Source organism: Scomber japonicus, chromosome 16 (genome assembly GCF_027409825.1).
Source record: "Scomber japonicus isolate fScoJap1 chromosome 16, fScoJap1.pri, whole genome shotgun sequence".
Classification (NCBI taxonomy): domain Eukaryota; kingdom Metazoa; phylum Chordata; class Actinopteri; order Scombriformes; family Scombridae; genus Scomber; species Scomber japonicus.
The window spans coordinates 19,073,177-19,195,140 of record NC_070593.1 but is presented as its reverse complement, the minus strand read 5'-3'; the positions used below and the strand labels follow the sequence as shown (position 1 = coordinate 19,195,140).

At 40.3% G+C, this 121,964-nt stretch overlaps 9 protein-coding genes and 1 long non-coding RNA gene across 11 annotated transcripts; 2 read left to right on the top strand and 8 right to left on the bottom strand.

Moving 5' to 3' along the window:
• Positions 1-6,749: 6,749 nt before the first annotated feature.
• siva1 (SIVA1, apoptosis-inducing factor) lies at positions 6,750-10,980 on the bottom strand. The gene is made up of 4 exons (XM_053335771.1): positions 10,400-10,980; positions 9,917-10,081; positions 7,906-8,059; positions 6,750-7,148 (listed from the first exon to the last, which is right to left on the bottom strand). The coding sequence occupies exons 1-4, from the start codon at positions 10,518-10,520 to the stop codon at positions 7,100-7,102; spliced, it is 489 nt and encodes a 162-aa protein (XP_053191746.1). The 5' UTR covers positions 10,521-10,980; the 3' UTR covers positions 6,750-7,099.
• Positions 10,981-11,080: 100 nt separating this feature from the next.
• Positions 11,081-17,118, bottom strand: adss1 (adenylosuccinate synthase 1). The gene is made up of 13 exons (XM_053335767.1): positions 16,818-17,118; positions 15,774-15,876; positions 15,626-15,688; positions 15,483-15,533; positions 15,291-15,357; positions 15,065-15,172; positions 14,905-14,986; positions 14,692-14,818; positions 14,439-14,593; positions 12,006-12,130; positions 11,746-11,843; positions 11,466-11,615; positions 11,081-11,237 (listed from the first exon to the last, which is right to left on the bottom strand). Exons 1-13 carry the CDS (start codon positions 17,004-17,006, stop codon positions 11,185-11,187), a joined length of 1,371 nt encoding a protein of 456 aa, XP_053191742.1. The 5' UTR covers positions 17,007-17,118; the 3' UTR covers positions 11,081-11,184.
• Positions 17,119-18,157: 1,039 nt separating this feature from the next.
• On the bottom strand, positions 18,158-21,690 carry LOC128375241 (inverted formin-2-like). The gene is made up of 9 exons (XM_053335536.1): positions 21,576-21,690; positions 21,382-21,489; positions 21,219-21,289; positions 20,990-21,110; positions 20,713-20,877; positions 20,341-20,443; positions 20,076-20,228; positions 18,982-19,845; positions 18,158-18,702 (listed from the first exon to the last, which is right to left on the bottom strand). The coding sequence occupies exons 1-9, from the start codon at positions 21,636-21,638 to the stop codon at positions 18,650-18,652; spliced, it is 1,701 nt and encodes a 566-aa protein (XP_053191511.1). The 5' UTR covers positions 21,639-21,690; the 3' UTR covers positions 18,158-18,649.
• A 3,101-nt stretch (positions 21,691-24,791) lies between these two features.
• On the bottom strand, positions 24,792-27,154 carry inf2 (inverted formin 2). The gene is made up of 4 exons (XM_053335537.1): positions 26,758-27,154; positions 25,997-26,112; positions 25,646-25,805; positions 24,792-24,829 (listed from the first exon to the last, which is right to left on the bottom strand). Exons 1-4 carry the CDS (start codon positions 27,152-27,154, stop codon positions 24,792-24,794), a joined length of 711 nt encoding a protein of 236 aa, XP_053191512.1.
• A 7,605-nt stretch (positions 27,155-34,759) lies between these two features.
• Positions 34,760-68,556, top strand: dnajc17 (DnaJ (Hsp40) homolog, subfamily C, member 17). 2 transcript variants are annotated; one of them, XM_053335603.1, is made up of 11 exons: positions 34,760-34,943; positions 41,829-41,898; positions 43,457-43,515; positions 43,610-43,697; positions 43,983-44,059; positions 44,761-44,881; positions 45,727-45,776; positions 47,873-47,950; positions 49,858-49,938; positions 51,486-51,605; positions 68,289-68,555. In XM_053335603.1, exons 1-11 carry the CDS (start codon positions 34,863-34,865, stop codon positions 68,403-68,405), a joined length of 942 nt encoding a protein of 313 aa, XP_053191578.1. In that variant the 5' UTR covers positions 34,760-34,862; the 3' UTR covers positions 68,406-68,555. The 2 variants fall into 2 exon arrangements, with proteins under 2 accessions (XP_053191578.1, XP_053191579.1); XM_053335604.1 differs by lacking the exon at positions 34,760-34,943 and adding an exon at positions 40,888-40,980 and having other exon boundaries at positions 68,289-68,556.
• Positions 57,415-59,586, bottom strand: LOC128375134 (cdc42 effector protein 3). The gene is made up of 2 exons (XM_053335407.1): positions 59,506-59,586; positions 57,415-58,116 (listed from the first exon to the last, which is right to left on the bottom strand). The coding sequence occupies exon 2, from the start codon at positions 57,997-57,999 to the stop codon at positions 57,415-57,417; it is 585 nt and encodes a 194-aa protein (XP_053191382.1). The 5' UTR covers positions 58,000-58,116; positions 59,506-59,586.
• A 3,328-nt stretch (positions 68,557-71,884) lies between the features above and the next one.
• On the bottom strand, positions 71,885-73,969 carry gchfr (GTP cyclohydrolase I feedback regulator). Its single transcript, XM_053336175.1, has 3 exons — positions 73,811-73,969; positions 73,186-73,280; positions 71,885-72,509 (listed from the first exon to the last, which is right to left on the bottom strand). Exons 1-3 carry the CDS (start codon positions 73,844-73,846, stop codon positions 72,380-72,382), a joined length of 261 nt encoding a protein of 86 aa, XP_053192150.1. The 5' UTR covers positions 73,847-73,969; the 3' UTR covers positions 71,885-72,379.
• A 26,380-nt stretch (positions 73,970-100,349) lies between these two features.
• LOC128375495 (cytochrome P450 1B1-like) lies at positions 100,350-103,107 on the bottom strand. The gene has a single exon (XM_053335858.1). The coding sequence runs from the start codon at positions 102,851-102,853 to the stop codon at positions 101,261-101,263; it is 1,593 nt and encodes a 530-aa protein (XP_053191833.1). The 5' UTR covers positions 102,854-103,107; the 3' UTR covers positions 100,350-101,260.
• A 1,103-nt stretch (positions 103,108-104,210) lies between these two features.
• LOC128375557 (cytochrome P450 1B1-like) lies at positions 104,211-106,832 on the bottom strand. The gene has a single exon (XM_053335936.1). The coding sequence runs from the start codon at positions 106,830-106,832 to the stop codon at positions 105,255-105,257; it is 1,578 nt and encodes a 525-aa protein (XP_053191911.1). The 3' UTR covers positions 104,211-105,254.
• A 2,944-nt stretch (positions 106,833-109,776) lies between these two features.
• Positions 109,777-114,579, top strand: LOC128375556 (uncharacterized). The gene is made up of 3 exons (XR_008323086.1): positions 109,777-110,335; positions 114,105-114,382; positions 114,442-114,579. It is a non-coding gene; the product is annotated as an uncharacterized LOC128375556 (long non-coding RNA).
• The last annotated feature ends 7,385 nt before the right edge of the window (positions 114,580-121,964 follow it).

The following is a 121,964-nucleotide window of genomic DNA, read 5'->3' as shown; positions in this document are numbered from 1 at the left end:
AGTGTCTTTTTGGCAGGAGGAGCGTCGAAGAGCTCAGCCTGTTCAATGAGTTGCTTTAACGGGGACGTAGCACTAAAAGTTCATGATATTTGTCTAATCTGTCCTGAGAAGACTTGATCAGAATTTATTTATTAGTTTGACTTGGTTCAGGGTTTACTTTTAGGTGTAGTTCTTGTTTCTATAAGCTTGAAAGATGTTGCGTCTTGCCTAGCGATCTTGGTACTCATTAACTGGTATTTGGGGCTGTTTGTTCATTTTTCTCTGTGCAAATCAAGTTACTGTAATTGTATGTAGAAATCTCCACGGAGCATTCAAGATTTGTCACATGGAACATAGAGAAGCACTTGTTTTTAGCATGCATATAGTTTCAACACTATTGTCTAGGCTGCTATTTCTTACTACTTGTATATTTAATGTAAATATATATTCTATTTATCAAACTGTTTTTGTTTTTCCGTGTTACAACACACGTAAGGTCGAAGAGAGTCAGGTGTCTTATTAAGGCTGTGGTCCTCCTTTTTTTTTTTTAAAGTGTCACGTCTTCCCCAGAGAGTTTTGGTTCCTTTTTTTTTTTTTTTTTTTCCATATCCAAGACTTGATTGAATTCTGCTTCACTACAAATCAGACTGCTGTTCTGCAACAGGAAACAGTTGTTCACAAGCATAGCCACTCTGATACGGCGTAGGCTACCTATAGAAATGAGACAATATATGCATTGTCCCTCACTCCATCCCCTCCCACCCCCAAGTCCCAGGTAGCTCTCAAGGGGTCATTGTGTATCTCTCTCCTAGCTGTGGGGAGAAGACGCAGCGCAAGTCTCTCTTTGCACTTTTTTTCTGTATTGAATGGAGCTGTTGGAATGTGAGAAATGTATTTAGCAAAGGGAGACCAAGGAGACTGTAAACAGGTGTATTGTTTGGAGGCATCAAAGAACAGCCCCTCCCCTCTATCCCAGCATGCAGTAGATAAACACCTCATTGTTCTTCTACATGGAGGAGATACCACGGTGATTTGATTGCACATCTATCACGAGAATATCAGAATTATCACAGTATTGTTTTTTCCAAGTGCGAGACTTAGACAAGTAATGTTCATGTATCTGACAATTGTGATGTTATTAACAGCAGAAGTCAGATATACAGTAGGTGTTGATCTGTACATTTCAGCATAGACACCTTTTTAATGTGTTTTAGGTTTTTTGGTTTTTTTTTTTTTCATCACCAAGACTTCTTTCAGGTGGTAGCTGTGGTTTGTCAGCATTATTAATGGAGGAGCCCCAAGTCAAGATATCATTCTATTCTCTAACCTGCCGTCAGAAGCGGGGCTTGAATGAACAAGGCTTGCGTGTAATTTCTACAAGAAATGTGATGCGGTTCCCTGTTTACTTGCACAAACACTCCGGTTGCAAAAAGCATAACCGTTTTTTAGTTTTAATCACTTTGGTTAGCCGATAAAACAACTGATATGTTTCAGATACGTAGTCATTGTGTAGTGTTGATACTGTATATTTCAATCAGAACATGCAGGAATGTAGTTTTTGTCACAATTTCATTTAATTTAAAGGAACATTTCTAATGTGGCGCAAGTTACATTGCTTGATTCGCTAATGTACATGTGTACAAAGGTAGAAAAACTAACAATATGTAAAGAATTTTGTTTTCTTTTTATTGTTTCAAGTCTTTATTTATACCTCCAGGATGATCACCAAATGTGCCTTGTAGACACACTAATAGGTGTTGCATCTGGAGAAGCCCTTTTTCTATATTGTACATTCTGCCCTCCACTGCGGTGGTTAAGTTCACATCACAGCGACAGTGGCCCACTGATACAGAATAATTCACAACTGTTGTTCCTGGTTTTTTTTTTTCTTTTTTTTTTTTAAAGTCCTATCAAAATGTTAAATCAGACAAACTAAAAGATGGAAGTCCATTTCTTTTTGCTGCTTTGCGGGAGATTACATTGAGATTTAGAGATTTATTTGACCTTTTTTTTTTGTGAATAAATCAGTTTTGTTAAATGTTAAACTAAAGACAAGCATTTTTCTGTTTTGGTTGGTATTAGCCAATGCAATTGGGAACTAACAGTCTGTTCCTTTAGTTAATGTCACTGTTGAATGTGAAACACTGAGATCTTGATTGTTGACTTTTATGGAAACAGCGCTACTCTTGATTGAGGGCTATGTTTGCCTAACTCATGCTGTATGATCTTTAAGTCTAAAAAATGACTTTATACTGATACTGGAATTGTGTCCTCTGCAGGTTACAACTGTGAAATTGTGTATAATCATGAGAAATATTTATTATTGCATTTTGCTTCTTGTGCAACATTTGACTGTCTCCGTTTTAATTTGGTTAAAAAAACAAAACTTCTAAATGTCAAACGAAAATCTTTTTAATAGAATTTGTAGAAGTGCCATTAGAATTTAATATAATTTTTTAATAAGAAAGGTATATTTTATAGTAATCGATTGCTTCAGTGTTAGTGGTGTAGAGATTAGTGGACAATCTTTATGCAGAATTGACATTGCTTAGATATTGAGGCAATTTACTTTGATCTATAACTGTATGTGCATTTCATTTGTTTGCGCTTTGGAGTGTGCTTGTGTGTGTGTGCTGTGGAAATGTGACAATCTTGATTTAGGTCTTTATTAAGATTATGCATAGAATTAAATGGAACAACTTTCATTCTTTGTGTGGATTTCATTCATTTCTGTCACACTTGATTTCACACTTTAGCGCTTTATATTTTGTCACACCGTTATCAATATCAAGACCAAAAGAAAAAGAAAAAAAAAGAACCCTGATTAGACCCACAAGATGAGTTTTTAATTTAATTTAAGTAGACACTGATACACTAACAACCTAAGAATATTACAGAAGGGCCCTAGTCTGAGACACAGCAGCAACAATCAGCCAGGCAGTGTGTGTGTGTGTGTGTGTGTGGGCAGCACTGCAATGTGTACAGAGACAACAGAATGTGATAATACTGCTGGTCTTACAGGCCCTATCCCCCTGAAACCATAAACTGTGCTCAAGGACGCAGTGATTTCAAGATGGGCCCCCATTGTTCCAGATCTGTTGCCAATACTATGCAAAGGAGATAAACCTCGGATAACAAAGCAAGTTGACTCTAACATGTAATTATTACTTAAACTCAGCTTGATTGTATCTGCTACAACAAACTAAATTGCACATACATCTATTTAGAAGTAAACAAATAGTAAATGTGTGTGTCTAATTGAGGTGCTCCATTCCAATTCCCTGGACATTTTCAATGGCGAGAACTTTTAATTATTTCCCCGCTGCACCATGAAAGAAATCCAGCTGCTCTGCTACGTGATCCCAATGGGGATGGACTCGGGTTCCCACCACCCTCCCCCCAATCCCAGTGCACCCACTCTGGGAACGCCATATAGACAAGGGCCGCATCTAACTGCCCCTGCCCCCATCTATCCTACCTCCACCCCCACGGCCCCCAAAACCACGGCCTCATCCCACCACTCTATTGTGTGCGTGGGTAGTAGCTCAGCCAGGCTATTGTCTGGCCCAGCTCCCCAGCACGTACTTTATGCACAAACAGACGACACAGCGGCGCTAGCCAGGCAGCTCCGACATAAAGAAAACAATGTCCTCCCAAGATCATTCATAAACACCCTGAACAGCCCCAGCCAGCTCACAGTAAATAAGGGCCCTCTGCAATGCTGCGGCCGCCTCACACTGTAAACATCCACAGCAGCAGGCCTCCGAGCGCTCACTGGCACCAACATCTCACATCTGCCTAATGGGATCCAGGGCTTGGGCTGCCTGGTGTGTGCATTTCTTATGGACCAAAACCTTCACATGGAAAGTAGGGGCCATGTGATAGGGCTTAGCTGCAGGGTGACGAGCTGGGATATGTGCAGTGTAACTCGATGGTGTAATAAAACATTCCTCTCCGAGGCTCAAAGCCGGGCTCATTTGGCTGCAAGCGGGTTTTGTGTGTGTGTGTGTGTGTGTGTGTGTTTGTGTGTGTGTGTTTAGAGGTACTTGAGAGAAGTTGAGAGGAAAGTTGTAAGTGTCCACCACCTCAACAAGGCCAGCGGTGGGAGCCCTTGACCTCTGAAGGGACGGACTGCCAGAGACAGCTGGTGTGGCCTGTGTTTATTTATTTATTTCTTAACAAAAGACAGGTGGTCACACTTGAAAAGGGCACACAAACACAGACACAGACACACATGCGCTTGTGTACAGACAATACACGCACACACACACACAAACACACACACACACATGCTCGGGTAGTTTTCTTTTTCTCTCTCTCTCCATATTAACGCACATGCATATGGTTATCATCCACTTAATTTTTGAGGAGCCATTCTTTTGACTTTCAGAAAATCCAGATCACATTGCTCCCAAGAATAAAGAATATTCATTGGAATTCTAAATGATATAATAGTCTGATGTAAAGAAATAAATAAATGAATAAATCTCAGAAATCAGCCGTTATTGCTACAATCCAACCACTATTTCCATTTTTAAACACAATCTACAACTTAAGTCTGCTTTCCTATCAAGTGCTGGAAGTGCATAAATACATATCAACTAGTGCTCTCACACTGGGTTTGCCTTTTTAGGAGTGGCTCGCCCTGACAGTGCCAAGACAGTGTGTCCTTGGTCCACTGTACAGCTGTCACTTACTCACACTCGTTGACGCATATTTATAGCAGCAGCATCACTGGGCTTGACGCTCGCCACACTCAGACCACAGCTGGTCCCCAAAAGAATGGGTGAAAGACAAAGCCACGTGCTCCCCCTGGCCGACTGCAGTTGGTCCTATCTGGAGCGCTGTGGGTGATTATGTGGCCCCTTCTCCGCCGTGCATGCACCAGGGAGAAGATGAGGACCATTCTTGGGGAGGGGGGGTGAGAGCAGACTCCCCCCTTTGGGTGGCACAGATGGGGATGTGCTGAAAACCTTGACAGCTGCACTCTCCTGTTTTGAAGGTACATAAACCCACATCACATCATCGTCATTTAACAGACAGCAGAGCATCAGTATCCAGCCGCCCTTCTAATAAATCTACAATGAATATAGTAAATATTTTAGATGGCAGACAGACATGTCATGCTTAATTCCTCTGAACTGGATTTGCTCATAACTTCGCAGGTTTATGGGAAGCAAAGGCAGTGGGAATGTCTACGACCAATACTTCCTGATGTGATTATCAAGGCAGTGACTGAGATTACAAGAAAGAATGATCAAAGTGAATGAAAAGTGGATGAAGAGGGTATGACTCATGAGATGCTGGCCTTATCGGATTCTCTTTTCTCCACTCATACGCACTGAAATCCTGATGTTATGATGATCACAGGAAATAGAGTGAAACAACTGGATAGAGGAGTTACTTTATGTTTATAACTGAAACATGGCTCCAGATATTTGTTCATAATTCCTCACAATGTTTCTCAGTTTATTATGACAAACTCCTCAAGAGCTTACTTATTTAAGAGCTCTTGTATCATGGATTGAATCAGAGAGCCAGGTAAAAACGGGATGGGTCATGAGTTAGCTTTGTTGGAGATTTTTTTGTATTTACATATTTTAATGAGAAAAAACAGGCCAGGAAAATAAAGACAATTTTGTTAATTGACTTCCTGTTTGAATCTTTTCATTTATGTACATTTAGGGAACATTTTAGGAAGATCTAGTTCTAATAACTCATCAGAGCTGCAACAGGATAATTGTCATTATTATTTCATCTGTAGATTATCTTTACAATTATTTGATTAATTGAGACATCTCCAACTGGCCACAAAGATAGTTCATTCATAATACGTACACTTGAGAAGCAGGATATAACCAACATTCACTGTTTTTCCTTGATAAATAATCAATTATCAAAATTCTCTGCTATTTTTGTTGATTGAGTAATCATTTTGACCCCACAACCACACAATATGCCAACTATTAATGGGCACAAACCACACTTGATCCACCTGATTTAGTTATGGACATAGATTGCATTGTGTGAAATAAACATGTCATATGAAGAGTTAACGTCTTTCTTAAATGTGTACATGTCCACCTCAAAGTTCCTTAAAGCCTTATCAAGAAATGTGCAGACAACTTGACGCCTGGCTTGCCAGCAGCTGCCTGCTCACTCAGCCAGAAATCAAGCGGTGCCCTCGGACACCAACTGCAGAGCTCCCCAAAGACCGGAGCCACAACTGGCCCGCTGAGCAGGGGATGTGACTCAACAGCTCACAGGCACATTTGCAATAAGCTCCAGGAAGTGCACTCATCCAAGCTAATATCTATAACACCATGTCATGTGATTGATTTCTATAAAGCAGCGGTGAGGACTTCTGCCACCAAGAACAATTACTCACAGTGTACAATATCTGACCCTGAAAACCAGTCATCATCAGTGATGAGCCAGAGCCAAGAGAAAGTGATGACTACACCTCAAGGTCATGTACAGCAGGGATAATTGTAGCCAAACTGTCTGCTATGAAGGTCTGGATTTGTATAACCTCTGGGTCTTCTTGTTTTAATAAATAATTTTGATAGCAGATTCTCAAGGTCAGACCAGACAGGGTGGATTGGAATTTCATTATCATCACTAAGCAAAGACAAAACTATCATACTTCAGCTAAAAAAAAAAAGTTAAATGTGCTATTTTAGCATAGTGAGATAAATGTGTTCTTCCACTGAGAAAAGGAGGGTTTATCTGAAATACAGCCCACTGTGAAACGCATCTTCCAACCAAGTCCTTGAAGTGTGCTGCCATCTGCTGATCTATGCATCGTACAACACATGGAGACAGTCAGGTTACCTTTTAGCTAACTGGCAGACATTTGTTCAGTCAGTTTTCATTGCTCCTCTAACCAAAAAGACATGTTACCAGATAACATCATACAAAAAAGTGTTCAAGTTTATTTCAGTTAATGTTGGAATTAATTACATATACATACACACAAACAAAAACCCATTTGGATCCCATTAAAAAAGAAAAGACAAAAGAAAAACAGGTATAAAACGCAGTCTTTGTAATATCTCATGTGAGGCAATTATATAATGTTCAGAGGGTAAACTTCTGATCCCTCCCTTCGACGTTCTCTTTACGTCGAACAACTGCAGCATAGTACTTCATCGTATTGTCCACTGTAACTGTGGAAGAGAGAGAGAGAGAAAGAGTTAAAAAAAACTCTGCTACACAAATGCAAGATTTGTATTAATTGTTGACAATTTCAACCCTCTATGAAGCATATTTTGATGCTCATTTCCTCCTCCAACATACAGTGTGTTTGCTAAAAGTGACTGTTGTGCTGAGATCCAAACTCCTTTGTTACGATACTCAAAAAATCTTTGTTTTGAGCATCAAATACTCACCCCCTGCTGGCTTGTGTGTAGTTTGTTTCTGTTCATACTCAAAACATGAATAAGCAGCTATATTTCTTCCTGCACCCACCTTTAGAAAGGCTAAAGGAAATCTAAAAAGGACTTTTTTTGGTCCAGTGACACTGATGTACACAACTCTACAGTACTGCAGTTCAGAGTGTCTCTATGGTACACTCCACACAAGCACAAGAGGAGTGTCTTTTACAAGACAGATGACCCCCCTCCTCTCCCACCTCACATAAAAACATCTTTAATGCTAAAGAAAGTGATTTTCCAACTGACACCTAATTAACCTCAGCATGCACAGTGACATTTGAAGCTTGGAATACTGGGAAGGGGCAGGAAAACCCCACTGTTGCTGATTCCAGCTTTAATTTGAGACCAATACCTGCCTGTCTGGCTGTCTAGCTCACAGGAATATACATTTTAATTAGTAAACACAAATACTGGTGCAGAGGAGGTGAAGCTTTGATGACATGCCTCTTTAAAGACCTTGGGGTAAAAAAGCTGAAAGGGAATAACCTACTCTATAATGGTGCAGACAGAGCAGCAGAGGCCGGAGCAGCTGGAGCACTGTTGGGTGCAGGAGGAACAGGCTAGACGGTCACACTGGGAGCATGGTGTCCTGGACCCAAGGCTCTTCTGACACACGCAGCAGCCTGTAGGAGCCGTTGGTGCACCTAGAAATAAAGCACACGCCCATAGGGCACACTGGATGAGCATTGTTAGAAGAACTTTAATTAAAAAGTAAACAAACTGTGCATCTAAATCTGTTACAATGCTGACATCTGCTGGTGAAAGGCATGAACTGAGCTAACCAAGTGACCTCTTGTATTTTTGTTGTAGTCAGTAGCGGTCTTTCTATTCACATGATTGATGCTTAGTCTCTATTTCTAGGCTGAATAACTCAGTTAAAAAAAAAACCCTGTCCTATTTCACAGGCTCCTCAGTTTGTGGATGGGAACTGATCCTTTTGTGCAGTTTTGGAAGACACAAACCATAATAGCCCTCAACACACAATAATCTACTGTGTTTTAAAATATCCTTGGCAACTTGTACTCTGGATAATGTGACCACTTCATATTTATCATGCTTATGATTTTAGGTCAGGGGTGTCAAACTCAATTTCAAACTCACATTAGCATTATGTTTACCCTCAAAGGCCTGTTGTAAATCTATGTCTATATAAATATATCTATTTGTCATATGACACACTTGCCATTGCAGTCGATTATTATTGGTTTTAGTAATAGCTTAATGATGAATAACTAGCTCTGTGAGCAGAATTCCAGGAAAAAACAATGGCAAGCTAACATTCAAGTGTACCACTAATATCAAGTTTATTTTCATAAATGAAATATACTGCCAAGTAATAGTCAAAATAACAATAGATAGCTTTGTTCAAACAAGCATGCTTGGTGTCATAGTGGTGTTTGCATTCCCACTCTTCATTATGACCACTATATGATTACAGTTTAAGCACAATGGTCTCATTTCATTCAGGCAAAATCTCAGTCCAGTGTTTATCACTGTCAACCCCTTTTTTTGTATCAGCTATTTTGAACAAGACAGGTGATGGGGACAACAAAATCCAAAGACTTCCTCCTCCGATGCAAAACTGCATTTAAAAGTTCATTGGATGATAATTTGAAAAATTAGTCAAATCAAGTGAATATCTTTGGGGTCTCTTTCAATTACCATCTTTCTACTGCGGCTGAACAGAAACACACTGTCCGCTGAGAAAAATATTTTTGTACTGTAGAAAATATCCACTTTACTTGATTTTTTTTCCAGAGGACCAAAGCATCCTTATCTTTAGATGAACTTTTAAATACATTTTGTCAAAAACATTTTTTCTTTTATACAGTCTATGACTTTATCCCCTTATCACTAAGAGGCCAAATGATGAGGAAAACCTCTCTGTTCATACAGACACCTGACTGTTGTTTTAATACAGACTTCAAACATTGTAAACCTATCCTTTAACAATACTCATAAAAAAAGCCCCTGCCAGATGTAAATAAAGTAAGCCAGGCAGAAGCTCCACTGCTTGTCTTTGTTGGCAGCCTGGATGTGTCGTTAATGACAGAGCACACTAGATAAATGGAAGTTTTTGTCAAAGCCAGACATCTGTTCCACCTTCTCAGATGTGAAGCTCATATGTTTTTCCAAGTTAATTAACTATTTTAACATTTAGTCACACAAAACCAGAAAATTGAAGAGGTTTATGGCATTTACCATTACACTCCTTAACATAGCATCGGCTAACTTATAAGTTTGAGAAATTAATCAGCAAATGTATCGATAATGAAAGTTAGTTGCAGTCCTATATAAGTGTTTTGTTTGAATCAGTAGATGTCACTGTTGTCCCCTATTTATGTCTTTTATTTATAGGCACTCCTGTTGATGTTTTTAGGATCACAGATTACTGTCGGGCCGGTCATCGACTGGGGACATGTTCCAGGTGTTCCTTGGATTTCACCCAATATGTTTTTTGGGGGTTTAGAATTCAACTTCAACCTTGGGAGGTGGCTCACCTTGTGCTCTGGTTGATTTGGTCAGCCTTCCATCATGTCCAATAAGTGTCTGTCCTCTCAGCAGTGTCTGGCTGCTCGCAGGTGTCTCAACGCGCTTCTCCTCTCCACTCCATATTGTGCCCACCACTGCCTTGGCACCGTTGAACAGCAGGTTCTTAGTCTTCTCTATGATGAGAGTTAAGCCAGTGAACATTAAATGCAGTATCCACCAACGAGTCGTAATGACAAGAGTGACTACTTAGCTCAACTATCGCGTTACTTATCGTTGTTTTGTTAGTCCAAACGACCAAACTACAGATATGACATGGACTGTACACAGCTGATTGTTTTGTGAACATTAAAAAACGTCTATAAAGTAACAAACGTGAGTATTTTACAGACGTTTAAAGACATTTGTTTGCATCGAAACATTGAAGCTCAATACGTACGTGCAGATGACGCTAACACTGCAACACGGCGACATATCCGCTAGCATGCACTTACCGTAGATTTCTTGCTTATATTTGTGCCCAAATACACTGGAGTGATTCAACTCTTGCTGCCCCACATGTACTTTGTATTGTGAAGAGAAGGTTTCCGCAAAAGGACAAGCTCGTTTTGGCATTTTTGGCTTTGAAAAAGTCCGAAGTGCTCCTGCTGCGCGCTCCCTCCGTGGCCGTACACTTGTTTGTTGCGGGAAAAATGCAAGGGTGGATTCATGGAGCCAATCACAGGAAACCTTTATTGTCACGTGAAAGCTCAGAGCCAATCCGACAGCTGTTTTACAAGGTACGTCATTTTTGGTTCTATAACATCGCCCACATTATGCTACTTTCACGGGCTGTCACAAATATTGGAATTTACCGCTTTGAAACATTACAATAGCTGTAGACTCTAGGCTGGATATTTATCTTGAATAAATTATCTATTCACTTCAATACAGTCAAGTGTTGCTCCACAAATTTAAAAAAATAGATGATCTATGGAGTGATAGCCATACATTTATTAACTTTTATTTGTAAACATTTGTGCTGGATTAATTAACAGATTTACATCTTAAAATCAAACCAAATTATTACAATGGAGAGAGAGAGAGAGAGAGAGAGAGAGAGAGAGAGAGAGAGAGAGAGAGAGAGAGAGAGAGAGAGAGAGAGAGACAAAATCTTAGCCACCACTGCTAAAAGGTTTCACAGATGTACTGTTTATTAACTGATGAGATGATCATTTTAGGTGATGCGAATATGCCACATTATCTGTGCTTCCATCAATGGGGAGGTAAACCTTTCCCTCTAGAACATCTGGATCATGCACTCTCTGGACTTTCCAACGCCGACCCACTTGACTAAAAAGAGAAAAAACATTAGAAAAGTTTTAAAATGTTACCATTAATCCACTGTAAAAGTCATAACAACCATCCTGATATTCTGAGAAAGGAAACAGTACCATCTAAAGGAAATGCTCATTCTAGTTGGGGAATTGCTGACAATTGTTTTCTCCATTCTTGCAAATATAAATGTGTGTGTTGCGCAAGATGAATATGTACATGTTTGTTGTATTGTGTCAAACCTACTGGGAACTCCAATGTGGTTCTCAATGAAGCGGATGTAGTTTTGTGCCTTGGCTGGGAGATCATTCCACTTCCTGGCTGCAGATGTGTCTGTCTTCCAACCGGGGAAGGTCTCATACTCAACCTCCACTTTCTGCAAAACGTCCATGTTGGCTATGATTAAAAGAAAATAATTATTAATTCAATACTGGGTCTTGAATGTCTTCCCTACATACATCTATCTTATCAGTGATCCAACAAAGCAGATGGGCTTGTGACATGTATTTTACACGTTGCTAGTTACCTGGGAAATGGGGAATTCTTTTTCCATTGAGTTTGTAGGCGACTCCAACTTTGATTTCATCCAACACATCCAGAATGTCAAGTTTTGTCAAAGCAATGCTGTGGGAAAGGTAACATGTTATAGGAGAACTGCTTTACATGTGCTGATTATCATTCTCATCATGTGGTTTACTCTATGAGAGAAAAGTACTTCAATATTCAAACATATTAACCACAAAACACCTGTTGATTACATTTGGTTTAACTGCTTTAGCCACTCACGCAGTGAAGCCATTAATCATGTGAGCGTATCTGACGATAACAAGATCCAACCAGCCACAACGCCGCTTCCTTCCTGTGGTTACACCCACTTCGTGACCCCTCGTCTGCAACAGCTCGCCAACTGCCTATAGACAACAGGAAAACAAAGCATACCTGTTACCTTGGTGCTAAAGGATTCAAATTATATTAGACATTCATTGTTGGGACGTCATCTTCAATAGTGTTTATTAACAGGTAGGTATGTGCAGTTATTTCCATCACTGCAGTAACAGCCACTCATTTATCATTACTGAGCAAGTGTTAGCATGTGGCTGGCAGACTTTATGCTATTATCTTTGATTTCAACTGAACATATTTACACTGCCAATATAAACTCAAGCCACAGAAAGACACGTTATACAATTATTCTATAAGATGTTAAGATGTTTCTTAACAAACATGTGCATGGATGGTTTATGAGTGTCAAACTATTTACAATATACAGATGCATTTTCTCTCTCATCCACTTTCCACTGCCATCTATGGTGCCATCCAAACGTTCAGCCATTTGCTTGGTAGGCATTTTGGAAGGTTGAATAGCAAGAGGAATGGAAAAGGCGACAGATAGTGTTGAGGTTATGGAGAGCCGAGAAAGAGAGGAGAGGAGAGCCAAATGTCTGCCATCACATCCCTTGCACCTAGTCTTCAGTCTGCACTGCACAGCTTGTTGAGATATTATCGGCACGTTCTGTTACTCTTAACCCAGTCGCTCCACTGCTCATTGGTAAACTCAGTGAAATTAGTAAATTATTAGGCACTGATGGATGGGGAATCTGAGATAGCACGGCCGCATAGAGGACTGTGGTTAGCCTAGCGGACGTTGAGTCCTTCTGTTTCTCCCTCTTCATCTCAGTCTTCTCTTTACTCTCTCTCTTGTAACCATACTTTTAAATCTTCAGCTTTCAGTCCAACCAGTCAGCGATGTCTCGCAGAGTAGGGACACAGACTCAGAGAGGGTACAAGTACTCTGAGGGTGGATCTTTAAAAAGCAGCTCTATCGTGGCTATAGATGTTAGGTGTCTCCATTAGGTCTGCAACATGCCTTTACACCAGCTGGTGACGTCTGCAATGAGAAGTTCTTCAAATTTGAAGTGGTCTACCAGGATCTGGTATTTAAACCTCTCTGTGGCATCCCAAGGGAGAAGGTTCTCTGGGGAGGTCTTTAGTCCTGCAAACTCACACGGGTCCCTACTACTGAAGACTGAGATGGTGGATTGAGGGAGTCAAAGTCATCAAGAGAGGTAGGTAGGTGTGTGGTTGTTTCCAACACTGCAATAACAGCCACTGATTTACCATTACTATAGAAAGTGTTAGCATGTGGCTAGCAGACTTTATGCTAATATCTTTGACCTCAATTGAACGTATTTACACTGCCAATATAAACTCATGGCACAAAAAGATACATTACACAATCCGTCTTTAATGCGTCTGAACGCAATAGCAACTATTTATAATTTATCCAGATGCCTTTTCTCTCATCCATGCACTGACTAAATAAACATAATGGCCGGCACATTTCTGCTCTGTAGCACTTTGAGATTGATGAAATGTAAAGTGCAATACAAATAAAATATATTATTATTATTATTGTTATCATTATTATTATTTGCAAGTGTTTGCAGGCAAACAGATAACAAGGGCACTCACTGGCTGATCCCTATATATAATGTTATAACAATAACAATATATCCTACTACCAAATTGAGTGACACTACTATAATACATAAATGAACAAGTCCTTCATCACAATAAAACAATTCTATAAAAACTTAAACTTCTTTATCTTTGCACTAAATGTTACCTGATTTATATTGTTTGATGTACTGTTGTTATATGTGCCTTGTAAGGTGTCCTTGAGTGCTTTAAAAGGCGCCTTTTAAATAAAATTCATTATTATTATTATTATTATTATTATTATTATATAAAATATGCTACCAGTACATTATTTATATACTTTTTAGAGTACAATAAAGTGTTACAGGGGCAGGGGGACAAAGTTTTAATATCTTGACTTATATTCCTACAGCCAGTTCTCGTGACAAGTAACATGATGCTGGCTCACACAGTAAATATATCCTGAACTCAGACTCTGGCCCTAAATTTATCCCTGTACACGTGACCAGCATAAGAGGTAAAGAGTGTTTGAGCCCATCTCTCACAAAATTTGACAGCTGCACTCACTCACTAAACGCCCCCACCCCTCCCCTCCCCCTGCCAGCTCTGCTGCCTGTGTGTTAGCCACATGACCAGAAACAAAATATACACGCCAAGCTCAGTACTAGGGTATTACATAACATGTCATGTGTTTCTTCTTCATACAATAAGACACGGCAGGCAAGGAAGACACATTTAGCTTACACGTCCCCAACAATCTCAGTGATATTAAAATCTTACATTAAGTTGTTCTGTTGGGAAGGCTCCAATTCCAACCCTGGTGGTGTAGGCCTTTGCTACACCAAACACATCACCAATATTCAGTGGAGGGATACCAAGACCAGTGCATGCCCCTCCCACGGTGCAGTTTGATGATGTCACAAAAGGATATGTACCTAAAGAGAAGAATTGTTAAAATAGCTCGGACTACATAACAAATTCAAGTATCACCTATACATTTTGAAATAATGCAGCTCATCGCTGACAGTCCTACCAAAGTCAATGTCGAGGAGAGCAGCATTGGCCCCTTCAACCAGAATTTTCTTTGGGGATCCATGAAGAGCTTCATACATGTAATAGACTCCATCTCTAACCATTGGCCGCAATCTCTCAGCATATTCCTGCACATAACAGGGAAACAGAAATATGTTTTCCTGCTGGGAGCAGTGACAATTGATCATCAACAGTCTGTTTTATCAGTGTCTACCTTGAGTTTTTTCAGTTGGTCCTCAACGTCAACTGTCAAGGCTGGATACATGGATTGATACTGGTGGACAAGGTTCTTGAATCTGAAAGGATCCAAGAGGAAAACATATGAAACACATCAGCCGGTTGGGGCAAAAATAGTCAAGAGATTATATCCCTACTTGGTAGAGAAGTCCTTAAAGTCACCAAGGAGGTCACAAACACGTAGGCCAGTGCGAGATGCTTTGCTGGAGTATGCGGGTCCAATGCCTTTCTTGGTTGTTCCAATGCTGTCGTATTAAAACAAATGATTTGAAGAAGACAGATTTGGAGTTATAGATTTGTATTAATTGTAAGAAAAAAATTCTGGTCTGAACCTTCTGTCCTAATCTCCAACCCTATACTTACTTCTTTCCCTCTTGTGCCTGTCTTTCAGTTTCCTGCAAGCCATCAACAACCTGGTGGAAGTCAAACACTGTGGAGAGACAAGAACAAAACATAACCTTCAAAGACTCTTAAAAAATATGATTTATGCATGTTTTCCATATTTTAATGAAGTAATGAACCACTATGAATAATTAGCTAACCAACTGTACATACCAATGTGAGCTCTGTCAGAGACAATTAGCCTCTTCTCCCAACCTTTCAGCCCTTTCCAAAGAAAGCAAACAGCATTTATGAGTTTAAACCAATATTTTACACCAATACAACATGTATTTAAATGTATTTTTAACTCAAAATACCTTTCTTGTCATTTTTATCACCCTCCTCAAACAAGCCAGGTAAATGTATGACCACACCGTTACCTACAAGAGAGGAAAGATGAGCTATTAGTAAGACTCTACGGTAGACTCGTATGCTTTAATATCAAGGACGCTTCTCCATTTTTACCAATTAGTGATATGCTTTTGGTGTTGATGATTCCACTGGGGAGAAGGTGGAAGTCGTACTCCTTGCCCTCTACTACCACTGTGTGTCCTGCATTGTTTCCCCCCTGTAAATCAAAGTTTAAATGCTCAATATTAATGACAATCAAAAGCAGTATGACATAAACACCCACAGGAGATAGCACCAACAGGAGCTGAAGCCACATGCCACAGCTACGCATGTCCGCTCTTTATTTTCGTGAGGTGATAAGCCACCCTCTTCCCAATTCACAGAGCTTTTCCATCTATTTTAACAGTCTTGGCTGGTGCTGGTGGATCTTCCAGTCTGTCCCCCCTGGCTAAGACCTGGCCTTCTCACATATCCAGTCACCCTGAGAATGTGACCTCTCTGTAGCCCAGTGGGTGGGGCTCTCAAGCCTCCAGAACACAGGGTGCTAGTCCTGTCAGGGGAGAAAGTACAACACAGCAACTGTTGGCAGGTTTCACCGTGCCGGAGTGACGAGAGTGTTATATATCTTATGTAGCCCAAATGACAGCATCTGATCTGTCTGGAACTGTTTTTATTATGAATTCAATGCAACTCAGAGTCATGCTTTTCATCTATAATCTGTTTGATTAGTTCAATAAACCGGATATTTACACCTGATAATAAAAGTGGGTACAAGAATCAAGAGATAAATCAGGCTTATAAATTGCACTTGCTCAAGCTAAAACAGACGGGCATTCTAGGTATGCAAAATGTTTTGGGGCTGAATGAACACAGTCTCCATTTTACATAATTTAAATTCTTTAGTACACCCTCACAAAACGACAACAGATACACAGCATGGGTTCTTATAATAGTCAAAAAAGTTAGATAATAAATGTGATATGCTGTTCAGTATTCCCCAAATCATAGAGGTAAAAAGTGTCTGCACCTGTTGCCGTCGGTAAATGCGGATTCCGTTTTTTGGCATTATGCATCAGAAAAAGGAATACAGCAATAACACACACACAATAAGCACACGCTCGTGAATGATTTTCTAAAATCACGAATCCAAACGTTTACCTGACATCTGCACACAACATCAGCTTCAGTCGCCAACAAATCGACCACTTTTCCTTTGCCCTCATCGCCCCATTGCGCACCGAGGACCACCGTGGCTTTGTTCCCCACGTCGTTGCGCGATCGCTTCAGTCCCGTCGCGGCGGGCTGATTCGTGTTTTTGAGGTCTTTTGCCGACCAGGTGACCGACATGTTGGTGGTGGCTTTAGGCTGTCCGTCTCAAGAAGACTAAACCCTCTCCAAGAGTGGCATTGCCATATCTGTAACCCCATAGCTCATGATGTCAGAGCCAGACGCACAGTGCGTAGCAGTGTTCAGCCTAGCTATCTCCCAGGCTGATAAAGCACTGACACACAATGATCAAAGTACAACAGACATAGGGGTGCATCATATAAATCGATTCCCCGATCAAAATCCTGATATGTCATATTGGGCTTTTCGATCTGATTATTTGTCTCATTACTGCCATCCATCTGCGCGAAGAGGTACAAATCAAACACTTCATGTGTAAATTTACTTTTATTAAAATATATTTAACATTAAAAGATACAATCCAGTATACACTCATTATATGTCTTGTTAAACATCATTTGAACAATACATAAAGAAATTATGACGTACGATCCAAGCAGTTTTCTTTTGATAAGTGAAATTAAAGTATATTTTTTTGCCAACACTGCATCTCTTTTCTATAGGTGCTGCAAGATAAATATAGCAAAACAGATTCACTGCATATTACAACAATTATACAAAAGGCCCATTCAACTTTTTTTTTTGAAGAGTTTGGAATCAAAACCACTCATAGGCCGTTACACAAACTACAATTCATTTACATAAAGTGACATGTTTACATCCATGCTGTGAGGATCCCATCCAGCCTTAGATGTGTTTACTCTTTTTGGTTTAGATTAACAAATCATTGCAAAGGGAATCATTCTGCATCTTCCTGAAGGAATCAATGTTCATGTGGTCTCACAAAATACAATATACTTCCAGTTCTTCCAGTTCAGATCTCCTGTGAAATTAACATTTTCTTTTTCTTCTTGATTTCCTTTTTCTGGAGTCACCTAGGAAAACAAAGATTAAAATGAATAAACAGAATCAAATATATTTAAATGAAATATTTTAATACCTTATATATAGTAATTATATCTACAGTAGCATTTAAAAAAAGGGCTCTAAGGCACTTGGTAGAATAATTTACTCACATACTTGTTAAGCACTGAGATTGTTTTGGCTTTCAAACAGGGTTACATCTGCTTTATGTTTTCTTAGTAGTGAAACATTAATGGATTTACGTCATTTACAGTATCTTTCATCCAAGTCTGATTAACCAAGCACAGTTTACAGGAAGCACACAAGACTTTTAAAATTCTTTTAAAAAACAAACAAACAAAAAAAACAGCCCCAGTTGCAGATTTGGGGAATGGACAAGAAAATATGGAAAGAGAGACACAAAAGTGACAGCTTTCATGAAATAACTCAGTCCACGATGATGTCACGATGGCTTCACATACTGCAGGGCTGCTTAAGATCAGTGTAGCGTTAGTTTTCTTAAAGATCGATTAAATTAGGGCGAATTAATTGTTTAATAGACATTAGAATCATCCCAAGACAAATATGCACCGCATCAAATGTTAAGGTTTTAGCCACCATTGATTTGGAAAATTGTTAGACATAGGGCATGTTAAAAGCTGGACAACACAGACAAATGAAACCCAGATTCCAGTTAGACCAACAAATGAAAAGTTATTTGGAACAAAGCTTTGATGGTGATTGAGTTCAGTATGATGACACTCCTGCTTACAGTTTGCCATCCCATTGATTGACCTACCTCACTGCAACACACAGCCTTTTTTATGTTTAGTGTGTCCTTTTCCACTGTTACCTTGTGTTTTAGAGAGTCAGAACGGAAAACAGAGCATTCAAATAAACCGGATTGATTTCAGTCCATTCAACATTAAAATCTGCACACTGCATCCATACTCTTTAATAAAAATGCATGGTGTCATGCAAAATACTCATGAACATAAGCTAAAATAACCCATACATGAAATATAAAATGTAACATTCAATAAAAACAAAATAAATAAGGATTTCCCTTTAAGACACGTCAAGTGACTAGCATTCCAAACATGATCTTTATTTAAGTTAATAGATTGATTACCTTGGTTACTCTTCCTTTTGTTTCGTTTAAAGAGGCTCTGCTGTTTCTTTGGTTCGGGCTTAAGGGATGGAGGCTCTGCCTCAGAGACTGATGGCTGATCATGTGACTCCAGTCCATCTGGGACGTCAAATGCCTGGATTTCCTCACTGAGTGTTTTCTTATTGCTTTTAGGGTCAGAATGTTTGCAACTCACAACCTCATCTTCGTCAGCCGTTCTTGGACTAATGCATTCTTTCACATCTAGACCAACAGTGTCTTTTGAATGGCTTATTTTATTAGTAGTTTCAACTTTCCCACCTCCCATTATATTGCTTTTACTACTCTCTGTAACATTAATGTCTATATCAGGAGCAGGGCTTTCTGTGAGCTGAACTCTTACATTAATGTCCACTGGCTCCTCAGGAATCAACTTCTCAGGTACTAGGCTGGAAGTGCCATCCAACACAGCCTCTAGTAGGTCAGAATCTGTGAGGGAGGATGGGCTGAGGACGCTGGTCTCAGTTGAATCTACTGAAAAGCCATTTGTGGGGAGACATGGTTGATGTTCTCCTTCCGCCTGAGGGTTAGGTTGCATCATATCTGGGGATGATGCAGGGTTCTTCGGCTGTTTCTCCTCCTGCAGTGATGCAGGTCTTTCCAGGAGTGGCAGTGTCGTTGTGGCTGGTTCTCCTGGGGCTGCATTTGGAGGCGTTTGGGGTCCGTCTTGCACCACTGTCTGAGGTGTTGACAGAGTTTCTTCTGGTGGACTGATGAGGCCGTTCACCTTGCCTGTGCTGGGCTGGTGACCCTCTGTCTGAGATTTGGTGGGAGCGGAAATGGTGGCTGCTTCTACGGCATCTTCGCCTACAGGCTTGACACTTGATCCTGAGGGACAGATGTAGGTAGTATCAGTTAATTCAAATTTCTTTGAAATGGAGTGATATTTCTGAGTCAGCAAAGATGCATGTAAACAAACACTAATGTAGCTTAGCAAGACGGGAGTGGTGAGCAAACACAAAGCGCCTAAAGAAAGCAGCAAAGCTGTGGCTCGTAGTGAAATGGCTTAGGAATGGAGCTAGGAACTGCGGATGGAGGCCACAGTCTCTTGTCCTTACCAGGTGGGCAGGTATCCCTATGCATTTCACCTGAAGGGAGACTTTCCAAATCGCACCTGGGCCTGGTCTTTCTTAGGCTGAAACCTTTTCTGATATCTGCCAGGAGGTGGTCGATGATGCAGCCTTCGCTCTGTGGCACAAAGCCTTTCTTGACTGGAAATAGAAGGGTAAAAAGGACAGCTGACAACACAGTCCATCCAATAAAGTCACATCATGGTTTGGGATTTCTAGCACAGTCAAAGAAGGGGGTGCCATCACAACTCACTTATTTTTCCATTCTCTCCCTTCTGTCTCTTGGACTCTTCCTCTGCCAGCTGCTTCTTTCTCTTCTCAGCCTTGGCTGCCTGCTCTTTTCTGGTTTTATTTTCCTGTTATTGTGAAAAAAAAAGCGTCACTCACTGCCAAGCACAAAATGTACATAGCAATTTGTCTTAGTATCATTTGGGCAGAGACATCTTAACATCTTTCCAGTTGATGCATGCACACACATTCTAACAGCACAGCAGATTAAAGAACTACACAACATAAACCTGTAGGGTATAAAAAGCTAGAATCAGTCAGATATAAGTGATGAATAGCAGATGATTATAGGGATGATCATACATTGACTATAAATCAACTAAGTATCCTTTCTGACCTTTATTGCCTTGATAAAAAGTCCTCGGAAAGTCCTGATGGTTCCGAAGAGTTCCTCAAGCGAAAGCTTATTAGCATCTTCACATAAGTAGACTGCCAGTTCACTCCTCTTCTTGTCAATGTCAGCGAACCTTTCAGTCAAAGCTCGACATGCTTCCAGATTTTCCTGCAGCACAGAAATGCAATTTGTGGGATGGATCCAGCATCTACTGTATGACAGTTTTCAGTCATCCATTTTTTTTTATAAATTGGAGGCAAAATAGAGATTATAACCTTACCTCAAGCACTTTTTCATATTGCTCCTTCACCTCCTCCACAGAGTTGGAGACTTTCTTGGCTGTCTCATTCAGCCGTTTTAGTAAGGCATTGGCTTCTGACTGAACAGAGTCCAGACTCACTCTGAGGACAAAGCAGAAAACCTTTATGTGCATGTTAAAAATCCATTGAGAATTAAATTTAAAAAAAAGGAAAGACATGAGCAAGTGTAGACATGAAAAGTTGCTGTACCCTGCTGCTTTTTCACAGATCTCGATATCATCTGGCAGTGCCAACAGATCCGGGTGGTTCGCCTCTGCTTCCTTTGCAAAACAAGCCACACAGTAGGTAATTAAAAAGGTTCATGACTGAGGGGGAGAAGTTATCACGGTTATGAGCCAGCCAGTCTGTGTACCTCCAGGATGTGATGAAGCAGTGTAATGCGGCTCTTGTTGGCCTTGGTTTCTGTAAGCTTGAGCAGAGAGCTGATTTTGAACCCCTCTGCGTTCCCAGTGTGACTTCCCTGGAAGTAGACCGATGATTAAAAATGCAGGCTTTCTGTAAATGTCAGCTTAAGTGAAATATAAATGAGACGGTGGAAGTTCTTACATAGTTGAGAAAATTTCCCACATCAAGGATGAGCCTGCAGAAACTGGGCATGAGTGTGCTCATCCTGAGAGCTGGGAAAATTGTAACAGCTTGTTAACTTTATTGTAAACTGCTTGAGCTTGAGTTGGACATGTTGAAGAGGAGGACAGCAGGGACGATCAGAACAATCTGTCAATTCATAAAAGCAAAGCTGAAGGTATAAGGTATACTTACACTGGCAGGCCTCCTCCACCAGTTCGACTCTAGGTTTGAGCATATCCAACACTGATGCTGTCTCCTCACACAACAACATGCAATCAATCCTTAACTGATAACTGAAAACAAACAAGAAATCAGAGTCAATCAGGATTTAAGTATTGTGATATACATTAAACATAAATTGAAGTGAAAATGTTAAGCATTCAGTATGTACATAATTCATAATTAAACCAGAATTCCAGAAGAAAGTTACCATGGCACAGTGAGAAGAGAGGTATAGAAGCGGTCGACGTTTGCCAATTTCTCTTTTTCTCCTTGGAATGACTTCAAATTTTCAATCTAAATGAAGACAACACTATGACTCAGACATGCAATGTCATTTTTAAAAACGGCAGACAAGTGTGAATAAACCTCTACAGAAAAGGATGCAGGAGTGTTCATAGCACAAACCTCATGCTTCTCTGGTAGGAGCTTTAGAAGCTGTTTTAGCACCTCTACATCAAACTTAGTTCGATCTCCATTCTGAATCATGGCTACAAAATCCTCATTTTTGCTGGAAAGAGAAAATAAAAATGATAAAGCTGGAAAACAGGCCAAAATATATCTAAGAAAACGTCTAAACAATGTGCACTCTTACCATTTGAACTGCTTTAGAAATATGTTCAAATTCAAGTTTTTCTTTGGATCAATGAATGTAATCTACAGAGCGAAAAGACAATGATTAGGAGCCATATTGATAATTCAGTTTTGATGAATCAGGTGGGTTTGTTTTCAGTGCTACAGCTCTGAGGAGCTGCGTCGAGTGTTGACCAAGCACACCTCTTTAGGCTCCTTCTTGACAGGAGCAGCTGCCCCCTTGTCTTTGTGCTCAGTCACTGGGAGACAGAACAGCTGCTCGATACTGCTGTAGTCCGGCTCGCGAGTAGAAGGCTCTTTCTGAACCGAAGCCCACATGGAGTGACCATCTGTGTGTGGATGGAGAGAGAGTAACCTGTCATGAGCTCATGTGGCTCCATTTTGCATCATCAAAACCCTGACTGAAAATCACATCAAAGAGATGTTTTTTCCTCTGTGAATTTGGGGGAATTCCATATTGGTTAATACCCAATTTTGGATTAAAGTTCAGTTTCATTTTCAACTCGAGTTATCTTCATGTTAACTTTCCATCCATATCAGACATTTTCTACTCAGGTTCCTTATGTCAATGTGTTAATTTCCCCAAGTTATCTCCTATTTAAAATCATACAAAATGGCCCGGGGGGTTAAGGGGTTAAGGGGTTAATACAGACAGAGGCAAAACTTTCTAAAAAACTTTTAAGTCTTAGCATAGATCAAAGATGGCTTTGACACTGTTAAATTCAGTCAAGGATTGCTGCATTCACAGAATAAATGACAAATTGGTACTGAAATAATTGGAAACCTCAGAAGAAAGGTTTCCCCACTCACCAGTAACAGTACGGAGTTTCTGCCAGTTGAGCTTTTTCATTCTCAAAGTGGGGCATCGGTTTGCCTTGATAGGTGCACTGCACCCCAGGGTGTGGCTGCTCTGAGCCACTATCATGCCAGCGGGAGGAGGTGGGGGAGGTGGCATGCCAGGTAAGGGAGGTGGTGGTGGTGGTCCGCCTCCCATCCCTGGTAGGGGTGGCGGGGGAGGCATACCTGGACCACAGGGCAGTGGTGGTGGCGGAGGTGGCATTCCAGGCAAGGGAGGAGGTGGAGGAGGTGGAGGTGGTCCACCAAATCCTCCAGGTAGTGGTGGAGGAGGAGGTGGAGGAGGTGGGCAGTGGTTAGCACCTTGGAGTAGGGGCCCAGTCATACTTGGGGGTAGAGGAGGAGGAGGAGGTGGAGGTGGAGGTGGAGGAGAGGCACAAAGTGGTATCTGAGAGGACATTGTGCTTTTGATTGGCTTCTCTATGTCCTGATGATCCAGATCAGTCTGCACAGCCTTGTCCACTCTGACCCGCAGCCCGTCCACTTCATGATGACCTTTGCAGCTCTTGCCTTTAGAGAACATCAGACGCTGCATGATCTTCTCACAGGACTCCATCTGAGCTGGAGCACAAATCCAAGCAGAGAGACACCGACAAACCCTATTTGAATTTACTTTCACTTAAACGAAAGCTTTCATCCATTCTGTCACTAGCTATCCACAGAAAACCCTATTTCTACACCATGATTTGTTTTACTGGATAATTACTCCCCTTCACACATTAATCACTGAGGAGGCCATTTGGCTCAGAGTGTTGAACCTAAGTGAATACATTATTGCAGTGCTGACTCACAGTCCTGGGCCAACAGTATTGCTCTGTTAGTGATGGCCTCCAGAGCCAGCCAGATATCGGAGCGGCCTGGCCCCAGAACCAACAATGTCTGCAGGATGGACAGCAGCTGGAGAGAGGCCGGAGAGCTGCTCACCTGCACACACATGCATATGCACACATTAAGAAGGCACGCCATGTTTACACACTTAAGAATGATAGTAATGTGTGCTAGCACAATGAAAAGTCAATGCACAAAGCTTTATTAAACCAGAAAGATAATGAGGGATATTTAGTTTTTTATTGTGCACAATTGCAACTAAATTTTCATTCAGTCAGTCTCCAGCTTACTGGACCATCCTAGTTCTGAAAGCCAGTCAAACAGTCAGCTCTCACCTTGTTGAAGAGTGTAGTGAAGACCTCCAAGTGATTACTCATATCAATGCCCCCATACACTCTCAGCAGCTCCTCCTCATCTTCAGTCATTGCTTCTTCAAAAGCTTCACATTGAATAATCAAGTCTTCATCTTCCTGCTCCCTGCACACCACACACACATACAGATCAGTGAGCAGCAGCACTTCTCTTCACATTTAATGCTATTTTAATTACATCTGCTTTATTGAAGACCTTTGTGCATTTTCCCCCCATTAATGGACACAAATGGCATGAAGTCTTCTCCTTAAAGCTTAATTTTAGTTGCAATGATTGTCATCTATTGTATAAAATCTGCTTCAGAAATATGAATAATGGAAGGAAGGCTCACCTTAATTTTGGCAGAATATCAAGTAACTGAAGCCCTGCAAGACAACAACAAAAAAACAACCGTGGGTACCACAACACTTAATTATAAGTTTGTAAGAAAGTACATCATAAAAGGGGCCACTTATGTCATCACAGTGGTAAATGTTAGTTAGTTCGGGAATTGGCAGGAAGTCACAGGTGAGCAATCACAAAAGAGGAGTGGCTAATCAAAATACTGATTGGTTGAAGGTGGTTGTAGCATTTTAATGAATCTAGGGGGGGTTTTATATAGTCGCAACTATTTGTAAAACAATTTCAACAGCCTTTCTATGGATTTGAACACAAAAAAGTATTGTATTCAAATCTGTGTTGCTATTTTCTCTTTCGCTTATATACGCAACAGGTCCAAACTAATTTCCTGCAGTACATTCTGGCTCACTACCCTTATGAAGTCTTATCTACAATGGAAGATGCCTCTGTGGATGAAGCGTGAGTTTCAGCCAGTTGGCCCACTTTGTCTTAACCATATCATCAAAATTTTATAAGGTCAATGCGATTTAATCAGTGTAGTGATGACATTTTCCTGAACCATAAAATGTGATAGTCAAATGCATTACTTATGATGCAAAATACATGAATACACAATGTTTCATACACTTGGTTTGCTTCGTTCTCCGATGTCAAAATGAGGCCAATTCACCTATTTTTGGAAAGACCCAGTGACAGACATATTTGTTATACAACTCCACTGGTGGCTTGTTCTCCCTATTGTATTCACTTTCAGCACAGGAAACACTGCATAGCTAACAGATTACCACAGAGTGACCGTCCTCTTGATTAATTGTTGGATAGCAGCTGAACTGAGAACCTACCGATAAACTCCTTTCTCATCTTATCTCTCTGCCTGAGGTCATCTGTCCCGAAAATGAGGGCATTGATGACACTGAGGAGGGTGACCATGTAAGGGACGTTGTCTGTGGCCTGCATCTCGTTCATGATCACACTGAAGCGATACTGCTGTGTCTTCACACCCTGAAGGAGATATCAAAGTCATATCAAGTAATTAACACAGTTACCATTGAGGAAGACTGTAACTCTGTAATGCTTGTGCACCCAACTCCCCACTAGAGGGCATTGTTAAGGGCTTTATTAAGGCTGATGTAGGATCCTATGAGGCAAATCCCACAGCAATTTAACTTTCCAAAAAATAGACTTCTACTTGCCTTGTAGTGGTCCAGGGCATCCAGAGCCAGATGATGCCCATCTGAAGAAAACATGCTGAGGGCTGCAAGTAGCTCAAACACCTGCTTCTTCACCATGGTGTTGGAAGTGTCCAAGGCTGTGGAGCATCATGTTCACACACATCAATACAGGTAAAGCGTTCATATTTACAAATTATGTCTCTGACAGGAAGCTTTTCTATCTGCTTTTAGATAACTTTTCTAACTTTTCTTTCGTGTCTAGACCCAAGCAGGATGCTTTGTTTCGCTGCCTTCCAGGACAACTTGAACTTTGCCCTCCAAAGATGTGGCTTATATGTGCTATAGATAAAGATGTTTGTGTGTTTGAAATCCAATATTTACTACACAGTATGACACTATGCTGGTATGGTTGTCCTAAAGAAACCCCCAATGATTCATCTCTGTATGATATGCTGAGCACATAGATGGAAATTTCAGCATAGAGAAGTGAGTCATGGACAACGATCAAATCATGTGAATTATGACTGATACATTACAAATGTCACGTAATATGTAAGGGTTAGGGTTATGCCTTTCTTTTAAATATGATTTAACTGTCTTATAGTGCATAACTATAATGCAGTTATATTCATTACTGCTAAAATAAGTATAAAATAAATACTACATCTGAGCCACTCTTTTCATGTGTAAATCTGAGACATAATTAGACAAACACTGTATAGAGAAGGTAGTGGATGACAATGTTTTTACAAAATGAAAAGCCTGATGCTTGTATAGTCAACCTTGGGAGAGCTTCCGAATGTATCCCTCATTGTCTATAATGAAGTGGATCCCTGCTGAGGAGTTCATGACTGCTCGGACGCAGCTGACACAGGTGAGCTGCAGAAGGGCATCAGCAATGCGTGAGCACCCTCGCCCCGAGAGCCGGTCCAAGGCCTCCAGGAGGAGATCCAGCCCACTCAGCTCCAGGAACTGGACCATCCATGTCTGGTCACTGCCCTCCAGGCGACGCTTCAGCCCAGAATAGTTAACCACAGTGGGAACCTGCAGCAGTCTGATGCACAGCTCTGGATCAGCACTCTCCAAGTTGGCCTCCTGCTGTGTATCAGAGTCTTGCGAGGAGCCCAGGCGACCCCGAACTGCCGCCCACTTCTTTTTCCCATCTGACTTCCCTGACATATTTGCTGGTAGGACTGTGGAGGAGAACAGGAACAAGTGTTTACAGTTGTATTAGTGTGGGCACAAGAAAAGAGACATTTTTAGCAGCTATTTTTCAGGACAGAATTCAGCTTGCATTCCAAAACTGCACTCCCAATGCCTCACCCTTTCGATTTCCTGTGCTTAAGTGTCTCTTTGCATACAAAATTCTGTTTTTAACTTTCGCTAGAATTGCCTTTCGGGCTGCAGATGGTGTCTGGTTTGCACAGATATCCAATAGTTACATCCACTACACTGTACAAAGTCATCATTGCTATCCAGAGCAGAGGAAGCAGGCCAAAACAAGGCCTTATCAGAAAGGAAAAGTGAATAGGAAACGATAGCTCTGCACTTTGTGGATGAGTAAAAGATATGTCAGCAGTACAGTCATCACGAGCCCTGCCAAACATTCCAACTTAATCCTGTATGAAAGAGAAGAAAGTCACTGTCAGCTCATCAAAACGCCACAAAGGTTCCAGGCCGTCTGGACAGTGCATATAGTAATTTATGATATGAATAAATGCATCTCTAGAGCTCATCTGGGATTCTACCATTGAAAACATGCATATTAGCAAGGAACACTTGCTACACTACTACAAAGAAACTACTGTGAAGGCAGAACACTTTAAAAACATATACAAATATATTCAACACTGACATGAATGCACATGTTGATTCTACAAGTAACCTTTTCAACTCTAAACACAGTACAGTCCCTTCTTTTGCCAACCTGGCTCCCCACCCCTGAAACTTCTAAGACATCCATCACTAGTATAAACAAGTTCCCACATGCTAATAAAATCAACAACATGAGGTTTCAGCCCAAAAAAGGGAAAAAATCTAAAAATACTTTCTCTGTATTGCATTTTGTGATTAGGTGGCCAAGCATGAATGGACAAGTGTTTTAGTCCTTCGGTCTCCTGTTGTTTTGTCTTACTTGGCAAGGATAAGATTTACAGAAGAGGCATTGAGTGATGAGCATGAACAACACAATGCTTTGCAGAAAGATCACTCTGGGAGCATTGGCAAGCCTAGTAGGAATGATATCTTCTGCATTTCCCCTATCTTGATATAGACAATGTAAGACCCTCCTCAAGAATCTTGCTCTTTCACACTGCTTCTTTTTAAAGTTGTGTGTATGTTTAGAGATTAAACCAAACACCACTAGGAGCCGTTTGCAAATGGCTCCTGCTGGTGTTGACTTGTTAAAAATCTGACAAACTGGATTTCTAATCCCCATGCAGAGTCAAGGTAAACTGATGTTTTTTTTCTGATATATTCGGGTGAGGCATTTGTCAGCTCTAACTGCAGCATTAGCTCTGCTGCCAGTGTGAGAGTGTTACCGTGGCAGCAAGCAGACAGACAATGGGGTTTTACAATAGGCCTTCTCAATACTCTTCAATAGAGCTGTGTTCATTAGCCATGAAATGGGTGGAATGCTCCCATCCCCATTTAGGCAAATAAGATCAAGCCAGACACCCATTTTGGCACTTTCTGACTCACATTTACACATTGTACTCTCATGTTCAGTGTGAGGAGGGAACAAATGTTGCAAGTTTATACTTGTAATCTGGAAAATTTTTACAGTCACAGAGAACTTGTGAAGCTAAAACAGTTCACAGAAATGCACTGAGAGTTTTGTTTGATTCATTCTATTTAGAGCAATACTTCAAAGAAGATAGTGTGCATGATCAGGAACTTTCCAGGAGGAAGGAAAGAACTTTCTGTGGACAGGAAACTTGGTTCAAGAAAAATATGTGGGTGTGACAACTCCCGTTCCTCTTTCGTAATTTCAGTTTCATTCCAAAGAGTGTTGATCTGGAATAAAGGGATATTCCATTTATGACCAAACTGCTGTTTGTGCATCTCAAGCAAAAGTCAAAGGTTAAGACAACATTTGCATATTTTTCTGCACACTGGTATATAAGCAACTTACATTTTTTCCAACCTTGTCTGCCAGAGCTCCCACATGTACTGCTAATAGCAGCCTGATTCACTGCACACAGGACATGCCTACTCATCTGTCCTCTGGTTCAGTCGCCCACACAGCAGCCCACTGCTACTGTACAGCATCGACACTTCTGAATATGCAGAGACATTTCCACCAATTTCCTTCCTCTGAGACATATGGAAAGCTTGTGCAGGAGAATAATGCTCCCATAATCATAACTGAGTAATTGACTAATTAGATTTAGTGACTATGAATTCAATCTCATGGACCATTTAAACATGTTTCAAATCATTTTGTATTTCTTCCACTGAAATGCCAGATTACCATGGAGATATAGGATGATACTAACTGTGAAAGTGGATTGAACCTTTTGACCACTGACATAATTGTCTTGATACACATTAAACATAAATTAACACATGGATCGTGTAGTGTAGAGCTTGAATATAGATTATTAAAAAGAAAATATAGGTTTTATCAAAACCTTACAATTTTGTACAGTATTCCAAAAACTGGTAGCTACTTAACTGACATCCTAACCTCCCGTTCTCTGCTATTTAAGGGAGTGACCGACATGCCTGCAATGTCCACACAACCACATTTTGGAGAGGCAATGTCCTGTAGTTTCCTGAAGTAATTAAAGTTCCAGGACTATTTTGGGGATTTCTACATCATTATTGCAGCATTGTCAGATTGATTCAAGATTTGCACATTGAAAACAAACAGGAGTGACAAGCCATTTGGTCAAAATGCAGCCTTTATGTAAAGCTTAATTAAAGAGGAATGTGGCAACACTTTTTTTTCATTACAGGCTTCTCTCCTTCAGTCTGCCCAAGGCAACGTTTTGAGGGAACAGCAGATTACCACCTCCAGGAGGCATCGACAAGATTAACACCAGAATCCGGTTGCCACTTTCACAATCTGCATTATCACAATAACTGAAAAGGATCTGAAATTGCGACATTAATAGTACAACACCGTTACTTTAAACTGCGATTTCTTTTCCCAGATACAAGGGGACATAACGGGACTCGTCTCCTTTACTGAGTCTTAATTGTAGACACCAGAAAAACATAATGACAACGCTGATCACTGTCGCTGTTACACATCTGTCACATCTTAATGCACTGTTGCGCCGTTACAGATCATATACAGGCTTAGTGTTATTGATGCCATACCTGGATTTATTCCATATAAATTCACTTGGAGAGTCGCGTCCTCTTGCGTGTTTCAGATGGGAGAGCGCTCAGCAGACACCCAGGCGACCTTTTTTTTCTCTCAAAACAGATGGAAACATGGACCCCTGGGAAAAAAAAGAAAATCGGCGCTATGTGGCAGGTCAAATACTGTATGGTATGCGCATGGTACCGCTTTCAAATCGCTACGGCCCCTGAGCTTTCACTCTCACTAGTGAAACACTGGCAGTGTGAAGCCAGCAGCAACATTGAGCTGAAGTATCTGGTCACAACTTTCACAATAATAAAACTCAGGTTGGCGCAAAAATGTCGCACGAACACAAGTTATATCTTTGGCCTACATGAAAGTTACCGATTGTAGAAATTATTTTAAGTCCCAAGTCAGTTCTGCTAGATGCCACAAATGTTTTCACACCTAGATCGGTTTATTTTTCATACGCGCTCAAAGAGGTTTCTAGGTTTATCGTTTTATTTTGAAGGCACAATCGCCCAATTTCCTGTTTTGATGTGACTGTCGTTGTCTGACTTGCAGCTGGTTGTGATGCTGAATGCAGCCAGTGGTTGGGCCCTCCTCCCACACTCCCCATCCCCTCAGCTGGACATGACCTCAGGCAGGCAGTCACTGCTGAAGGAAAATTAACTAGATTCCTTTCATCAATTCACGACTCTTAACCAGTCACAGTTTCAGTATATAGTCCTATACTCTTGATTTAATGTGGCTTATATAGCTATAGCTGAAGTCCTAATGCCTATATACCTTAAATGTGTGTCTGACTGTCCTGCAGAGGTCTGTGGGGCACTGTAAAATGCTCCAACATTTTTCATCATGGATTCATGTTATCTTTTTTTATCTCAGAGGTAGCACTGGTCTACGTCATTCCTCCCATATCTAGTCAATTTAAATTGGTCATTTGAATCAGATGAGATTACAATCCAGCATCCAGAAATAACCTGGAGGCACATAGATGTAATCTTTCCCTAACCCTAACCCTTTACATTGCTTCAGGGATAATGAATTTATCATCGTCCACAAAGCACACTCGACACATTACATTCTTGATAAAAGGACATGGATAAAGGACCATAAGACAACTTGTAGTCTGTACCAACAGAGCATAAATACACTTCAGTCATTTTTTAATGATCCTGGATTTAAGATGCAAAATGTCTCTTAATGAATAAAATATTCTAGTAACTAAAAACACCAAAGGAATACTGTTCCTAAGTTCATGGAATTCATAACTGTCTGAGGTGTGCTTGCATTTTTTCTTAAGGTCAGCGAAGACAAAGAAGTTAGGGTGAGGCAACAGTCAATGTGTGATTATTGGGACTTTTAATTATGTAACTTTATTTAGCTTCTCTTCACTGTTCACTGTTTGGGATATGGATAGTTCTGCAAAATACACATTTTCAAAACACTTTTTCATTTCATCATGGTCATAAGTGACCATGGCTTTTGTTTGGATCTTGACTGGATTTTGTTGACAAACTGTAGTACTGTGTATCATTCCCCCTGTGACTTGGGGCTATTTAGCTTGTCTCAGAGAAAGGTAGTTATTCAGGAATTGTATTGTGCTGCCTTAGGTCCCCTGAGCCAAAGTGTTATCATCATAAAATGTGTTTAAAATAGAAGCAAATGGGGCTGCTATAAGAGGGATCACTGAGAAATCAACAGCATGCACTCAAGTTACACCAGAGTGTATTTCAGGACAATTACACTTCTGCCTGTTGTAGTGAAAACAATGGCTAGGCTACCTGAGTCTGCTTTGTTTAAGCAGAGCATCAAAAGATATTGAGCAAATATTATCAAGTTATAATGAATAGGCTACACCATAACCCTCTAGTTGAGCTAGTTGAACAGGATCATGGAGCCAAGCTTACAGTGCTTCAAAGTCAATGTCTTTGTCTCATCACCATTCATGCATCTATACAAACAAGTAATGATTTTAGGCTAACCAAACCAAACTAACAACTTAAAAGTAAGAGGAGAATGGAAAATGGAGAATGGAAGCTAAATGTACTCTTAGGTGTAAACTAAGGTATCTGGTAACAGATCCCAAACCTTCAAAAGCTACAAAATCTTTCACCTATGGTAAACAATGAGGGTGTGTCTTGTGTCAGTGACTGTGGGATTTTCCATATACTGTATGTCCTGCAAGTTAGTGACATGATGGGCCGAGCATCCTCTCTGCGACAGTAACACAACCAGGCAGTATGAACATTCATCCTAAAGTGTAAGACTGATCATAATAATTCAGTTTGCAAATAACAAATAACATCTACAGTAGCTGTTTTATAACCTTTAGTTAACTTTCCCCCCCCTTTATCCAAAGTTTTTTGGAACCTTGGATTAAAACTACCCCCCTTCCAAATAGCAGAAAATGAATACATAAGTAAAGGACAAAAAAATAAAATAATAAATAAGGAGGGAAGGAATTTGAATTTGAATGAAGGCTATGGGGTAAAGAAACAGAAGACTGAAGTGTTGTTCAACATGTTCCAGGACTGGAAGCCAAATGCAATCAGATTTAGTAACTCGTCCTTGGAGATGATACATTATCTTTTCTAACCTCATGAAATACAATGTATCTTGAATCCAGCAATAGTGAGAAGGGGGATCAGAACTCTTCTAATGAAACAATATCAGACATATCGTAATAAAGGTCTGGAAAACAATAAGATCTCATTTGGGTCTGGGTAGACCTGTTGCCTCAGGGAGAAACCCAGAGAGAGCAGTTTGTGACTGATGATTTGTGGATGAAGAATCTGGTTTTGTAAGCTGATTGTAGCTTACTCATCAAGTAATTTGAAAACACACTTCTAATATGAAAGGGTGGGACCAGAACATAAAGGTCAACTGGGCTCTTATGGCATCAGCTACATGAATAGTCACTGATTTAAGTTAAAAAGTTGAACTGACTGATACACTGGTAGGTTGATATTATATCCAGTGCAACGTGCACTATTTTCCATTTAATCAACAATGTCTGGCATAGAGCGAAGAGTGTGAAAAATTGTGCTCCCACTAAAATAAGAAAAATCCCTGGCCAGGTATTTTTCAAGTTTGTATGGAGTACCATATCATAAGAAGCAGATGGATGTAACATTTATGTGTGTGAGTAGATAGTGCCTTACGGTTGAGCTAAAATCAAGAATCTGGTTGATGAAGGAGATCTTTCAGCACATGTTAGGACATGTTCCTGATTCTGCAGCTCCAAATGCCTACATGAAATGTTGCAACTATATTAACTACTAACTATACTATCATCTTGGTTAAAAAGATGGGTATATATAGCCTATCTTTTTTTTGCAATTTCATTACCTTATTAAATAAAAATGACTGCTAGACAAATCATACAAATTTTGTCCCAAGGGCCCCTATGTGAGTCAAGCTGATGCTATGATTTTATACAGGATAACTGAATGAAGAAACAGCTAGTCTGATCTTTTGTCACTGTTGTATAGAGATAACAATATTTCTTTTTCATAAATATTGCTACAACTAGCCTCATGTAGTCTAAGTGGAGGCTCTGCATTTCCACTTGACATTTAACCGTTGGCACAGGGTGTCAGCAAGTTTAACAAAGTAAAACTGACATCTTGCAGGCTACACCATTATCCAAATGTAAACACAGGTGGAGCCCTGCTGCTCAACATGAAAACACAACATGTACACTGTTATATTTCCTGTAGAGCTGGAATGATACACTGGTAAGCTGATATAGGCTTATCACAGATATATTAGTATGTTTTATATAGGCTATTTGTAAACATATATACCATATGTTTACAAATAGCCTATATAAAATATAAATGCAGCATACCACTGAAAATGTGCATGAGGCAATTTAAAAACTCGTTGCTATTACATAATATGCCCAGCAGAGAGCACTATGGACTGATCAACAATTAGATATAGGCTGAGTACATTACAGCTGGGCAGATATGTATATATAAAATATGCTGCCACAGACAAAGTTATGGCACAGCTCTTTAATATGCAGATTTAAGTGGATTTTATTCTAACAAGTAGCCTACGTTTTCTTATGGGTATGTTTTGATATGGGAAAAAAAAATATATTATTACTTTCACTTATCATTATCTTCATAAATCAATTAGGGTTAGGGTTAGGGTTTGGTAGGGCTTAGTCTGATAGTTTGAAAAGTTTAGTGACATGATAAAATAAGCTTGTTTTTGAAAATTGCATTAGTTTGAGACACACACAAAATGCATTTTTATTCCATCTATAATCTGTTTAACCACGAATCTCAAAGTTTAAGATTTAAAATTCCTACATTTAGATGCAAATACTCAAGTACAGTAAAGATCAAAAGCTATCTGAGACTCTCTCTGTACGGCATCCCAGAACAAGCAGCACCACAAAAACTACATTTCCCAGGTTGCACTGCTCATCCGAAGTGAAAGGTCGAAGGGTAGACGTCAAACCCATGCTGCTGCTAACAACAACAAACTCGTTGGATCGTTTTGTATTTGTTGAATTGTTAATTTCGTGTTAGTCATTAGCTCGTCTCGTAGGTAGAGATGTCCGGAAAGGCAAAGGATATCCTACAGCTGGACTTGTATGGTTTGCTCGGTATTGAGAGCACTGCCACAACGAAAGAGGTGTGTATGTTATATGCTAGCTGTGAAGCTAGGTAGTCATAAACCGTCCACTGCAACTTGTAGTAACAACTCTTCATGGTCGCTGATGTTTTAATGAAAGGTTAAATTTCAGAAGCAATTGTGTTTGAACAGGGAGTGACTGTAAGCGTTTAAAAGGGACGTTTTTGTAAACCAGGAGGCTAACATTAAGCAGGAGGGTAGCTCCATGCTATCCTCCTGCTGTGTGTGTGTGTATGTGTATGTATGTATGTATGTATGTGTGTGTGTGTGTGTGTGTGTGTGTGTGTGTGTGTGTGTGTGTATGTATATAAGTTAACGTTGCTTTTTCGGTTCAGAGCAACATAAGCCACGTGAGGAAAAAGGTTTGAGGACCAGTGGCGCCTAAGCAAAACACAGACAACCCGGCTATTAGCTATATCACAGAGCTGTGATACACCGAAAAGGACACTAGGTGGCGACGTGACATCAGCTCAGTCTCTAGTATAATCATTTGTTCTTCAAGTGTGCATTTGAACTAGAGGTACCTGTACATTTCATACTGTATGGATGTTATAGGAACATAGGGTTTGTCACTCAACACTCATCACTCATTAACCTTAATGAGAGAGTATGTCCAAACTTTTTCATTCGTATTATAGATATGTCTGATGATGCCTTGAAAGTAATGTTAAGGCAAAAAATGATAAAATAATACTGTAGACAGTCTATTTACAAAAGGTTGTATTTCTTTGCTCACCTCTGCCTATTGCAGACATCCCCCAAATGTCTTTATTAACCAAGTGTTGTCAAGCGTACAAAGACTGTGCCTTGCTGTTTGGCCCCACAAGTGCAACATAGAAGAATACAAATATAATTGATAGTAGTAATCTAAACAAATTAGTACTAAAATTAAATAAACAATAAGACATTTTAAATCTATGCACATACTAGAATAATCATAGTTTAAAATTGAGATAAAAAACACAAGATTATATTTTGACTGAAAAGGAAAATAAACTGAGCTGCAGTCCAATAAATTGTGACAGAAAAATAAGAATAAATAACACTTTGTGGTTGTGTGGATTCTGAATTTTCTCTGGGAAGTTTCCTCCATTCTCCTCTCCATCTCATTTCCCAGCCCAGAGTGGTTCACCATGATATCCTGAATCGAGCATTTCCCCCACGACCACCTCTTCTCACAGTTTCTGGCATCTAAAATCCGCAGGCCAGAAGGGAAATTAAAATTGCTGCCAAAATGAGGGAAGAAGTTAATTTCTTAATTGGATTTCAAAGTCCTGTCTTCTCTGGAGGATTATGCTGCAGGAAGTTAGTGGTTGTGGCTTGTGTGGAAATGAGTCCAAGTGCAGAAGGTTGGTTCGGTGAGGTCTGTTGATGGCCGAGAGAGATAGCAAGGGTTTGTGTGTGTATTGCGTTGAGCCCCAGAGGGCTCGAAAATCAATCAAGTGTGTGAAGACAGTTGTCAGCAGATCGGCTACTTATCCCAGTTGTTTGGCCCACTGTTCTACCACCACTATCAAGCATGTTGTTTATCACAGAGAAGGGACGAGGCTCATCCCAAAGCCTGTTTATGTGGGTTTTGCCACAGCTTGTAAAACAATGACTTGACGTAAGGCATCTGCATTCTGCATCTCCTCCTGGTTCTATTTAGCATCTCTTTCTATTATCACTGTTGTTGACTGTATCGTGAGCATGGCTGGCTGATAAATGCCGGAGAAGCTGGTATGTCAGAGCCTATGATTTAATGACTATGGGTGACTGGGGTTTGATTTATCCTTGTACTGCTAAGGGAGGCTGTTGCTGAAGGCTAACCGCCCATTTAAAGAGTTGTGCTCATGAATAGCTGCAGGGCTTAGGTAATAATTGCCTGAGTGTTTTACCTACCACAGATTACATGGTGAAACAATGTCAACAGCTAAGACCACACAAAATGTTGTGTTTATTCACCTTTTTTAGATAGGATTGTGCCTGATCTGTTGCAGTTAATGCACCAGCTACATGCCTGGATTATATAAAACAGGTGACTTATTACACTGTTATAGCACAATGACAAGTTACTTCTTTGCTTTTTTGGTTAGGGCACTTAGATTGCAGAGTTACTCTGTGCTGTGCTGACTGGCTGTAATTCTTTCTTCACGTGTAATGAGAATATTTTCCTGATGTTAAAACGTAAGGGCTCATGGGCGCATGTAAAAGCATCAAATTTATGTTTAATACAACGATCTGTGTTTCACAGTTCAGAGAAAACCCCCTCTGCACACTGAAGAACTTCATCGCTGATGTGATCTGGGGTCAATAGATGTTTCTGGTCTGTCAACACCAGACACCCTCGTCTTGCTGATTTATGTTCAGTGCAGTGATCTGCCTGCCACTGATATGAATTACACCAGACACCAAACCTCTTCCCATGTCATGTAAGAATAATCATGTTTGATAAATGTGTGCGGTCACCACATAATAACACAATCTAGGCCTAATTAAAAGGTAACATAGTGTCATTATTGAAATACATTTCTCAGACATAGAGGAAATTTGGACAGGTTCGCAAGCCATGTGGAAAGTTGAACACAGAGTAGCAGCAACAATGTTTCATTGAGTCACTAGAACAATATTTTCCTTGTTTTCCTCTCTTTTTCTGTTGTCATGTCCTCTTTGCCCCTGTCCTTGCTCTTCTCTTTTCCTCTCCCTGGTGTGCTGTTAATATTTCCCCCCAGCTGATAATGTCCCATAAATGGCAGAGCATTGTAATTAAGGAGGATGGGCCCATGGCAGATCAGGCAGCTAATCAGCCACACAGGCTATGGGCCCTACTGGGGCAGTGCTGCGGCTACACCAGACCAGTTTGTCAACTATAATTGGCACCAAAGACTGGTGTAATGAGGACAAGATGTGGGCATGCAGTTAAGACTGAAGCAGGCAGGGATCAGGGCGTCACAGAGAGTCTGTTTTTCGCCAGGCACTAACTGTTATGCTACTGTTGGACTGCTGCTGCAAGATTGGAGGCTTTTCTTGATTTCTTGGTTCCTCCTTCAGCAAATGAAAGCGTGGGAAAAAGCTGAGATTTCCACCGTTAACTCTCTGTCGCATATGAGGCAAGGAAAGAGTATGACAATCATTCAAATTGCAAGAGATGGAGAATTAAACCCTAACAGTTCTGGTCATCTGAAAGCACACAAACAGTTGGTTTTAGCCAAGGAGTTTGTATGGTTTTCTCTTCACTTGGTTTTACTAGTAATTGATTCAAGACCCAATCCAATAAGGTCATGATGAACCTTACCAAGATAATTGCTCTTGTAATTGACTGGATTACTGTGTCCTCCAGGAAGATGTCACTCGATCTGAGAGCTCTAATACAAATGTGCTAACTTCAAAAGTTGGCCTGCTTTGACTACGAATTTGTAGGACCACAGGGTTTCAGTGTCTTCTAGCATCTATTAAGGCTTGCGTGTTACAGCACTGATGGGGGTAATTGTATATTAATTTAACAAAATAGCACTGGAGGCTCAGAAGAGACATGCATGGTTAAGGATTTAGTGAAAGGACTACAAAGAAAGAGAAAGGAGGGTGAGATAAAGAGAAAAGCATGAGGGAAAATGAGGTAGGATAATGAACTGAAAATGCAGACAAGCATGTGTGTTAACTGGATCTTTAAACTGAAGCCAGTGAGACAAATATGATGATGTGCAACATGGCTGCTCTCCACCAGAGCAGCATCAATGATGACAGCTTGGACTTGTCAAACAGCTCAGCTGGCCAGACTTTAGTCCTGACAATGTCAAACATCTGTTATTTTTACAGCAGATGTGGAGACATGTTTATCTTGTCAGCTGGCTGCAGGTGATGAAGAACATGATAAGTAGAGTGAGTGTGATTTGAGGACAGAGGATGAGTTCTTAAACGACCATGTTAGTGGTCTTCCAGGTTTTAGCCCAGTTTCTGTAAATCATGTGCACTTCATGTCACATCACAGTTAGATAGATCACTCTTTTTGTTTAGTTTTTTTTACTTGAGGCATTCGTAGATTTTCAATGGTTTTGTACAGCATGGATATCTGTTACTACACGTTTTAAAGTATTGTGTGTTGCAGTACAGTGAACAGCATACATTTTTTTCAAAATTAAAGGGTAGGTGCACAATCTTTCCAGTCTGTCAAAAAGCAACATTCAAGTGCCCAAATCATATGCCTGTCATTTATTGTTTGAAAATTAGACGTGTTTGAATGTGGAGTGAAAAGTTCATATTTGAGGTGCAATGACCTGTTTTAAATGTAGGCAGCAGTCTCTTCAAGCGCATCAAACCATTTGAAGTAGTTTTCCTTATGATCCAACAGAGGGCGCTCTAAAACTTCACTATTAGCTTGACCTGTTGCATGCCCTACTGACCTATCAGTAAAACTAAGATAATTTTATGTAGTGTTGTTTTGTTAAAATGGAGGACAACAGCAAGTGGACTGTCACAACACCAAAACATCTGAGAGGGTGCCTGTAGGAGTATTTTACAGACGTGCATTTGACTGCATATTACTCAGCACACTCAGCCTGGCGTGGCTGGGGATGCGGATGCATATTTGAATTAATTCAAATGAATATGGGACTGTCAAGTTACTTCGAAATGTATTCATAAGTGACAGGCCTACAAAATGAACATTGCAACAGGTTTTTCATGCTGTAGTCATCCCTCCTGTTCATACTTACCATTAGAAGATCCCTTCAAATGTGCCTACAAAGTAAGAGACTGGGGACAAAATCTACAGTCCTTGTTTTGAGCAAAAATAATGACAAAGTTTATTTGAAGATAATATGAGGCCTCAGCTACATGAGTTAGTCAAATAAAGTGGCTCCCTTCTAAAGTCTTTAATTAAAAATGACCCTCTTTTATGTCTCAACAGACAGTGTTTTCCTGAGGGTTAGGGGGGAAATCCATTAATAAAAAAACTAAAACTATATAACATGCTTTGGAAATGGTTAACAAAAAGATTAAGGAATACAAAATTTGTGGTCAAATAAGTGAAACTCACAAAAGCACCCCATCGTCCTTTAAAAAACAAAACAAAATGTCTGTTTGAGGCACTGATTGCATTGTTCAAGTCTGGAAACTCTCAAACTGTTATCGCTGCCTGTTAGTCAGTGGTTCCCATAATGCTTCTCTGCTTCACCTTGATCTCATTGTGGAATGACACTGTTATTTTTATATCTGTATTTGGATGAAAGATAATACAATTTGAACTTGAATATGAGTTTTTTATTTCCCTTTTTTTGTCCCATATTCAAAATCTTTGAAGAGCATTGGAGAAAGCTATAATAGGGAGCACTGAGAAAAGAAAAGGGAGAAACAGACAGAGGGAGGCTAAAAAGGGGAAGTAGGCTTAGTCCAACAGTAAGCATATGTGTTTGGCGCCAGTCCACAGCCCTGCGTGTCAGTCTCGATCTGTAGGACGGCTCTGTGTGCCAAGCAGCAAGACTAAATAGCCCTTAATGATGTCTAGTCTCTCAGAGCCCTCTCAGCGAACCAAGATCTCATTTAATATTGGAAGTATAAAGAAAAAAAATCGGATTGTAACCAAGAGATGGAAGAAAGGACTTGTGACATTTAGAAGTTGTCTGAGTCATGGTCATCTCTAGAGGTTTTATTGGAGGCTTGTAACCCTTTTGTATAATCATGCACATTTTGCTTTTGACAGTGGGCATCCAGCCTAATGTGTCTAAGTTGACTGTCATGGAGACTGATTGGAGTTGCTGTTAAAAAGGCTTGGACACTGATGGATTACACCATTCTGCTCAGTTCCCTCACAGTTGGGTTTTGCCCCCCACCCACTCCAGTAAAGTCAGCTCTGTATGCTTTGGCATGTGTTCTGGAGATACAATTGTGCAAAACAACACACAGGGAAACAGTGCGTACACCAGAGGACAAGGCGTCCAACGCAAACGTTTCCCAGGCAGGAAAAAGAGGAGCTCCCAATTTCTGTAGCTCGCAGCATACTGGCAGGAGATTGATTAGCGCTACAGGGAAGGCGAGTGAAAACATGGCATGCCTGATTAAGGCTGGTGAGAAAGTGTTTGTCTGTGAGTGTGTGTGTGTGTAGGTTGTGTGCAGAACGCTTCGGGATTTTCGCTCTACAGCTCCCTCTGGTCTCAACGGAAAGTTGCTTGCTTCCCTTCTCTCTCCAGAGGAGCAGAGATCTAATGAAAACCACCTTGTCATTAACTGGTCCCTAGAAGGACCAATGAACGGTTAACATTCCACGCAGTGACCCAGAGTTAAAAAAATCAGCTGTAACTAAAACCTTATATGACATTACAATGCTCCAAAGTATTGTTTAGTTTTTCCAGTTTGGTTGTCTGCCCCCCCCCCCTCCCCCCACCACCCCCAAAGTCTTGGCTACCAGCCTAAGATATTAATGGTGGTCTTCTCAGATTTATTAGAGACAATGGCACACTGTTTGTTGTGTTATTGTAACATTGTTTTCTAGGTTTGAATGAAGATGGACTAATACTAGGCTCCCACTCAAGATAGATTTATCTTGCAACCTGGCAAAAGGCCTTGAAATAGTTTGTAATTCTTGTACGGGTGATACAGGTGGTTAGGTTCCATTAACGACATGTCAAAAGGACACAAAGCAGAGGATCACTTCAGGTGTTGATATGATCCAAACAACACAGTCCCTGGTTTTTATTAAAATGCACACCTAATTTCACCCCTCCCCTTTTTTGTTCATACTTTGGCTTTCTCTGCCAAGGACGACAGGATGCAGATAATTGGTAATTGGTAGAGTAAGAATTTAACTTTCACAAGGCTGAAATTTGTGGGTGATTTATTCTTTTTGTGTCTGAATCAGCATGTTCCACTCTACTGTACATATTTTGATATGTTGGTCTCTTTTTCTTCCAGATCAAGAAAGCTTATCGACAGAAAGCATTGACATGCCATCCGGACAAGAACCCAGACAACCCAAAAGCAGGTGAGTGAACAAATGAGAGCGCTGTCAGTTACCCAATGGAACTGCAGTGTGATGAAATTTTATTATTTTTTTTTTTTTTTAATTCAATTTCTGTATTGTTTTCTGAAAAATGAGGGTAAATCTGACCAAACGGCCATCAAACTCCAGCAAGTACTTTTTTACTGTAGCGCTCTCAGCAAGTTAAATGCCAGACAGTCAAGCCACATCACTTTGCAGGAAGTCTAACCAGCGCCTGTCTTTCCCACCCCGGCTTTCTAGCCCGACAGAACCAGTCACACACCAGCATCACCACCATTGCTTCCACACTCCAATCCTCCTTGGCTTTCTGAGTCCTTCCGCAGGCTTCGCCAACCAGCATGTCTACAATTAGACCGGGAAATCTCAATGTAGCTTTTTGTCGGGAGGGGAAAAAAGGCACCTTGGACAAAAGGCTGGTCATGAAGCATGTTTTCAAGTGAGGTTTATGTGGTTTCTGGTTGGTTCAGACAATTCCTGATTATGTCAGGAAAAAAAAAAACTTGGGAAATTGGTGGGGTTGGGGGGGTTTGAGAGGGATAATACAAAAGCAGGGGGTCGGTTTCCCAGAAATGGAAAAGAAGTGGTTTGGAGGGCCTCAACACTTAAACTGCACATGGACAGATTTGGTCTCTATCGCACGAGAGCGGAGCAAGTCTTGGGACTTGCAGCCCCTCAGGGGGAGGTTGTATGCATGTAATAGGTGAGATGGGGGTCACAATTCTTCACTGAGGATACCGCCCACTATCCCTTTTTTTCCCCTCAGCCCACCATGTTGTGACACTCTTAGCTGCCTAGTGGGCATGGCAGGTCTCCCCCCAGTTGGATTTCATTCCAGCCCATTATATGTGTGGAGGTAACCTGACCACCTCTGCTGGCAGCATCATCTCCAGAGCCTCCTGTTAGTGTGCACTGCCAGTCCCCACAGGGAGTAACAGTATCAGCCCGTCAGGCCTCCCATAAGTGAATGATTAAGCCTGGCTAGTATAGTGCAGTAGTGTGGTGGTTGTATGATTGGGAGTGGGATTGTGGTCTCCCTGTGTACTTTTGTGTGTGTGTTAGATGACAACTGGGGAGGCTGAGTCTTGCGTGGTAGTGGTGATTGCGGCAGTGGCCCCTCGAGGTGCTCTAATGGAAGATAGATGGGGAGGCCAAGGGTTTGTGTGGGAATGCAGGGCTGAGTCACTAGAGGAAACAGGTTTCATGAGGCTTACGGCACCTTTTAAAACCTATAATGTCTCTTTTTTTAATCAACTCAGTGTCACAGTGTCAGTTTGAAGATGTCATGCTGAGTGCATAATGCCTCTTTTGGCATAAAACCCCTGTAGATGTCATGTTCTCCCTAACTTTACATCAACATGAACTTCTCCTCCATTTCTCATGTAAAAGAATTAAAATCCACAGATTTAACAATGCAACTATTTGTGAATTGTTAACTTTTTTGATTGCTGCTATAGCAAGTGTTCTTTATCTTAAATCGTGTGCACTTTTGTGTGTTATCAGTTCGGTGTCTTATCACTTTTCTCGTCTCACTTTGTTCTAGCTGAGCTCTTCCACCAGTTGTCCCAGGCTCTAGAGGTGCTCACTGATGCTGCTGCCAAGGTAAGGCCACTCATGCTTACAAACCTGTTACAAAGATACTGATACACAATCGCACTGAAACATAATTAATCCTGGTGTCCAATGCTGTTCTCAGGCTGCCTATGACAAGATTTGTGCTGCCAAGAAACAAGCAGAAGAAAGAAACAGGAAACTAGATGACAAGAGGAAGAAAATTAAACTAGGTGATTTCCTTTCACATTCCAATGCATCTCAAGGCTGTTTGTTTACTCATTTTAGTATAACTGATTGGTGTATTCACATTATGAACGGTTATATTATATTTAATAGGGTTAGTTGTGAAACATAATCCAGAGTTAACACAATACTAACAAATACTAACACTCTTCTCTCTTTTCTCACCTCTCTCTCTCATTTTGTGTGTGTGTGTGTGTGTGTGTGTGTGTGTGTCTGTGTGTGTGTCTGTGTGTGTGTCTGTGTGTGTCTGTATGTGTGCGTTATTATGCCAGATTTGGAATCCAGAGAGCGTCAAGCAGAAACCCAGAATCAAGATGAGGTGCAAATCACTAGAACACTTGAAGAAGAGGTAAGAATTTATAAAAAGACATATGAGAGATGATACTGCACCATGCACTGTCCTAGAGAAGATGTAAAAAGCTGAAGATAAAATGTCACTATACTGTAGGCCTTAGGCAAGCACTGAGAACAAGGTGTTCCAGTGCATCCAGGAAACTGAAACACACCCAGGTGCTTTTATTCTGCTTTTCATCAAATGCAGCCTTCTGATTGAGTTGAAATCTTCTAAAGACTTGGGTCAGGAACAAAGGCACTATCTGAGAGAGGCTTTTTTCACTGCCATATCATAATGATCAGTAAAACCATTAGATGATATTGCATGACTTGATGCACTTTGTTCAGGAAGCCAATGATAAATAAAAATGGTGTACATGCTTCCAAGATGAGTCACGGCATGTGCTAAGTGTGCTTAACGCATGTAAATACTTAGGTGACCATATGTCTTTGGGAGGAGGAGGTAACCAGTAGGTGGCACTGTTCTTATTTCACTCTTATCTCAAGGTGTTATTGCCTTCAATGATAAAATGAGGTGGACTGCACACTCCCCTGGAAACACAGACCAGCAGATAAACTATTTTAGAATGGGAGAGCAATAAAAGTGTTCAAACAATTCTAAATGAAAAGTCAAGTTGCATACTCTGCCGTCACTCAAAACTTGAATGTATATCTATTAATGCACATTATTATGTTGTTTGTGTGTGTTTTGGCCAGATTGCTCGTTTGAGAGAGGAGGGATCCAGGCAGCTTGAGGAGGAACAGAGGCTCGTCAGAGAGCAGATCCAGAGAGAGAGAGAAGCACAGCAGCAGCAAACAGGAGACTTCACTCAGAGAAGTACTTACATTTCCAAGATTGAACCTAGTCTAGTATAGTCTAGTCTGTGTCACTCCTGGTTAAACAGAGCAGTCGAGCGCAGTCCAGTCCTGCTTACCCTGGATAAGTCAACTTTGATCCAGTGAAGTCTTTTTATGATCCAGAAAGTTGAGTGAACCGCCATCATCAGACTGTCATTCCAACCACAGCAGTCACCACGCAGCCTGTGGTTCACCAAATATTATTCACATAAAACAACAATATTTTAATATATATTTGAATTTATTTGAACTTTAAAACACTTTGAAGAAGGCTATTTTAGTTTCTTGGCAGCAGGACAACTTGGCAGATTAACATAGAAATGCCAAGCATCCTGCACACACAAAGCTCAAACATCAAACTTTTAACCTCTTGGTAATATTTTTGCATTAATGCCTCTGTGTCTCCATGCTGGAGACATGAGGAAATTAAGAGTCTAGTAAACCAATTCTATGGATGTGTGGGTATTTTAGGAAAGTACTGAGTCTTGGCCCTAGAATAAACCTCTTTTTGTGGCTCAACAATTACAATTACTCATGCATGGTCAGCACATCTTTTGAGTCTCTTCCATTTGCACGCAGTCAGACCTCCCCAGCCCTCCCCTGGATCATCACTCTGTCTGTTCCATCTCGGGGGGCACTCAATGGATCGTAAGATTGTAGCAAGAGCCATACATTTAACTTGTGACAGGCAATTTTCAATAGCTGACAGCTGCACGAGACCCTTAACTCCTATCTTGAGTCCCATATATCTTCCTTCAACAAAACAATTGTTTCTTTGTCTTCTCACTTCACTGTCTCATCTCTCTCTTCCTCATATTTTCTCAGACTCAGGAGTGGAGAGGTGTTCCAAGAGCAACGTGACCCCAAAACTGAAGGCAAGTCTTTTGACTGTGAGGTTTTAGTCAGATGACGAGACTGGAAAGAGGGGTCAGGATGAGGGATATAATTCTTGGAGAATATTGCAAGAACATGTAAAAGGTATACTCAGGAGGAACTGCTCCAAGTGAGTGAAAGTACTTGCAGAACCTCCTCAGGGATTTTGATGGAACCTTAGACATTTGTAATTCATTATTTAAAGACCACATACGCTGTCTCACTGCTGCACGTACAGGCTGTTCTAACGCCTATCCTTGCAGAGTTGGCCCGTTGTCGTCAGGAGACCTGTAACTATGCCAAGAGAGGGCTTATTATATTTCCTCCTGGAAACGGCCGAGCCTGTGCATATTAACGGACACTGGGGATGTTAGCTAATGTGTTTAGACATCAAATCTGGTTTTAAAATTTGATAGCCATCCAGTGCAGCAGTATATTCCCTGACGTTTGTGTGTTCAGTTAGAAAAACAAACAGCAGCCATAAGACTGATAGCATCACAGGTCACGTTCATGGACATGGGAACATAACAGCAGAGATGTGTCTTAGTGGCTGCTGAATACGGCTCATGGTTTTAAAAATACATCAAATTAATTACATTTCAGATTATTGATAACAATCAACAACAAATTTAATTTTAATTAGGCACAAATATAGAAGTGTTTTTTTTTCATTGGTTTTCCTCATTGGTTAGAAGTCATAATATACCTTTAACTTGGTTTCAATAATTCAGAGCTAAACCAGATTTTTTAATTTAGACAAAATATTTGGGAAGGTTACATAAGTGACCCTTGTTGGATCAAGGAATAGTATAATTTGAAGTCAAACATGGACCTCATTTTACCTTTGACCACTCTTTAAAGTCTCATTGTCAGTATTTATTCCTTTGATGTGTCATATTGTGTATTTTAATGTGCACAAGGTACGTGAATATTAATTGCAGACAGAGACAGTATGGGTTGGGGTCACTAATATGTATCCTATCTGTATATTCATATTTAATAAGGAGCAAGAGAACACAGTAGTGTGTCAGTGATGTTGGCTAAAACCGTAGACATCAACATCTTGCAAATACCTTACCATCTTATTAGAAGATTAATGGATAAGAAGGTTATCAGTGGTTAGAGGGGACAGATCTTGGATGGAGAATGTACATTTTTACTGTAACTGTTGGTAAAATAGCTTATGTAGACATTCCCAGAAATCTTCTGTTTCTCTTCTGTCGGTGAGCAGAATGCTGGAGCTAAATCAACACTTAGTGCTTGCCAATTATAATACTATTTTAAGCAGTTACTGTGATATTGGCTAGACACTGCTATGCTCTGTAAATGGATATGAAGTTGCACAATATCTCATTTTAGAAGTACGGGAACTCACATCAGTGTTTAGTGACAGGACTCCAAGCAAATAAAAAAAATAAAATCATAAATTGCCTTGTTACCTTTGTTGAATGTGCTCCTATGCAGAAAATAGTTACACGGTAATCACATAATCACACGTAATCACATGAATAGCATTTACACAATACAATATGGCAAGTATCAAGACTGAAGTGAAGACACAGAAATATTGTTACACAAGCAAATACGGTAACCACTGTTCAAATAAAAACTCAACACACCAGAGGGGGGCCACCTCTCTTTTGGCCCTCAACAGAGCACCTTGGGCATTGACCTGCTTTGGATTACTTAGTCATTATGCTATTTCTTTGCCTTAATCCTGAGAAACAAGGGTTAGGGTTAGTTCAGCAGGTGTGTCACTGTGTATTCTCTGGCACAGGGACCCAAGTGTTAAAATTTCACCCTCTCTAGCTGTCCTGCACCCTTGGTTTGAATGGAAATTGACTGCAGGTCTCACAAGGGATGCCAGGGTGGTGTTCCAAGAGCTCAACAATATCTTTCTCCCTGTAACTGTAACCAGTCTTTCCTGGTGGTAATAGTAAACTGTGTGTTATCAGAGCCAAGCCTGCCTGGCATGCTTTGCCTTCTCGTCATAGCTGACTTTAATCAATTGTGCAATACTGATTAGATCATGCACCTCTTTCTTTCGTCAGTGCTTCTGACTGATCAAACTATCTTCTCTGTTTTCTTTCTATTTCAGTTGAAGTGGAAGTGTAAAAAAGATGACAACACGAATGGAGGCTACAGTCAAGACACTCTTTTCAGACTTCTACAAAAGGTAGATTTCAAGGGTTACTTATGATTCATACAACACACCTGTTCACGTTAGGGCAAAGTTACAGCAAGGTACAATCCAGGGTTGTGCAATATAATAATATACAGTATATATGGTAAGATGTTTTTTCGCTACCAAAGTAGTCATGGCTTTAATATCTCTGCATGCAGGAGGAGGCAATGTTGTAAATTATTGAGCAGGACTGCATTATAGTAACTAAAGTTACATAATTTTTCATCAATGAAGTGAAGTCACGTCATTATTTAATTCACTGCTTTAACCAAAACCCACATTCCCATCTGGTGATTTTATTAATAAATAGATTCTGAATTGATAATCCTCAAAATTAGTTGATATCTTGTTGTTAATATCACACATATTTTTATCCTGTCCCTAAGCAGATCGCCAAACCTGCCTGCAGAGTCCAGCCGTATTTGAGGTCTGCATGACATCAGCGCTGTAGATCGTTTTATTCTTCCCCTTAAACAAGGCCCATTAAGTTTTGTTGCAGTGAAAGTGCTGAAGGCAATGTTGTAGTGCCCTTTTAAAGCCATGCACGCCATTGTTTGTGCCCCTCTTACCAGGTGATTAAGCAGTACCAAGGGAGGCATTAGGAAATGTGCTCTTCTCATGCAACCATGTACCACCTTATGCTGTGATCTGTCATGAGGGCTTTTGGTGGGGCATGAGTTGGCCTGAAATGAGGATAGGGCAAGTGTCAATGACGTCAAGCCGCCCGGAAAAAGGCGTTTGAATTTCTCCTCCGCACGCCACGCACTCAATCAATATGATCCCAGGCAGGAGGGCTGTGTTGGAGTCAAGACTGGAAAAAAAAAAACTGTTGTTGCTTTTAAATTCTTTAGCAAAGGGAATGAATTTGAGGAAAATATTTTGGTTGACATGGCAAGCTCTAATGAGTGACAGTTAATGGTTTGGGCACGTAGAAATAGCCACCGCTGTGTGGGAAAGAAAGTATGGTATGTGTATACTTGTACTTGCGTACGTGTGCAGACTTGTGTATTTTGGCTGATTAAAGTAATACATCTTCGTTTAAGGGGGGAAAGACATGTTAAGATATTTATATTTTTTGAAACACAGGCCTTTTGAGAGTCTCCTTTGTCACTGTTGGCTTGCTCCAGACTGTCCTCAGTCAGCATTAGCATTCCTGGACTTTCCCGTTCCCAGAAAGATAGATTTTCACAGAATGAGATTCGCAAAGGTCACGGTCTTCCTCCTCTTTGCTCCCAAGCCTCTGCTTTTGGCTGGAAGAGGGTATTGACAGGGGGCCTCGGTTACAGGTGATACAAACTCTGAATAACTAATAAAATACCCTTTGCTCTGCTAATGACTGCATTCAGTAGAGATCTCAGTTCCCTGCTCAGACCTGCTTTTAGCCTGCCTTCTCCTCTTTCCATCTCTGTCAGAGGTCAGGGAATGGCTGAGATGCTCTTTCCCCTGCTGTCCTTTTGGCCAACCTTTCCTTCTTGTTCTTAGTTTCTGTGGCAGGGAGCTGGATGAGAGATACATCTAGTTTCAGCCTTCATGCTGTAACATTGTCTCTGCACTCCTTGTGCTGTATTGCCCTTTTCCTCTTTTAAGATGTCATAGAGGGTCTCACTTATATACATGATGTGACTTGAATGTTCTTTGCAGTATACTGGCTCTGTCCCAAACATATGAAACTGATCATTAGAGATTAAGTTTAATAACCAAACACATATTGAGTCCTAACTTTTATTCCAGAAGTCTGTTACAATCACCAGTGTTTTGAATTTTTGTGTCTGCATGTGCTTTGTGTTTTCATGGTTATGGGTTGTGCTGTGAAAGGAAATACTAATTTGAATGTTTTGCATCTCTCCTCTTCCTCCATTTGACTTTTGTTTTTTTTTTCTCCCATGTCTTACCTCTAGTACGGGGATGTTTTGAATGTGATTGTGTCGGCCAAGAAGAAAGGAAGTGCTGTGGTTGAATTTTCAAGTGTGAGAGCAGCTGTAAGTACCTATCTCTTCCACACTCAGTGCTCTTATTTCATTTGTTCAATAATGAGAATCTTCAGAGCAGATTTTTGCATAGAACCACATTTCTTTGCCACTCATTCGCCTCTAAGTCCCATGTCACCTGCTGAGTTTGATTATTGCTAAAAATGGCACCTGCCATAGACTTCCCAGCCCCAGGGCTGTCTAGGTTACCTAAACTGAAGATTTAGTTATCCTGCACAGTCCAGATCTCTGGGCTGATGGGAACCAGCAGACGGAAAGATTTGAGCCTCCTCATTGTTCCACACTGTCTGGATCCTCAGGCCCTCTGTTGTGATGGTGTACTTTGTTGTTGTGGTTTCCTCACCACGGCGTGTGGTTTTCCTCTAAAGAACAAGTCTGCCAGTCTGCTGGGATCTGGGCATAGGTTCTGTGGTCTCTGCCTGCCCATCTCCAGGTCCCTGCCAGTTACAATCCACCTTTGTCCTTGTCTACATGTGTTTTTCATATATATGTATATTATTCAAACTGTCCCTGCACAAACAACCAGGTGAGAGATGATACAACACATCTTTTATATACAATGTATGTAAAATCATAATCATAATCACCATCCAGACTCTCAGTAAACACACACAGTGACTCTGAAACACATTTTTAAATTGTTTTAATTTATATATTTGTGCAATATATACTAGTGCAATATTTGAATATTGAATTTAAATAATATTAGAATCTTGCACTCACAGCACTTCATCTTTTTTTAATTACCTGTCTTGTCTTTATTTTACCTGCCTTGTAGGGATGGGCGATTATGGCAAAAATCTAAATCACGATTAATTGAACTTTTAACTTGGATTACGATTAATGAACGATTATCTCCACCCTTCATGAACAATTATGTATTTTCACAGTTTCTTTAGTTTAGTATTTTACACTGCTGCCCTCACACATGAGTATCTTTAGGGAGTGAAAATAATGATGTTTTAAGGTGTGACTTAAAAGCTGTGGTTAATATCTAGTTGATTTGATTAGAACTACAGTATGTAAAGATCATGGTTTGGGTTAAAATGATCACTGGAGACAAGTTTTCAAATTCCTTAAAGATATGCAACCTTTGCTGTCATGGCAACAGTGAACACCACGATTAAATGACATGAGCAAGATTAAGTCGATTAGAGTTTCTAAATGTCGGTTTCGATTCCTTGCCCAGCCCTACTGCCTCGTTTTGTTTTATGATGAGTTGTATTGTGTGTGATGCTGAAGGTATGTAGTAGTATATATGTATGTCTTTATGCATGCAGTAGTATGTCAAAATACCACACTGATGGTCAATAGCAATTTCATTGTATTTTGAGTACAGTGACAATAAAGGCATCTCACTTACTCTCACTTACTCTCTTTATATAGCAAGCTTTATCAAGAAAAGATCTTGTTATACATTATGTTTGTGGACATAACCATTCTCTCTTGAAGTGTATTATACCTATTGTCCAAAAAAAAAGAAAAACAAAAGCATCTTTATCATCAGGTGATCCACTTATATTATTTCATGTCTTTAGGAGCTGGCAGTTAAGAATGAAAGTGGCCTGAGTGACAACCCATTGAAGATTTCGTGGCTTGAAGGACAACCAGAGGTTATTGCTCCAGCATCACAGCCTGGCCAGTTCACATCTACACAGGTACCGATATAACCTGAAAATGCATTGTTGGAATTCCCTCCGTCTCTCATAAAACACATCAGCCCTATGTTACAAAATCTTCCCATGTACGCTGCTTCCAACATAAATACTATTTCCTAAACACTGTCCCACAAAGAAAGGTATGTAAACCTCCAGAGGTTTTATTTTCATATCAGTGGTGCAAATATTGCACCAGTGCTTGCACTCCTCCTTTTTGGCCTAGAACAATGTGTTTGGTTAAATGGGCCTCAGTTTATTTTCTTTGGAGTGGCGAGGTGCTGGCCCGGCACTGGCCCAAAGCCCCCAGTCGGCTGCTCATTAGCGGGCCTGACTTGGAAGACCCCAGGAATGCTGTGTTTCACATAGCAACCTGGAGAAGCAGTGTGCTATAATGGAGGCCTGGCACGTGAGACTGACTAAATACCAGCACTCGTGCCAAGTGAGTCTGTGTCCCCATAGGCCCTGTTAAGGACACTAAATGTTTTGTGTCGGATTTTCTTTTCTTTCTGATTATTTACATTTTAATATTTGTAGATATTTTTTTACAGAGAGTGTAAATGTGTAGGATTCATTTTCTTGAGGCCAAAAGTTTCCTACACAAAACTAGATTGCTTTATTGTGGAAAAACTATCTTTCTTACCTCTGATGGTAATGTGTTGCGTCTTGTGATTTGGAAAACACAGTAGTCTGTATTGTAATCTTTTTAAATGTATTTTGCAAGGCAAATATTTTGTCTCTTGCAGCCAGCATACATACAGACACCAGAGGCACAGTAACTCCTTTTCTGTCCAAGGATAATGTCATTTTGGCTTTATCCACTAAGAATATACAGTTTTTCTTCCTTGTTATTGGATTAGTATGAAATAGTATTTCTTTTTTTTTTTTGCAATGTCGATTTTACTACTCTGATGTTGTGATCTGTACCTGTATGAAATTGCAGATCAAAAGACGCTCTCCCTTGTCTTATTTGTGTCTCCAGAGCTGCCACTGAACAGGGTTTCACCCATCAACCAGTATAGTTTCTGAGACCTCCCTGTCAGGGCTGTGTGACTCAGCCTGCATACTGGTTGTTGTTATTATGTGTTTTCCTTTCAGATATCCAAAGCTGATTGCTTCATATTTTCTTTGCCCTGCACCCCAAGAATGAAAACATTACTATGGCAGGGTAATTTTCAAATTGGTCTTCAGTAAGAATACTTCTCTCAGAACAGAAACCATGGTATAGTGGGTGAACCGGTGTAGATGGTAATGTTAATCCACATCTGGCCTGGGGTCAGTGAACATGGGGGGTATTTGAGAAAGAGAGATAATAAAGAGGTAATAAGAAGCCAGAGCCTTGGAGGTCCTTCCTTGGATTCTATCTGAAATCGAAAAATCAGATCACTCTCCTGTCATCTACCCCTCCATCACGCCTCCTAACCCAGCCAGCTGCAGTCACATAGGAGGAACTTGGGTGAGAACTTGCTTCTTTAACCTCATCAATCCAAACACAGTGCTCAGACAGTCAGGGTCACAAGGGAGCCCAGAGACACATACATATGACTTCAGCCTCAGCTTCAGTTCCCACTCTGTGGGGCTTAATAAATGACTCTCCCAGCTCCTACACAAAGACACTTAGGAGTTATTGTTATGAGTAAGTTATTGTTTTGCTTAAAAGAAAGCAGATATGACATGATTTATAATGACCAACTGCAGTCACCCAGTTTTTCTCACCATGGATATTAAAAATTTCAAAATATCGAAAGGCCACATTTTCCACACTGTGTGCTCCAGACTATGCTCTTTAGTCAGAACTGTCTTTTAGGATAAGATTTAGAATCATCTCTGTACCTTGTTTTGTCTTTTCATCTTGACATAATAAATTGTCAGAATGAGAGATTGGGAAATGGGTAGGCTTGTTAGATAAGTGTTTAAGTTCTTAAGTGCAATAATTTGTTTTAGCATTTTAGTGTACACAGATGCAAATCTCAGGGAATCCTGAATGAGTCATGTTGCCTGAATGAGCCTGAAGTCAAATAATAAACAGTTGTTTTATATCAATTGTGGCCTGAGTGGTAACACAGACCATGCAGTTTTCAGACACTGTACATACACAGTACATGCTGTGGTTTTCTGAAAGCTGTAAATAGTTGTTGCATCAAAATATGATTTAGTATGTGTGACCAACTTTATGGATTCCACAGAGTATGACTAATAATTAATTTCTCACCTCCCAGACTGTAGCGGATATGGAATCACTATCTAAACATCTGCTTTGTCACTGCCAGACGTAATGTTTTCGTTTCAGGAGATGTGATGCCATCATTAATCACTATGAATCTTGATTTACGGTTTATTGTGTAGTTTAGCATGCCATATTATTTAAAGTGAATCTATCATAAAGGTTTTAAATTTGAGCTCTCTATGCCTGCTTCTTCCATCTAGAGCCGGAGAGCCGCTGCAGGGTTGTCACGACACAAACCAGATGCAGCAGATCAGCTATTCTAGGATTGTTTTTCCAGCCCGCCAGTTTGCAAGTGCTTGAAAAGAGCACTCTCCCCTAAAATAGTCCCAGAGTCTGGAAGAGATGCCCTGGATGTGGCCATGTTGGCATATTCAACCCTAGTCTGACCTCTTTCTGAATGGAGATAATGCACATCTAGGAAGTAGGCCAGCATGTTGTATTATCCAAAGGGAGTGTATTATGTTATTATTGGTTTGTACCTGATGCTACTTTTGTGTTTCAAGTTAACATAGAGTAGAGAGAGATAGGCAATGAAAAGGTTGGAGTTGTTGGGATAAATTGTGTATATCAAGGAACAAAAGCAGAGACGTCACAGTTCATAGAAAAGATACACTGGTTTAGGAAAGTTTATAGAGTATAAAGATGTGTTTGCATTTTCTCATTAGACACGGATTGTATTGCTTGGTGTGATTATGGTGTGGTCAGAATTTCAAAATTATTGTGTTACACCCAAGTACACCCACTTCATCATCCATATCATGAGAAGGGAGACCTGTTGTGTATTGGCTTGGCAATAACAATCCTATAGCATGATACAGACAGAATAAACAATATCAGTTTCACAAAATCCCCTTTTGTGTGAGAATCCATGTGAAACCATGCTGCATATTTCAGTAGCATCAGGTTGTTCTTAGAGACGCGATTACAGTCGGAGGATTCGCCAAAACAATATTTTTAGTTTTTTAGTTAGTGCCTGACAAAATAAATAAATCATAAGCTACACTTTAGTGAGATGACAGGGTTTCTTGCTATTCTGTATGACAGCAAGTTTAGATTTTTAGAAGAAGAGAAGTGGTACCAGATGTGATTGGGATACTTCACAGCTCGGCCAGTTTGTGCAGTGCAGACAAGATAATTTGTCTTCAATTACAGGCCCTTTCTTCCTACATCAGTCATGTGGCTCAACACTTGTTGAGTTCAAGTTTATGTGATTCTTCACATTAAGGGCAATGTAGTCATAGTGGCCAAGGACTTGTGTGACTGCAGGAAGAAACATTCAGTCTGTGAATGCTCATTATTGAAGGTTATAATGAATGAGTATAATATGTGTTTTCACAAAATTGGTGTGTGATCTTCTTTATCAAATCAAGTTAAAGTACAAGAAACACCAAGATTTGGTATTTATTGTGGTATGTGTGTGGTATTTGTTTTTTTTAAATTCTGTTTTTAATTGGTTAAAGTGGTCTAACCTCATGTTCTTTCTCAATAATTTGTTTGCACAGTGTCTGTCTGGCATTACACAATGCTTCCTTCTCTTGTGAACAAATAAGACTTTGTTCATTAACGAAGGGAAACGCTGCCCAGTGTAAAGTCTGTATTACTTAAAGGCTCTCTCTCTCCCGCTTATCATAAAAAAGTAGACTCTATAGATAAGACTGTCAAATTTCTGGTGCACCCTCACCCTATTTATTCATTTAATGTCACCTGTTTGTGACATAGGTGTGCCTCAGGGAAGTGCATACCTAACAAACCCAGCAGTTGCTTCAAAGTCTACTTTACTGTAATACAATATTTGCGGTTCTACACAAAACCCTGCTTGGCATGCCTGTCTAATTTAGGCTTGTGTGTCTCTCCACCTTGAAATAATATTGTGCTGCTTGTTGTGTTGGATAGTCCAAGGCTATAATTTATTTAGAAACTCTTAGGTATAAGTGACACACAAGGCCTATTGCCTCCACAGTGGCTTCTGACAGTTAAAATGCCAAATAAATTTCAGTCCTTCAGGGTGTGTAAACAATCTTGTGAACTCTCTAAAATGTTGACATGAGCGGTATTCACATAACCATCAATCTTGGAATTTTAAAGATATTTTTCTTTACTTTCCCAAAATACAAAACAATACAATACAGTACAATTTTCAATGCAAATCTTGTTTTCACAATTTGTTATTGTCATGAAATATACAAGAAACAGGGGCAATGATCCAGCTTAAAATAAGACATACCAGAACAGATATACAGTGTAGATGTACCCACAGACATGGCTGTTTCTGTTTGGACATGCATAGAATTTCTAAATCTATTGCTAGAAGCGGGACACTTGTGGTTCCTGTATTTTGTAGCATGACCCTTGGGGCACTTAGGAATTTGACTGGTTCTGTGTTTGCCCCACAGCCTTTCCTGGCAACCCCCTACTAAGACACAGACTGAAGCTCTGTCTTAACTTTCTTCTCTCTCCTCAGACCTGAGGAAAATAGACCTGGACTGTCAGAAGTACTATGCACAAACCTTAGTTTAACCACTTAAATGTGCATACTTGTGTTTCTCTTCACTTGTGGGCAAAGTGTATGTTAGATGCAAGCATGTATTTTTCATGTGTCGGGGATCTATTTGATCAGAAGGTAGTGTTTAAAGCCTCATCAGGACTTTTCCTGCAGTAATAGATGTCTCTGGTCCTCTTCCCTCGACACCCCCTGCATATGTGGAAGTATCATGTTACCCTTTACCACTTTCCCTCTCGTGCGTCGCTCACCAGAGTATTGGACTCTGATTTGCAGCTAAGAAAACAGCTTGCTCTGGCTTTTCTTTTTTTCCTTCTGAGGTCTTGGACCTGTGGCCTGGCTTGGTCTGCAGCCCAACCTGCCACCATTGGCTGCCTTTTATTGGAAGCAGAGCTAAGTGTTTGTTTTCACTGCATTGTTGGGAATGAGAGATGGGGGGTACCTTGGTCTACCTTTGAGTTGGGCCTCTGGGATGCGTGCGGAGGAAAAATTGCCCTTTGCACACAATAGATTGGCAAGCACGCCAAGAGCCAAGACATCACAGCTCGAGGACCTTGGATTCCAGCCGCAGCTTTCCTTTTCTTAAACACAACACTCTTAAGTCTTAACAGCCGTCTTCAGTGCTGTGCTGTGTGGTTTGGGGGATTACAATAGCAAAGGAAGAAAGTAAAATAAGGTGAAAATGTCCAGCTTGAAGTTTGACATCAGACAGAGTTCAGTTATAAGCGTAATCATTGTGTCTGTATCTTCAAGGGGTGAATCTATGGACAATAATAACTTTGCTTGCTGTTCATCTTAGAATCTTCAATGGTATCTGATTTTAAAAGTTTTTTTACTGAAATGCTCAAGAAAGATAACATTTTTCATCCTGTATCTCAGTCTTTTCAGTGTAGTCTCTCCATAAGTCACTCATAACTGCTTGGTACCCAGGGATCATATGGACAGATATCTCCAGATACATTTGGACAATGACTCTGTAGGATACTGGTTTGTCCATGAAATCAGAAGTGTGTCCCCAAGAAGGTTTGGAGTTAGATATTTTCTCTATATTCCAATCTCTTAGTAAAGCCCAGTAACTATAATATTTATTGTTTGTCCATCACCTGGAGAACATCATCCAGGATTGAAGGACCCAGGTCAAGGCTAAAGGAAAAGCCACTGTCCTCCTCCCTTTGCTGTCCAGCAGGTTTGTCAGTGGAGTCTCCATCCCTGTCTGAACTCAGGCTGCCCCGTCCAAAGCTGTGTGTCTGATTCCCTCTTTGGTACCCATCCTCCTTTTCCATATCTCTGACGTCATCGAGCAGTGGCATAGAACTGCATTTCTTCCTCTTCTGTGGGGCATTGTGCTGATGGCCCACTGACCAGTCAGGACTCTCTGAACCATCTGCCTCATCCAAATTCAGACGAGGGGGTTTGGGTGGAGGAGTGCAGGCCAGAAAGAGGTTCTGCTCACTCTGGGAGCTTTGTAGAAGCAGATTGTGGCCCATCTTTAGGAAGGACAGGTCTCCAAAGCTGTCTGTATGAGCATTGTTTCCAATATGTGAGATGTGTCGGAAGTCAGCCAGTGGTAGACTGATCATATTGACAGACAGCACCTCTCTGCGTTTTGAGTTTCTGCTGGACCAACGAGCAGAGGATGGTTTTCTGTACAAGGATGTTCGAAGTGGCATCTTGGCAGATCTTTTTAATGTAGGCTTAAATGTTCTTTTTGTATTATCCTTTGTATTTCCTCCTTTGTTTGACTATAAATCCTTAGGAAGTGGTCAATATTAAAAACATAATGCCATCTGCAACAAAAGAAAAGAAAAAAGAGACAATTTAACAAATGTACATCTAATACCAAATTTCCTTTGGAAATTTTTTTTTAGTAACACAACACTTTTTGATTAATCAATTTTTGATGGCTACAGTTTCTCTCTTATCTTGCTAGAATATAGAGCAAGTCTGTGCTTGGACTTGTCATGTAATTAAACGCCAGATGTAAGTATTGGACTGATTCTGAATTGGATTGGACAGGACTGTAGAGATTGCACCTGCTCCATTTGATTTTGGTTTAATGAAATTCAGTACTATTTGGCAGCAGAAGGATGTTCCAACAATGCTTTGAAGCTTTCATCTCTAAATATTTACTTTTCAAATCCCAGTTTTTTTCCAATAAATGCAGGTGTGGTCTGCTCTGTATCCTCTAAAGGAAGTCTATTAGCCTAGTTAAGTCTTCCAGTAAACAATGCAAAAAATATGCAGATACCACAGTGCCATTTGTTAGTCTGTATATGTGTAAATAACATCTCTTCACATTTTGTTTAGATAAAATGTGAGTTTGTAGAACAGTTTCTGTCAGAAATGATGTTAATAACTTGACTTTGGAGCACATGTTAATGATATTCATAGAAGTACAAATAGTTGAGATGCAATCTGTTTATTTTATTGTGTGGATTATGTAATGACTCTGGATGTGAAGATTTATAAAATGAAAGATTTTTCTTCCATATGTAACATTTAAAAAATAAGCTATCCATTTTCTAAAATAGTATGTCGATGTTATATTATTTTAAAAAATCACTTCTACCAACAAAACTTAAAAAGAAACCTCTAACACTTGTCAGAGTTTGTTTAAAAAAAACCCAACAACCCTTTTTGCATTCCGTGACCTATAATCATTTTATTGAGTAAGTCAGTTCATCAACGTTGGCATGCCAATTAGATAATCTGTTCAGTGTCTGTGATTTTACAGTCTCCCAAACAGCTTTGCCCATATTAGATCTGTGTTCGTGACTTGAAACACTCACTCTGTAAATTTGTAAACCACTACAGCAAACAGGTTTTGTTGGCCTGTAAAGGTTTTATCGGCACTTTAGTAGCAGCGGGAGATTGGAGAGCGTGGACACAACAGCATTCCTTTCCAAACATGTCAGTTTGGCCAAGGAGGAGTCATAGGATTTCAGCCATGAGTATCAAGTACAGGAAACACTCCATTGCCAAGTAAAAATTAAAGAAACCCATTAAAACAGATTGGCCAAAAACATTTCAACATTATCCTTCTAAATGCTGCCACAAATGATCAATCTGTTAAATGAAAAGACTAAGCTAGGTATAAAAGTCATTGATCTGAATTTTCTTGAAGTTTCCTATCTTGTAGTATAATTAACACTAGAATAGATAAAGATTGTTCTTACCTGTCTTCCTGAGAAAATACTGGATATTTGAATCCCACACTTGCACACACGTCTCTGTCAGGAAAGTAGGTTGCGTCTCATACCTGCACCACCCTCACATGCCCTTCCTTGACATGATGGGACTTGTTTAACGGTAACAGAATACCTTGTTGTACAGCCTTGAGACAGAAACAGAGTGAGTTCATATAGTCTTTTCTTCAGTGACAAAACCAAATCAACTAATCTACCAAATTGACGTATTAAAGATACAACATCCTAACTGTAAAAGAGATAGTCTTACCTTTGTCACTGCTGCCTAGGTGATTGTTCTCAGTCCTTGGACATTTGATCCTTACGTTGCTGATCCTTCCCAGTGTATACTCCCATTTGCACTGCAGAACACTCCAGGTATATTGTTGTTGAAAGTCTTCTTTGCCCAAGAGATAAGGCTGGTGAGGTCAGAGTACAAGAGCGTCAAGACATCCAGGTGGAAGCTTTCTTTTTTTTTTTTTTCCTAAGGCTTGGCGTAGTTTATATTTGCACTCACTCCACTTTAAAATGGTTGCCAGCCATCAGATGATATCATCCTGATTGTGATGTAAACTGGCCTTTTAGTTGTAAGTGTTAAAGTAAATCTTGCTGGATGTAGGGGGAATGATGAGGGAGGTTGTGTTTGAATAGGTTAGTGAGTGTACAACAGGTTGTGTTTGTGTCTGAAAGTGTGTGGTTTCATCATGTGTGTGCTTATGTAAAAAAAAGGAAGTCATAGTCAGTGAACAAACAGGGTCAGCTAACCAGAGGTGTGGGTTAACTGATCTCTAATCTCCATGTCATTGTCCCTCTGCTCTGCTGATTTCCTGATTTCCTGCCTGCTGTTAGCTTGTCTAAAGCCCCCAGGTCCAGCCCACTCTACAGACCCTTCTGCCTGACTGGAGGCTTACAGCTTCTCTATATAATCAAAACACACATCGCACACAGACATGTATGTACAGGCACTCCGGGGTTGCACAAGGGAGATAAATTGTTGCATTTCTAATTCTCATGCCTCCAGCATGTTGTCTTTGCCTTTGGAATGTTATAGCAATACAGAGCTAGAAATTGTATCAGAGCAGCAACTTTTTTCTTCTGTATGGAATTAGTCTTTGTTAAAAAATAATGGGATAAAAATAGATGTATGTGTTTTCACATGCAGTAATTGCTACTTGTGATCACACCTTTTCTGATGTCCTTTGGTTTGCAAAGATCTTTTTTGCAATTCAACTATTTAATCTTCAACATGTGTCTCTGTGTCACACAGAGAGTGAATTAAAATCACCAATGCACTCTCTGCTTTCATATTACAGCCAAGTCTTTTGTTCCATCAAAAAGGAGGACATGGCTCTGGATCCTTTTGTCTCAATGCTTTCCTCTTGTTTGTTAAACTTAAACAAGCAGAGTGTTAAGGAAATGGACAAATGGTATCTTTCACTACTCATCCATTCCTTTCAAATTGATCCAATAAGCAATAGGCGTGCCTCCTGATCCTCTCTTGTTCTCCAGCTCTGCACTCCAAGGCCAGAACAGTCTGAAAGACCAGACACAATTACTCACGCAAATTAAATTATCATAACATTTACTCAAGACTGAAACAGAACATTTTTGAACATCTCTCTTCTGAGAACCCCCTTCCTTCTTCCACCTTCAACCACAAAACTGCTTTCATGCTAGAAGACAATCAGGGTGTTATCTACGGTATGTGGGAATGACCTCACAAGACCTGCTGTCCGACCAAGGTTGGGTTTTGCTAGTTGTGTTGTCATGCTATGTAGCCCCTGGGCTGATGCGTTTAGCCATAGCTGAATTTCTGTATAAGCCTCTTCTCTAAGGCCTGACCATAGTGGGCAGTGTGGTTGATGCAGCTATGCTGGGCCTGAAATCTGGGATGCTGCGTGTTTTTGTTGTTGGAGGATAAAAGTGTTTCCAGATATTGCTTTGACTGGCGCTAGAAGCCCAAACTGAGGCTTTGGTGGATATTCTTCTAGCCCTTTGTTGTGTGTTCTCCAGCTTCCGCTGTATCTAGGCCCTAAAACAGACAGAATTTAGGCAAGATTTACAGCAAGCACTTTCATATGAAAAGCATTGTTCGATGATAACAAACATATGACATACTGTACATTGATAAAATTCGGCCTGTGGTATGTCCATGAATTACTCAGTGTACAATAAGCCTGATACTAGACACACAAATTACTTTGATGTGGTAGAGTAGTGGACTCTCTCATTTCCGTATCAATCTCTAAAACAGTTCTGTTTTCTAGTAGCCACTCTTTGTAATTTCCTTTCATCAGTTTTGTCAAGAATGATCCTAGTGTGCATTTGTCAGCATCCTGACCCTTGCCACCACTGTTTGTCTCCAAATGATGACTCAATGATGATGTTTTTTATTGACAAAGCTCCAACAGAAACCTGATGGTCTCGGTCTGGCTGCTAAGAGGAAGTGCAGACACTCATTTGCATGACTGCCACATGACAGGGAGATCTGACACCACTCAAAGTCCAGGTGTTACATTACTTACATTCAGGCTTTTCAACACATGACGAATCTCAACAGTAGCCTCTAATCAACTCAGTAAGGTCAGGTGAGGCACACAGTAAGAAGATGAATAGGCCAGATAATGAGAGAAACAACAGATCTTTCAGATGAGGTAATGTATATTGATGCCAAGTACTATAACAATATGAAACAGCTGAATGATAAATTAAAACAGAACATCTGAGAATGTGTCATACTCTCAGATATACTGTTTATTATGAGTTTTTAGAGCCATTCTGGTAAACTAAATATGTACAATGGAGCTGCAGCTTCTTGGGGTTGAGTCAGGTGCTTCACATATGCTTTGTGTGGTTTCCTTTCTTGTATAGGTAACTGCCCAATAAAGGTCATAATAGGTTAACAATAAGATAAATAAGGTAAAAATCACTCACCACAAAATAGTAATGTAATGGTAATGCTGCAGATGATCAGCAACACCCCCAACGGGGTAAACTACTAATTTTAGTTGTGTGTGTGTAATGGAAAAACAGTCACTGTGTGCTAACTGAGTTGTGGCTTGGTGTGACTACCTCCAAAACAATGGAAAAATGCCGTAATGCACACTTGCACCGTGTGAGGAGCAAATGACCATATTAGGAAATACGTCACAAGCTGACATCAGCTTGGGCTGAAAGTTGTTTTTTTTTTAAAAACAAAACGTTGGAATATGAGCTTTAAGAGCAGTCTGAAGCTGGGGCCTTTTGCTTACAGGGATAACTTCTGCATACATTTTCCGCATTATTTGACACTTTAGCGATGTTCATTATAAACATCAAACTTTGTAAATTATATATATGACTGAAAATAAGGAAAAGCATAATAGCTCTACCTCCACCCCCAAAAAAGATGTACGTACGCATAATTCACAAAATACTAGTTTTCCCCGTAAATGTGGGTGGTCAGCATAGGCTGAGAATATACTGCTGTGTCTCCTGGCACCGAATCATTACTAATTATTAAATCATGGCTGTGATATTTAGATTACTTGGAAGACTGAAGATTTGAAGTAAACAGTATGCAGCACAATACATTCCACTAGTTGTTTATTCTGTACGTTAATTACATAAAGAGCCATGTTAACAGGGGAACACATATACACACAGAGTAAACAGACTTTTCAAGTTTGTGTAGTTGGAACCTTAATTTGATTTTCACTTTTTCCTCCTCTCACAATGCCCAAGCTCTTTTTTGACATCTCCAAGGTTCAGACTGCATTCTTACCAGTCCCATGGCCCCTTTTGCTTTAATGGGAACTCTGCTGCAATCAGACAGTTTTTCCAGGAAGGCTAGGATGTGAAAGACATAATTTTGCTTTTACAAGGATGTATTGTTGGATATTAAAGTGGCCAAACCCCCACATCTCCCTATTCTAGGATCCGTGGGCTCATCCATCATAAAGAGAAATGCCAGGGCACCAAGAGTTCAGGCCTTTGCTGCCATTTCTCTTTTCACTGTTTATTTCCTTTGCTTTAACGGTTTCCAAAGGCACTCTCCATCTCCGTCCAACAGACCTCTCTTCTGTCCAATACCGTGACCGCGTATGACCACATGCATTCACGTCCACACATATACACACCTACTTACATGGCACCTCACATCCTCTCCTGCCCTTTTACCTCATTCTGAATATAACTGGCTAAAAGTCTTCAAAATCTGCAAAAATCTCCAGCCCTCACACAACTACAACTACCTACTATATACAATGTTCATTCAGGTACTGCACTGTACTTTTGGTACAACAGGGCAGTATACAGTGTCTCTTTTCTGTTGCAGCCTGACTTTGAGTGTCAGATTTTTAAAATAGCTTTATTTTTTCCTAAAATATATATATTTAGTTTTATTAATATATATTATACTGTACTTTTTGTAGTTTGTATATACAATAATGAACCTGTATAACTGCATGTATCACAGTCAATGGTCTGTAGATGCATTCACTAACACAGCATCTGCAGAGTTTTTGGTTTCAGACATATTAGCTTTTGCTGTCCAATCAAAGGATGTCTTGTGCTGAAGTTACATTAAGAAACCAGATGTTTTCAGGACACGTGCATGTAAAGGGTTAAATACAGGAAGTAGATTTGGGCCTTAATCTCTGTGTAGTGTTTGTTTTTCACTAACAAAAACATTATAATAGACCAGACCTTTGGGGTTTCATGTCTGCCGAGTCTTATAATGAATGATGATTAATCCTCTACCATTTACAAAGCTTAGGTTTTTGTCTGCAGAGGAATTTCACCTTGGCTTCAGTGTTGCATGTGCAGTACCCCTGTTTGTTTGAGTTAACAGGAGAGGAGTGCTTGGGCACACACACACACACACACACACACACACACACACACACACACACACACACACACACACACACACAGAGGTTTGTATAGCTATCTTAGGAAGGACATTTATTGACATAATGCATTCCCCCATAGCCCCTAATCATAATCTCAACAATCACAACTAAATGCATTACCCTAAACTGAACCTTAATCCAATTCTAACCCTAAAACCAAGTATGTAGCCTTTGAAGGTGTGTCAGAAAGTGAGGACCAGCCAAAATATCCTCACTTCCCTAAAATGTCCTCGCTTTCCAGGTATAAAATTCGAATTGGCTATCATCACATTGATAGCCACACACACACACACACACACACACACACACACACACACACACACACACACACACACACACACACACACACACACTTGCACACAAATTATCTTTCAATAAAATGTTCACCTCTCATAAATCACCTACTCTAAACCTCAATGACGCACACACATAAACCCACACTACGTCGCCACACCACACACCCCAGATAAATAGTTCCTTGATTAACTTCAGCACAGTGCATTAGAGACAGAAGTGTTAGTCTCGACCACAAAACAGGCTTGGTTTTTTTTTTTTGCTTTTTGTTTGTTTATTTTTTTAAGATTTGTTTGGCATTTTTGCATTAATTGGACATTTGGCTGTGAAGAGGTAGACAGGAAACAAGTGGGGTAGAGAGAGAGAGAGAGAGAGAGATGGGTGTGACATGCAACAAAGGTCCCTGGCTGGAATCAAACCATGGTGGTTGGGGTTATGCGGCATGCACAGCAACCATTCAAGTGTTCTGCAACTTCTTCTTTTGGCGGTAAAGTGTGTTAAGTTCCTTCTTGGCTCAGTGACCGAGTCTTGTTAGCGGTGTGTGATAGCTGATGGCGTTAATGAATAATCCAGTTATAAAGTCTGAATTTGTAACCACTCCGACTGCGAGTCAAGCTCAACAGGGTCTTCTTTCCCCGCTGATTCTGCCAAGCCTGTTCCCTTGGACAATAAGTGTCTAATGGCAAATACAATCTAATAATATTTTAAAAGTCATCACAGCCTAGTTTCAGTTAAGTACGAGATTATCCATGAGGCATTGTAAAACAAATGTCCTGTGACATTTCAGAATTTAAATGTCCAGTTTAATAATTTGATGGCTTCAATGTTTATGAGGTTGCTGCACGTACATGTGTTGTCTTTTTGTCCAACATCTCTTTTTGTGTTTCTTTCCCATGTGTTCATTTACATTCACATCTGAGTTGTTTTTTAAGACTAAAAAGATACGATGCAACAGTTGAATAAACTTCAATTCCGATGGACATTGTCTCAGCATCTTTTACTGATACAGAATGCAGTAGTTATTAGATTGGTATAATCCTGCTTGATAGAGAATACTGAATGAGCTTCAGAGAGATGTTTCCGACATCTCTCTGAAGCTCATTCAGTATTCTCTCCAGTTATTAGATTTCCAGTTCAGGTGCAGTAGTGGATCTATTGAAGAAGATTATTTTGTCTTCACTTTGTCGAGATAGTAGTGGTGTTATCTTAAAGCAGCATTAGTTTACACTCCTTCCTCTGCAAACAGTATACATACACTTACACTTGCTCACTCTGTCAGACACTCGTGCTCACATGCTTACATATCCACACAAATCTCACTCATACAGGAATGGTGTAATGTGCAGCTGATCTGACCACTTGTGCTGGGTGAACACAGTGGCCACCTGCGCTGCCAGATACCTCCTGCTGTGTGTGGGAAAGAGAATGATTGTGTGTGTGTGTGTGTGTGTGTGTTTATGTATGCTGCCTGACTCACAGCAGTGGTGGTATTCATGATGTCATTACTGGCCTTAGGTCAGAATGGGTGTGCTGTTTGGAGGCCTAGCCATGTGCTGATGTCACATTGCTAATCCTGGGCTTGTTTGTGTGTGTGCATGCGTGCGTGTGTGTGTTTTACTACCATCCTACCTCTGCAGTGGCCTTGCACCCACTGCTTTTGGCTATGTACGGGGGCCCCGTTGTTGTTGTTCTGTGGTTTCCTACTCACCCTGGGCCCCCAGTGTTACTGCAGCACAGACACACACACACACACGCACACACGCACACACGCACACACGCACACATATTCATGTATATCTACACACTAAGTGTTAAGTTACAGTGATGCACTGGCAAAGTATGTGCATTGTAAGTTAGCACCCGAGGCAAGGAAACATCTCTCATCCTGAGAAGAAATGCATCACACTGCCCATAAAGCACCTGTTAATGCTCATAATTCCCCTCAATCATTAGCCTGGCACAATGCGGCTGTGACCACACTGGGTAGAGAATGAGTCTCACCAATTCTGACTGATTTTTCAGTTGCACTTCAGTGTTGTGACCAGTAGAGGACAGGACAGAGTATTTGTGAAGAGGAGGGAGCATTCATACCAGTTTGCTTGTGTACTTGCTTGTGTTTTGTTTAATTTGAAGATGCAAGAGTTGTTTATTTACCTAATGGCGTTTGCGTGATATTTCATTGTTACGTGTCAGACGAGGCCTTGAGCTCACATTATTGGAATGATAATAGCAGCTTTCCTCAATCCAGGGGAGAGGTGGTGAGGGGAGCGGGGGATGACTTCCCCTTTTCCCCTCACCGACCCTCTCCTCTTCCTCCACACTCTCTCTCTCTCTCTCTCTCTCTCTCTCTCTCTCTCTCTCTCTCTCTCTCTCTCTCTCTCTCTCTCTCTCTCTCTCTCTCTCTCTCTCTCTCTCTCTCTCTCTCTCTCTCTCTCTCTCTCTCTCTCTCTCTCTCTCTCTCTCTCTCTCTCTCTCTCTCAGCACATGGATGCTGGAGTCCCAGTGATGTTTTCCAGATGCCTTAGCTCAACGAGCACACTGACAAAACCTGCTTCTCCTCTTCAAACCGCTTTCGCTCTCTCCCAGTCCTTCATGCACACACTCACTCACTCTCTCCTGCAGCTCACTGTCTTGTTAAAGAGACACTTCCTTGGCCCAGCAGACTTCCTGGATATAATCTTATAAAACAATGGCTTGCTGTGTGGACACATGGCCTTCCTTCAAAATGGGATGATGGTGTTTGTGAGGGCATGCGCATGTTTGAAATGTGCATATGCATTATCCTACTTATATTAATATATTTTTAAAAGCATCTCCTCATTCCTCTTTACAGTACCCCTTCTTGCCCCTTGATTGTGTGTATTCTGGCCTGCGTGTGGCAATGGTGACCGCACAGATTGTGGCCTGTGAGTGTAAGACATCTGGCCTGTGTTCCACCCTGCTTGATTAACCATTAGCCAATGGCTGCCCTCTCCGATTCTCCCAATGTAAGAGAGTATCTCGCCATCATCATCCAAGTCCTTCAAAATAGTCCCACACACACATACACATGCACAGTGAGAGGCCGGGCAACTGCCAGGCCTAATCCCAGTACTCATTTTAGGGTTTAATGACCTCAGGCAGCGGAATTACCCTGTCACAGTTGCTCTGCGGGCTGCTGTCTCATGCATGTTCACCCTGCCGTCATGCCCGTGGTAACTGAGATGAGAGCATCTTTCTGAGTCCGCCTCTCGTCTTCTCTGCACCCACAAGCTTGGTCGTGAAAGCAAACAGACAGCGGATGGTGACAGTGGTGTCATTCGCTCCATGTGCTGCCCTGTGTTGCCCTGTGTTGCTGTTGTCATGATATACAATACAGACACACTTGACTTTTCTATGACTTCCCGCTGATACATATTTTATGCATATTATAAAGAGTTACAATACAATAAAAACAAGTAGGATAATGTCTCTTTGAAGATTTACATCAAATATAGGGATCAAATTGCATGGGAACTTTAGCTTAGTGTCAAAACAAATACAGATATGCAGTAAAGATTGTAATATGTATAGCTTTTGTGTAACACTTTATATCTGTCTCTTCACCAGGGTGCCCTGACAAATGAACGCGACTACGAGAGCGTGGTGATGATGAGGATGAGGCAGGCTGCAGAACGACAGAGACTCATAGAACAAATGCAGAAAGAAGATGAAGAAGATGCCTAGTGATAGCATGGGAAGATCCAGTCCGGTATCAGCTTACAACCATTTACAAATACCTGTTTTAGGCTTTAGTTCCATAAAGCCTCTCATTTGTTTTATTATTTGTTTGTGATACACTGTGTACTAAAATAAGTCTTTAATAAACTAAAGTTAGACTTTTTTTCAAACCTGGCATTTTAATCAATGTGTTGTGTCTTTCCCTTCATTTAGAACATAGGATGGCTGAGTGAGTAGAGAAGATGAGAGTAGAGAAGAAGTGAGGGCTCCTGCAGGACTCAGTGTTAAAGTCAGAGGTAGGAGTCCTAATACTCAGGGTGCACAGGTGAATAAATACAGCATAAACTTTTTCTTGGAACATAATGTATCAATGCATAGATGGCATGTTTGCATTTAATTGGACTGTATTGTCCTTTTGACAGACCGTGCCATCTGTTTCACTCACATATACAATTTGACATAGTTAATTTTTAATTTTGTTAATCTGTTTTAGTCTGAACTAAGATAGACATTTTTCAGACACATACAGATGAAAATGTAACACATTTCAGTATTTCTATGGTAACATAGATGGATCATTAGTAATCCCAGAGATATTGCAATGTGGCTCATACATCATTATATTATGTTACTGTGATGTCTCAATTGTTACCTGTAGCAATTGTTACCTCAGCAATCACTGAGCATTGCTACATTTGTTGTTAAATTATTATTAAGACATTTAGAGATTGAAGGCATCCAGTGACAACTTAGTCTTTGTTCATTATATTGTAAAAGAGCCAGAGGAGATTTGCCGTCCAACACCACACGTAATCAAAGCGGTATAATGATGTAATTTTCATCTGTCAGCCATTGTCTGGTTAGCCGTGACAACTCATTACCTCATTATTGTAGCCAACTGTGTGTAATGTAAAAATCATTCTTCTTTGTTGTCTGCATATGCTATCAGTGAAATGAGTTGAGCATTGTAGCAATACAAACCACAGACCGTGTGACGTGACTACGTGGAAATCACTTCGCCCCCATGTTAAACCAGTAATCAGGCCGAGATTGGAACACTAGGTAGGCTTTTATGAGAATTCTTGTGGGCTCACGTGATGAAAAGTGAACATACTCTGGAGGCCCTCTATTACAGATCTAGTGGTTTAGATGATTGTTCCCTGGGCTTTGTGTACTATACTTTGTATAATATATCTAAAGCTCTCCTCCACACTGAAGAGGCCTTGTGGACTTCACAATTTTAAGGCTGCACAATGCTGTCCATTCAGCTCATATTTCTGTTCTGAGATAGTTGTGTGACTGAATATTTGTATGCAATCTGAGTTGCCCTATACTTCATACAATACTTACATACAATACAAAATAATGCAGATCAGTGGTTCCCAATCTTGGGATCAGGAACCCCCATTCCAAGAGGTTACTAGACAATTTACAGGATAGAAAGGTCAAATTTTATTTAACACATCATTAAGTTTTTTATTTTATTTTTTAAAATAGTTGTGAAATAATGGATACCGCTTCTTTGGACCTCTAAAAATCATTGAAATGAAACAATCTGGGGAAGAAAAACCTTTCTTTGGTTGTACTGCTCATAATCGATAATCACACTAAGCCCATAACTTGTGACGAGGACAAGTAGATTTGGATTCATTTAAGGTCTTACAAGCCAAAAAGGTTCAGAGCCACTGATGTAGATCATCATGATCTGAGTTGAAAAGGACCTTTTAGGTGCCTAAATACTTTAAGGTGCTGACAGATTTTCAAATTGAGTCCAGGAGATAGTTAGCATAGCTTATTTGAATGTTTAGAGAAATAAAATAACAGCTGGCCTGACTCAAAGATAAAAATCCCCCTGCCAGCACTTCCAAAGGGCATAAATTAACATGTTTTATCTTGTTTCATACAAAAAAACAAAGTGTAAAGCTGACAAGTTGTGGTTTATGAGTGACCTCTTTTTAACCTTCATTATTCACGAGAGTTTCTCTAAGAGCAAGCCGATCTGCTGGCCACTGGAGCAGTTGGGGTTAAAGGCCCTGCTCAAGGGCATCTCAGTAGTGGTAATGCGAGAGGCATTGCTTCCTCTGCTTCCCACTAAAATGTTGCCTTCCAGTCCATGGAATTGAACAGGTGACTTCTTCACCTCAATGTTTCCATTTCACACACTTCACAGTCTATAAACCAGCTTGAATTGAAGTATGCACTGCATTTAAAAAAATGTCTTATGATGCTGACCTCAAATTTCCTCTAAGTTGTTCTATTACTGTTCTAGGCTGTTTCACAATAGGCTTATGTAACAGATACCTAGAAAATACTTTGTTTTCCTTATTTATGTTCTCTGAAAAGACATGCTACCGCTCTGTGACCCACATTGAGTCAGACCTTACAGTGCCAGACTGTTGCGGTCACCCTGCATTTTGTAATAAGGTCCTCTGCCTGCGGAACATCTATCCATCCATCCAAATAGTTTTATTTTTCCTGTCCCTTGAGGGACTATGGCGTAATGGTGTGTCTGTATTTGTAGGGCTGTATGGCAGCGCTTTCTCCTGTCATTGTGTTATTCAGGAGCCACATGCCAGCTTTGCAACATCCAACCCAGTCATCCATCTCCCTGCCACTCCTGCATTGCCCCGCCGTGGCTGTGTTACACAATGTCCAGCTGTGGAGCGTAGTGGTGTGGTGGGAGACATCTGCTCCTCTCCTCCTGCAAAATCCCCTCATCACATGGTTTTGTTTATGCATAGCCTTTTTCATATCCCGGCAATGTGAAAAAAAGCCCAGAAACACACAAAATCTGTCCAAATGACAACAGAGGAAATACAATTACAGGAAACACATTCACCACCAACCCTGCCCTGAGCCCACAGTGGCTTGTGCTGCATGCGAACCAGGATGGGAGGATGAGCCTGTTGTACAGTCTGTGCTATCAACAATTACAGCAGAACCTTGGAATCTTCATTGCACCTTCTTCCTCTGTCTTCCTCACATTGTGTGCACTGAGGCTGTCATGTCAGTGAATGCAAACAGTATCTGGAACCTCCGCAGTCACAGGACTAGGAAGCACCGGCACCTTTTGATCTTTAGTGCGGAGGTGGAAGCTAAGTCATGTGTGAGGCAGCAGGTCTGGTAAGAGTTTGGCTGTGAGCTGGCTGGCAAAGACTCTAGTTTGCGGATTAGGGATGCAGGCTGGTCCTAGACATGCGCTGGCAGACCCGGGGTTGTAATGAAACCACCCAGCGTTTTTGGCTCTCACAGGCAGACTCCTGCACTCTGTGTGCCTGCAGTGCCTCATCTTTGGGCATGCACCATCCCTGTAAGGTGCCACAGAGCTAAGCACTCACAATTAAGAGTATTTTTTTATGTGTGATGTTTGTTTAGTGTCTGTTCAATGGATTATCAGAAGGCAAATACATGTTTTTCATTTTGTGTGTGGTAAATCTTAAAAAGGATTGCAAATGGTTTTCTTTTATTAATAAGAACACAGGCAATCCACATCACTGCATCATTTAATCATAAGCATATGCTACACTAACAAAAACATCTTTACAAAAGTACATCTAGCATAGTGGTCCATAGGGCAACTGGGTGAAGCTTTTTCTATGAGCTGAAATCTTTCACATTAGCCTTTTATCAAGTTATAATTACATATTAACAGTTCAACTAGCTGTCACTACCTACACGAGTCACGAGTTGTAAACAATATTGGCAAAGGGTCTTACAAAAGCTCTGGAATGTGGTTTGGAAATTGGTGGCCTATAACCTAAACAACGTAATCTCAAACCTTACGTCTGGGATAATCTCAATTTTAAAAAAAACATTGTCATTTGACAGTGCTCTGATTTTTAACAGTCAATATACTAAATGTACAACAGAGAACCAAATTTAAAAAAAAATAAGTAATATAAATTCTTCAGCATATTTCATTCACCTTTTAAAGGCATATATAGGTATTTGGATTCAGTCAAAACTCGCTCCACGATCAATCAGTCCGTCTCCTTGTGAAGGCACCACACCAGCGTCTGTCCCACTCCCGTCATTGTCATTACGCGGAAGCCGATCTTCTCCAGCTTGTCCAACACCAGGCGAGGTGGGTCGTCCACATGGTACTCGGAACTAAATGAGCATAAACACAAAGTAATTCCACTTTCCACAGATGTGGGAATTCTCTGTCTTTCAGTAAACTTTGCTCGGAGAGTAGAATGCTGTTAATTGTTCTGGTGCTTGTTCACTTCCTTCCACACCTTGGTTCATTTCCCAGCAGCATTTGAATCAGATTGCCAATGACAACACTTCCCTGATCTGTATTCCATCAGCTTGAATGGTTTATTCTAAATCTGCAAAGCAGCAGGCTTCCTCGACCACATTGGAGTTTTTTTCCCTCCATGTGACCTGATCTCAGCTCTGTTGTCAATATGTACACGTTAACTGCCAAAATGAAAGAAACACCAGTCTAAAGCTTCTAAATATGTAAATATGGTCTAGTGTGGGCATATACAGTACACCTGAGAGTCCAGTGGATTTCAGCATTGGACCAATTTCATTACAGTTTACATTTTCCTGGATGGGTAGTGGTAGTGGTTTCCCAAATATCAAACCAGGAGATAAATTCTTCATCTTGTGAGAGAAATTAAAGTCATGCTTGTTTTGTGGACGAATCTGTGTCAAACTATGCCTACAAATCTCTCGGTTTAAATTCTAACCCTACCTTCAGGTATTTGACTACTTGACTAGCTACTTTCTGCATGTATTCCCACAACAATAACTGACCCCCCACATTTTCAATACTCACAAATTGTTTCCCAGCATGGTTGTTTTCCTTGCTCCCAAGTAATTCATGACTGCTGGATCAGAATATTCATCTCCTACATTTGTGGGACCGTTCTCCTGAAAGACAGCAATTAAGTAGGTTACATTACCCGTGACAGCTGACTTTAGATAGTCTAAGACATGATTTCATTGCTAAAAACAATATCTGCTGCCTGTTATTCGTACAACTCAAGCTGCAAGTCAGTGGATACACCTGCAGCCCTCTGGCAGGTGCTGATCATAATCTCCAATAACTGAACAGCCTAAAAATAGATGATCCAATACTCAGAGGCTGCAGACTTAGGTGTCTTGAGTCTTGCAGACACAAAATGATCATGCGCAATAAGAGGCGGACGACTAGGCAACATGTGTTTTTAATTTAGGGTAACAAAAAACAACCATACACACGCTTCTCCGTCTGTAGCATTAACTGTTTGCTGTTGCCAGCATGCAAAATATTACAGGCCGCTGCATAACTATAATCTTCTCGATTGATTAGTAGCATGCGCAATGTTGCATAGCCAAATAAATAAATCACTGACGCTCTAACTCGAGCGCGCCTTCTCTGAAAGCACATCACCACTTGTCTACAGAGGCAGGATACACACCAGTCTGATCTGCGTGCTGATGAGCATGTACGGCATCCCTCCTCCTTGGCTTTGGACGGCTATTCCCCTGGGTGTGACTGAGGAGGTTTCTTTCCAGACGCGACAGTCCCCGGTCCAACTTGCGCTTCTGCTGACAGCTCTTTGCGGAATGCGGAAACACACCCACCGCCACGGACCAATCAGGACTCCTCTTTCAGCATCTGTCAACGGTGCTGCCTGCTCAGTACACAGTCTTGCTCAACTGATGGAGCCTAATCAGTAGTTTGTTGACACGAGAAATGCTGGTCAATGTGCATGTACCAGAGTGTATGTATCTTCAGTACAGAGCCCTCTGTAAATTCTCTGTTGCTGGGAAAGTGTAGATGTTATGTCCACATTTGTTTAGTTAAGCTTATCATATTCAAATTCATAAATTGCATTGAGAATTTCTTTCTTTGTGCAACAAAATGCACACTTAAAAGAAATAATTTAAATTTTGCTCACTCTGCCCCCTCACAAGTCCACATGGATACAGCTTATGTAATGCATTTGCTAAAAAAAATATACTTTTTTTTTTTTTTAAAGGATATGAGGAGGATGTAAATGTGCATACATGTAATACATTGGACCTACACTGTCTGGAACTCTAATTTCCTCCTCTGGGATTTATTATTTTCCTCCTCAGTGCACCAGTAATAAATTTGGATCAGTCTTGTGACTCAGAGGGAAATGAAAGACATAGACCAAAGGCAATCAACAATGGCAGGGACCGCGATAAAATCAGCAATATGAATGTAATGTCTCACTGATGCCAGAAGAGCCTGTCTGACATTCAGTTAGGCTTTGCGTGTTATGATATTTTAATGGTAGGCAGACATGGATGTGAGCAAACCACTGCTCATCACAACTGCAATCAATAATACTCAACAAACTTCTTTTTACATTAATAAAAGGGTTTTTTTTTTGTATTTTTTTACATTCTGTTATTCTGTATTGTGAATCTGAATGGTTTGTTTACTGCTGAAAGTATCCACCATAACAGTGTCATTACCACCTCCAGAGCCTGTAATCTGTAGCCCCTTCATTTAGAGGCACTCAGGTGCTTGTTGAGCCTTGCTGAGGAGATTGCCACCTACTGGCTTCCAAGGTCATTGTCATCTACAGTTTGTGTTTCTTGTCTTTAGAATTGATCCACCACATCTTTCACCTTGATCACAATTTTTCACATGCTGCGCATCACAATCAATATTTCATTCCCATTTGGAAAACAACCACTTGTTGATTGTCAAATTTGTGTTTTGCCTTTCAGCAGTCTATAAAATGAGGGACCTACAATCTGAATCATGGCGTTTAAAAAAAAAGGGTTGTTCCTGAAGAATATGTCTTTTCTTGTGTTTTATCTGTCCCTGTTAACCTGAGACCTAGTTCAGGAAGGAAAACAGGAAAGCAGCAGGGTTGTCACTGAGGCCCCCAAAAACAAACCCGAGACCCCCCCCCCTTGCCAAAAGAACAGTCTTTCCAAACATGTTCCTACCCAAGCCACTTCCTGTACTCCCACTGTGTCTTCCTGCACTGGCTCATCTGCTGCTGGTTATTGGAGTCCAAGGTTACCTCTTCTATGACCTGTGGTGACAGTGGAGCATGTCCCTGGTGGGTCCACAGGAAGCAGTTTGATCTTTTGATGAGGCCTTTGCCTTCACCTTCTCAGCTTAAGTGTGATAGTTTGTTGCAGGAAGGCTTCCGTCAAATGATCTACTAGTACCATAAAATAGTCACCCGCAAGTATCTTGCAGTACTGTATCTTGATACACATAAAAACACCATAAGAATTTTTTATCTGGCTTGTACAGAGCTCTTAGAAATGAACAAAAGACCTGTTCTTTTTTCCTGCGGCAGGTTCAGAAGTGAATCTCATTGTCAGAACAAAAATGATCTCCCCCTTTTCTCACATACCCTATAGGAAATGCAAAGTTTCTAAATGAAAAATAGCCAATTATTTAATTGGTATTCCATTCAGGACAACATATTTAACATGTGGTAATCAGACTAGAAACAATCACTCTTAGAAAAATAAACTTAATGTCTCATAATTTCTACTGCCCCAGACATCCCACACACAACATCCAGCTTGCTATGATTTACTTACTGTGAACATGTGTGGGTGAAGTCCTGCAGTGGATAGCTGCACTGCTAAAGCAATCGTTTTAAATCACTGATTGGGGACTGAACAGGGGGATGGATTATACAGCAGGTAGTGTGACTATATGATGATTTAGTGTAGGTGTGTGTTGGAGTGATATTCCAATATGCAGGAGACAGATTTAAACTGTGGGAGAGCAGAGGCAACAGGCAACTCTCTGATAGATTGGGTGTTAGGGTTATACTCCATATAGGTTTACATCGGCTTAATTGTGATGAATCACTGCATTGTTGAGCCATGTATTTCTTCTTGAGACTTTTATACTTGTGTGTTTATTCTTGTGTGTGCGTGTGTGTGTGTGTGTGCGTGTGCATGCGCATGCGTGTGTGTGCGTGTGTGTGGCTGCATCTGCCTGTGTTCCCCTCCCAGGACCACAGTCCCTCCTCTGCAAGGAGATACATCACTGACCTCCTTTTTCTTTTCTGTTTTCCAGATTACACCCAGCATCTTACATAAAGTGTCTCCAAGCTGTAGATATTACCCAGCAGCCTTAGCCAGGTTAAATTGTCCTTTCCTCCTCCTCTCTTTGTTCCTTTTTTTCACCTTAATTTACCTTCTACTTTTTTCAATGCTGCACTCACTGATAGATGGTGCCTCTGGTTTTAGTACTTACACAACACATCATGGCAGAACGTACAATGCTGTGAAACATTTCAAGAACTGTCACCAGGTTAAGATTTTGTTGAGAAACACCAGGATGCGGTTTCAGTGGTCGTGCATATTGGAGGGATTTGTTTAGGGAGACATTCTCTCGGTGATTAAGAATAATGTCATCAGAAAATTGGAAAGACACACTCTTACACAGTGCGCCTTTTCTCTCATCACCTCAGCTCAGAGCTTGATTTTGTGCGAGGAACGTGTCCCTATGGGCTATGACAAATGGGACTGATTGGACTATTAGCAACAGGAAACAACATGATGCGTAACAAACACAGAGGCGCAGAGGAGCGATTTAAGAGGGCTTGGATGTATCAACTGTCTCCTTGCACATCTTGTCCTTGATTTAATTTGCATCCCAGTGAGTTTAATCACAGCATTAATGCATTCGTAGGACTAATTATCACCTCTTAGACTAAGCTGCTTCTGGATGCTTTGCAGAGAGGAAAAGAGAAAGAGACAAAACTGTTCCCGTCTTTGTTAAACAGAAATGATCTTGAACCAGGAGTACTTACAGCCCATTGGAAAAGGTCCAGGAATACTTTTAGTTTTGGGCCTCTCAAGGTTGAAAGCCTGCACAAATCATTTCACAGTATGGTTAATTTAATAGATTTTTTTTGGTGAAGTCAAAGAATTTAGATTCCTTTCTCCCCCACCCCCCCAAACTGAAAGGACTCTGTCCATTCTTGGGAAATTCGGTAGGCCTCCTAAAAATCTGAACTATCTCTCTTTAAAGACCCCAGCCTGACCACCACTTTTCAGCTCATTCATTAACTTTTATGTCCTCTCATTACCAGATCATAAAAGTGTTTATTACTATATATTTCTCTCCCAAAAGCTGACCATTTGTCTGGATTAACTATACTGAAATGAGATGAAATCCAAAGAAAACTAAGTGATGACTAATAATGATGCAGATAAACACTATAATTTTGTTACTATTGAAGGTTGATAAAAAACAGGCCGTTACTATGGTTAAGTTTTAAATTTAATAAAAACTGAAGAATTACTTTTGACATACAGTCAGCTTTTTGGTTTGATATACTTATTAGATGTAAAATGTAATTATTTTGATTAACTTAGTTCATTTGTGTTCAGTAGACTTACATTGATGGAGGGGAAGTTAAAGTTCAAGGCTATGATTGAAGATATTATATAATATCTTTCCAGTAAATAGTAATGTGACTACTTGAAAGCTGTGATATAACACCTAATATGATTACTAGTATTCACGACATATCAATATCTCTGAAAAGTAGTGTATACAGAGACAGAGCAATGGATCAAAAGTCAAAACGATGGATACATGGAAAGAGAAAGAGGAATGACAACATGGATACACACCGCGAGGACGGAGTCATATCACGATTCCCATCAGGCCTGCGGTTATTATCATGTTTTTTATTATATGTTGCAGCATGTGGTTGTTGTTTATGAACAAGTCCAGCAGAGGTAATCTGCTCAGTGTATCACCGCAGCTTCACTGCAAGAGGAAGGGCTGCTCTTACAGAAACAACTATGGCAACGAGCTTGGCAAGAGCGCAGGGACAGCTTGACTTTGTTTAACGCATAACAACAACGGCAAGAGCAGCACAATAACTGCCCTGGCAGTTGCCCTTCATCGTACAAGAGGAAGCTTTGAAGAAGTTTCACTGGTTTATACTGAAACATTTCATAGCAGCTGTATAGCATTGTGTGATGTGGGTTGTGATGACATTTTGAATAGCAGCTGCTTTATTGTAGCCCTTGATGTCATCAGCGGACAGCATTCAGATATTACTCTTCACTCACTTCCTGTTGACGACTTCTGGTGATGACTTGTTGCCATGGTTACTTGCTATCTTGCTGAGCCTGAACCCAATATGAGGGCTGAAGTCTTTGTGATTTATTAGGACTGTTAAATCCTTAACGAGTGTGCGTCAGCTACAGAAGCAGACATTACATTGTCCCATTCAAGGCTCTACATGTTTTTCCATGAATAAATCAGCAAAGCCTTGAAAGGAAGAGCCTGACTGTCTGCTAAATATCCGGCTGGGAAAGATCCGTATGAGCAGAATATCCAGATGCATAGCAGTCTTTAATGTTGTAGCCCACAGTCAACAGCATAATCACGTGAAAGAGGAAAACTTCAATAGCTGCGGCCTTCCATTGCCCTGACAACAAAGAAGGAAAGAGAGTGACGGACGATGAGAGTCAATTATGTGACAGTGATGTCATGGTACTACTGGCTCTGATCACCACCATGTGTCTTATGTGGTTCCCTTGCTGTGCTCGGTGGCCTGCATCCTTTACATTACAGTCAGGATTTTCTGTCTGAGAGTGATTGGAAGTACAGGTGACACATACAAATCGTGTAAACGCAATAAGCAAACATATGAGTGAGAACAAGTTACACACGAAACATGTTATCACCAGAATCATGGCTAAAACGTCACTTCAATGTAGGAAGATGATAAATTACCATCTGGCAGTGTAATTTTATCATCTTGTTGTGACACATAACAAGTCAATTACCGTCTGGGGTCTGAATCCATGAAGGGAATGCATCCGGAATCTGACCATTTAACACGTTTTTGGGGTTTTGAGGTATGTTAAGATTGGCCCGACTATCGTGAGTAACTCAGTGGAAATTCTTGGAAGCATACATATGTACTCACACACACAGGCTGTTATCGTTTTCCAAGATGATAGATGAAGTCGAGGGCAGAAAGTCACATTCTCAAATGTAGTGTTGTGGGGATGGTTGCTGTGTTCCCAGACCAGACACTTATCTAATTTATAATTTGCTGCTTTATTATTACAAGTGTCCACTATAGCACAAGGTCACAGGGGAGACATAGACACCCACACTGTCATACGCACATATACCATTACAGTGTATGCTGCGCGCTATTTCTGTTTGCATTTTTACTTTAATTCTCTGTCCTTCTCTATCTCTCACTTTATTAAACTGAGTGGGAGGTTGAGTAATGAGGCTTAACACATAATCCAGGCCTCCTTCACTTATCTTTAATCATTCTTTCCCCCCATTGTATCTGCTTCTTGGAAAAGTCTGTTTTATCCTCCTCTATTAACCCCTTTCACAGTTTAAACTGCACTGCATTCCACACAGCAGTAAGTCAGATCCTCCTTATCTCCTATCAGCACTCATGTTGGCGGGTCAGTTTAGGATGTTGTGGTGTCACAGGAAGTCTGGCTCATTTCTCTGGAACTGGAGTTTGGAGATGTACGAGCTTGTAGCTTTTGTTGTAACATCTTGAGTGATGGCAGTTTCCTTGATTTGGCTTCCCAGAGCTGTAAATTGACCTTGTGTTCCCGACAACTTGGACAGTGTCTATCCTCCTACTAAGAAAAGGGCAATGAAACACCATTCAGTGTTAGATCAACAACAAAAAGAAACAAAGAAAAAACTTGGACATAGTTTATTGAGTTCTTTTGTGAGAATACATTAGCAAAACAGCATGATATTGCTGTCTTAGATGTTCCTAAAGATCTGATTAGGTAGAAGGAAGCAAAGGTAAATGTATATGACAAAGTGGAGAACTTTCCATTATGCATGTTCATCTTATACATTACACCAGATTATATTCTACATGATTTCATTTTGCTATAATTTACCATTGCTATTATAACATTGCATCAGTTACTATCCCAGGTCTTGTTTGTGTTAGCATTATGTTACAGTTTACATCAAAGCACCTGAGTATGTATGTACAGTACGGCTGTAACTCAGTTTCACTTGTCTTTATTATGTTGTGAGTTTGAACATTGTATTATTGTTTGTTTGTGTGTTCAGGCTTACTATTGTGTATTCCTTTGTTCAGACCAACCATGAAGGATTACTGTTTGGAAAGGGCCCGCCCATCAGTTCCTTATTTTAAGTATTGGTGATGTCATGCTGACATCACTGGGCCTGAGTAATAGTGGTATAATGGTTCAGGAGGAGTGGTTCGGTAGGGAGATCTCTATTGGGTGGATGGTGTGGCTGTCTCCTTACCTGCTGCTGCTTTTTGTTCTCATATAAGAATTGTTTTGGTCATATACTGCACATGTCACACAGCTTAAAGTAAAAACAGATAACACTTCTATGACACAAACAAGGTGGGGAAACAGAAAAGGAAAATACTTATGTGCAAAGTAGTGTATAACCAAAGTGACACCTTATTGCAGTCAATAGTTGCAATTTGTCCAGTGTTTTCTGATTCAAGTTAAGCAAAGTCATTTTATATAACACCAAATCCTAGCAGAGGGCACTTTTCACATAGAGCAGGTTTGGACCATGCTCTTTAATTTACAGAGACCCAACATTCCTTTATGAGCAAGCACTTGGCGACAGTGGCAAGGAAAAAACTCCCCCTAACGTGAAGAAACCTCAAGCAGAACTAGGATCTAGGTGGGCGGCCATCAGCTTTGACCGGTTTAATCTTTCATCACTCATATTAATTATAATGTGCTGGCACAAATTTCCCACTTGTTGCAGTACTGCGACAGGACAGTAAAATTCTTGAGGAGTACGTGTGCAAGTTGACCTCAGAATGATTAGTTCATTGTATTATTCTCTTTCGTGCTGAGTGGTCCTGTGGTGTTCCAGGAAAGACGAGCTTGTCTGGGAGCTGTTGTACCGTTGACTCAAAACCACAGAGGCTCCCCTTTCCCCCTCTCTGTCCTTCCATCTTTTCCCCTCCCATCTTCATTCCAGCCTTGCCTCCCATTCCTCCGCTTGCATCCATCCCTGCCATTTCAAACCCTCCCATCATGGCCTTCGTGGCTGCTTCCCATCTTCCTTTTCGTCTCGGTGCACACTCCAAATGCACCAGCCTGGGGTGAGTGCCTGCTTTTTATTCCATGTCAGAGCGATCCCAACTGGGCCACAGCCTAATGAATCATTTCCTTGAATATACGGTGAGAAAATCACTTTCAGAGTTTAGAGCGAGAAATCGATGCAGCATGAAACTAATATGCCCTCTCCTCTCTTCTCCTGGCTCTGTGGTACAGCCAAGAACAGTTTGTATACATGTGAGCATACAACCAGTCACACATACACACACAAACCACCCCAGTGATGCCTCTTGTTGCACTCTTTATTTCACAGGCAGCTACTTAGGCTCCATAAAGACACAAACAAAATTAAACATACTATATGGATATCAGATACTGTGCTCTCTGTCTTATCATCCTATCTTTTCTGTCCTTTCCCTTCCTCAAAAACAAACACAGGCATGTATTTATTAATCAAAACACACTGCCACTCATCATACGTAGTATCTATACCATCATGTAAGTGCACAGACTTTTTCAAGAGTGTAAATAGCCACTTTGGCCCCTCCAACCTGACACACGAACGTTCATGCACAGCCTGTTCTCTGTCACGTACCATCTCCCTCTGGGCTTCTGGACCTCCCTGCTTCTCAAGCTGTGTGACTTGGCAGTACATACCGTTGCGCAGAAAACACAGCACCCAGGAGGTCATTGAGTGTGTGTGTATATATGTGAGAAAGAGGGGAAAGAGATACTGCATACACTGTGCGGTGTACAGTATGTGTTCACATGAGGTCGAGCGCATTCATGTGTGCACCCTGTTTTTGTTTTTGTACTGCATGTTAAGCACCATTAAACAGGTGGCTCCATATTGCTTTGCAACCCAGACCCTGATCCCCTCCTCAGAGAAAACACTCCTACAAACTCCTCAGCTTCACTCCTGGCCTCTCAGTTTTTCATTTTTGTACTGTAATGGCATTTGTTTCGCCTTGTCCCTTCCACCTTCCATATACTTTATTTGAACTCCCCCCTTTTTCTGGCTTTGGCTTTCCCGTTGCCCCCTTGGGTTGTTTGGCTTGGCCACTCGCCCAGATCAGTACACATTCTGTCCCCCAGTTATCATGGTCATTTGGGAGGACTATTTTCCTTCATGCATGTTCAGTGTTCCCCAGAAGGTCCACCATTTACTCCCCCTTGTTCCTCTTGTACCACACCATTAAACAGAGGTCTGGTAGCTTGGCAAAGGAATGAGCCAGAAAAAGAACATGCCACATGGAAAGCTTTATCTGTTTCCTCCCAACACTTATCTGAAAGAGATGTCACAAGCTTATCCAGAAAATTGGTGTTCCTGAGTTGCCGCTCCCCCTCTCACATCAGTGAGACTTTAGATAAAGTAGTTTTCTAAAGACATGTTTCTGTTTTGTTATGCCTCAGAATGCTCTATACAAAACAAGCTCATGTCAGATAATCACACACAATGTTTTCATCACTAGCCATTTGACCACAATGAGATAGCATGTAGCTGCTATCCAAAGGATTTTAAATTTCAGTACAAATGGCAGAATATGCCAGCAAAAGCCTTGTTGGCCTTGTTGCCAGATTCTTGAAAACCATGCATATTTCTTCTGCTGGGTCAGCATTCCTATATTACCAAGGTGAGAATCTGCCAAAGGGGAAAACACATCAAGTATGTCTCTTTCCTTTACTCTTCCAAGTGAGTTACTTCCTTGTCCTGTTCCATAAACCCCTGCCTACTCAATCAATGGTTTTGGCTGCACAAATTCTCATGTTGGCATCAAGCTGCTCTTGTGTTTAACTGTTTCTACATCCAGTGATAAATGTCCTTGGCTTTTATGGAATTCCATCAATCCAGTGCAGTCATTTCCCCAGTGTGAGTGTACTGTTTCCCATGCATGTTATAGTTGGCACGCTGAGCACCAAGGTCTGCTTACATGTAATTAGCACTCTTACAAATTAACACTCTTTGTGCTAAACAAATGTCTGCTTTATTTCCATTCACAGCATGAGTGAGTGCAATTTCTGGAAATGTGCTCTGCTAGGGCAAGTGCTGGCTACCCTAGTACATCACTCTTTTTCTGGCTTATTTTAAGAAATCATTTTTTCATTCTTTTCAGTCTGCTGATCGTTAAAGTCTCTATTTTTGGTAAATTCTCTAGAAAAGAAATGGCATTATCTTTACCGAACTGTGGCAGCCAAATTCAAGAGTACCAAAGCAACAATGTCACCTGTATGGTCAGAATTTAGCAGGGGAGAGTCACCGAAATGCTTTTTCTCACTCCCATTTAGTTGCTAATCCTTCCTAAATGGGCTAAATTGACAAACTAAATATTAGATTGGGAGAAAAGGAACAGTCCGTGAAAATGCTTATCTCTGTAATTGTGCTCCTGTTTTTAAAATAATTTTAATTTGTTATTGAATCTATTTCTTACGTATTGTTGTGAGGTACAGCTAGTATTTTGTACATTGTATTTGATGTATAAGTGATTAGACTTTTCTACATGACATACTAATTAGGCTGTTCATCTTGAACTTGCATGTGTTAGACTACATTTCAAGTCAAGTTATATAATACCAAATCACAACAGACGTCATCTCAGTGCACTGGTAGATGTTTCCACAGCAGATGAGTGTGATAGCTGCAGGCTCTCAGATTCAGATTCAGATCATTTTATTGTACCCTTAGATAAATTTGATACTCTGTCTCCCATTCTACTTTTGGATACTCTAGGAACCACAAGTAAGCCTGCATTCTGGGAGTATTCTAGTGAGGTAATGGGGTACTATGTACTCTTTAAATTATGATGGTGCAGGGAGCATTGCAGAGAAGCTAAAATGGGAGAAATCTGATCTCTCCATGATAGAGTGTTTCATAAAAGCTAAAATCATCAAATCATGTCTGGTTTTTAATAATGCCAATGGATACATGGATAATGAGTAACATCACTGTCATGCTATTACAACCACTGTGTGACCACACCAGCTTTATGAGTAGGGACATGGCCATCCACAAGTCACCACAACCATTAGGAAAACAGATGCATTGTGGGATGAAAGCAAGCCTACCAATGTGAGTAGTGATTAACATTTGGAGATTGCTTAGGCATGATTGCAATATGTTGATTCTTTTGCAGTGTTTTTTCAGTTCGATTGCATCTTCTCTACGCATTATGTAGCAGTAATGCTATCCCAGTCCCCATGTACTGTAGTTTCTGTGAATTAGTCGGCTAGAAATATATATTTTTCAAATGCCTGGAACTACAAAAAAAACTCATCAGGCTCTGAATTAGCAAAAAACACCCTGCTCTACCCAATAGTTCCAGCAGAGTTTCTTTAGCTTACGTTTTGTGATAATTCCCTGTGGGTTTGTGATTGTGAGCAATCCCACTCACATCATACATAGTAATTATATTATAAAATATGAATATGAATTAGTGAATTAGTGAAGCTTTAATATTTACTTTAAATATATATATTAAAAAAACACATTTACTTTAATTTGAAAAACTACCCTATTTTACCCTAGTTTTCAAAAAACAATGTTGAATGTACTCTGGTCCACCACACTGTATTTTCCCATGTCATCCACCTTCCATATGATGGAATTGGATATGACTGAACTGCAGTGTTAAGTACGTTTTTCCTGTGAAATCAACCGGTGACCTTTCTGTTCTTACTCAAACTTCACATGCTACACCAGGATCGGTACTACCTTTTATGACTCATCATAAATCAGCCTATGATGTACTACATGTTAATTCTTCTCTGCAGTCTGTTATGAAATGAGTGTGATGTCAGCTCCAGGCCAAACCAAATGGGTGCCATGGGATATGAGCGATGGAATTAAATGTTTTATTTTGTTTCGTTTTTTGTAGTTTTTTTTTTTTTAATTTTTTTAGTTGCGGGGTTGAAGAGGAGTGTTTTCTCAGCTGGTCCACTCAGGAGGATGCAGACGTCCCTTTGCACTCAAATGACCACATGTTCGCACTGGACCTAAAATACAGATGTATCCATTACGTCAGTCAATATTCACGCTTTGATACATTCAAGTTAGTCTGCTTCAATATTGGTGACCTACCACAAGTACTAAGACAGATGTCAAATATGCATACATGTCTGTTAGCCGGTACTGAGTCGCTTTATAGTCTGTCATGACTGCACTGAACTTGTCAGATATGTATGCATTTAGATCTTTTATAGGGAAGTTACTCACTGGATGTAAAAGTCTGTAAAATTTGCAGACATTAAAAGACATGATGCTGAACTAATTATAGGTTAGAGCTGGTTGTTAAGACTATTTAAAGGCAATAGCGATAAACTGTTAGGGTTGCAAGAAGTCCGGGTTTCTCGGTTTACAACGAATGCAATAACATTTATATGTTGTTTTTCCTCTTTTTCATTCCATGATGATGATCATATTTCCCAAGAAGAATATAACTAATATTACCTAAAATTAGAGTCTTGTCATTATTTTGAAAAGGGGCTGCTCAGGGATTAGGTCTGGGTTAAAGGTTTAGGATAAATGTAGAGCATTTTATTGTTACAGTTACTATTAATGCCTGAGGTTACAACTTTGACCATGAATCAATTACATGTCAACTGAGTGTGTGTGTGCAAGTGCGTCTCTGCAAGTGTGTTTCTGCACACCAGTATTTGCCTTTGTTTTACCCATATCCTTGTGCTAAAGACATTGGGTAGCTCGTTCTTTTTAAACGCTGTCTTGGACTGTTTTCAAACATGGCCACGTCCAGATACTCTACAGCCCATGTAATTCCCAATTTCCAACCTAACAACAATAAACGCAACAAGTGGTCTGCTCCAGTGTGTACATAGTAACCTATCTCAGAGAACACACATTGCTTCTCGAACTGGCAGGCTCCTATCTACATAAATTTTCTTGGGCAAAGTAAATTTCTCTCAGAACCAGAGGAAAAAAAGGGGGGCAAAGCAGAGTGTAGCTGTTGGCTGCGGCTTCTGGCAGCTCTCATGCCACTGTGATGCAGAGGGACTTGTGTTGCTGAGGTGGGATGGGGAGGTGGGAGGGAGGTAGAGAAGGCGAGAGAGAGCAGAATGTCTTATTTTTGCTGGCAGAGGCGAGAAGTGCTACCTTGGAGGCAGTTCTCTGCAGAGGCCTATACATCTTAGTTCTTGGCAGCCAAGCCGGCAGGGGGTGGGAGTGCGCGTGGGAGGAGTAAAAGGAAGGGAGAGCGCGAGAGGAGGGTTGGGGGTGGGGAGGGGGGTGCAGAGAAGCTGCTGGGGAGTCAGCCAAAGTCCAGAGCTCACTTAATGGGTTCTCCTCTGCTATGTGATCCGAGTTTGGAGAATTGGAGTAGACACCCTGACTCCTGTCTCCCTTGCTCTGCCTACTGAGAAGAGGTCGGCTCTAGATAGTCGTGGCAGGGATGGGATGAGGGGTTGTAGTTGCCTGTCTCAATGAAAATGCATGAGAGCACATTTCTTCTAGAGCAATTTAATAGAACATATAGTCAGGTGCTGTTTATGGGATGGAAGTCCCACTGTTTCTGGTACATAAATTTCCTGTCAGTTGTTCCCAGTCTTGGTCAAGAGACCTGTTGGACGCCTGTATAAATATTTCTGGGTGTAAAGTTTCTTATTGTCACAAGATGCTTCATTTTTCATAAACAATACCTCTTCTATTTCACACTGCGGGACCACCAGAGCAATAAGAGGACAATTATAATTAATCCTTCATCACTTTATTATTATTCAGAATCAAGTCATTTATCTTCATTTAAAGAAGTTGGTATCAGATACTTTTGAAATGATTTTCCTGTGTAAGGGTTTGGGCAAGGGGGTACAATTTACACGAACATGTAATTGTATTTGAAAGCTGAGCTGCAGCCCCATGTGAGCGGTCCCACATCTACTATGGTTCAGACAGAGGTAGCTCACCACAGATGTGTTAACTCCTTCTCTGCCTAAAGTGAATTATGTAATCACCAGGCGCTACTGTACTGATTCAGTCATTCAGATAGTTTAATGATTTAAATTGTTTAAGTTTATGTTTTAATGTAAACATGAAAGCTATAATTATTTCAAAAACATATCTTATTACCCACTCACTTTTAAAGCCTTGGCTTAGGATTATTATTGGGGTAATCAAGTTGAGCAAGCTCAACCAACTATTTCCAAGTATGGCAGGCAAAGAAGAGAGCTGTGTGCTTTGCAGAATGCACCTGCATGTCTCCCCTGCACTCTGTCTGAAGGTCTGGCACAGGCACAGCTTTCTTACATAATGCTATGAGATCACCCACAAAAGTTAAAATGCTGTAATAGGTATTTGTTGTCATCAGTCACATTGCATGGCTTTACACCCCAGTTAACAGCCAACAGGGTCTCACGGCAGTTTGTGAAATAGTCATGAAAAGTAATCTATAAATTCATGTACATGGTCATGAATTTTCCATTTTTTTGGGACACTCAACATGATTTTTAAACTAGTGTATTTCAACTGAAAGTATCTTTCATGCACCAGGTTTTTTTCTGTCAGTCAGGACATGGAAACCGTAACGAATCCTTCAATCCACTTAAATGATAATGTTACTAACCTTCTGTTGTCGTGGCAACTTAAACACCACAACAACAAAAATGTACCAACTTGTGGTTGGATACGTGGGCGAACAGTAGTCTGTTGCAGAACAGCCACCCATCTATCTAGCTGCCCAAACCATCCCGCCTACTCCAAATATGGAAATCTGTATCTGTCACCCAGACGTGGTGTAGGCACAAAGGATACTTCCAATGGAATTACATTAGTTGTACTGAGTATCATGAAAAAAATGGAAAATTTGTGTCCATGTACATGCACCTATAGAAGAAATTCCGTGACTATTGAATAGTTGTAAGACTGGGTTGTAACAACTTTGTCTAAATATCCGTTCAAGTGTGAGCTAATGTAACAGTATTCAGAAAATACCCCTATTTTGTAGAAATCTACACTGTTGTCAAACCATCACATTGACATGTCAGATTAATTTCTCTCTGGAATATGCAGTAGATACAATGGCATTGCACAAACAGTCTGAACACGATTGGCTTCTGTGTCCAGTTTTTTCCTCTGTGGATTTGAGCTCGGCTCCTTGCGCTGGAGGAGTGGAGGAACTGCTGGCCAAGTCCTCTAATGCTAGCAGGCTGAGTAAACGGTGTCTCCGGAACTTTGTGTTAGCCCCAGCATTTCCATAAGCACCTTTCATCCCCACTGTGTTATTCTTTATGATCCACACCTCCGCTCCAGCTCAAGGGGTCTTCCGGGACCTCTTTCCATCTCTGCATCCCTAGCGGCCCCCTGCACCCTCTCAGTCCCACACAAGGGTCCATTAGATGTATTGTCCTGCAAACCAGCTGATGGTTACTGCAATGAAACTTGCAGAGTTAAGGCACCAACATACACATATTTGACAAACTGTAGACATCTGCTGGGTGCTTGTTTAACTGAAAATTCATGTATGGTTCATCAACATTCATATTACCTCACAATCCACACAAATAGAACAGCTTCAGAGAGAACTGGGCTGGTTATGACACACAGATAGTCAGAAAAAGACAAGCCGATGTTGACCCGTCCTGGTTCATGTAAACCCATTAGCATTATGTCCCGCTGGTACACTATGTGCTGTCATGAAGCAAATGAGTGCTGAATAAAGCATAGGGTACATAGTGTCTTAGCATGTCTATGTGTATATGTGTGGGTGTTCTGAACTCCAGGAACCAGCTTCTTCAGATGTGACTGTCTGTAAGCAGCATAATTAAAGGGTTGTTGCTTTTATCAGATGTTTGCAAAAAAACAGTGCTGTAATATATGTCAGTAAAGCCTGAAATTTATGAGTGGAATTCCTAAAAAGTCAAGTTGAAATAAACTAAACTTGCTGCTGTTTGTGCTGTCCACATGTTAATTTTTTCTTCTTTCAGCAAACGTGAAGCCCCTCAAAATAGGCAATAGGAACTGAAATATAATATCTAACACTGTCAACGAGCATACGTGTTCCAAGCATGGACATTTCCAAGTCTTAACAGAGAAACGTATTTTCAGTAGAGTGGTCAGCTCCAGCAAAACCGTTATTCTCTCAGTGACTGAGGAAAGTCTGACAGGCAATCAGAGCCCACTACAAAAGGAGAACAAAAAAAAAAACTGAAAATGAATCCTTACAAATGCAAATAGCTCATTGCTAAATTGTTTTGGTCTGGCTTTAAGCATTGCCAAGAAAAGGGCTTGAAGTGGGATGGCGTGAAAGCGAGGGATGGAAGGAGAGGGGTTCTGCAGCAGCAAAGCGATGAATTATGGGTAGCTTGTTTGTCTAAGGAGCATGTGGCATTTTTTGTTGGGCAGGCAACTACAAGATATTTCATACCCAAATTCATTTACTAGAAATGTATCTCTACACCATGGAACTGAAGTAGGTCATGAGAGATGCAGGGAAATGACTCTTACTTCATTCATCATTTTTGATCATTAATGACAATTTCACAGCTGAACCTCACTTTTCAGTTCTTCCTGTGGGATATTGGATATGAAAGGCTGTATCTTCTTGATTGGCCTTGATGTCAATGATAACAACATGTTTCTCTCTCATTCTTACCAATGATTATAAAATATTACATATTCATTGGGTATTCAGATGATTACCCTCACTGTAAAGTGCCATGGCCACTGTTGCAGACCAGAGACACAGACTCTTGGACTGGCATAGACTCATTCTGTTTAGACTGAGATTAACTATTTGGTGCCAGTCATACAGTATGAAAAAGCATTACTGTCTCCATATGTTGTATATGTTTGCACTGGGCTATTTTTTGTGGTTTCAGTTAGGTCCATTAGTTTTTAATAAGGGTAATATTAATGCCACAGCATTCAATCATATTTTGGATAGAAGTGTGGTCTTTTTCATATTTTACCATCTCAATACCCCTGTGAACAAAGTCACGAAGTCCATGAATAAATGTTTGTGATTTGTTTGTGGAAGAACCCAACTGGCCTGCAGGGATCCCACACCTCATTTGCATCAATCACCATCACTCACCTGGATGAACTGGCCTGCTATGCCTTATCACCCACTACTTACATACAATCACAACAAGCATTACATAAATGGCATGCAGTCCAGTACACAAGCATTGGGCATGTAGCTAGCAGACAACAGCATCAGGTGATACAACAACAGAACAGGAGTTGCATACACAAGCAGTTAGACAAAAAGCAAAGCAAAACAGCAGCAGCAAGAATGCAAGAATATCCATGGGAAAGCAGTAAACAGCAGACGGGGAATATTAGTGGGTTGGGAAACAGCTGCATGTATCAGTGAGAATGTCCATCCATAATAAAGTCCTTGTAAGATGACATGGGGATACAATTGTCCAGCTAAATGTTTTTTTGCAGATTGTTCCAGTTTTTGGCTGCAGCAGACCAGAATGACGACCCACCAAATATGATATGTGTTTTGGGGATTTTTATTGGAATAGGGTGAGCAGAATGGGTGTTGTAGGCAGCAGATGTGGTTTGCAACAAGTGACACAGGTGGAGGGTGGGGTGGTTTTGGGAGGGGGGACAGAGAGAGGATTCATGCTTTGTAAATATGCATGAACCAATGAATATTACGACAGGTGTGCGAGGATGGCCGGTTGACAGAGGAATAAAGAGTGTAGTGGTGCATTTTGAAAGGGTGCATTTGTACATATGTAGCAAACTGGATAGCAGTGTGATAGAGAACGTTATGCTTCTGGAGTGCGCTGTTGCATGCTGACCTATATAATAGTGTCACCATAGTCTAACATGGGAAGGATGGTAATTTGAACAAGAGTTAATAAAGAAAAGGGATTGTAGTTGGATCTCATTTTGTACAAGAAGCCAATTTTAGATTTGACCTTAGACTGATATTGTGTGAGAAGGAAAGAGTGCTCTCCAATCAGATACCCAACTATTTGTTTTCAGTGACCTAAAAGTGCCCTTCTCACCAATCCCTATGACCTTGGTCTTGGTGGTGTTTAGCATGAGGTTTAGGATGGAGAAGGCCTGTTGGACCCTAAGGAAGTTCATCCTGCAGTTATGTAAGAACTGCATCTGGGGAGGGACCAATGGCATAAAGGATGTGTCGTCAGCATAAAGGCGGATAGATGAACCTCCAACACAACACAGAACAAGCCATGTTATTTATTTATACAGAAAATAGTGTGGGACCTGGGTTCAAGCCCTGGGGTACACCTCAGTGCTGCCCAGCCTACCAAGAAGGAAAGTGATTAATAGTGTCAAAGACCTTAGTTAAATCAATAAAGGTTGCTGCACAATATTGTTTAGAGTGTAAAGCAAAGGACACTGAGTACTTTGAGGGTTGAAAATGACAGAATATTATCAGCATCCAGATAAATAGTAAGTTGCTTATTTACAACACTTTTGTTAAAAACAATGTAATATAGAGATGGGCTCCTTAGACCCAGCTGTTTTTTAGTGTCCTCATCCTCAGAAAAGGAAAGGCTTTGTAAGAGAGATAGGGTGAGAGGCTTCAGGTAAGTTGGGTAGTGGGCTTAAGGGAAAATAACTATTGGCCAGACAGATTAATAAAACCGGCCTTTATGAAATGCTGATTAATAATTCGGGCAATATGCACCTTATCAGAGACTATAATGTTGTTCACATTAAGTGATAATGGCAGCTGAATAGGTTTATTTTTCCAGAATCTTTTTGGGTTAGAGCCACAGAGAGAGAATTTCTCAGCAGTGGGTTTTTTTTGTTGAAGGAGCACTGCAAGCTCATGGTCAAGGGCATGCTTGTTGAGAATGGCACTGAAAAGATCACAAACGAATTCCATGCATCATTTACAGAGGTGATCAGCCTGACTCCAAACTATTCCACATTGGCCATGTCATGTAAAAAGGCTTGTTCTTTGAGATTCGTTTACGACTGATCTGGACAGGCTGTCTACATACTTCTTGCCATAGAGTGTACACTCAAATTGATTTCCAAACTTCATTCACTTGATAAAAGAGACTTTTGCACACTTAGATCAGTGCAGTATTTCACTTAATTTTGAGCTTTTGGTCTATCAGACTTTTATCAGAGCACATGTGATTTCATAATGAACAATCAGGTAAAAATAACTTATCCTATTCTAATCATTGGCAGTATGCAATGGGAATCAGGCTTGAGCCATCATAAATGAGAGATCCCCAGATCCCCAGATCTATCAGAAAAAAAACATCTCAAAACAAAAATAGAATAAAGAGCTATGGAGGGTGTCAGGTGAAGGCCATCATGATCCATAGACCTCAAATTCTACACCAGAAATAAAGAAAAGAAACAATGGACAGATGGTGTCAAATGACCCTGTACAGTATGACACACTTGTAGGTATGTATGCACATTGTAACTTTAAAAGTCTAATGATTTTCTCCCTCAGTTGAAATAAGCTCTCTAGTGCCTCAGTATTTGTTTTGTTGTCATGTTTTGCTTGTCTGGTAACATGCCAGTTTGTCTGCAAGGTCTAATTTGATGCTGAGCTGTGGTGCACGCTAAAGAGTGTTTGTTTTGCCAAGAGGACATGGTTTGACTTTGTCTGGCATGTGCCATGCCTTGCTTTCTGTATATTTATCTATAGAGCACAACATGGTATAAATGTATGTTCACTTAGTAAAGCAAATCAGAATTAACATTAAATACCAGGGACTTTTTTGTTCTTACATCCTTTAAAGGCATTGCTTTTTAAATAAATAAATAAATATAGATGTCTCTGCATGTCTTTTAGTTATCTTGAAGACTCTCTCACACTCATGCATGAGCTATCTCTCCGTTGAGCTTTTCCAACATGATCATGTTACTTGAGAAAATACACAGAGCAATAATCTGATTTATTTCCTCCTTTTTCAAAACAAATCAGATATGTCTCCTCCTCAGAGACAGTTCTATGTGCCTCTTCAAGAGGTTCCAGTCTGGGCTACACAAAAGTGGTGCCAGTGGTTCTTTAGTGCATAAGCAGACACTGCTATCTCTGACACTGCACAAGATTGATGGCGTCTTGAAGGTGCCGGACCTACAAAGAGGCACCAAATACTCACCCTTTAAAGGTCCACCAGGACTGATTTATCATGAGATAAATGAGATCATGAGTTATTTGTAGGATACATACTATAGTAATCTAATTTGTTTTCTAGGTTTGGCAAATGAAGAGCGAGTTTTTGTGTTTGCTTGAGTTAAATCCTGCCAGGTCATGTTGTTCTTAATAGAAAATAAGGAAGTACAGCTGTTTAGACAAAGACACTGGAGAATGTTAATAATGAAAATGTGGTTTGTTAGCTTTCTTAGCCACATCACAATGTTGCAGTGCACACGGGAAAAAGTGGAGAAGCTATGTTGTAAATCCTGACATGACCTCAGGTTTGGTGATGGAAAGACAGTCTGCAGGAAAAGGAGAGGAGGTGCAAACTTCTCAACCACCATAGCCTCCACATCCTTTCATTTCTCTCCACTCTATGAATATCATAGAGACAGCGCTTCCTGCATTGGCAGTCAGAATTTGTCATTTAACATAAATGACAGGAGACAGGGTTGTTCAGTTTCCATATCAAACAACACTGCTTAAACACAGTTAATATTAGTGACTGTGTCAGACCGTGATGTGAACTCCATGAACAAAAAACACATGCTAGCTGTTTGCTCATGCTGACAGACACGGATCACTTCCTCCTGCACTTCCTGAAAATAATGTTGTGTTTTATGGAAAGAAATGTGGCAAATGGAACTGCACAATGTGTTATTTCATATCAAAGGTCCTTTCCTTGCCACCGCTCCAAAACGCAATCCTAGCACGGACCAAACAACAAGAACTAACTGTCCCACCCTATAATAATGAGTTGGGTAATTGTTTATTAAAAGGGTCACTCCACATGTCTTTATGATGGTTGCATGAGGTTGTATTCCAAAACATAAAATAAAGGGTCACTAATTGTTTGTCAGTACTGTGTTAGAATAAAGACGGGACATACTAAACTTAAATGTGGCACACATTGATTATGATGTAAACTGGAACAATATTATAAGTCCTGCTTAATGTTTATGTCTATGACATAATTCCACAGGGGGGTTTCAAAAGAGGGGAAACATTATTCTGAGCTAACCAGTGGAACATCACGCAAAAACTGTGGAATATATTACATGCAAAGTACATCTTTTTCCATTTTCTTTTGGACACAATTAAGTTCTTTGTGCAGTGCAAAGTGCTCTGATGACAGGATGACAGCATTTTAAATGTGCAGCATCAGTTTAGGAAGGGATCAAGATTATTCAGGCAGAAACTGTCAATTTTCCTTTTGGAGTCAAATGACCATAGCCACAAGGTTTCTGTAAACTGAGGCAAAACATCTTCTAATATAAATACACTTGTATGAATAGAGAGATGTAAGGCAGAGTATGTGTTGACCTCAATCATGTTTATTTGACTTGGAAATTTCACCTTTCCCCAGTGTGTTCTCTTGGAAAAAAGTTTTATAGTTACTTTGCACAACCCCCCCCCCCCCCCCCCCCCCCCCCGCCCCTCTCACACACACACACACACACACACACCAGAAGCTATTTACTCTTGTTATTCAAAGAAAAATGTTTTCTGGGTTACTTACTTCCAATTTTTTATGCAACAGAATGATTAATGATCTACTCTGGCACTTGGGTCAGATTGAAGAGCATGCAAAATTACAGTCGTATTAGTTGTCTGCAAAATTTTGGATTTAGATTGAAGCTGTGGTCATCATATTGGTGTTGAGGATGGTGTTATAGGAAAGACTGGCTGAATTAGAACACCAGCCAATATTCAGACACAATGTTCCACTGTGTTTCAGCAGATGATGGCAATGGACAGGGGGAAGAGATTTTTTGGAGAAATGCATTTGTCTGCTTCCAAGTAACTCTACCTTACTGCGTGTCATCTAACAAACAGTGACTGCAGTTTGCATGTAAAAAACCTCCAGCAGAGCGTGGAGTGCTGAGCTGTGTCTGGCGGTAGCGGAGAGAACCTTGTGGGAGGTCAATCTGTGGCTTTGCGTACGTGCAGAATGTGAATAAACTCAGAGCTGAAAAACTGTCAGACTGTACACATTTTTTTTTCCTTCAAGAGGTGAAACTCGGCAGGTCGAGGGCTGCAGGGTATGTGGAGCGGAGAGTGAGGGACTCGGGATGAAAGGGAGTCTTTCAGTTGGACAGATTTCATGGATGTTTTGGGAAGCACTGATGGAAACGGGGGAGGTCAGGCTGCCCATTCCTCCCTCTGAGGTCCTTGGCAGAGCAAAGACAGAGAGAGAGAGAGAGAGGGGGCGAGAGCTTGTAGAGTACAGAATGTCTTCACCCAATTCTGTATAAAGCTCAGTGAAAACAAGCCTTCTTTAGCATTCACCCACAGTGCTGTCCCTGCACGTAAGCAGGTAGACCCTGAGCCACTCACTGAGGCAAAGCTCCCATGGGACAGAGAAGGAGGTATAAAAAGAAAAGCAGGGATAAAAATGATAAGCTGCTAACATTTTACATGTATGTTTCATGCTTACAGCAAGGTCTGAGCATTGGATGGTTTGGGATTTCCTAAAATAAAGAAAGTGGAATGGAAACTGTTACCACCTCAAGTCAGTTTCTTGACTACATTCATTGGAATAGATATAAATCTTATATGATTTTTTCCAATACTAACAGTGTTTTAATTACCCTTGGAGACACTATAACAAACACAGGTTGTGAGTAGCATTTGATGGTGATGAAAATTGTCTGGCAGTCATCGCATCGGTATGTGGGAGTTCAAACATGAGAAAGTTAACAGACAGTGGTGAAAGACATTCCCAGATTGTGTGCTTAAGTAAAATCACTAGTACAACATTTTAGTAACAGTACTCACAAATAGTAATACTTCACTCAAAATGTTACTTAAGTAGAGAAGTATTATTACATTTTAAAAAATTAAAGTATTAAATTCAAATTAATTGATTTAATGAATGATTTTGATAATTTGATGTTTTTTATACATAGAATCTTAATCTGAAAAGTAACTATAGGTGTCAGATGCATGTAGTGCAGTAATAAATACAACACTTCCCATTGAAATGCAAGGGAATAGAAGTTTAACTTAGCTGACAATGATAATATTCAAGTAGAGTACAAGTTCTGTACCTTCATTTTACCTCTGTTTAACTTAAGTATAGTACTCAAGTAAGTGAACTTTTAAAAATCATTTTCCACCACTTTTACCAGAGCTCCAACAAGGCAAAGTTACCAGTGCCATTATTGCATGTTAAATCAGAGCAACACACAATTAAAAGTTTGGACACACTTCTCATTCAAGTGAATAGAAAGGTTTTTACTGGTACCCAAGCCACAACAAAAAAGTAACAACATGGGTTACAGAATGAAATTGATCAAGGGATGTGACACACACATGGGATGACAAATACTGCTGATTGCATACCACGGCACCTCAAACTTAAGACAAGGCAAGGCAAGTTCATCTGTATAGTACATTTCAACAAGGCAATTAAAACATTTACATAAAACATTAAAAGCATTAAGTGTAAAATTTACACATTATAAAAGGTCATTTAAATACAATTAAAATAGTGATTTAAGACTTAAGAGGATAAGAAATAAAAATAAGCTAAAGCAGAATAAGACAAAAAAAAAGATAAAATACAAGACTGAAGATTAGCAGTCTAAGAAATGAATCAAAAGGCTCAAAAATTGATTTAATAAAAGACAGTAGCAAATAGAAAGGTCTTCAGCCTTGATTTAAAGGAACTGAGAGTTGCAGCAGACCTGCAGTTACCGGGAGTTTGTTCCAGATGAATGCTGCTTCTCCATGTTTAGTTTTGACTCTGGGATAGAAAGCAGACCTGGTCCCAGATGGCCTGAGAGGTCTGGATGGTTCATAAGGTAGTAAAAGATCAGAAATGTATTTTGGCCCTCAACCATTCAGTGCTTTATAAACCAACAGTTGTATTCTGAAATAAATTCTCAGACAGACAGGAAGCCAGTATAAATATCTGACAACTGGAGTGATATGATCCACTCTCTTGGTCTTAGTGAGGACTTCAGCAGCAGCACTATGATTCAGCTTCAACTGTAACAGATTTTTTTAGGGAGACCTTATGGTTGAATTTACAGAAGATAAATGCATGGACAATTTTTCAAAATTCTGATGAGACGTAAGTCCTTTCTGCTTGATACATTTTTCAGGTGATAGTAGGCAGACTTGGTAATTATCTTAATATGGCTGGTGATTAAAGCTGAGCACTAACTTTTAATTGTTCTTCCTTGGCTCCAAAAATAAATAAAAATAATCTCCTGATTATATAGCTATGTAAATTTGTGTGCTATCTACATAATTGTGGTAACACATTTTGTTGTTTCCCATTATCTGAACAAGTGGGAGCATGTAGATGTTGAACAGCAGAGGCCTCAGAATGCAGCCTTGGGGGACCCCACTTCATTTTGTCTGCTCAGATGTCTAATTACCTATAGAAATGAAATAGTCCCTGTCCTTTAAACCTGAACCTTGACATATAAATAAAAATCTGTTACTGTCAAGCCCTTGCCAAATGAGTCCACACATTGCTGATCATGTCTATCACCACCAAATAAATCTCTCTGCATTTTACAGTATACTAGTGAATCTGGTGTTGGATTTGACATTCCTCTCCTGGCTGGCTGGCTATCCACAGTTTTGCAGCTGCAACAGTAGTGACAGAGAAGGCTACAGTGGAGCCTATGACGCAAGCACGTATCGACAGTGTTTGTGTAATAACTCTTACTGCACTCACAGAAAGGGGTGACAAAGGTCCCACACCCCAGCTTTAAGTAAGATTCAACCCAGTTTAGTCTGTGCCAGAAAGTCCCACCCACTTTTACAGTTGGTCTAGTAATATGTTGTGGCGAACCATGCTGAATCCAGCGATGAGATACTGTAATACTAAGACTGAAATTCTGCCACTGTCTGTGTTTAAATGGACGTCACTGAAGACATGATCAGTGTCAGTGCTGTGGTGTGGTGTGGTTGACTGGAAGACATCAAAACTGTTGTTTAGTGCTGTTTCAGTGATTTTACTTAAAAACAGGAAGCTATAATTGTTCATTAGTGAGGTATCTAAATTGCTCTTTTGAAAAAAAGCTTGACAGAATAGCAGAATATTAAGACAGCAGGAGGAGGATGTCAAATGTTGTATAATGTCCTCCAAGTTATTACAGTTGATCAGAATCAAAATGATGTCACTGGTATTTTAATTGGTTTTAAGGAACACAGGGACAACATATTTTCTGAATTTTGTCAGTGAAGGAGGAGGCAAATTCATTGCAGGCCCTGGGAGATTGAAGTTCAGAGGCTACTTATACAGGAGGGTTTGTTAGCCTAATGACAGTATAAAAAAAAAACAAGGCTTAGCATTATTATTGATTTTAGTGATGATGTCAGTTCCAAATTATAAATGCGATGTCTCCGAAGATTTGTTTTTCACCACCTGCGAACCAAAGACTACCTTCACCTTGGTGGGTTCAATTGCATTAGTAACATTAATAACATTAGTAATTTTAGAATTGAAATTTTCTACAAGCTCATTGACTAAGACCCAAGAGAGGGCAGCTGTGAAAGAAAAGGCCTGAATAAATATTTCACTGGTGTTTTCAGTGAAAGACCGTTTGTGATTACCTCTGTTTGAACATTTGTGTGCATGGAGATAATACTTTAAAATCAAACACAGGAATGATCAGAGAGAGCAACATCAGCCACCACAATGTTAGAAATGTCAGATCCTTGGAGATGATAAAATCCAGAGTCTACCCCTTATTGTGTGTGGGTCATATGCTGAGTTAGTCCATACTTATCAAGAACACAGGTTTTTAGTGCCTCTGTCCTAGGGGTTGTTAACATGGACGTTAAAATCACCAACAACAATAACTACACACTCGGAGTCAATCCAGATTATACTCAGCAGTTCAGCGTATTTGAAATGTTTCGCAGTATTCAGACAGATATTTTGGAACGTAGCTTGAGAAGAGTACTTCAATTGAAGAGCCACATATTCAACATAAGCAAAATTTCCATAAGACATCTGTTTGCATTGGAGAGACTCATTAAACAAAATGGCAACTCCACCTCTTTTCTAAGTTGGGAGGGGTTGACTCAATAAGAACAGCTGCACTGTTGTCTTGATCTAACCAAGTTTCTGTTAAAAACATAAAATCAACATCGTTCTTAATAATAAAATGATTGATTAAATGTATTTCCTGCCAAAGACGTGACATTTGATAAAGCTAAATTTAGTGTGATAAAAACATTATCTGCCCAGTTTTTTGACACAGACTGGGGCTGACGAGGAATGGATGCTGTATTTGATAAATGTGCAGATTTGTCAGATTCACCATTATTTTTCTATTACCTATCAAGTTACTGGCACACTGGACCTTGTTCTTTCGTGGGATGTGTCATGAGTACCATTAGGCTTGCATTAGACTGGACCCGGAAGACATCCATTTGGATTTGCTGTATTTTGTACACAAATAATAATAATAAGACTCATGATATTTTGAGGACTTTAATGTAGTTATTCATGATTCACTCCTAATCCTAAATGGCAATGTTTTATGTCTCTAGTCTTTTATGACCTATACCTTTAATTACTTATGATTTAAGTTAAAGTGATGAATAGTAGCTTTGTATTTTGGTAAATGGGCGTTAACTGTGACTTGGCTGAATCTGAATGGGTTTGATAAGAAAAAAAAAGCATTGCAGTCAAAAGTACAGAGTGAACCACATTAAACATGGATGGCTATTGCCTGTACTGTGAGTACTTTGCTGTGAGTGAGTCACTGCCTGCTTGTCAGGAATTGACCTCTCTGGCCTCTGTGAGTCTTAACGCTTTCACTGCTCTGGATGATGCAGCCCACAGAATCACTTATAAATCAAAACAAATATTTATTGTCCATTTAAAGCTTTAGTCACAATGTAGAGTACATATATTACACAGGACTGTCATGTTCATTATGGAAACATTATTTATTTATTCTATACAGCTCACTGCTCAGACAATGTGGTTTTCATCAAAAGCCATTTTATAGAATGATGCATATGTGCAGTAAAGAAATAAGACAGTTTAACCAACAATTGAAATTAGTGGCTTTTTAGACATATGACTTGAGTTATTATAAGTATTACGCACAATTTATTTGCACACCGTATTTGTATTTAGCTTAAACATGAAAGGTTCAGTACATACAAAGATAATTGAGTGCCTGGATGAATAATTGTTCAATTGAGACTGAACAGCTGGCACATCATTTCTCTCTGTCAGCAAAAAAAAAGCACTGAAGTGAAATCTATTCATCATCATCAGTTTATATTGCAATTTAGGGTTACTCCACCAAATACCCTCATATAAATAACAATACATACTTAAGGTTTATTATGAACTGTGGTTTTTTGGCCACCACATCAAAGTTTTCATAATATTTTTTCTGTTTGTCACATGATGTAGCACAGCCAGTACATATATATATTTAGGTTTTCTCAGTCTCTTGCAGTCACAAATTATGAGAGTGAAATTGCTTAAACAGTTTAGATAAGACTCACATGCCTTACAGGGTACTTTTTATACACAAACTGACATACTTTGTGACAGTGAATTCAGTTAGAATTTTAAATGTCAGAAGAAAAAAGAAAGCTTATCATTTGATCCTAACTGAACAATGCATTTTTGAAGTTAATAACAGCTAGCTTATTACACAAAAAATCTCTGTGATGCAAGACATGAATATTTATTTTAGAATACATACCTTATATTACATTGCTGTTGGAGAAAAAGTTTTATTGGACTTAAGGTAATTCTCCCCTGAGTTTGGCAGTGATCTTGTAATCTAAAGGTTTCAGTGTTAAACCATAGGAGCAGTTTAGAGACAGGTCCTCATCGGGGCATTTTTCAAAGCTACATTGGTGAAGAAGAATTGCAAAGAACAAAAATATCTCTACTTTGGCAATCTGGTCCCCAATACATCTTCTCTTCCCTGCTGAGAAGATCATAACATTGTTGGTGAGATCTTTGTCCAGGGAGCCATTTTCGTCTAGGAAGCGTGAGGGGTCAAAGATATGTGGATCCTTCCACTTCAGGGGGTCATGATTGATGGACCACTGATTGATGAAGACCACCATGTCTTTGGGGATGTGGAGACCTTCGATAATGACGTCTGAGGTTGTGGAATGAGGGATGGTGACAGGCACAAAGCTGGTGAATCTCATTGTTTCATATATGAAGGCATCTAGGTAGGCCAGACAACTTCTGTCCTCCACAGATGGCAGCCTGTTTCGCCCCACCACCTTGTCAATGAGCATGTGGAGTTTTGTTTGGAGTTCAGGATATTTTGCCAAAAGAAGGATAATCCAGTGAAGAGCAGTGGAAACAGTATCTAGACCTGCACCAATCAAATCTGCCACTGTTCCATCCGTGTGGCTTTTGGTGAGTCCATTGTCATTGTCAGCCTTATCAATTACACCAATAATGGCATCACTCATATCCCTCGTCACCTCTGGATCATAGGTATTTCTGTGCTCTTCCACCTTACTCTGGATAAACCCAAAGAACTCTTTGTTCAGGGTTTTAAAGTTCTTGAAGACGCTGCGGACTGGATTTGGGAAAGACTGAAGCCATGGCATTACGTCTACCAAGCTGCCAGCCCCGACTGTCTCTCCAAACTTGTCCAACCTCTGTAACATAGCTCTAAACTCAACCTCATCATGTCCATAACGTTTTCCAAAGCACAAGGCACAAATCACATTAGCTGCAGCTACTGTCAGCTCATGGGCAGGGTTGAAATACTGGCCCTGAGCACTGAGTTTAAGGAAAATCTCAACTAGTTCTGTGGCTTCAGCCGCAATTTGCTGCTCAAAGGCTTTTTTGGTCTGACTGTTGGCAGATGAAAATGCTCTGATTGTTGATTGAGCAATCTTCCTGTGCATCTTCCACTGTTTGCTGTAATTGGTGAAAGTCATACTATTTCCCCCTGCGACAGCCTGAAAAGACACAAAGTTTGGTCTGCCTGCAAATTCTGTGCTGTGCTGTATCAGAGCCTGACGTATTGCCTTGTCTCCATTCAAAACCACAACATCGCTGCAACCTAGTCGTATCTGGTACACATTGCCATATTTCTTGGCTAGTTTGGCAAAGGTAATGTGAGGCATTTGGCCCAGCTGCATGGCGTTGCCGACCACGGGCCAGGCGAAGGGTCCTGGCAGTCTTCTTTTCAGCCTCAGGTTCCTGACCCACAGACAGGCTTCCAGACAGAAGAGGAAAATAAAGGAGGCAACCAGAGCCGGCTGGACCTGTCCACTCCATTCTCTGATGATGCTGCTGCCCTTCACACCAAACTCAGTGTCCATTTGAGCCATTGTATTATCTTGTTGTTCACCTATCATCCACTGCGTCCAAGAAAAAGGCAATTTTCACTTAAAACTGGAAACCATTTCAAGTTCTTCTTAGTAGAGTCTTAAATATATTAAAATACTCTTTTTGTTGTTGTATATTATAATCAGATTGACAAAAACAGCTGTACCAAAAAAAAGACTCCAAGCAGCACTCACATGCCGTCTCACCCCTCCTCTACAGAAGTCAGTGAGATGAGCTCGATCAGGTTGAGTGGTTGTCTGTAGCGTTGCGCGTCTTCAGATGACCACTTTCGAAGAATGCAGATTCAAGCCTTAACACTTCGCTTATATGTATCTCTATGGTGGGAGGGGTCAGCGACTCAGGTTTTTTATTATCTCTCCCCTCCCATTTTGACCACAGTCTGCAGACCTTAGTCCTATTCCCACTCAGGCCTGCTTCCAGCAGCGTCCCTTGTAGGATGACGGAAAAGGAGAGCAGCTACTTAATAGGTCCTGTTGCCAAAAACTACAGATTTACAGTTTTATTGCCAAAGAACATAATAGAGATTACCATGACACTCTTTAAAGATAAACAACTCCACATACCAATTAGTCCATGTTTAAAAATGATGCACTTTTGCAATGTAATGTAATGGATGGAAGTTTACAAAGGTAGAATAACGGGCAATTAATGGACAAAGACTAAAGTTGATTATTTCTTCCTCTGGGGTTAGATGTCTTTGCTGTTTGCACTTTCCTATGGACTTTGCACTTCCCTATGGACTTTTCATGGCTATTTTAAACATGATTTTGTACCTGTTTTTCACAGCCAAGCTGTTAATTCTAGCCATCCAGGGAAAAGGGCCCTGTGATATCGCTATGAAAGCTGTGGGTTTTCTGATCCAAACACTGAATATACACAAATAGCACCATTTATGATGTTCCATAAAACGTATGTTGCATAGTGTTATTGTTGGCATAATTGCCTTTTAGAGAAAGGTCACTGAGATAATGTAGCTGTTGGGGTTTTGGCTGCATCTAAATAGAATTCGGGGATATTTGTGCAACAAAATGCTACATTTAAAAAAAACTTGGGTTTAAGTGATATTCAGCCACAAGTCAAGTATTTCAGAGCTTTCTATTTTTATAACAATGAATAATGACAAACATCTAAACAATGGTGGTACCACATGTCACATTGTTGGCACATATCTGACAGTGCTGGCGCTGACTAAATAATACATTAAGACTGAGAAACTAGTTTCATAATGTAGTCAGACATGCACAGAGTAAAAAAGAACTGGGAATAGATGTAAAAGTTTAATTCAGACACACAAACTGATATTTTACACTGACAATTCATTTTATTCATTTCAGATATAGCTTATTTTGCCATTTTCCATTATATAAAGTCAACACATTGATAACAAAGTATCCTCTCTCATGAATGCTTAAACATTCAAGACCCAATTTTGCCTTGGCACAGACAGAAAAACATATCCATTGGGTATTATAGCATCAATTCTTGAATAAGAGAGTGTAGTGACATCCAAGTAGCTCTGAAGATCTTACTTTGTAAACTTTGTAAACAAACATGGATATGATAATGCCTCATGACTGAAAAAAATGCTAAACATCTGCATTGTGTGTACTGATGAGACTTGTGTTTGGCATGGGATAGCCTCAGTGCTTGTACAGTAAAACAAAACCCTGGTTACATAAAGTTTGGGAAGTATTCATGGTTCATGGCAATGTCTCTTCTTCATTGACGGATGCTCCTTGATGAAAGACTTCCTCTTGGCTTTCTGGCTTCTCTATTTTTCTTTTCATCAACATTCTTTGTTTAATGTGTTCATTTGCTTTGAGTACAGTAGATAGTGAAATAGATTAAACTTCATTACATTTATTTTCATACCTGAAATATGAACTTATAAAAACAATATTTTGTTACTGCTTTACGTAGCAAAGGTTAAATATATTCTTTACATATTACAATTGAGAACAATTAAGTGACTTCATTACATTCACAAGCATTTCATATACAGTTATGTTAGTTTAAATTGACATTTAAGGGATGTGGCTAATTCTGCACATGTACATGCTCAATAGTGGATGAAAAACAAGCAGACAACTCAGAATTACAATAATGTACAAAATCTGATCAAGTATATTTTGTGAAGCAGAAATGCCATACCTTTTGCATCAATCCCAACAGTCCATGAGTTTGAATTCTACCTGTAACTAACATTACATCTTTGAAATCATATTCTCAGCCCTGCACTAACGATAATTCAAATACAGACCATGTTAAGATAGTCATTAAATATTATCATTAAATATGAAAGTCTTACAACAATAGGATTTAGTGCACGTATGCTGATACTCACTGTTAAATGTTATTGGTGGGGAAGTGTATAGTCTTTGCTGGCCTTGAGTCACAGTATTGGGATGTTCATGCTGGGGAAACTAAGCCAAGCAGCTTTCCCCTGAGCTTAGCGCTGACACAGAATCGGAGGGGCTTCAGTGTGAGCCCGTAGGAGCAGTCAAGAGTGAGGGGCTCAGAGGGGTCGCTCTCAAAGCTACACTGGTGCAGCAAGACTGCTGTGAATAAAAACACTGTCACCTTGGCGATCTGGTCACCAATACATCGTCTTTTACCCTTTGAAAAAATCATGACACTGTTGGTTTTGTCTTTATCGAGAGCCCCGTTTTCATCAAGGAAGCGTGTGGGGTCAAAGATATGTGGGTCCTTCCATGTCAGGGGGTCATTGTTGACAGACCACTGATTGATGAAGACCACTGTGTCTTTGGGGATGTGGAGACCCTCAATAGTAACGTCTGAGGTTGTGGAATGTGGGATGGTGACAGGGACGAAGCTGGTGAAGCGCATGGTCTCATAGATGAAGGCGTCCAGTAATGCCAGGTTACTTCTGTCCTCAACTGATGGCAGTCGGTCTTGGCCTACCTCTTTGTCTATGAGCTCCTGTAGTTTGGCTTGCATGTCTGGGTATTTAACCAGGAGCAGGACAATCCACTGCATGAAGGTTGACGTTGTGTCTTGACCTGCTCCAATTAAATCTGTGACAGTTGCTTCTACAAACTCTTTGGTCAGTCCGCTGTCCTTCCCATGCTCGATCACATTGATGATGGCATCACTCATGTCCCGGGTGACGTCAGGGTTGAAGGATTCTCTGTGCTGCACCACTTTATCTTTCACAAATGCAAAAAATTCCTCATTGAGGTTTTTAAAGTTTTCATAGACACTGCGGACTGGGTTAGGGAAGGATTTAAGCCAGGGCATGACATCTACCAAGCTACCTGCCCCTACTGTCTCTCCAAACTTGTCCACCCTTCTCAACAGGGTCCTGAACTCCAGGTCATCATGTCCATATCGCCTCCCAAAGCAGAGAGCGCATATCACATTTGCAGCAGCTACTGTAAATTCATAAGAAGGATCAAAATACCGTCCATCAGTGCTGTGGCGTAAAAATACCTGCACCAGTTCCATGGCCTCAGCTGTAACATGCTTCTCAAAGGCTTTTTTGGTCTGACTGTTTGCAGAGGAAAAGGCTCTAAGGCTGGACTGGGCAATTTTCCTGTGCGCTTTCCACTGTTTGCTGTAATTAGTAAATGCCATGCTCCTGCCTCCAGAGATCATCTGGAAAGAGGCAAAGTTTGGTCTGCCTGCAAATTCTGTGCTGTGCTGTATCAGAGCCTGTCGGATAGCTCTTTCTCCATTCAGAACCACAATGTCACTGCAACCTAGTCGTATCTGGTACACATTGCCATATTTTTTTGCTAGTTTGGCAAAAGTGATGTGAGGCATTTGGCCCAGCTGCATGGCGTTGCCGACCACAGGCCAGGCGAAGGGTCCTGGCAGTCTTCTTTTCAGCCTCAGGTTCCTGACCCACAGACAGGCTTCCAGACAGAAGAGGAAAATAAAGGAGGCAACCAGAGCCGGCTGGACCTGTCCACTCCATTCTCTGATGATGCTGCTGCCCTTCACACCAAACTCAGTGTCCACTGCCATTGTGACAAATTTTCTGTGCACTTGTTCCTCCAAAAAGAAAAAAAAAGTATTTTGAACAAAGTGTGTTCAGTGATTGTATATTTGAGGGGAGGGCGGGGAGAAAAAAAAGCTCATATATCCATGTCAGATGACAAAAATATTGCAGGTGTTAATCAAGTGACAGTGAGGTCATTATGAGAAATACTTATTTAAAAATATATCAATTAAGTGACTTATGTAAGAGTTTTGCCTTTAGTCAGTCTTTTCATCAAAATTTAAGCTTTAAGTGCCTGCTTTTTGCTTCACTCCAGCGTCTTATATGTTTTGCAGTTGGTGGGCAGGGCTCAGGATAACTTTCATACTCCTCCCATTGTGGTAGCCCTGCAGACCCCACTACATTATCTCCCCGCTGTCCGCCGATCTCGGAGGCGCGTGCTTCTGAGCATCCAGTGACACTTTGAGCGTGCAGCGTGAACGATAGCCGTTCGCTCCAGAGAAAAGACTCAGCAACTGGTGACGACTCAGTTGGAAACGTGTCGAACCAATTTGTTTTACTAATTGGAGGACTGGCAGCGTCTGCACATTTCAAAGTGTATCTTTTTAAAAATGATTTTTTTTTCCGGCTGCAGAAGACTCAGCAGAGCGTACGCGTGCCTAAAAATGTTTGAATAGCTACGGTTTGTCCAACTCTACACTTGAGTTTACAATTGAATTGAATTTTCGAAAATCTCTTTATGTGTACTTATATTTCTAGCTTCCTGACCATACCATTATTTATGTGTCCAGTTAATGGTCTCTGTAGATCTTAGAGATTAAAACAATTAAATTCTCCGTTGAAAATGTAACTAGATAAAATCTGTATGCAGTAAAGTGTCTGTAATGATAAGCTTTAATATGTTTAGTCTAGAACAAATATTCAGGTATATTTTTTCATTTGTGTTGTAAACCACTTCAAAGATTAATTTAGCTAGTGTTGTTAGTTTCTGATAAAAATGAAATGTGCCCTAAAAATAAACTTGAGAGGAAGTTTTGCAGCACTTAACCCCATCCAAAGACCCTCAGCCAACCGTATTTTATACATGTTTTATTTGACTTATAGCCTACACAAAAATATGAGAGATTTCATCTATTCAAGTCATTCATTTCTGTTTTTTTAAGAATTAACGCTGAAGATAAACTTTTAGAAGATAGCGTAATAGAAAATATCATGTCTAAATGTGTAGGTTATATTTTTAAAAAGAAAAATATTACATATGACAAAATATCACCAGTGTCAAGATCCCTGTGGAAATATTACACTCATATATTTGAATGATTCACCTTCACGTCTGGAAGTAACAGAATATAACTTGACTGAACACTCACACAACAAACTAACACAATAAATCAGTGCTGAAAAGCTGTAAATTATTGATACCTGAGCTAGACTGAGTTGAAACTTCAGGTGCCCCCCCTTTAACAGTCGCCCTCCTTTTAAGTTACAGTGCTCAGTAATATTAGGGAATATCTGGAAAAAGAAAAGCCAAACAATGAAAAGTATGAGGTCAAATGTTGGTTATATTTAACTACTTGCCTCAGGTAACAAATCCCAAGCTCTGCGTTTTTGTTTAGTTTTTTCATAGTTGCACAATCATGTTATTTATCAGTCAGTTTTATTTTGTTGTTGTGTATGCTCCATCATAGATTGATAGATAGATAGCCTGTGTGTTTGGCATTGATTATAAGAATTCATTGAAATTCCTTTTGCATTAATTTATTAAACTTTCAGTTCAAAGGGATTTGATTCCCCAAAGAAAAACATTTTCCTTCCCTGCTCGGGATACAAAATTTGTTTCTTGTTTTCCTACCGACTGTGAAGTTTATTTTTGCAGGGATGTAATGACCCTAATTGAATGTACTAAAACATTTCCGACGTAAGTCAGGGGGACAGAAACTTCACTAACATACAAGCACAGTCAGTCATCTCATCAGCAGGAGAGGAAGAGAAGGAGGAGGGCTGAGGAAGGGAGAGGACACCAGCAGCTCTGGATGTTGAAAAATGATATTAAATAGACTTTTAGAAATATAGAGTTAGATACATGGTAAGCTTGGGGCCTATTTTGACCCATTATAAAACAAATGATGAAGGTAATTTTATTTTTACATTCACAGTCAGAGGTAAAGTCACGCAGCACACAACTCACTGGCCAAGGAAAACATTTACCATGAGCTGTATTTTTATATTTCATCATAAAGTTTAATTGATTTTTTCTTGTGTGGCTGATTTTACAACCTTTTTACAGTATTGCGTGACTGAATCTGCAAAGCAAACATTTTACTGCTATGAAAGATATGACAGAGAGCTTTTTATTTGCTTACACTTTTACCAGTAAATGGTTATATTGTACGGAATAACTAAAAGGTCTTATAGACGCAGCATGCCTAAATTGTGACAACGAGCAGGGAGGCAACAATAAAAGTAACTTAAGTGTAACTACATTATGCATTATGTGTCATTCTTCCACAGTAATGGTCCTTACACACGCTTCTACAGATGTAGAGAGTTTTGCTGGTTCAGAGCTCTGCCTGAAAGCTGTTTGTCTTGAGAAATGCGGTGTGGCTGAGCACCAAAGCCTCCAGAATGATTCCTCGGTTAACCAGAGACATAGCAATGTCTTCGAATACACTGACTGCATTGGGGATGACTGTTTCTTCTCTCCTCTATTCCTATAGGGGGAATCCCCCCCCCACCCCCCTCCATCTCCACCAACACCACCATCTCCTCCTCCTCCTTGCCTGAGTCTGCTCCTCGTACACATGTGGCCACTCGCATCCCCATCACACTAATTAGAGCCAGGTTTGTGGCTGGGGAGGGGTGGGGGTGTATGGGTGTTGGGAGGGTATGAGAGGTGGGTTGTGTGTGTGCGTGTGTGTGTGTGTTGAAGGGGTGGGCTGGGGGGTGTCGTGTGTGCATTTTGCGTGTGGCTGCTGTGTTTGCCTGTGATTACCCCTTGTAACCTGGCTGTGAAAGGTTGGCCCTGACCCTGCGTTGACTCTGGCGGAGGGGGTGGTATTTGGAGGTGGGGGTGGGGTCTATATGTTGCTGGATGTCATGTGCTAGCGGGTGGGCGCTCCACTGTGTGGAGACAGGGCCAATGGAAGACCGGGCTGGCCCGGCTCTGGAGCTAATCATTGTTTACTAGTCTCATTTCCACTTCTCAGTGAGCTACTGTCACGCACACCACCGACAGGGAGGAAGGAAGAGGGAAAGGGGGTAGGGGTTTGGGTGTGAGGCAGGGTGGGGGGCAGCCGGGAGAGGAAAGCCAGGGGTCCAACAGGCAGTTGGGGAGCTGTTGGCACATAGGGAAGGGAAGAGCAGAGAGAACGCAGGAATCTGAATGAAGATTAAGGGTCTTTCTCTTTTTTCATGACAGAACAAAGGTGAGCCAAGACTGAAAAGCTGCAGCCAAAAACAACCCAGACAAACCAGTAAACAGACCAACAAAAACATCTTCTGGGCCCGCACCATCTCAGGCAGCCAGGAGGTAACCACCGGACATTGCTAGTTAGAGATGGTGATGTTTGAAATGAGAGCATTCTTATTTGCCAGACCACAATATGTGGAAAGAGAGTTATTTGGAAAAAATTGTCACTGTCTGACCTGATTGTTGTTTATGTGTAAAAAAAAAAAACGAACAAAAAAAAAAAACTGAGAAAAAAACAGAAAAGGCACAATTCGCTTCAGTGGGCTGACACAAACTTGACTGGCTAAAGTGGTTAAAATAAGCAGTATTTTGACATATGTGCAAGAATAACCCTGCACAGTTGATTTAACTCTCAAGGCTTGCGGGATCACATTTTCATATCGTCTTACATTACATTAAAAAACAAAAAGGTGGCATATTAGTTTTGTCAAATTTTGTCTTGGTTCTAAACAAAGTCTGTTATACCAAGTTTAAAAATGTAACACCACTGGAATATCACTTCCCATCTATTTGTATGTGTACTTGGTATATTCAAAAGCAGCACTGTTGATCATGTTTGTTTTCTAAAGGAACACAGCATCAAAATGACTATGAACATGATCATCCTGCTGACAGTTTATATTCACCACAGTTCACCCATAGCACTATGAACCAATACCGCACAAAAGAAAATGATTAAATTATTGAAAGTTAAATTTCTTTGTTTGTATTCTTGTCACATGTCTGGAAGGTTTCACAACAAAAAAGAGGCCATGGTGAGTGAAAAGCAGCTGTACAGTCAACCTTATATAAGATGAGGTGAAGTTAAATATCACTGTGGTCATTTGGAATTTAAAAATGCCATTCCTGGGAATCTGGTTATCTGTTGTATTAGACCTGCTGTGCCTAAAGATGTGTCGCCACAGGCAATATGAAACAACCCACATAAGAGAGGAGAGCACTACTGTACTTTTGGAGAATGCTTTCCTGGAATAATTTAAAATCCTTGGCTATACCAAGAAACTTGCTTCGAAGACTTCCAAAAGCATGATTCAACCTTTGCGCAGTATTTTCTTACACATCCTGCACTTTTCATATGGTCTTATATAGCAGCAAAGTATAAGGGTAGGGGTTTGATTGAGCTCAGTGACCACTCATAGTACAATGTTTTACACTTGTAATACTTCAGGGAGATATTTATTTAGAAACATTATTCAGAGTTCCAGACTTACAGCAATTACTGTATAAAATGTTCAATGTGGTACACAATAATTTGATTCAAGATCAAGAAGGAATGACAGTTGTCCTTGAATGCACTTACGTCAAATTATGGCATAAAAATAAAACAAAACTATAGGAATAAATAGTTGGAGTAAGAAAAAAATGATGAGAAAATGTAGTAACATCATAACAAGGTTCAGTGAGATCACACTAAAATGTAAGCTATTGCAGACAGACCGTAAGTTCCTGTATTCATTGATTAATATAATAGTTAATTTTTGTCTTTTCCCACTCTCCTATTGGACTGCATAGTTCCTATCTTCACTGTGCGCAGGCTGCATGATAAATCTTCACTTAATGTGGCACCCAGCACAGGAGCCATGTATTATGTACAGTATAAGGATATTTGTTTCTAATCCCGTAGAGTTTTTGCGTGCTAGGGGAGCGGAGTGGGGATGAGCTTGCATGCCATTCTGGCCTGGTGTGTGCGGAGCTCGGTCACTGAACTCTGGCTTCACCGGGGAGCGGGGGGTGGGGGCAGGAGGTGTGGGGAGTTGTACTGAGAGATTACAATGAGATGAGGGAGAAAGCACAAGTAGAAATGGCTTCCAGATGACCCCGGCTCTGTGAGCTCTTAAAAGGCTGGCTGAGACATGGGCGGGACAGTTCATTAGGCATTTCCCTCCTCCTGCCAGATAGAGAACTACATTGGCCTAAAAACTGTATGCCACTGTTAAAATATTAGGCTATACGCGTGTGGGGATATGGCCAAAATAAAGATATCAAAAACTAGAACAAAGAGAGGATTCGGCCACTTTATTGACATCACAGGTCACAATGTGCTATATTATGATGAAATGAACAATCATTCAATTAAATGTTATTACCTATCAGGAGGCAATTAGAGTGTTACACTTCTATATGGATAACTCTGGATTATTAATTTGAACATTCAGTCACCATGAAATTCTGTATTTTTATGTTGTTTTTATCTAAATTTCTAAATATTTTGGTTTTGGTATAATGGAGCTGGTCTTAAACGAGCTGTCTTTTAAAAATAAAAAAAAAACAGCTTTCCTGTCAACATTGACCTTTGTACGGGTCATACTGTTAAAATCAGTGGCAATAGGCCATGGCTGCTTCTTTTTCAAAATAAGAGAAGTCATCTATCATCCACAAAATACAAATTTCCATCTAATACTTTTCTGCCTTGTAATCATTACAGTGGAGAAAGATAGGAGAGATTAAATCTTTACCATGAAGAGTCCATTATAAACTTTGCCCTCTAGAGTTACCTTTGATTTATGTTTTTACTTCCTGACAAGTCCTTAAATAATGCTGTGAGTTATGGGACAAACCATTTTATATTACATTAACTCGCCTATCTGTATTTAATCCTACACATGAGCTTGACAATGACATGTTATGTATCTCAACTCGGTTTTACACAATGCTGCTATCATAAGTCCAAGCTATCATAAATGCTGCTATCATAAGTTATACTGGCAGTTATTTACTGTCTAATACTGGCTTTGCGGCACATGGCTAACTTGAGAAAGATATCCTTCTTTTGGGTCACTCAAAAGAAAATTAAAGTGGAAATCCACCTTGAAGAATAAATCACTTGCACATGGACACATTTCGTATACAGCTGGAAACTACAAAGACAACACTCATCAGTGATGTTTTTCTAAAGCCAGTCCTATTGAGTTTCATTTCATTGAATTTCACTTCATAAGTTGACTTAATAGAGACAGTTCTCATTAACATTGCTGTCAGTGTACCAGAATATAGGTTAACACCCCCCCCCACACACAAAAAACGTGTACCTTTGGCTTGTGCTTCAACAAACACACATGTGCTCAATTGTCCGCATGTGAGTAAATCATGGGAGGGATGGTGTGAAAAACCCTAAGAATACTTCATTTTCATTATAACTGTAGAATAAGTTCTTTTGACCTTGAGACTCTGCATTTATGTTCAAAGGTGCATCCCAATAGAGAAGATGATCATAAAGATGTAGAGAAATGTACTTGTAATATTTCCAGCAGTACCAAATGAATGTAAAGATGCATGTTTGGATTTTGGAGTCACTGTAACATTTTATTTTCATGCAGTCTACAATGTTTTGTTAACAACTTCTTGGCAAAGAACACCGTCAAATACTGGGCATTTAAGATCTTATCTTTTTGAGTTATGTTTTTTATGTAATTTATTCATTTTTTATTCCAAAATGCATTTTAAAATATTAACTAGATAACTGCAAATGCATAGTTTAATGTAACTCAATCACCACAATAATAACCTAAGGTACATATTTTATATTTCCAATTTCTGTACAAATGCAAGCAAATCAACAGACTCTTCTCAGGTTATTTAAGGTAGAGTTTGTGTCATAATTACTCAAATGAACTAAGACAGATGACATTTTGACATACAAAATGTTGGTGAGTTTGCTCATGCAATACAATATAATATGTGCTAATGCTTTGATTATTCAATTACATCCTTCTGTAGAGCCTCTGCTCAGTTTGCTGTAATAGGATTTTTTTTAAAACATGATGTTCATATTTTTTCTATATACTTTCTACTGATTCATATATTTCTCCTCCGTCTTTCTGTGAGACAGACTGTTCCAGCCTGGGATCCCAGCAGGTGGGGAGGCTGAGCTGGTCTGATTGAGGTGGAGGGGGCCAGTGGCTCAGCTACAGGCACACTGAACATTACGTGCAGTATGGATACTACCAGCAGGTTGCTCTTCTCATTGTGTAATTGGGCGGATAATGTTCCGTGATTCCCTGTCTTTTGCACCTTCACATGTTCCACTTGAGCAGCTCGGTGAATTTTAGTGTCCTGAAAATGAAGCCAGGTCAACGAGCGGTCGGGTTACCCCCCTTCACTGCTCCAGTTCTGCAGATGAGTCGATGGTATCGCCTCAGCAGTGGGACAGCCTGCAAAGGGCAGAGTTCATTGACTGTTCTGGGCCCTGCAGAGTGATGCTGTAGTGTCAGTGGTACACATATACCACTGCATAATTATAGCTGGAAAAAGCTTACCTTGTGATTTAGTTCAATTGTACTATAAATTAAGAATGGTAATGGGGTAAAAAATAAATAAATAAAATTTGTGATTTTTAAAAAAGAAAAAAGTCAGCTACTTAAAAGCTGTGAAATGTATTGTGTCCTCAAGCCAGAGCAGGCAAAACTGTCAAAGAGGAGAGTGTGAAATGAGTGTATGTGGGTGGCCTTATATTGGGCTTGTGTGCTTTATGTCCCACACGCTTTCTTTGCCCACCACATCATTGTGTATCTGTGATTGTAAATTGTATTGCGGAGTGGAAACTTGACCGAGGAATTCACTTGAATCCCTTTAAATTGTGACTGCTGAAGGCTGGCTTCCAGTTTTTCCAACCTTTTATCTGTGAAGGTAGTTATAAAAGCCTTCATGTGGTTTGTTCTTCTATACATAATAGAATCTGATGCTCCACATATGCACACTGCAGCCACGCAACAACCATGAATTGGCCTTAACATAAATATAAGATATTGCCAGCCTCAAGTCTTCAGTATGAGGCAGACTGAGTACTTGTTGGATTGTCAAATAGCATCTTCCCATGGCACCTCTCTGCTGTCATCTTCTATAAAATACACATTATTATACTTTTATGGATACTTATAATGGAGAAAAATAGGACAGCTTCACCAGTAAATATGTTATGAACTTTGCAGTACACCTTTGATATAGGGTACGAGGTGTATGTATCTATATGTGTATATATTTTTATTTTTATCTACTCCTTTTTATTTAAGTATGGGATGTGTGTGTGAGTCATGACTGAGGATGGAGCTTTTTTTTAAATGTTGTTGTATTGACCTCAATGCAATGACAATAAAGACAATTCAATATACACTTGAATGTAAAAACTTTTTTAAGTTGCAGCCTTTTATTCAATTGGCATTTAAATTGTCTCAAAATGTAAAAATCTCTCAGCAACCATCTGCTTCCATTAATCTACGCCGCCTAATTTGTGTTCAGTATTGACCCAGTGAGCCAACTTGTTCTGTCTTTTCAGAAAGCTTTTGACGGTTGTCAACTCAATTATCAGGGTTCAGCTTTATTGATTCACTTTCAGTCTTCATTAACTGAGGAGACAGAATTTCTTATTTGAACTGCAGACATTCAATACTCTCCATGCTGCTGATGCTGGACGAGCAGAGATCTCTCGAAAGAGAGAGAAAGTGTTTATACTTACGTCCATGGACATGGAAAGAGTGATTACAGCTCTTAAAGCAAGCTAATGTAAAATTAACATTGTAATCCCCGGAGATGACACAACTCCAGCAGCCTCTTGCCCTCTGGAGCTCTTCAAAAGCGAGAGTTGTCATATTTGGCTTTAGCTGACAGATAGCCATGACCAACTCACGCCCTCGTTTCAACAGAGAGCATTTTTGTACTGCGGAAAGGGAAGAACAGAGTGAACAACACAGTGTTGTTCTCTAAATGTATCCACCTGTTAGCCCTTTGTTCTGTTGTTGTTTTGCACAAATTATGATGAATAATATGATCCAGTATCCTATTAATCATAAGTAACATGATTTCAAATCCCTGCCTTCTTTTTGAATTGTTACTGGTTTCAAGATTAGAGAAGTGATCAAGAAGTACTATAAGAGTTAAAAATAAAAGTTAAATGGATACATTTTTAAATATTTAATATAGCTACAACTTGGATGAGAACTGACATCTGAATAGTGTTTTGTAACCACCCTAGGATATAACACATAGCACCAAGAATTGTATTTAGTTATTAAGTGATGATTTCTATAATACATGCATCCTGTTGTATCATTTGATACAAATTACTAGTCAGTTTCTTGGCCTACTTCTACTCTGGCTTGCTTGAGAGTTCCAGCTGTACTGAAGTCCACCTCATCCTTTCTGTCAGACTACAGCGCACCCTATGGTCTGGCTGTGTGGAAATAACCTGGACCCATTGATCTGTTCAGCTGTCTGGCTGAGACTAGTTGTACTCATATACTGTATAATGTACGTAGGCAGTGCAAGCAGACATAACAATGCTTTCAAGCAGTAAACCACATGCACACATACTGTTTGTGTAATGTCTGCTAGCATGATCGGAGCTCTTCGTACTTTCCGTTTTACACGTAGTTGGCCTGAGAGTCTTGTTATATGTTCAGTCAGAGAGAAAAAATACATTTCCAGTGATTGTATCTCAGCCATCCTCTCTGTTTAGGTATGGGACAAGTTCAAATGCTACACTCAGTGGATTCAGTCTATATAAGGCATGTTCTCTTCAGTGCTACAGACATTTATGTGGGAATGTAAACACATTGCTGTTAGCAAACTAATAGCCATTAGCAGCCCTATTGTGAGGGAAGACAAGGTGACTCAGACATTAATAATTAACTGTTGATCATTTGTGTGATATAGTTGATATAGAATGTGAAATAGTATGCATCAAGTATGTTTCATACTATTCTCATCCTCTTGTCAGTACTGTAGCCTCTGGGTGGATATGTACCTGTACTTTATATTTCACTTCTTCTCCAGTAAACCTTTTTCCTGAGTGGAAGGAGGCAGCAGTAAATTAGCAGTGAAGAGAGGAAAATAAATTCTAATTCTCTGAAGAGTTTGTCAGTTTCTTCTTAATTTGCAGAATAGACCTCGAAAAAGTTTATTCAGTAGGGAAGAGTGGAGTTTTTTATGGTCATTGTTTGGGAACAATTTCATAGACGTGCAATGAAGACCGATGTTGGCCCTGCTTTTCATATGGGATGATATGCCTTTTCCTCCCCATTTGATATGCTTTGGTAATTCATTGACATTATTATAGCAACCTCAGGGAGGCACTGCATTTGAGGCAGATGTGAAGACCAATCCCATATTTTATAAAAATACAGATATGGCCAAAGAATAAAGAGGGCACATAACATATGTCATTAAAAGTCTTTTAATTGTAAGTAATCCACACATTAGTAAAGTGTAGACCTACCGATAACGTGATGAGTGTAATGTGAGTGTAATGTGAGACATCCCTGGGCTTCCCATGGAGTCAGACCCAGACAAAAACAACCTTAAGGTTTGACCTTTTTACGCTGTACCCCTGCTCTGCTCTGCTGCCCCCTCTTCCTTGTTGCACCCTCCACTGAAGGTGATACATTTCTAAATCCTACAGTTTCTGTAAGGAAAAGCGGGGGCAGTCTCGCAACCTAAATAGCTTAAGAGAGAACAGTCTCAGAGGAGTCCCTCACGCACAATGTATTCCATATGCTCTCTCAGAGGCCAAGAGGCACCCTATACTTCACATCTGGCATGGACCACCTATGCTAGCTGACATATTCCTCCTCAGACCTTCAGACGGGCTGCGTCTCAGTGGAAGGAAGCTGGCCTCATCAATGATCTCCTCCTTCTTTGATGTTTGTATTTTTTTCTGAACTTGACAACAAAAGGGGTAGTGGGTTTATACAACTATGATTCGTGGAAACAGTCAAAACTATAATGTAGCTCTTCTAAATGACTTTTATTTTTCCTTTATTAATTGCACATTTCAGGGACAGTGGCTCAACGCCAGTTTGCTCTGTCACCAAAAATAAGAGGTGTTTGGTTTCAGTTTTAACCTTAAAGCTTTCTGTATGGATTTCTGTGTCCTCCCTGTGAGAGTTTCTACATGTTATCTGGTTTCAAGTGAACTGAAGACTCTAAATGATCTAAACTACTCTAGTGCCAAGATATGAATTGGATATCCATGTGTCGTTCTTATATTGCAACCAAGACTGATGATATTGGACAATTCTGCAAAACCCCTGTATTATTTTCACTGTTTTTAACATCTGATTTCAACTCCATTAAAATGATTGCGCTATACAATATCTTGTCAGGGAAAGACCATGTTCATGGCAAATAATGTATGGTTAGGGTATGGTTAAGCTTAAGCAATTAAAACACTTGGTCAATGTAACAGATTTATCTGGAATGGCAAATGCCCCATGTTTAATTTATGAAAACTACAAATGCTGGTAGCTGCTAACCCTAACCTAACCCGGGTGGGCTGGGTATTCCAAATGTATTATTATACTATCAAGTCTTCAGCCTGAGGCACCTTGTCCACTGGTGTCTGCCCCCTCCCCAGTTTCTGCATTGAAAGCACACTATGTGATGCTCTCCCTCCATTTTATCACAGCAATACTGTCCAAAGAGGCTCACTCTGTACTTGCAAACATGCAACAAATATAGGAAAGAATTTCAATCCACGCTTATATCATGGAGGCACTTTGAAATCATTCACAGCACTGGTACAACAGCAGCAGTTTTGGCGATATCTTAAAGAACTGTAAGTAAACATCACAGGAACTTAGAACCAGATTAGTGCAGTTTAGATAGAATATCAAGCAGGGTTTACTAGTCCCCTTCAAGGTTACACAGAGGTGAAGTTAAGGGACATCCTAAATGCAGTCCATGAGGATCCCTCTTCGACTAATCAATCAGGTGTAGAAATAATATCCGTAACAACCATCTAGGCCTGTGACATGTGACACTCAATAGCCTACTCATCTGCCAATGAAGTATATTCTAAATGTCCTGTGTTTACCAATTATATTTATTTTCTATTTCTTTGATTTTTCTTTTTGTAAGTTTTAGTGTCAGTGTTATTTACTGGTCAGCCACATAATTGCATGACTTTGTTTCTACTCCACATGTTATGTCTCAGTTTTTACAGTGTCATGCAACGTGTCCGATGTGTTGTCTTGACTGTAAAACAATAAAAACTACTGATCACACAACAGCTCTTGCGTACAGTTTAAGAAAGAAGAGTTTTGTAATGATATGCCAACTCCTTTCTCCTGTCTACCTGTAGGCTTCCTGCCTGCACCTTTTCTTACATCTACTTACTTTTAAGGAAAATGATAACAAAACAACCCCTGATATTCTCATATATTGCTTTATACTAGAGGTTAATTGAGGACATGGTGTGTGAGAGTAAGATAGATCTGACTGCTGAGGCAGTACCATGCAAAGAGCCTACCATTCTGAGGTACACTGAGGTAACCAGACTTGTTTAGTATGAGTCTTCTAAAAAGTGAATATATCCTCCCTCTCACTTTCACACTCTCTGGTAAGCAGGAGGGGATTGGTCTTCTCTCCCCTCTTCCTAGTCCTTCGCTCCCTCGCTTTATTACCTCCGTCAGCCCTAATTTGGGTTGATGGGGCGGCTGTTGCATGACAAGACACATGTCTGGGCCCCTGCGTGAGAAGGCTGGCTTGCTCTTGCTGGGCTTGTTTTCTTTGCGTGACCATGTCCCTCCCTCTGTCACTCCTGGCACCCCCCGGCAAGCCCCACCCCCCCCAACCCCATTCATGCCCTTGTTAGCTGGCATGTTACTGGTTTATTTGCTTTGGCCAGCTGCCCATGTGAAAGGCACATTCTGACCACGATCAGTGAGCGGTCATCTTAGAGTGGAGCAATGGCAGAGGTGTTGGTGGAGGTGGTGTGTGTGGGGGGTGGGAGACAGTTCAGGATGACTAGCTGAAAGAGCTCTGCTCTTCGCATGTGCGTGGTAATGTGTGGCTAGTATATTTGAGTGTGTGACCTCCCTGCCTGGTCAAAGGGAAATATGCCCCACTGTTACTGCTTTTGAGGAATAACATGCACAGGCAGGTCACTCAGAGTTTACTGTCCCAGTTGCCTTCCACAGAGTGCTGCAGAAAAGGGAGCATGAGGATCGTGGCAGTGTGTGCACTTGTTTCCACTGATGTAATCCAACAAATGCTCACACTAACCTTCGTGTGTCTGCACATTCGCTCCCCTGCCAAATTTCCTCTATTGTATTCTGAGTGGGTATACAAATATAGATAGGCACAACTGGACAGGACCAACACAAATCTGCAAAATAGGATCATGCAAGCTGAGTGTATTTTAAAGGCTTCTCGCTTCTGAATCTGATCATATTAAATGCAAATATCAGCACACTGTGATGATGCAGCACAGAGAGAAACTTATGTAAACATAACCCATGCATGCCTGACATTACATACACACCTCTATTTTATTATCACTACAGGTTCTACATATGTTGTGTGTTGGGTTTTGCTTGTTACTGTGACCTGAAGGGTGTTTTACTCATCAAGTCTATTCCATTGTAAACGTGTAAATACAGTGACTGTGTGTTGGGCTCTGTGTGTGTTTCGTGCATGACACTCAATCCTGTGCCTGACCACATCCTGTGTAGACACAGATGAAGGACTGGCTGTAAATGCTGATTAACAAGATACTGATAAGCCGTCTGTTAGCTATTGTTTCCAAGTTAGCCAAATTGTCTTGACTCAGCAACTTCTTTCCAGCTTATGTCAGATCATTGTTGAATGATGCAGAATCGGTGCTGATAACCAGTGCTCATTCACCTCAAATCATCCCAAGTGTCCACCCTAAAACCTAGCTAAATCTAGCAGCCACATATGAACAGAGAGGGGACACGTTTGGTCTGATTCACCAACACTCAGGTTAGGGAAAGATTGTGGTTATGGAAAATAGAATAGGGTCAGGTTTAGGCAACTGAGGTACTTGAAAAGATGGTGGGTTACAATTAATAAAAATACTATTCCAGTCTACTACATGAAAATGAAATGTGCTGCACTCCCATTCATTACTCCAACCTCCACATCTTTAGTAGGACACACTACATCATGCATTTGCACTGGATGTGAATTGTGAAGTGCAGAATAATCTAATATAGACTGAATATCTCACTATATATCACTATATATTTGGCTGATTCTAATATCTCTATGGTCTTATTTCTGACCGACTTACCCAGAGGTGTCTTGCATTGGCAACAAATGGAAATCCCACAACTTTAAGAAATGAAACCCTCAAGCAGACACAAAAGTAGTCATCATACATATGTATTAAACTGTTTTTAATTTTGTAATAACTATAGATAAATATTTGAATTGAGAGCAGGGAGAATGAGCACATGTGGTCTTAATTCCTTAGATGAAGACTGGGTTTCACTGGCTGTGTTGATCTTACTCTCCACAGTGTTTAGTGAACTATCATTACACTCAAGACAACAATGAAATTAAATTGGAAGAGAAGATACTTCTCTATGAAGGTGTGGAAAGTATTGTGCAGGAGTTAAATCACACACACACGTACACACAGACCTTTATGAACAATTATGAGCATAGGCGGAGAAGCAGAGAACTCTAGCTGATGTCACTTCCAACTAATCCTATAAGTCAGAGAAGAGATGTGGTGAACAGCAGCAAGATGAGGCCCATAAATCAAGCAGGATGTCAGGACAGCAGGATAACACAGCCTGACATAGTCACAAGTATGTTCTAGATTAACCTCTGCCACCGCTTCAGTCAATACTTCTGCTGGGATGGAATCACTTGGAGCTGTCTGGCTCTGGACACTGAAAGTCATGCTTTGACTATAAACACCGACACTAGTCTCTAACGAGGAGCTGCA

Coding starts and splice junctions, on each gene's coding strand:
- siva1 (XM_053335771.1), bottom strand. CDS start 10,520: ATGCCAAAACGAGCTTGTCCTTTTGCGGAAACCTTCTCTTCACAATAC. Junction 10,082..10,399: donor ATATAAGCAAGAAATCTACG/GTAAGTGCATGC, acceptor CTCTCATCATAG/AGAAGACTAAGAACCTGCTG. Junction 8,060..9,916: donor CAAATCAACCAGAGCACAAG/GTGAGCCACCTC, acceptor CTTTATTTCTAG/GTGCACCAACGGCTCCTACA.
- LOC128375557 (XM_053335936.1), bottom strand. CDS start 106,832: ATGGCAGTGGACACTGAGTTTGGTGTGAAGGGCAGCAGCATCATCAGA.
- dnajc17 (XM_053335603.1), top strand. CDS start 34,863: ATGTCCGGAAAGGCAAAGGATATCCTACAGCTGGACTTGTATGGTTTG. Junction 43,516..43,609: donor TCACTGATGCTGCTGCCAAG/GTAAGGCCACTC, acceptor TGCTGTTCTCAG/GCTGCCTATGACAAGATTTG. Junction 45,777..47,872: donor ACGTGACCCCAAAACTGAAG/GCAAGTCTTTTG, acceptor TTTCTATTTCAG/TTGAAGTGGAAGTGTAAAAA.
- inf2 (XM_053335537.1), bottom strand. CDS start 27,154: ATGTCAGGGAAGTCAGATGGGAAAAAGAAGTGGGCGGCAGTTCGGGGT. Junction 26,113..26,757: donor CATTCGGAAGCTCTCCCAAG/GTTGACTATACA, acceptor GATGCTCCACAG/CCTTGGACACTTCCAACACC. Junction 24,830..25,645: donor GATGAGAAAGGAGTTTATCG/GTAGGTTCTCAG, acceptor GTTGTCTTGCAG/GGCTTCAGTTACTTGATATT.
- adss1 (XM_053335767.1), bottom strand. CDS start 17,006: ATGTCGGTCACCTGGTCGGCAAAAGACCTCAAAAACACGAATCAGCCC. Junction 15,877..16,817: donor ATGTTGTGTGCAGATGTCAG/GTAAACGTTTGG, acceptor TTTGATTTACAG/GGGGGAAACAATGCAGGACA. Junction 14,819..14,904: donor ACCAACTGAAAAAACTCAAG/GTAGACACTGAT, acceptor TGTTATGTGCAG/GAATATGCTGAGAGATTGCG.
- LOC128375495 (XM_053335858.1), bottom strand. CDS start 102,853: ATGATAGGTGAACAACAAGATAATACAATGGCTCAAATGGACACTGAG.
- LOC128375241 (XM_053335536.1), bottom strand. CDS start 21,638: ATGAGCACACTCATGCCCAGTTTCTGCAGGCTCATCCTTGATGTGGGA. Junction 21,490..21,575: donor TGGGAAATTTTCTCAACTAT/GTAAGAACTTCC, acceptor GTCTACTTCCAG/GGAAGTCACACTGGGAACGC. Junction 18,703..18,981: donor CAAAAGGAAGAGTAACCAAG/GTAATCAATCTA, acceptor CTAAAACACAAG/GTAACAGTGGAAAAGGACAC.
- LOC128375134 (XM_053335407.1), bottom strand. CDS start 57,999: ATGCCACTTCGAACATCCTTGTACAGAAAACCATCCTCTGCTCGTTGG.
- gchfr (XM_053336175.1), bottom strand. CDS start 73,846: ATGCCGTACATGCTCATCAGCACGCAGATCAGACTG. Junction 73,281..73,810: donor TCAGCACGCAGATCAGACTG/GTGTGTATCCTG, acceptor GCTGTCTTTCAG/GAGAACGGTCCCACAAATGT. Junction 72,510..73,185: donor ACCATGCTGGGAAACAATTT/GTGAGTATTGAA, acceptor ATGCTCATTTAG/TTCCGAGTACCATGTGGACG.